This window comes from Meleagris gallopavo, chromosome 19 (genome assembly GCF_905368555.1).
Source record: "Meleagris gallopavo chromosome 19, MGAL_WU_HG_1.1, whole genome shotgun sequence".
NCBI classification, from domain to species: Eukaryota; Metazoa; Chordata; class Aves; order Galliformes; family Phasianidae; genus Meleagris; species Meleagris gallopavo.
This window is the reverse complement of record NC_139422.1, coordinates 3,832,800-3,976,978: the sequence shown is the minus strand read 5'-3', so window position 1 is coordinate 3,976,978 and position 144,179 is coordinate 3,832,800. Positions and strand designations below refer to the sequence as shown.

The window sequence follows — 144,179 nt, the reverse complement described above, 5'->3', positions numbered from 1 at the left end:
GGAGCTCTGAAACACCTTCACAGCCCTTAAACGCACACTGATGGGTGCAGCTGCTGTGCTGTCTTCAGGTTTGTTTTGGATTCCATCTTTCACAGAATGATAGGGTTGGAAAAGACCTCCCAGATCCCCAAGTCCAACCCCAACCTACCCCACCACGACCCTCAGTGCTACATCTCCGTGGTTCTTGATCACCTCCATGGATGGTGACTCCACTGCTCCCTGGGCAGCTGTGCCAGTGCAGCACTGCTCTTCTGGAGAAGAAATTTCTCCTAATATCCAACCTGAACCTCCCCTAGTGCAACTAAAGGCCATCACCTCTCATCCTATCACTGTTCCCTGGGAGCAGAGGCCGACCCCCAGCTCATCACAACTCCTTTCAGGGATTGCAGGGAGCAATGAGGTCTCCCCTGGATCTCCTCCAGACTGAACGATCCCTGTTCCCTCAGCTGCTCCCCATCACACTTGTGCTCCAGACCCCTCACAGCTTTGTTGCCCATCTCTGGATACATTCCAGGTCCTCAATCTCTTTCTTATAGTGAGGGGCCCATCACTGAACACAACACTCCCCACCAGTGCTGAGTACAGAGGGATAACCACCACACTTACTCCAGCATAACTAAATGCCTCAAGATTTGGCCACACGTAAGTTCTTTTGAATTCCTCCTGTTGCACTGATGTTCCATGTCCCACCCTGGGCACAGCCCCGGCCCCAGCTGGGCAGTGCGAGGATAAAATCCATTCTAGAAGCAGCAGAGCTGCAGGCAAGGAAGAAGTGAGATTCTCACATCTTTCATACCAGTGGATTTATTCATCCAAATCTGAATTTTTAATGCAAATCTCTTTAATTTTTCAGTTTTTCAAACATTTCTACCTCTTCCCTGATAAAACTGGTTATATCCCTCCTACAGTGCAGGACTGATAGAGGTGGACACAGCCAGGGATGTAACAGTCTCCAGGCTCTGTTCAGGACCAGATTTCAGTTCAGATTTTAACTAACCAAGATGATAATAAAATACAGTGCCTTTTTTTCTTCCACTCCTTCTCTCTTTTTCTTTCTCTTCTCTGCAATGTCTCAACAAAACAGAAAAACAATCTTACACACTTCCAGAGGGAAAAAAAGAATAAAAGCAACGTTTTGATTTTTTTTTTTTTTTTTTTTTGTCAGAGAAGCCTAACCAAACTTGATAGAGTTACATCTGTTTGGAGAATACAGAAGAAAATAACAAAAAAAGGAAAAGACAAATGGAAGCTCTCCCAGTGCTGCCTGAGCACTGCTGAGAACAGAGACTTGTTGATCCTCAGGCTTTCTGGTTGCCCGAGGAAAAGAAATAATTAAAAACATTAAGTGAACAAAACACTCTCTGCAAAAGAGAGCCAATGTCTACAGCTGAAAACCTACCTTCTTTTCTAAAGGCCTTCACAGATTAATCAGCTGATGGGCTCCCACAGCCCGGACCCTCCTGCAGCAGCATTTTGCACCAACTCAATTATGTTGGAGCCCCTGCTCTGCTTACCATGGGCAGTCCTTATGCCTCAGCCTCAGTGCAGGGAGAGCAGTGTATTATACAAGACCGACAGCTTGATATGATCAAATCCATCTCAGTTATGCTCTTTCTTGGCTGAGCTGTGGCAACACTTTGTAACGGATGTTACAAGGAGCAATCATTGGAAAGTCACTCCGGGTCACCCGTGGGTTCAGATGCACTTTATCAGATTGATGCCACTCCTTTGCCTCGCCGCTTCCTCTGGCAGCTTTCTTGTTTTGATGCCTTCATCTGAGTTTCCCAGCAGAGATCAGCCACCCCCAGAAGGGCTGCAGGGAACACGTCCCTCTGTAGATGTGATCAGAGGAAGGAGCTTTGAGCTTGCCTGCTGTTTTCAGGGGAGCTCTTGGGAGGGGTGCTTTGACCCTGTGCCCTCCCTGACAACCTGCAGGCTGCCCCTGATTTCCCAGTGTGACTCGGGAAAAAATAAAATGAAATAAAAAATAATGACGAAGGAAGAAAATAGCAAAACAGGCTTTTCCCTAGAAACCTGCTGTCGGAATTAGGCACGCAGGGTGCAAGGGGTAAGTGCAACTCACATCGAGCAGTGCTGCTGTGCACTACTTTTTTATTGAAGGCATTTTGTTTGCCATGACACCACAGGCAGAGCTGTGAGCTGTCTGCTTCTCTCCATGTTGGCTTTCCCTCCTTGGAGTGCAGTGCCCAGTGTCCAGCCAGACCTGGCATTGCACCAGGACCAGTAGCATCCAAGCCTTTGATTATCTGCATGCCATGCAGCCATGAAGCAAACCCCACCATGCTTCTGCACACAGACTCCTGTACCCTCCTACAACACATGCAAAAATTCAGTTGCATGTTTATAGATATGCACATGCACCACTCACACCTGCAGCTCTGTGGACAAGAAGCAATGCAGCCTACACACACCTCCACAGCAGCACACCCACAGCATCCCATATGCACTCCCCACTGCACTGGTTTTCCTCTGGCACACAAAGTGCACGCAGCTGCCTGTAAATAAACACACCAACACGGCACCAGACTCAATGTCAGCTCCCTTCAGTCTTTTGGTTTAAATATAAGCATTGGCTCTGCTCCAGGAGGAGGTACAAGTGGTTTCAGCCTCAAACAAATTGTTATGAATCCCATTTGCAGCGTGAACACGCTTAGCGAATGTTTCTTTCTCTAATGAGACCAAAACAGCAATTAACAGGAGTCCTAATGCTATAATTCCTGGGAAATATGCACATCCATATTTTTATCCTTAAGACTATTCTCATCTGGCTTCAACTGTAGGAGCCATCTTGCCTGAACACGCACGTCACACATCACTCCTGCACTTGTACCTTTCCACTGTACACTTGGGCATGGCTGTGTTGAGATGTGCAGGGAAAGATGCTGGCTTTGAATCAGAGCAGATCCAAGCTGTCATCACTGGTAAATCCCAGCACTTCTGTCCAGCATTGTCTTCTGGACAATGATGTAGAAGAAGAGTTTTCCTCCCACCTTCCTTGCTTGCTGCATTCAGGTTTCCCTATGTGAATTTTCCACTTTTTTCTTCTTCTAGTGTCTTTTTTTCCCTTCCCTACAGCCAATAGATCAGCTGATGAATAAAAAATCATCCAATTCAGACAGAAGGACATATCTTTTGGAGAGCAGGAGAGAAAAAGAGGAATGATCAGCACTTATCGAATGGGCTCTTTTGTCCACCATGCATAGATGAATGGGCTCATCATGTCAACCATCCTTAGTCCAAACAGATAATAGAAATAGAAATAGATGAGAATTACAAGGAAAGCAAATTAGCCATTGGTTTCCTGCTGCCGTTCCTGGGCCTTTGATGGATCAGGGAATGGTCTTCTCTTCTTAGCTTATTAACATTTGTTTTGTCCTTTGAGGAGGTAAGCTATGCTGAGAATCTGTGTGGTGCCAGAGAAGTTGATATTCAACATTTTGTACGCCTGTTCCCAATTTTGTAGGGGAACTGACAATGACTGCTATGATTAATGGCCCCTAGAAAGTTGTTGGTCAGATGAGGAACATCAGCACTGCTCTGGAATGCCCTTTCTTGTTTTGCATCCTTTGGGTAAGGGCAGCAAAGATCTTTAAATGGAAGGGAAATCTTCAGGAGACCATTTTCATTGACTTTTTGCAATGACCTTTTAAGGTCCCCACAAGTGTCGGAGCATTCAGTCCATAGAGTATCCTGGAAGGCCAAGTCAATAATATTATTGACTAATTTATTAAAAAAAAAAAAAAAAGGTTCCTCAGGTGTGTGGAACTGTGGCTTTGACATAAGAAGAGGAAATAAATCCATCCAAAGCAGATATCTGCAGCAGCATGTATGGAGTAACAACAATTGCAGCAGTAGCACATCAGCACAAGGCTGCTGGATGTCTCTGAATCCCATAAGAGTAGGGTTTTAGCTGCACTGGTTCCCAGTTACCTGCTCTGTGAACTCATTTAGCATTGCCAGACTGACTTTACTAATCATGCCTTTCATTATGCTTCTTCTCTCCCTCTTCACCAGTTCCCATCCCCACTGTATCTCCCAAGAATGGCTGATTTCCAAAGTGCCAGCGAGTGCCTGAGAGTTGTGTAATTGCAATATAATTAATGAATTAAAAGAATGAGATGTTTTAAGTGCTTTCAATATCCCAGTCCCTGTAATTATCTACAGAAAAAAAGTGTTCATTAACAGTCTCGGAGTGCAAGGCTGTGGCTCCTTGCTCTGACTGTTTCTTCCTCTGGTGGGGCTGGAGGTGGAGGTGGGAGCAGGGAAAAGGCTTTTGCAAATCTTTAGAAAGCTTTGCTCTGCTTTCTGACCGGGTTTAGAGCAAGTCAAAAGTAGAGAGTCTGCAGAATATCAGGCAGTTTCCAGCAGATGTGGAGGCAGTGTGATTTGCTAGAGTAGAGGCACAGGGCCTGTTTCCTAAGCCTCTGCATGAATCGGGATGGCCATGTGAAATTTAGCTGCAGAGCATTTATACCCTTCCCTATCCCATAGACTGAAATGGTGTCTGCTTCTGCTGGGATGGAACACGTTAGCACATGAATAATTGTGCACTATTTATCAAAGCACTGGTGTGAGCAAACACAGGGAGGGGAATGCAAGGTCTCACTTGTGCTGGTGGGGAAATACTCCACATTCCCTTCTTCTGGTTTCTCAGTGGAGCTGGGGGGCAAGCTCGCATTAGAAGGTGTGCAGTGCCTTCATCAGGACCTGGTGGTGTGCACAAAGAGGCTGGTTTTACTCATATGGGTGTAAATCAAAAGCAATTCCTTTGGTGTCGATGGAGTGGCCGACGTAAGTGAGAGGCGAATGTGGCCTATTGGTGTTGAAAGCACTTAAAACATCTCTTGAGGGCACTTCTATGAGGGAACTCGCTCTGTGAGGCTGATTGACAGGGTACAGCTCTGCTCAGTGCTCTGTCCTTCCCAGTATCCTAAATTGTAAATTAACTCAGCTGAGATGTGACTAACACATTCCCCATCCGAACCATTTTAGCTCTGTAGCCGGCTGCAGGCTCCATAAATTGTTTTCTGTTAAACTTTGGGAATAAATGACCAGTTCATTTGAAAGGGTTGAGCAAGCAGCACACCAATATCAGCCCAGTGCTCAAGAAAGGGAAATGACAAAGGATGAGTTACGGGGTTATCTCTGCTGTTTAACAACCCCCCATGTTTCGATTACAATAAGCTCTTGCTGAAAAGGCAATATTCTCCAGCAGACAGGGGTTAAATAACCCGCAGCTCAGGAAGAAGCTGGAAAGGCAAAAGAACTACAGCAAGGGCAAGTGTTAATGAAGGGAGATCTTTGCTGAGGAGAGAAAGCACTCAACAGCTGACAAGGTTGGGCCCTCGAGGGCAGGAGAGCCGTGGCATCATCATCTAGAGGGACACTTGTCCACAGCGTGTTTGCTGCTCCTTGGATGTGGCATTCAGCATCCTTGAGGACCACCACCAAGGGAAGATCCATGATTGGATATAACTGCGCTTTTTGAGTTTAATGGGACAAAATTAACTGAAGAAACATAATTACAGCAAGAGCTGGTTCCTATCATTGTTTTCACATTGAAGTAGATCAACAACCCAGGTCTTTGCAATACCAGCTGCACCTCTCAAGCTCCAAGTAGAATCATAGGATCACAGGAATCATAGAATCATCTGAGTTGGAAGGGACGTTTAAAGGCCATCTAGTCCAACTCCCTGCAATGAACAGGGACACCCACAGCTCCATCAGGTGCTCAGAGCCCCATCCAGCCTGACCTTGGATGTCTCAACACTTCTCTGGGCAACCTGTGCCACTGCTTCACTACCCTTATTATCACACACTTCTTCCTAAAATCCAGTCTAAATCTCCTCTCTTTCAGCTTGAAACCATTTCCCATTTGTCCTCACTACAGACTCTTCTGCCCCCTTCTTTTTTGTAGCCCCCATCAGCCATTTATTATGAGGGAAGTAAAACATTCCAGTGGAATAAGGGGAAAACAGTTTCTTTGCTTTGCAAACCTGGCTTTTTTTTTTTTGCCTTATGAAAGCCTCATCTTATCCTCAGGCAGTATGAGAAGCCAGAATTCTGAAAATGTTCACACAACTGAGCTCTGGAAAATATAATTTAAATAATTTTGAAATATTATGCTTTGATATGGGCATTTTCTAAAAAAACTACTTCAGTTTGTAACAGACAAGCCATTTTAAATGGGAAATCTAGATGGTTTTGTTTCAAAGCAAGAAAATGGAAATTTTGGCAATCTTAAAAGGAATAATGTTTTTGCAACATGTAAAAAAGCCATGAAAACTGTCTCTTTACTGAAAATATTTTCATTTTTGACAGTTTGCTATTTTTCACCCAAAAAGTGTTATTAGAAACATCTGAAAATAAACACAGAAGGAAAAAACTTCTCCACGTTGGGAAAGACAGGTACATTTCTGCGCAATAAAATGAACTCCTTGATGTCTGCTGAGCACTGCTGTTAGTCTAAATCATGAGCAGGCACATCAGGGTCTATTGCTTTTTCTTCTTTACCCTATGAAGAGGCCAGGCCATATCACTGCTGGGAGTGTGTTGGAGCTACAAAAATTCAGCAAAGGCATTCTAAAGATATCATCAATATATATGCACACACATATATATACATATGGTACTGATGACTTGACAGTTGGAGTTTTCCAAGACCTTACTGGTCTTGTCCAACCTTAATGGTTCTATGATTTTCTGATAAACAGTAACATATGATGGGCATAGCAATCAACGTCAAGCTGCACAGATCATTCAGCTTCTCCTCCTCATTCTCATCCTGCCGGTAAGTCCAAGAGTTGCGCTTATGGGATGATCCACATCCAATCATTCATCCCTTTCTTGCACTGGAATTACACTGTGGCTCCCTGTCCCTGTGCCAGCCCTGAGCCCAGTGCCTCAGTGGTGGTGCTAGGTTGGATCTCTGGTGGCGATGAGCCATCTGCCCACAACGGTCCCTTGTGCTGGCAGCAGTAGCGGCAACATAAGAAGAAGTCAAAGTCAGCTCTTGTGGCAGCACGTGGCACGTGTCAGTAGGTGGCTTTCCATTGGACATTGGCTGTTCTTAAGTTCCTCAGCCAGTCTAATGAGTTGTCAGGGCAGTGAGCCATGTCCTGAGAGGCCAGGATGTCATCCAACAATTCCAATGTGCGTCAAAGAGATGCCTTTGGTTTCTTTCTTTCCTCCTTTCTTCAGCTGTTGTTTTGGTTGTAATGCCTGCAAGAAGAGCAGCTTGTGGCACAGGAAAATTAGAGGATGATCCAGAAGAATTTAAAGCAGATGATGTTACAACATAAATTATCTTCTGTGTCTAGTAACACTTTTGATTCTGGACTGGGAAGAAATACCAGGACAGAACCAGGACAGAACAAATTCTTTCTTCTGCCAGATTCAAGGCATATAGCTTTGAAGAATTATAACCAAACCAGTTTTTGGTTTCCTTATCTGAAGAATATAAATTATAGCACTTTGCTTCCTGACATTGTTCTCAGCAAGTGTAATTCATTAACTTTCCTGAAGTGCTTTTAAATCTCCCGTTTCACGCACTACACAGGTATTCAAAAAAGAGTTCACAGAGCAAGCTAAAAACACTTAAAATGAAATTAAAATACTGTTGTTTCCAGATTATGATAAATCACACTCCAGAAAGTTCTGATGACAAGGGTATAAAAGCTTCTGTGTTTGTGGGGCTGCACTATTTCTGACGGTCCTTCGGAGCCCAAAAATTCCACCACATTTTTGGAATTTCACATTTTATGTCCTCACTGCATAGCTGGGAAAGGAAAAGAAAACAGAGCAAATAACATCCAGCCTCTCTCCCTCTGCCAGTCTCCAGCAAAACCAGAGACCCTTGGAAACTCAGCCTTCGCAGCTTTCAGAGATAAGTTCCCCATGGGCACAGGATGCTTCTGCCCTGGGGACCAATGTGGGGCTGAGCTGTGCTGCATCCTCAGTGCCACCTGAAGGGCCCAGTGACAAGCCCGCAGGGGATCTGCCAGGCTGATGCTGGTGCTGAAGGGTAGGCAAGCTGTCCTTTAATATGTGAGCTTGTCTGTCCCGCTCTCTCTGTTCTCCCTGTGTTCAATAATGTAAATAAAGTCTTTAAGAAGCCCATTACTTTCATCTGCAGTTCTGAGAGAATCATTCAGATTCTCCCCTGGCAGTTTTGTTTGTGCGTAATAATAATAATTAAAAAAAAAAAAAAAAAAGCCCTTTGGAAAAAAAAATAAAAAAGGAATAAGAGTAGTAGAAAATAAGGAAGGCAAGAGTCTTTTTTAAGTTTTACCTTTCAAAGACATTTCCCCTGTTTGAAAGAGGGAAAAAAAAAGGAAAGACCTTGCTGGTATCAAACACCTCTGCCTGCATTTGAAAGGCTGATGAAGGGCAGCGTTTGGCTTTTCAGAGAGAGGGGTGCAAGCATCCCTTTGCTGGGCTCTGTGCTGGGCTCTGAGCACTGCTGGACTGGTCCCAGGCTGGTGCCTTTTTCTCCTTTCACACAGCTTCCCATCTGCCTTTCAAATCTTGGTAGGGATATCTTTTTTTTTTTTTTTTTTTTTTTGTGGATCTTTGGTTAAGTTCAAACTTTTTATGTTGCTGTGCCACTCTGCTAAACCTTCAGCTTGGGAACAGAGCCTCATATTGCTAAAACTGAACAGTGTTGAAATGTTTCTTCTAACGTTCTCACTTGACCACTTTTTTATTAGATTTTTAGAGAACCTTTTCACTTTGACCTGGGCTATTAATGCATGTGTTTGTTTTTTTTTCTTACTGATAAATTGAAGCAAAACATTTTGTGAAAATGAGAACACCCATCCAACTTCAGATTTGTTATTTGCTTGGGCAGTTTATTATTTTCTTTTAATATTTTTCCTCTGGGGAGAAATTGCAAACTCTTGTTCTTTTCATGCCATTTGGCCCCGTGTCAGGCTTAAGAACCCAGATGGACTTTGTAGAGCTGCTTTACCTGCTTATTTACGTTAATAATTAATTTTTTAATATCACAAATGAAAACTGCCAACTCTTTTTAATTACAGTAAAAAATGTCCTCCTTCACTAGGCAGGTTACAGAAGTGCTTCTCATCACAACCACAGTCCAAATGCAATCAGTGGGAAATCCTCCATCAGCCCCTTGAGATCTTTCCATGCCACCCTCGGAGGACAAAGATTCATCAAATACTGTTCCTTCAGCTCAGTACTGTTCCCCTGTTCTTATCCACAACCCCCTTCTTTTTTTTCTGTCTAATCTTCATGTATTAAAAGTAATCATTTTAAGGTCAATTTTGTTCTGTTCCATTTTTCCCTTGAAAATTGAACCAATCTCTCTGTGGTCCTCACACAACACTGAGTTGTGCTCTCTGCTCTGCTCATCACCTTGGTCTCTTTTCCCTGTTTCCCAGAGGAGGAACCTATAAATATTTTATTGTCCAGCTTCGTGAGTCATTCCTTGCCTTGATTGAATTTGACAACAAGTTAAAGAACAACAAGCAAATGCTGCTGCTGGAGCAGACAACAAGGCAGGCAAAGGATGGTTCACTGCCAGCTGGTTGGGCCTCCCCATCTCATTTGTTAGATCCCTTTGGAGTCCTGCTCCTTAATAGAGCAAGATCTGCAAAACTGGTGAGACACTGTACCATCACCTCCATCTTTGAACACCTATTGGCATCATGCAAGCTGCCAGGAAATGGAGGTTTTCAAGAAGAGGGTAGATGTGGCACTGAGGAACATGGTTAGCAGGCACAGCAGGGATGGGTTGGGGTTGGACGTGGTGATCTTGGATGTCTTTTCCAGCCTTAATGGTTCTACGATTCTATGTAATACAGACTAAACCAAGCACAGGATTCAACACCATTCCTGCTGGCTCATGCTGCCCACTGCCTGGGCCCCCAGCCTTTCCCTTTCCCTTGTGCATAACCTCCAGCACAATTATTCAAGGTTTAGGAGAATAAGTCTGATCTATAATTAAAATGAATAGGCTGTTTTTTTTTTTTTTTCTCTCATTGTTCTATTGAAACAAAAATATAACTCTGTTGTAACAAAAAGAACTCTGTTAAAACAAAAGCATGTCTCAGTAATGCTTCAATTTCCACCACATTTTCGACAGAAGAAAGCGTAAACACATAGTTTGTCTTTTCATTGTATAGAAGTGGGATTTTTTCTATTGGCCGTGGTGAAAATGTTCATTTTGGTGACATTGTTGAAGTCGCACTCTTTAAACACATGGCTTATATTGAAACAACGAGCAAATGTTATTTGATGTTTCCTGTTATGTTCACTTTTCACTGTAATAGCCTGACATTGTTGAAGTAGAAGATGCTCATAAAAATCAAGCGTTATGTTGTTCCCAATAATATTTTGACAATTTTGATCCAAGGGTAATTTCACATTTGCATTTTGATGCGTGGCAAAAACAAACGTTAAAAATTCAGGGAATTAGCTGTGCGTTCTGACCACAGAATGAAGCATTTCTCCCTGATTGTGTTTGGACAGTGGTTGTGATGAGAAGCACTTCTGCAACTCAAAGAGGAACAGTTTCGCTATAATTAAAGAGTTGGCGGTTTTCATTTGTGATATTAGAGAATTAAATACCAACACAAACAAAACCACATTAGAGAGTCTACAGAATTTTGTTCAAGAAAAAAGCCCTCTTTTTAGGGGAATAAAATACAGCCTTTCCCACTCATTTCTCTCTTTGCTTAAATTTAAATGAATAGCAGCGGATGAGCTCCATACCCATAACTCAGCTTGCTTAAAAATACCATTATTTTCTTTAAATAACTGCACGTTGTTTGTTAGAACACAGAATTAGAAACTTCCTCCCCGCTCATCTCCTCTTCTCGAGGCCAGGATTATGCTTTGATTTGCAATAATATTTGACACAAATCTGACAACGTTTTGACCAGGCTTTGCATTCTGGAGATTACAGTAAGCATTGGGAAATGGCAGTGCAGGTCGTGGTTGCATTCCCTGCTGCCTCTCCTTCCCGCTGCTTCACCTTCCTCGAACCCTCTTTGGTCCCATCCCTCTGCTCAAGTCCCTCACGTCACCTTGACAGAAAGGAATTTCTCCTCTTTCTCTGGCTGCCTGGCTTCCTTCCACCGCCGCATCCTCACATCACAGCAGCATGGTGTGGGCGCCGTCACTGTCCCTTACATCCCTCACAAATTGAATTCATCATCAACGTATGAATAAATCCCCAAGAGAATAAAAGTTCTCAGAGGTAATTGAATCACACAAGAGTGATAGGTTTTTTTTTGTTTTTTTTTTTTCCTCTTCATTCGTTCCCAGAGTGAGGTTCAATCAGCATTCATTACTCCCACCTTCTCCCATCAGAACTGGCAGAGGAACTGGGTGAAGGAGGACTCTCAGCCCTCTGATTAAATCTTCCAAACACGATGGCCTATCGAGCCCAGTAATTCGTGAGTCAGGAAACACGAGATTTTAATTCAACATGGATTAAAAAGCACAAACCATAGAACTGGCTGAGAAGAACAGAGGAGCAGAGCCGTATAGTGTTGTCGAATTTTCTTTGGGAAGGATAGTTTAATTAAAAAGTGCTTGAAAATATTTTCAAGCGTGGAGCCACTTACAGTAGAAAAATATTAGAACAATTAGCAATCAAAAGAAAATCTTTTGATTTGACTTTTTTTTTTCTTGCCTTCCTATTCGATTTTTGCTACAGTTTCAGGGAAATGTTAGAGAAAAAAAAAAAAAACAACTAAAATTGAACTGAAATAATAGCAATATTCTGCACATACGTGCCACTTAATTAAACATTTAGATTGCAGTGTTTTGACGTTCTCCAAATGAAACATTTTGACATTATCAAATGGAATATTTCAATAAGCTTGTTTTGATCTTGTTTGATCAAAAAAATATCTTGGGATCCTCCCTCCAAACGGCGCTCTGAGGATTCGCTTTGGAGGCTGACTGAAAGGACTGAGATTTCTGCTTTGCCAGGGCTCCTGCAGCAGGTGATGTGGGTTGTGATGGGGATAATGGCTCATCCTACACCGGCTCTAATGTAGAACAGTGGGATCATATGGAGACACGGCAAAGTGTTTGAGCTGCAGCCTCACACGTGCTGTTCTGCCAATGAGCTGAGTCAGCCTTCAGCCATCAACCATGAAGGTGCTGATGTCCTCAGCCTGTGACCTTCAGCGCTAAGAGCACAAGACTTCATTCTCAAGCTAGAGGGAATATTCAGAATCTGTAATAAAATTCCAAGCTCTGCCATGCATTTGCCCACTAGAGGGAAGTGCATTCACACACACGCGTATTGCTGTGCACATGCAATGCGTTTGAATGCTCACTGCCTGCATGGGGACTGAGCTGGACCCAATGGGAGGCTACCAGCTGCCTCTGCCAACACACTGGTGGCAGCTGGGCATTGCCCAAGTGACCATATTCACAGTCCCCATCTCTCTCTATCACAAATACACCTGTACACACACAGCCCCCCTGTAGTTAAATATCCCCTTGGTGGGGAAAAAAAAAAATGCAGTGGTAAAACTTGAGCTCTGCAGGGAAAGGCTTCTACTGTGTGCTCACTATGAAGTTGTGCTTGAATTGGTGGAGGGATATGGAGCATCTGGTCCCGAGCTATTTCATCGCTGTCTGCACTTAGAAAGCTGCTATATGCACAGATGTGATTCATACAGATGGGTTTTAAACATGAGCAGCCATGGCAATGCAGTCAAGTGCACTCAGTGACAGTATATATATGTAAGCAATCAAAAGCAGGCTGTATGAAATTATATATATGCGCCCAAATACATGCTGTGCTGTCTGACTGTTTGTCCAGCCAGCCAGATTAGATTATCTTCTCTGCAGTAGACTGGTTTATAAGGCAAAGCTCCTTCATGCTTATGCAAATGTGAGAGAATCTGTATCTCTATAAACACATAAGCAAGGTAAGCATGTATTTATGATACGCAGATTAAAGCGAGCCACACGAGCCAATGGGTAAGGACTGGTGTAAAACCCAGCGTAGTGGCACATGCCTGTACACAGAAACACGCAGCAGTGGATGCACCTGTGAGGATGCACAGAAAGGCTGTGTGGCAAGCATGAGTGCAGAGCATCCCATGAGTGCTCCAACCCTAGAGACATCAAGGTCAGAGCTGGACGGGGCTCTGAGTGCTGATGGAGCCGTGGGTGGCCCTGTTTTGTGCAGGGAGTTGGACCAGGTGGCCTTTAAGGGTCCGTTCTGACTCAAACAATTTTATGATTCTATGATTCTGTGAGGCAGAAAACCTTATTCTTCAGCTTTCACTTCAAGACAAACTTTTGAACAAGAGCAAACATTATAATTGTCCCGTTGCCAAATATTTTCTTCATTCAAACTTCTGCAAGCTTCTGAATTTCAGCGGTTTATTCTCTCTGCATCCCAAAGGGGCTGTCTCACAGGGGAAAACTCATTGCTATTTCCACTTCTCTTTTGACAGCCTGTTTCAAAAACAATAGCACTTGCATCTTTCCTTCGGTTCGTGCCAATGGCTCTCAGGAGCAAAGTCTTTGACCAATTTAAATTTGTGATGCCCTGTGGAAAGCAATAGAGATGTAATGGAGCTACTTTGTGTCAGAGCATCTGGCCCCCAATTCTCCTGGGAGGCAAAGTATCTTGTACCACATCAAAAGGCCAGGTTGATGTGTGCTACAAACAGGGAATGGGGAAATTTGTTGAGATGGAAAATGATTTTGCCACCTGCTTCCTCACCTTGAATAGGACCTAAACCAAAGTCCCTGGCAAGGTTCCTAAATGGAGTTATATTACAGTAATTAACAGGAATATTACTACTACCAGTAGTAATTTTTGATTTACAATTTCAAGCATTCCTAACTTCCCTCATTTTTTCACCACTTAGAGAAAGAAGAGGCAGAATATTATGTGGAGAGGATCTTGATGTCATGTGTTAAATATATTTGACAGCTAGAAATATGGAAAACCCATAAAGAAAGCCTATCTGGGTAGAATGAGATTTCCAGTATAACGTTTTTACTGATCTGGATGTACTGCTGAAAATTCAGCCCAGGTTTGGGGTGCTTTTCCAACAAGAACACTGTGAGAATTGGTCTTAATTCTCATCTCAAACACAAGGTTTCTCTATCAGCTGTATGTTCAATGTAGGCTCACTGCAAAGCTCCTGAACTGGGAGACGTTGTTTATTGTCATGTTAATCCCATGCAATGACAGCATAAAGCAGAAACTATGGGGCACAGGGAGCAGTGCTGCACTCCAGCCCTGAATTTTCCAAATCAGACAGGCAACAGTGAGTGCCTGAGTGTACTCCTCAGGTCAGTGTGACAAGGTAAAGAACAACGTTCAGCACTGTGTGTGAGCAGTGACTCATGCCTCAGTTTAGGCATCACTTGAAGACAGGACAAGAGGAAACGGCCTTAAGTTATGCCAGGGTAAGTTTAGGTTGGATATCAGGAAAAACTTCTTTACAGAAAGGGTTTGTTAAGCACTGGAATAGGCTTCCCATGGAGGTGGTTGAGTCACCAGCCCTGGATGTGTTTAAAACCAATTGGATGTGGTGCTCAAGGTTGGTTTAGTGGAGGTTGTTAGAGTTAGGGTAGTATGATTAGGTTGTGGTTGGATTTAATGGTCTTAAAGGTCTTTTCCAACCTGAGCAATTCTGTGATTCTATGACTTCAAAAGAAGAATAGAGACATCATCCTGGATCATTTCTATGTGACTTATCACCACTATGAGTGAGAGTGAAAGAGGTTCCATCTCAACGACATCAAACGTTTTGCCATTTTGCAGTCCAAACACCCTGCTCAGCACCAGCATTGCCATCTGACATGTGGCCTACCCAATCCATCAAATCAGCTGAGCAGATTATGATGGCCTTGGGGGAGATTTTAGTCTCATCATGCTTCTCCTTTCCCCTTTCCTTTCCTATGGTGAGGGCAGTTACCAGATCTCAGCTCTCACTGTACAACTGGCATCCTCAAAGAGAAAAAGCCTGATGAAGAGCCACTTTATTTCATCTGCTTATAAACCCAGCCCAGCAGCTCTCCTTCTTGTGAGCACCGCAGCCAGAATGGCTGCTGCTGTCTCCATGTTGCAGAGGCTCTGTCAGTGCAATAAGGCTGCAGCAGCACACAGAGCATCTGTCACCAAGGAGCAGTGTGACAGGACAGATTCCCTGACACCGTGCTTGGAAAAGCACAAATCTGCAAAGCAATGTGTTCATAGACCAGCAGCTGTGTATATGTGATTTGTATGCACTCTAATATACCCATGTAAATAATCGTCTGTATTTCTATCAGAAGTCTACTCAAATAGATGTTTGGAGTTTTTAAGGAAAGATGAATCTGCCCCAAAGTTCCTTTATGACTGAGAAGGAATATTGTTTTGTCTGCCTGATAAGCTACCTATGGAAGACAACATGACGAATCAGAAACAGCGAAGTTAACTCCTGTGCTGGGGACACATGCCACCTATTGAGGTTGTAGAAGAGCATAAGATAATTCTACCAAAAAGACTGGAAAGCTGCCTTTACCATTATCTTTTGAGGGAGATTTCTGAGTCTGCCACTGCTTGCAGGAAGACGGATCCTCATTTGTTTCCAATGAAATCCTTGTATTTGTGTTGTTACTAGGACCAAGATCAGTACAATATATGTATTTTTGATGGTTGGGTATCTTTGGGTTTAATTTTGAACCGGTGTGACCCTTGTTATGGCACTGTGAGTCAACTTTATGAACAATATCATGTGGCAAAACAAATAATGCCTAGAATTCACAAGAGTGCTTGCAGAAATGCAAAACTTCTGTCCCATTTATTTTCTCACTGATGTAACAAGGGTATGTAGCCATGAAATCCAATCAGTCCCTTTTGGGATTCTCCATCCATTCCCTACTGTGGGAAATCAGTCTGAAGGGCAGAAACTGGCAACACATCCAGTGGCTAAAGCTAAAAACAAATGAACTGTTCATTAGACAAGTTAAGCAGCTTAAAGGGAAGAGCTTTCCTTCTACATTTTCCTTTGAAAACATAGAATAATAGATCTTTTCCAAACATCCAGAAAGGTTTGTCCGTGTGGATGTTAGTTTTGGTTGCACAGATATCCCCAAGAATAACAGCATGATGCAGCTCAGGATCAACTACAAGGCAACGTTCGCAAGCTGGAATCAACCTGACACAAAGGCTGTGGTCAGGTAAAGTCTCTGCCCTTTCTTTATGTACCTGAAGCATTTTTGAACTGTCAACACCTATTAATCTGATAAAATGGATGGATGATATCAAGAGAGTGGGAGATTTTTTAAAAACATTTATCATTTCCTGCTTTCTTATGCTTCAGAAATACTGCCAGTATTAGCTTCCTTGCTGGTGTTTCAGGACATCTGCATTCAATTCCAGGTGGAATCAGAATGATGGGAAAACACTGAAATGTAGAGTGAAATATTCTTTTAATGAAAAAGAAGACTCTCGGGTAAGAGTTGAAGGCTTATTTTATTTTTTTTCATTAATTTGAATTGAGATTCTTCATGCCTTACATCTCAACCAAGATCCTTATCTTAACTAGGATACAAGTCCCAGTAGATCTCCACTTTGGTGATGCTTCTTACCTAAAGTCTGTCTGAAGTGGAGGAAAAGTGAATGCATCTGCTTGGCTTTCTTTTTCCCATCCATTTTTTTGTTTTGCTCTTTTTGTTTACACAGGCTAATGATAAATTAATGGGATAAACCAAAGGCCTTGCTGGAACAGCTGTAAACTCAAAGCAGGAAGTCATTCAAAGCCTTCGAAACCTGGCTGTGTAACGCTGGAGGAGTTAATGACGAAGAACCGAATCCTCAGCTGGCACAAATTGGCATAGTTTGCTTGAAATACATGAGTTTCACTGATTTACTGTAGTTAGGGATGTGGCCTGAAGTGTCTCACTATTCTGCTTTGTTTGCATTTTAAAGTGATCTCTGCTGGTTTCTTAATGGTTTTCTCTCCTATTGACAGATTTGCGGGATGCCAGTAACAGTGCTGGTCTCCAGCAAGCGCAGATGGTGGAGCATGGAAAAGCACTAGCTCACTTTCCTGGGAAAATCTTTTTCTAAGAATTTAGGAACAGCAGTGAGGCCCCTGCAAAGGTTTCTATGGGCTAACAGCTGGTACAGCCATAAGATCTACAATCTGAGGTTTATCTATCCTCTTCTAAACATGAGGCAATTTAATTTTGGAGTGGCTCAAAAATGGCCTTAAATTATAGAGGATATTTAGATGAGCTTTCTAACACTATAGAGAGCGAAATGTTGGGGAAAAAAAATAGCCCAGGAAAATGGTGGAATCCTAGAATCACAGAACCATCAAGGCTGGGAGGCCACTAAGATCACCAAGCCCAATTCCAACCCATCCCCACCACGCCTACTAACCCACGTCATCAGTGCCACATCTCCATGTTTTTTGAACATTTCCAGGGATGATGACCCCACCATCTCCCTGGGCAGCCTGTGCCAGTGCCTGATAACTTTTTCTGAGAAGAAAGTTTTCCTCATATACCGCCTGATTCATCATGACTGGGGAGTTTGAAGAAAAGGCTGCAGAACACCATTTGGATCCAACATCAGCAGATCAATCCTCACTTGGACCAATGGGATTGACTCAAAATGTCATTTGTGTTCCTCTGCAGTTGTATATTTTCTATGTGTAATACTATATTCAACCCTGCTTAAAAGATTGCTAAATTTACCAAAAAGAAGAGTGAAGAAGAAATGAGTTACACATTTGCTCTTCGGGAGCCAGAGATCTATCAGTCAGCCTAACCAAGAGATGGTCTTTTTTTTCTGGTGATCACATTTCCTGATGATCCCAGCATCACCTGGATCTCCAGTCTGTGAGCCAAAAAATCATGAATGTTAGAGGAGGCAGGGAATCATGTCATCACATTTGGCTATAAAGTGTTTTTACAAGAGAACACATGAGCATTCAGCTCTGTGCTTTCCTGAAAATTAAGGACTTAAAAATTGGAGGAAACAACATGCTGAAATTAAGCGTAGGCAAAATTGCCCGCAGTTATTTGCAGCTATAAAACTGGAGGCCACACTCTGAAAGCTGGGTTATCAGACAGAGCAGCTACTTCCAATTATATCCTACTGGAGGGGACTCCAAAGCTTCCAAGATTCATGGAGGGAAGTCGTCCAGAAAAACAGTGACAAACTTCTCCCCATGGAATAAAAAGCTGCCTTGTTGAAGTCTGAATGTTTCTTGGAAATGTGCCTATTGTAAATATCTTTCCATAAGGAAGATTTATGAGATCCAAAGAGGAATTTCAAAAAGGAGATAAATAAACAAACAAATAGAGAACAGTTTTAGAAACAGATGGTCAGGGAACTGACCTGGGGCGCAGAGAATGAAGTTGAAACTCCAGCCCCAGAAAAGCAGCCGGAAACTGGGGATCCCTCACCCAAAGCAGCTCTGGGCAATGCTGAGAGGGGCGAGCTTGGCTCCAGATTGGAACAAGCCCAGTGGAAGTATGTTCTGCACCTTTTATTCCCATCCCAGCCAGGAAAAAAGATCTATATTCTTCTCTCATCACTCATCACCTGTGATCAACTTCAACCAGGTATCACCTCAATCATTGTTATCTATTGCATGTAGCGTCAATACTCAAGCCTTCAAAGGGCTGATAGGGATTGGCATGACCTAAATCACTTTGCTTAACATGCAGATAACTAGAGGAATCCAAATGACATGGCCACAAGGGGAGGTGGACTAAGTGGAGGTGGACCTCTTAAAATCCATGAAAACAGGACAGCAGCTACTCAAGCTTCCTCAGCTGGATGGACAGAAAAAGGCTCACTTGGGTAGAATAACCACTTTTTTTTTTTTCTCTCCATTTTGCTGTAGGGTGTTGGTGTTTTCTTTTATTTGTTTATTTATTTATTTTTCTGATGGCATATCAAAGAAGGAGGGAAGATAAAATTTCCAAAGAGTTGTGCAGTCTGTGACCACAATTTACTGTTTCTAATTTCTTTTTTTTTCCTTCTAAGAGAGTTTTGATTTAGAAAATGGGATTTCTGCATGAATGTGTTGTAAAAGGTGATTACAAGGAGGGTAGGAAACAAGAAGTCAACAGGGAAATAAAATAGAAATCACTGGAACAGATTGCTTTGTACAACCTGTACTGATTTTTTCCCCCAAATTATTGGTTCACACTGCCCTTAACATTCTGAATTTCATCTAAGAAAACAATGGGAGGAAAACAGTGTTAGACATCTTACAAGTGCTTGCATGGAAATGCTTCCCATTTGTTGCAGATGCACCAAAGCTGCTTCCTGCTAGGAACCTCCTGGTTTTCAGTGCTTCAGTGAAAATGAACTAACACCCTTCTCAGAATGGGAAGAATCCAAGGAGAAAAAGTCAATATTTCCCAGTGCTGGTGATTCTGTTACAAAGCTTCAAGCTCTGAAAATATATGGGAACCTCAACTGCCAGTTGTTTTCCTATGGAATGGTTCCTTTAGACATCAAGATATCCAAAGCCGTTCAAGATTCCACACTTACATTTGGTTTCTTTGCACAACAGGACAATGATTCCCATTTCTGTGGCAGCCAGTCCAACTCATTCTATTTCTTTAACATATGACTGAATTATGAATATCTGAACTTGCTGCACTGCAGTACTTGGCTATACATTGTTAGCAGGGCTTGCCTCCTTCCCAGGATGGTTTCCCTCCAGACGCTGTATTTGCTGCATTCTCTCTGACACTGAGGTTTTGCTGGGCACCCTTAGTGAGTATTTTTCACCCACTCTGACATACCCTGACATGTAGGGCTTTTCTCTCCCTCTTTTCCATTGACAACCCCAGCCAAAATCCACCCTCAGCCAAAATCCAGCTCCAGCAGTGCCATCCAAAGCATTCAAAACTTTCCCAGTTCTCTGCTTGCACAAACCTCTCCTGCCTCCTTCTCTTTTGATTCGCCTTACTGTGAAAGGTTTGTGCATTTTGCAGACAGCATGGAGGTGGAGGGCGGGGGTGGCAGGGAAGATAAAGAACTTGGTGATATACTGAGTATATAGAAAAGTGTATAATATACTGAGTGATGCAACAGTGAGAGAGCTAAGTGGATGCCACTGCCTTGTGATTTACTGCTTGCAAATGGCTTCTCTTCTTCTGAAATACTGTTAATTTAATAGACAAACAACCTAGGATAAAGGCTTGCCAGAGATGCAACTGATGGGATAAACATCGAGAGATTAAAGACCTGTGGGGAAAGTGTATAATTCTGTTATTAAAATCCCAAAGTGCTCCCTTAAAATTAGACCCTAGCAGAGGAAGAGGAGTAGAAAACCTATGCTTAAAAGGGGGAGTTATTGTGTTGAGCACTTCAGAATCATTTGCTAAGCAAAGTTAAAAGGAATAATAGTGCCAAGCTGGGTCTTCTGCTTGTTTCCTCCTGCTGTCCTTAACTACCAAAGTGGTATAAAAGAAACCTACTTATTAGCTATGTGTTGAGAACATTTTCCAAAGGCAGACAGAAAGCCATCAGTGACAGCATTTCTGCGACCTCCTAATTGCACACCATACAATGTGGCTGCCGTTAGGCCAGAAGACAGATGCATTTGCAAAGTGTGTCCCATGTCATTACATCCCAGCTCGTGGGCAAGCTTGCCATGCTGAATGGTGCCTGTTAGGGTTTATTTTAGCAATATCTAGTGATCCAACTGAGATCAAGCTGTCAGTGGACTAACTGCTGCCTAGGCTGTGACCCAGCCTGTGTCCAAAAAGCATAATCTCAATAGACCAAAAAAAGGTGGTATAACCACAAAACTGGACAGATGGAGGAAGGTGAGATAGAGAGATCCCAATACACTGGGTAACCCTGATCTGAGCAAATCTAGCTCTTCTTTGTGTCTTAAACAATAGAACAGGGAGTGGCTTTAGTCCCTTGGGATTGCACACCTTCTCCAAATGCACCCAGAGCAGTGCTGGGTGACTCTTTACTGATGTCCAGATCACTGCGAGAGTTAGTTTGATTTTATTGGGTTAGAGAAGATCCTGGTCTAGGAGAAAGGAAAAGCTGAAATAATTGTGATGGCATATAGGAGCAATTTGAGGAAGACCACTGTCAAGCAAAGAGAGATCTGCATTTTCTTGCCAGCAGCACATCAGCTAGAGGGACATTTCTTCAGCTGGTTACCAAAGAGATAACAGCTTGGCAATGGGACGTGAGCATTAGGTTGCCAAAAACAAAGGCAAAGAGAATTAGAATACCTGGCTCCACTTTCTGCCTGAACACCAGATGTGTTTGTGTTAGATGAGCATTACTGGTGATATCATTTAGATACAGTGGGTAAACAACTGATGAAGACTTAGCTGCTCATTACCACAGAGATTGCAGTTGGGTACAGGAGAGTTCTTTGTTAGTGCTATGGTCAGAACTCAGACATTCTACTTCAGTACACATTTAGAAGATAATATTTTACAAACGACCCACAGTTCCCTGCCCACCTCCCACCGCCCCTTTCCACCCTCAACATACACTTATTTTCTGTACACAAGAATAGTAGCATATCTTTAGGGGAAGGATGATATTTTAAGACTGAAAAAAAAAGAAAAACCCACACCAAAAACCCCCACAATCAAACAAACAAACAAACAAAAAAAAAAAAACAACCAAACAATGAACTAAATATTCTGTTACCACAGACTAAACAGCTGTCTTCAAATGAAATTTTACTGAAAGCAGTGTTTGTTCCTGTAGCATGTTTTGATTTTGACAAATTGATGTTTTCCAGTGGGAGAAAATCCCATCAAGATGCCAGCTACTTCTGTGATCGGTGGAAACGAAGCTCGTTTTCCATGAATATGTATCTTGTGGTTGAATTCCTGGGTGTGCAGTTAATTAGGAACTCGGGTGGAATTAACTTTTTCATGAAACTTGTGAGAATTTAATGTGTTTGAGGCTACAAGCTATATATCACATTTGATTGTGATTGGTCAATTAGTTCAAATGCGATTGGATGGGATAGTGTAGTGAAATAGGGAGATATAGGTATTCTCACATCCAAAACAGAGCGTGTTTGTCTTAGGAAACTGGTCCAACCAGCTCTTAAAGGTTGGTTTTGATTGAGGCATGTCGTGTTATCCAGCTGGATGCTAGAGACATGAATGGCACTGTTCTTGACTCTGGAAATCCCTCTTGCTCTCTAGATGCTCCCAGCGAAGTCAGTGTCAGTCCAGAAAACAGTGCCAAGACCCATCCCATACTTTGGGCCTCTCCTTGCACCACTCCTTGTTGTATACAAGGACATTGCACAAGGACATCACCATAGCAGGACTCCCTCCAGTCACGTCTTATGGAGCTGCATTAGGAGAGAGTGGAAGAGAACCCCCAGACTAACAATTGCCAATGACAAATTACTCTGAAATCAACCGATCATGACAAAATGCACTTTACTATGTATTAGTCACGTATCACTGATAGCAATATGAGAGTCCATAAACATGCTTTTAATGATCAAATATTATTTAATGTATGCCGAATCTCACAGTAAGTGGAAATTAAATGGACAATTTAGTGTATCATCTCTATGCATAGGCTCAAAAGCATTTCTCCAGCGGATAAACACTGACAATAAAGCTGTTGTTCAACAGAATACTACAGCTGCCAGATGTTAAAGGTTTTGGCCTTTGAACGTGTTGTCCCACAGAAAAAGGTTGACATTTGCTGTCACACTGGCATATGTTTTGTAGCGAGAAAAAAAGGAATAGCAGTTCTTTTCTGACAGCAGTCAGGGCTGGTGGGTAAAGGGGTTGAATAAAAGACCTGAAAGATCACTGTTTTCAAGGTTGCAGTTGGTCAACTGAGTGGTCACGTCCTCCTCATCTGATCTCCTTTTTCACCATTCTTGTCTTCTATGCAATAACTTATACATCAGCAGGAAATTATGCCAGTTCAGTCAGGTACCAGCCCTGACACCAAAACCAAGAAGCAGTATGCAAGTTTCCTTGGCTTGACTGTCCATTTGTGGTCATAGGAATCCTCTCCAAGTCTCAGAAGCAAAGATTTCTATCAGTTTGCTGTTTCTAACTTGTATTAGTCCTTCAAAGTGAGACAGCTATAAGAAGTATTAAATGAATTTGGCATGCAAGACAGAGAGCACCTGTTAACTCCCTGGTACCATACTGCGTTTGCAGAGGTGGCTGTTAAGAAAACAAATTTCTTTTTTGATTTGTAGACTGAACAAATTTAAATTGGAGTCCTTGAACATAGTCAGTGAACCTCATTGTGCTTTTTGTTTAAAGATCAGAAAAGGAGACACTCTTCTCAAGAAGATGTTTTAAATACATTGAACTCTGCAATTCTACAGTTCCATCAGACTCAAGCATATCACAAAAATACTATTAAATTCACATAACCACATGGTTGCAGATTGAGGAGTCAGGTCTTGGTATACCTGTTCACTTTGAGGTAAACCAAAGGAAAAGAATATCTAGATAGAATTGAAAAACAATGCCAGATGACAGTGCCAGGAATGTTCTGAGACAGACTATTCACATAAGGGCTCCTTCTTCAGCGGTTTGGATGGGCATTTGCATTTAAAACTAAATCAAATTAAGGACCTTCAGAAAGCCTCCTATATCAATGGCAATTATGGTCTCCAGTAGCTTCCATGTCTGTCTGTGTTGCAGTCACAAAGTATGACCATAACTAGATGTTCCATGGAAGAAATGCTCCAAAAAAAATATATATATATTTGTGCAGAGGCAGTGAGCAAGGAATTCTCCTCAGGGAAGTATTTACAACCCCAAATCAAAATAACTGATTTGCACTGTAAAACTCCCCAAGCTCCAGCTTCACCTTCAACCCCGCCGATGCTAAAGGTGGCAAATGATGCATTTCTCATTCCCCCACTTTCAGATAATCCACTTAAGATTTTTTTTAATAAACGTCCAAAGAGAAGATATATGAGGCACACTTAACTCCTTCTGTAGTGTGATACCAGCTACTTCACAAAGCAATCTTACCCCAGTTGTGATCATGAGCACCAGATTGTACCCTCCTGATAACCTGCTCCAAAACAGCCTCCCAAGAGCCTGTTTGCTCAGAGTCTCATACACAAATTCCCAGTTTATCCATAAAATCACAATGATGAGCTGGTGAAAAAAAATTGATTTTTTGTGCCCCTCCCTCCCCCATCTTAATACTTCAGTTTGTCGTTTTGCACAGGCTTGCCTTCACACACAGGAGCTATAAATCCTGCATGTCACTTTTATGATTATTAGTGGTTAGGCCTGATGAATATTGATATGTGGCAAGCGTTCTTTCGACATTAAATACATTTGCCAATTTTCCTCCTGCAAACTCCACCCGTTAATGCTTCATCCAATATGAATCAATATTGGTTTAATAATTAACATGTTTAAACATTTTTTAATGTATATTTCATGATGAGAAGATCTATGTTTATTTTATGATGATAAAATATTTAGGGCCCAGGAAATTTTACTGTGCTGTCATCACAACGTTAGTTGGGTCCTTTTCATTGTGCCTGAGGGGCATCTCTCTGTCTCTCCTAGGCAAAGGCAAAGCAGAAAGGTTTCATCCCACTTGCACAGAAGAGCTGTTTATGCGGGTCTGAAGCAATCTGAGTCATAGAATCATAGAATCATTAAGGTTAGAAAAGACCTCTAAGATAAGCAAGTCCAACCATCCACCTATCACCAATATTGCCCACCAGACCATATCCCTAAGTACTACATGTGCCCTTTCCTTAAACACCTCCAGAGATGGTGACTCCAACACTCCCTGGGCAGCCTGTGCCAGTGCCCAGATGCTCTTCATGAGAAGAAATTCTTCCTAATTTCTAACCTGAACCTTCCCTAGCACAACTCTTGTCCTACCGTTGTTACCTGGGGAAAGTGGTTGATCCTCACATCATCACAACCTCCTTTCAGAGAATTAATATGTGGTGAGGCTGGAAAGGGACTGACATTGCCTTTGCTGCTGAAGGACAGTCCCCATGATTGGCAGAAGCTCGAAACAAGAGCAAAGGGATCTTACATAGTGATATGACAAGGGGGGATGGCTTTAACCTAAAAGAGAGAAGATTCAGCCTAGATGTTAAGAAGAAATTTTTTACTTAAGGGTGAGGCACTGCCACAGGCTGCCCAGAGAATCTGTGGGTGCCCCATCTCTGGAGACATTCAAGGCCAGGTTGGATGGCAGCCTGATCTGATGGTTGACAACATGCCCATGGCAGGGAGGTTGGAACTACATGATCTTTAAGATCCCCTCCAACTATTCCTATGGAACTATTCCATGGCTCTATGATTCAATGAGATGAACCAGGATCTGATCTGCAGACTTGTAACAGGTTCAGCTTCAAAAGTAATTCAGAATAGAAGTTCAGGTCTACGAAAACATGCACAAAGTGATCAAGGAAAGAAAGAGAGAGAGACTACCTTCTGCTCTGGGAAGACTTTAAAGAGCCCATGGTGCTTGCTGCAGAATGGAGGTTTATTCTTCCTCTTGAAGCCAGCAGGCCTGGCTTTCTACTGCTGTTTCTGTACTAGTGAAAGCAAGCATTAACACAAGTTTCCTGGAGTGGGAATGTTTTGTGGTAGTTGAAAACCCTCCTATGTAAGTGAAGGGGTTATTCCTTAGTGCCTATGTAACAAGTGAAGGGTCTCGACAGACAGAGATGGAAGGAAAAGACCTGTAGGGTGGAAAAGGCTTCAGAAGCAGAGATTTGGTGCTCTTCTGCTTGTCCTTCACTGTGTGTAGCTCCTCAGATCCTACAAGGCCTCACCACCACATCACCTTGTGGAGGTCAAAAGCACAGAAGCATGCGAACAGCATGCAGGTGATGCACTGGCCTTGTGCTGGATTTTATACAAGGGTGAATTTTGCTCTGGCTGCCCAGGGCCACCAGAGAATGAGAGATAATGAACAGACTGGCTCTGAATTCACTGAAATCCATGAAGGTTTCCTGTGAGACTGTGATTAATGCGATGAAGATGATTATGTTTATTTCCATGTATTTGTTGAGAATTACTCAACTGGTCACAGTCCAGCAGCTCCTGATGTTCCACTTCTGGGCAGCGGGACAAATACGTTGTAGTACATCTGATCTGCCTCTAATCAGGTACCAGCACTGACAACAGCCCTCACAGCAATGGGGTGGAGGAGCACTGTGAGCCATTTTCAAATGGGGTGTTGATTGCAGGGAAATGCTTTTCTTGCAATATTTGGTACAGAACATTTTTATTCCTGAAATACACATATATGTTTTTAAAAAAAAAAAAAAAGCAACAACAACAACAAAAAAACCCTATGTAACTGTTGAGTCACAGCCTGAACCACCGATTGAACACCTGGGAAAACGACCCAGTCAGCCCTGGGAACACAGGTGAAGGCAATTCCTCTGTGTGACCCGAAGGGGTGGAGCCTGGCTGCACCTCTCTTAGATCCCATTTAAGGGCTGACTGCCCCTCTTGGAAGGGTTTCTGGTTGGAGATCCCTCCCTTGTGGAGTTTTTCTTGTGAGCTGAGGTCTTTGGAGGTGGGTGAGTACCCTTACTTTTCCTTTTAAATATCATCCTATCCTCACTGGTTCCTTTGTTGTTACATTTCTGTATTGCCCTTTCACTATGTTAATCTTTCTGATTGTAACTGTACCAAAATCATAATGTCTCCTGGAAAGAGACTTTTCTTATTTCCTTGTCAAGATGTGTTTGCTTGGTAGCATACCCAGAGATGGAAATGTGGTGTGATTTCATGCTTTGCTTTTGGAGCCTATGTAAACTTCTTGTGCTCACAAGAAACACAGCTCTACAACCTGACTATGTGTTTTGTGAAGCTATTAGAGCCTTCACAGAAGAAAAAAATCCATCAAGAGCACTGAAATCAAAGAAAGATAACACCTCTGGCTCAGGGAGTCCCTGAGCTGCTGCTTGTTAGAGCCTGAGAAAGAGTACAAGGGAAATACAGCTACACTTACACTGGTATAGTCCCAGGGACAGTTTTTGGCCACTGTTGAACAGAAGATACTGGGCTAGATGAGACAGACTTCTTCATTTTGTTCTCATGGAATGATCCAAAATACTTGGGGGGGTTGGGCTAGTTGATCTCCGGTTGTCCCTTCTGACCCTTACAGTTTTCTGACATGTGGAACTGGGTTGGGAAAGGTCAGTTTGGGTGTTACTCTCTGAAAGATTCCTGTTCTTGATCTGAGCATGAAAATTCCCTGACAAGTAGGAAGGAGAAAGGGAATGCTTGCACATCCTGTTTGACATCAGAGAAGTTCCTGAAAGATATGCACAGATTAAAATAGTGCAGAACAACCTCTGACAGGTTTCAAAGGTTTTATTTAACTTCATTGTGATTATTTTCTGTGGTTGTGGTTAGGAGTAGCAATTATATTAATCCTTCTCCTCCAGGTTGTTAATCCAAGCAAAGCAACCTGTTGCATGGAAGATTGCATGTTGTTAAGGAGCGCCCTGAGAACATTAATTCATGCTTGGGGAGTGCGTACCTAATGCATGCACTTTTCATTTAGGCTGAAATTCACCCTTAGGAGGGGGGGCTGTGCTCAAAGCTGAGGTATCTCTTAATTCCCACTTAAACCCTTCAAATCAGAGGATAAAATGAAAACCAGTGGAAAAATCTACTGGTGTGGTTAGGAAGCCTCAGCGCAGAAATCAGCGGGGCTTTGGGTGAGAAAAGGAAGATCACTGAAATTGAAGTCTCTTCCTCTGAATTTGATGGATCTGGGCTGCTGTGAGAGATGGGAGACAGGAGGAAAAAAAAAAAGATGCTTGCATAGTTATATGAGCTTGTATATTTATGCTCCAAACCTGAGTGCATAGTGTAAATCGGATAAGACAAGTAAATTGCACCCAACGAGCAGTGAAAGCAGGCAACAGCATTCATGCGGAATCTCAATTTACACCGCAGCTGGGGTCTGGAGGAGCTTCACTGCAAAAGCAGGGGGCTGAATTGCAATCTGTTTTTTTTCCTTTTTTTTTTTTTTCTTTTTCCTTCTTCCCCCCCAGTGATTCGACATAGCAGGCTTGCTTCAGAGCAGCCATACAGCACCGTGAGGCTGCAAACCAGTCACCCGGTGCCTGCACGATAGCATCCCATATCAGAGGATGCGTTCCACATACTGCTAATAGCCTAAGAAAGATTTGCATGGGCACTGTGCTCTGACATGGGTTGCTGTCATTTCCATGTTAATATGCTGCTGCTCACCAGCCAGCAACCTTTGTCCTTCTAAAATGCTCCCGTGGCTTTGTCACAGCAGAGTGGCTCAGGGGCCGAGCCAAACAGACTTGCTGCCTAATGCTAATGGTGAGATTTGTCCATCAGAGAACTTCCATCACTTTTTTTTTCCCCTTTAAATGCATCTGGGCAAATTTGAAATTTCATCACTCTGGACCTGTTTGAATATTGAAAGCCAATATGTTGGCTGCACCCCAGCACCTCATAGCATGGCAGACCACCCCATGAGATGCACACCCCATGCATCACTGCCCCTCATGCTAGCAAGTGCAGTGTTGATCTTGCAGTGTTGCAGGCAGATAACATAGAATGGCCCACCTGCACATCAGAGTTGAGCCTTGTCTCTTCTCCCTTCCAACAACCTTCAGCCAAGCGAGCTGTCTAGACTCCCCTTACAGTACGAAAAGAGAAACAAGCGATTCGGCAGCACAATTCATATGACTTGCTTTAGACATCTGCCATAGAAAGAGATGAATTGGGCTCTTGAAGTGACAGCTTCTCTGCCTTGATCATAAAGGGAGGCTCTCCAAGCCACAGGGATGCAGGCCTGTACTCTCCAGATGTCTGTACATAGTCAGATAAATCCCAGCGTTGACAACTCGTACCCATGTAGCCCAGGATCCTCTGCTCCCATGGCAGCTCCTGCAGTTGTGCTCTCCAATGGAACAAGATCTCCTTTCCCTAAAATAACGTGAGGTCCCAGCTTGGAGGCGCAGTGCCTCATTTCTCTTGATCACGGTGGTTTGCTATGACAGATATTCTGATCTGTCCCTGTATAAATCTCTTCTGAAAAGCTGTCAGGCCATGTAAGAAAGAAAGATGGAGCTCCTTCTCACAATGTGCTGACAGGGTGCTGCCAGCCCCGGCACAACAGGGCACTGTGTGAGCATGTCTCGCCCCTTGCTCATCTCCTCCTGCCCCAACTGAAGCATGAGAAAGGCTTTTTTGCTGCTTTATTTTTTATTCCAGCAATAAAACACAATTAGTATATATATTTTTTTCCTGCCATGTTTTCTTTCTGCATTTAAGTCAGTGCTAGATTCCATTCTGTTCTTGCTAGGTGTTTGTTTACAAAGCCACTGCAGTTCACAGACACATTTCCAGGGGAGATCTTATTCATACAGCAGCAGGCATCCTCCCTGGAATGCACTGATCCAGACACTGAGCACTGACTCTCCTCCTGCATTTGGAAGCATTTTAAGTCAGTTCTCTGCAGCCCACTGCTCAGAAGGCTCTCAGCAAGCTCTACTCCCTGCGGTTACTGCAGATCTCATAGAATCATAGGACCTTAAAGATTATCTAATTCTCCCCCTGCCATGGGCTGGTTGCCCTCTGGCAGATTGTGCTGCCCAGGTGGCCTTGGGCGCCTCCAGGGATGGAGCACCCCCAGCTCAGGGCAGCAGTGCTGGGGTCTCACCACTCTCTGAGGAAATAATTTCTTCCTGACAGCTAACCTAAATCTCCCTTCTTTTAGTTTAAAGCCATTCCCTTTTGTCCTATCACTATCAGACCGTGTAGAAAGTCACTTTGCTTCCTGTTTATAAGCTGCCTTCAAGCACTGGAAGGAATCTCCACAGGAACTGGCCCACTATCATGCACACTGACCCTTCACCAATTGTTTCACATCTGATGGCATACCCTGAAAGGAAGAAGCAGGAGATGCCCAGGAAAAAGTTACTGCTTTGGTGCATTTTCCATGTACAACTCTCTCCACACGCTTCACTGAGGGCACAAAGGCATAAGAGAAAAGGTAAAAGTGTGGAATTGCAGTGTTAATAGTGTTGACCTCAAGGGAGTCATAGAATCATTAAGGTTGGAAAAGACCTTTAAGATCACCAGGCTCAACCCCAACAAAAGCATACATGGATGGAGCACATGCATGTAGCTCAGAGATCCACAAAAATGGGGGAGTTCTGTATACTCACTGATGCACACATCCACCTACAAATGCAGTATGAGCAACCACAGTGTATTTATTTACTGGGAAATAGCCATCTAAAGATCTATAGCAACCTCCTCTCCATGCACAGATGTGCACGCAGAAACTCTTTCCCCTGGATTTTCGTGTAGTCTCCAGGGGTAGTTGGATGTGCCTGGTCTGCCTCACAGATCTATCACATTCCAGGACTTTATCCAGACCCTTTCAATGAGGTTTCAAATGTTTCTGTGCATGTTTCAATCAGTTCGGGCATGTCAGACAAGTAAGTGCTGTGGAGGTACCTGCAAATTACACCATCTGGCTGCCTCCGTGAGCCAGACGAGAGCAGACTGCAGGGAGAGGGAGAACCCAGACCTTCAAGGAAAGCAGGGAGTGGAAAACTAATCATTTGTCGAGCAGGAACAACTAAAAATCACTTCAAATAATCTTACAGCAGAGGTTTACCCGTTTCATTTTATTAACCAAATCTGATAGGTGTGAAAGAATTTCTTTTGGACGGAACCCAGTCCACTGCAAGATCATTTCCAGCATAACCATTCTGTGTTGGATGCCAGGAAAGGTCCCATGCAGCAGAATCTGCACGTTCCCAGATCCCTGGAGGAAGAAGCAATCCATAATGAGATGCCAGTGGGTTCAGCCCAGCTGCTAGAAATAGACAGCTCCATGGGTAGATAACAGGTGACAGGGCCTTTTGTTTCCAAACCAGTTTAAAAAAGAATATTGGTAAATTATCATGCATGAGTCTGCACGAAGTAGTCACTTCCAGCTGAAGAATGGGCTGGTCAGGTTTTCTGTCTTGAGTAGAGCATTTCAAGTTCTTATTAAAGACAAAATCACCTTTGCAGGTAGCTTTAAATCAAAACTGTAGGTTTATTATGGGAGGAGGGATATTTTCAGGGGGAAATGAACTATTTTCAGACAATGCAGGTATTTTCTTTCAGAAAGTTTAAAAGGAGAGGAAAAAAAATGTTTTCTATTAGAAAAAGAAATAAAACCAGTTAAGCAGGCTCAGGGTGGGTTCCCAGGCTGCGATGGATGGATGGATGCTGCAGGCTGGGGATGAGTGCTTGGAGGCAGACTTGCTCGGTCAGGTTGAGGAGCAGGAACAGGGACCAACACAACAGCGTGTGCTACCAGCAGACCAACCGCTCCTACCCAGGGCCAAGGCAAAGATGCTCATCTCTTGTGATGTCTGTTTCCAAAGCTCCTAGCAGGAAAAGCAAGGAGGAAAATAAAAGCATTCATTTGTCGAGAAGGGAATGTTTTTATTGACTCAACCTTCATTAAATGGCTCTCATGATTGCTGCAGTGTGAGATGTTGGGGATGCTCTGTCTCTAAACCTTAACACCGTCTGGGAAAGGCAAAGGGAGCCCGAGCTGCCCCTTGCTCCATCCCAAGCCGTGTCGCTGGGCTGGAAGGTGCTGAGAGCCCCGTGGCAGGGCCATAAATCTCACTCTGTCAGAAAGGAAGATTTATGCTCACAACTTGAAAACGATGCCCGTAGCGTGTGCACATACACACACTCACATTCCCTCGTGGCAAAAAAAAAATTAATAAATACAACAGCTTTGCCAGAAGTGAGGCTCGAGACAAGGTGCAGTCCCACGAACAGCTAAATTGCTTTCATGACTTTCCAGCAGCATTTGGAAGACAAATTGGGGGCTCGTGTTTTAAATGTATCCCCCATTTGCATTTTGATTGGCTAACAGGCCATGCAAATTCCACGGTAAGGTATTGATCTGTCAAAGGCATCTGACAGTTTTCAACAATTGCTGAAATAGCTTTAAAACAGACCAGGGAGAGCTGGGGACTAAAAAAAATATATATATATATATATATATATCAAAAAACTCCGCCTGATGAGTGAGTTCTTTCATCTGCTAAAAGCTCTCCAAGCTCACAAGCCTGAGGCTGACTTTAAATAGAGTCAATGGAGAAATATATTCTAGACAGGGGAATGACGACACCCTCCTGCAGTCTTTCTGCCCTTTGGTTGCACACACTCTGTATTTACCTCTCCTCTCTCCATCCCTCTTGAAAAATGCCCTATCCGGGCTGCTGCTGGGTGCCCTCGTTGTTTGTGGAGGGCAGAGTCATACAGCATCCCAAGAAAAGTAGGTTTCATGATGGTCTTCTACCCACGTGGGATCTTCTCCTGATGGGGCTTTTTGCTATGAAAGAAAGGGACTCTTCTGTTCCTGGGATCCTTAAATGAGTCGCAAGGAGCATGGTCATTGGGCTGCCCATCAGACACTGCTTTTTTGGATTCAACCAGATGAAATATTTCCTGAGGACGTGCCATAGGGAGGCTTTGACTACCCTTAAATACAGCTTGCCAGTGTGAAATGAAGCTGTTCGCAGGCATTACAATGGACCACTGCATAAACCCAGAGCAAAAGAGGTTTTGAGAGGTAGTGGAAAGAATACATTCACCTTTCACCAGTTTGTCACAATGCTTTGGGGACATGTAAGGCAATAGAGAGGGCCTCTCGTTTTCCAGGGTAGCACAGCTGTGCTGGGTTATCTGTCTCCAAACATTTTTGTAAGTTTGAAAAATGGTCATATCCCGAAGCAAGTTGCAAGGCTGAAATTTCAAGTCCTCTGCAAAGTCAGAATAAGTAAAATACATACAGAAAACCAATCTCTTTCAATCAAGTGAAGCTTGCTCTTTAAACCTTTCTCTTTCTTTTTGTCATATATTGACAAAGCAAACAAAAAACCTTTGAATCCCATAATTTGCTAAGCTACAGAATGAGAAAAGACATTGCAAACTAGAGAACTGTCATTTTCCATCTCACACCAGTGATAGCTTCTGGACAGTGTCCAAACCTCCCTTCCCCCAAAAATTCTGAGTGAAGAAGATACTGAAACTGGCTGCATCTCCTTTTACGAAAAAGAGTTCTCAATGAATTTTCAGTTTTGGTTGAGAGAGCCCTGAGAGCAGTCAATCAAATAGATCCTGAGAAGCTGTTAGAAAAGTGATGGATACTGAAAACTGCAGTTTCAGGCTACAAAGAGAGTCCAAGCAGTTTCTGATTCCAGGGGTGTAAAGATTTCACCCATTCCTTTTCTGTGCACAAAAAAGTCAGCTGATTCTTGGGTGCCTTTTTATAGATCAGCTTGCTGACCTCTGCAGAGCCCTTAGGCCATCCCCATGCACAGTGACATAATAATGATGGATAAGAATCATTTACAGTTCGGGGGGAGAGGCAGAGCAAAAACATTTCCCAGGCCTGCCCCAAACCGTGGAGCCCAGCTCTGCTCTGACCTGCTTCTTTTCCCAGAGCAGTGCTCAGCATCTCAGCACATTCCTCTCCCTGCCCTACAGCTTAGCTTCGATACCCCTCAGCTCACATCCATTTGACCTCACGAGCATTGTGCAATCTGCCTATGAGCCCGTTCCTCCTCCTGCTGCAACTCTGAGCTTTCCTTCTGCACGCACTCTGCTGAACGCTGCTGTGTGTCAGGAGGCCCATGTGTCAGGTGGTGGGGTGAGGAGAGCAGGTTGGCACTGATCAGGTATGGGCTGGCAGAGATCAGGGGTACTTTTGGATTAGCCGTGTGGAGAAAAAATAAGGTGATACATGTGGGATACACAAATGTGAATTACAGGGCTGTGAGGATAACACGTTTGCTGCAAGGTGCAATATCCAAATACTCAGGATGTGGGATATCCCTCTGGGGATGGTGAACATTCCCTCCATTCTTATTCCAGGTGAGATGATCCCACCAGGTGACAGCTGAGCCTGGTTTGTAAGTACAGAGGAGAAAGATCTGCAGTCGAGGGGCTCTATCTCCAAGACAACATCCCTGAAGCCTCTGATCCAGCTCTGAACAATGATGTATGGCTTTCACAGTTTGCATTAGCCTTGCATTAGTAATGACTGATGAATCTCTGCAGCACTTGTCTTTGCATGCTCTGGATGGCCTCAGCAAAAAGACTCAGTGCTCGGCTTCTCCTCTACACGGCTCTGGCCTCACTGGATCTCTGTTAGCTCTACCCCTGCTCTGCTCAACACTCAGTTCCCCAGTCTTACCTCAGTGGTTCCCTCCCTTCGTGTTCTCTACCCATTTAACCCAAGGACATTAGTGATTTCATCATCCATTCATCCTCAGCTAAGGCCAGTGGCATTGTATCCTTGAGAAGGAAAGGCAAGCAAGATATTTTGCTCTATTTTCCCTCTTTTCCCAGGCCATCTCCCAGCCAGGTTTCCTTTTGGCCTTAGCTAATCAGAAGATCCATCTCAGAGAGTGGGGACAGCTGCCTAAAAGCACAGTTCAGGCCTCTTTCTCCTCAGCAGCTTCTTTGTGGCTGATCACACTCAGCCTTTAGCAGCAGCTTCTTAGTTTTTAACTTCCCACCTCCATCAGGTGAATGGTGCACGCGTGTCACTGCTTTTGCAACTCACAGAAGTTTTCCACTTGGTAATGGTTTTTTTTTCTTTCTTTTCCTAAATGCGTTGCCCCCAGCACAGACTTGACATCTTGGTGGGTCAGAGACACAGAGGAAGATACATAAGACAACGTGATTCCAATGTGTAACTGCAATTGGAACTGGACTGCTCTTTTCTTTTCCTTGCCCATTCTCCCCTCGTCCCTTGTGATGGTCATTGGTAGCAATTTGTGTCATGTCATCCTGGGCTCTAAGAAACTGCAAATCCATTCATTACAGCCCCCAGGAACAAATCCCATCAAATCACCAGTTTATAGACTGCGTTTCAGATATGTTACACGAGCACTGGTTGCAAAGCTGAAGACATTTCCATTTCGCCTGAGGCCAAGATTTTTAATTTAAAAAAAAAAAAAAAAAGACCCTGTCAGGGTCTGTGCAAAGACTCTTTAGATATTCCAACAGCACAGTTTATTTAAAAATTCAATAAGGCAATTTTCATGGCAGCAAGGAAGAAGAAACAGTGTGCCAGTGTGTCTGCACACCCAGTGAGGAGGAAGCAGCAGCCAGTCTCCCAGATCCCTTCAGCCTGATTTCAGCTGCCTCACTTCAGCTCTCACCAGCCTACAGCCCAAAAACTGACGTGCCCCTTCTGTTTGACTGGAACAAGGATATAGAAGCTGGAAATAGAAGAGGTCTTCTTAGAATAATCTGCTGCCCCAGCAGTCCCATTATCTAACATAGACCAAGTGTAAATGGTCAAATCTACCTCTGGACTTTGTGAGCCTGATAGCAACAGTTAAAGGAAAGGAGTGGGTAGCTATACGTATCTATAAAAAGCAGACACAAGGTAAGTAGGATGCATATCCAAAGTGGATATTCTCTGCTTTCTAAGCCCCATAAGCAACTTCTTGGGACACAGAAAGAAAATTGGTTTGCTCTGTTTAGACTAGTGGCCAGTGACCCTTCCCCCCATCCCCCCACCTGCTCTAACCAAGGAACAGAAGTATTTTCTGCTACCATATAGCAGTCACATGCATAACAAGCCTAGATATCCTTTAACTTTTGAAGGCATTAAGACACACTCTTTGGAGTTTCAGGAGATTCCAATGCCACGGAAGAAGGGAGGAGCCTGGAATTAGCAAGGCTTCAATAAAACAGAACCTGAAGACACCTCGTCCACCCATCCAGCCCAAAACCTCAGCCCACATACTCCTCCCCAGAGGCAGATGTGTGACTTTTCACGTGATACTCATCCAGGTCTCAGCCCATCAGCAGAGGTGCTGAAGGACTTTCTGATCCTGCTGCTAATGAGATCATTAAGATAAACATAGTGATTACATGTACCATTCCAGTCAGAAGGATGAGGTGGGGTTTTAATTAAGGTAATTACACTCAGCTGGAAAGGCTATTTACAAAGGCATTTAAAGTCTCTATGCTGGCACATTGGGTTTAAAGATAGTACTATAGATAGGGCCTGGAGCAAGTGCAGTGTGCTGTCCATGGGGACTGCCAGGCTCAAGCTGCTGGTAGTGACGGTGTTTACTGGAGAATCCTGATGCTACATGTGAGTGACAGACAGTGTCCTGCTGATGGAATTGCTAGGGATAAGTTCATACTGCAGCATGTCCATCACTGCAGAGGATGCTGCTCTGCTCTCCCACTTGGGAGTTTTTGGAGTGTCAGAAAAAGAGAACGAAGGCTTTGAACTTTAGAAGTGCTCCTAGGTCAGTAATTTGTGGGGAGTGGACAGTTAGCTGCGTTAGGTCAGCTGGCATTTTGTGTTGGTAATTGAGGTACTGGTTTTTTTTCTTAAATCTTTTTTTCCTCTTATTGTAGCAATATATAATTTCTATATGAAAAGCTATCCCAGCTTGAAATTGGGAACTTGACATTCTGACAGTGTCACATTTCTGGCAATTCAGAACTTCTAAGAATTACAGAAGATGGGTTGGAACTGACCCTGGCCTGCAAGAACCTGAGATTTCGACAAATCAATATTTTCCTACACGTCTCCAAAGAAGACGCTCTCGCACTTTACTCCCTTTCTTTCCCCCTCTTTCTGATTAAAAGCTACTTACAAACTCATCGCCCCTTGTTAGAGACTTGTCCTTCGCATAACAGCTTTGCTGAGTGCTGGGGGTCCACAGTAAGGACATCTCATTGTTTCCTTATCTGCAAGAAAGAACAAATCAACGTGACTTACACTTCACCCTTTCCCATTCAGCGCCGCTTCTCATTTTGTTCTGCTTTTAATATCATCTTTATTGCAAGTCTGTTCTAATGCTGCCTGTTTATTTATGGCTATTACTGAGACGATGCTTTAATTGTCGGATCAGCGCCTCCAGTCCATCAGCAAAGAAGCAGGCAGCTCTCTATAAACATCGTTTTTATTTTGCTATGCCACATGCGCACGCAACACTCGCACACAATTAGGAACAACAATGGTGTTATTCCTGACGAACCCTCGTTCTGTTCTTTGTAATTTTACCCCCTCTTGAAAAGGACAGCTTTTGCGCCTGTTTACTGTTCTTTCTTCGCTGAGCATTTTGCTTTGCAGATCTGGAAAAAGGAAATTTAATTAAAGTAGTATTCAGGATGTTTTTTATATATATTTTCTACCAATTAGCATTTCATTAAAGCAGTTAAATTGCATTTGCTAGAGACAGACACAACCCATTGCAGAGTATTATTTTAAGATCTCATTTCTTTTTCTCATCTTGCAAGCTGAAAATGAAATCAGGTAGTGATTGATTAATTATTAATTCATTACCAGTGATTGGGTTGGGATGGAGCTGGTCGGGAGTGTGAGAGAAAGTGCTAAGACACAATCTCGTTTTATTTCTTTGGACATCTCAGCAGGAGCTGCCTGAGATGGGCAGACTCATCCTAAAGCCAAGTGTAGATGCTGGGCTGCCTCGGATGCCTGGCGCTGTCTTTGAGTATTCCATTTCTGCAGCATGGAGATGAGAAATAAGGAGTGGTGATATATCAGTATCATTTCTAATGGAAGAACTGTCCCACCCTGTTGTGAAGCCCTCTTTCTCATGATGCAGCCTGTTAGTGGGGTGATCACGTTGCTCCTTCTGGAGGGCTGGTGGAAGAATGCATCCCTATGTGCAGCATGCTTCCCTGGCTGATACCACGCAACTGCAACGAACCTTTGCTTTGCTCTAGAAGAAGGCTATGCCCTACGTTCCCATTAATGTCTGCTTGCTCCCAAGGCTCACTCTGTCCCTCCTTCAGTTTGCAGTGTGGCTTTGTCTCTCTTCATTGCTCTCAAGGTCACCATTGATCAGATTGTGAGTGCTTTACAGCTGCAGCCTTGGATGGGCAGAAAGAGAAATTGATTGCAGTCAATTCAGCAGCAGATTGAACTGTATTGACTCGTCCCCTGTTCATGCAGACGAGCAGCTTTGCTACCTTTTAATTACCATGGCTATCCCTTCTTGGCATCAATGGGACAGCTGCACAGAAGTTGGGGGGAGGTGTTGTTTGTATGGCCTCAAGTAAAGGCTTTGGGGTGTGCAGGGATTTATCCAAACCCACTGGGACTGCAGGGGATAGGAGGACAGATTGCTGCTGGTGAAGGACTCTGAGTGATCCGGTCTTCTTGTCTCTGTGCAGTGCCTCTTCCCAGAGGAATCTCTGCCACTGGGAGTGACTTCTATTTATTTTCCATGGTGGAAACCAGCCATTTCCAAGCAAATGGCACTCTGCTGCAGAAACAGCAGCCGCAGGTGGTGTAAGGGTGTTATTCCTTTGAGGTGGGCACATTTGGCAGGAAAGGCAGAAGTTTGGCAGAAGTTGTACTGAGAAACATCGTTCCCACTCTCCCTGCCTTTGTCTCAGGACGCAGAGGAGGGAATGATGCTCCAAGCTCTTTCCAATAGCTGGACGAGCCAGGCTCCTGATGAATAAAGTCCCTGGGCCAATGATGTGGCCTGTGCTTGCATCTAGGGATCAGGAGAGGCTGGGATGAGTTCAGTTGATCCCAGTGGAAAACAAGGTGGACATGACTGATTACCACAGAGCTGCTCAGGCTTCTCGTCCTGGATTCTGCTTCTGGCACTGTCTCCGGGCTCTGCAGTCACCGGCTCAGGGATTCATTGCTATCATAGAAATTGCAGTTGGTGTTTTTGAAAGGTGCAGGATTGGCAGCTTTAGAAGATTGAAATCCTCTGTTCATCTTCTGAATTGATGCCAATAGTACCAGAAGTAGGAATGAGAGGAGAGCAACAATTCCAATGGCTGGCTAATAACCCACTTTTTTTTTTTTTAATAATTTTTTTATTTTTATTTTTTAGTTAAATAGAAACCAGAACAACAGAATGACTTTCATTTAGGGCCAGAGAAACAGTAGCTTTTTTGACTACTAAAACTAGTCTGAATAAGACAAAGATATTAAAGCAAATGTCAGAAGAGTCATTTCAAGCCACAGCTAAAAGCAACATTTTAAAGCCAAGTGGGGGAAAATGCTGATCCCCCCTATCCTAACCATGCTTGTCTCTTCTCCATTTCCTTTTCCTAGAAAGCAGTTCAGACATTCAAATTGTTCAAAGTGTTTTTGTGTGACCAAATACTAGTTTATCTTCCTCCCCAAAATGATGTCCAAAACCGGTAATTCCTCTCTAGTGTCCAGCACTACTTGAGCCTGGAGGTGGCCCTTGAGAAGGTGCAAACACCAGCTCTGTGCTGCATGTCCAGACATTGGAAGGCAAGGACAACAATTAAGTTTATGCAAGTGCTGCAAAATTAGAAGGGATCTTCAGTTCTTGTATAGAATAGTTGAGTTGGAAGGGACCTTCAGAAATCATCTAGACCAGCTCTATGGCCACCTCAGGGCTAAACAGGAGTTGAAGTGTAATATTGAGAGCATTATCCAAATGCTCCTTGGATATTGACGTGAGGCATTAGCTGCTTCTTTCCAAGTGACTGTTAAATGGAAGTTATCCCTTGTCTTAACAAAATGACAAATCCTCTCGATTACACAAAATGGGCTCAGCCCTGTACTCCAGCTTTCTTGGTGGAGAGTTTTTGTTGTCACCCTTAAGATATCAAGGATATCCATCAACTTCTGTAATCCGCACTGAAAGCTAACACAGAGCCTGGCTTAATAGAACCAAAGCCCTTCCTCCTGCCTTTGTAAAGAGACCTTTCCTCTCTACTGTTCAGCATCCCAAAGGGCAGATGTGAATTCCAGCAGTTTACAACTCCCAGGGAGAGAATGTATAGTGATAATCTCCCCCAGATTCTAGTTGTTAAAATAAATTCTTCCCATGTTAGTAAGGTTCCCTGAGGCCTCGGGAGAACAGGTGCTCACTTGACCCATATGTCACCTCCACCTAATATATCACATCAGCCTCAGGGGGAAAAATGCAGCCAAAGCTTCCTTCCCCACACCCATCCAGGGGAGGGCTGGCTCAGCACGGCTGCAGATGGAGACCTGCATGTGTGCTGGAAGCTGCACAGAACACACCTCTCAAGAGACGGGATTTGCTTATTGTGCCACTTAGCCAGGTTGCCTGCTGTCCTGCCTCCCGTGATGAATGGTTCTTTGGAAGGCTGGAGGAAGGTGTGTAAGGCATCAATTCATCAGTGAGGTTTGGAGGTGAGGCATAACACTAAATGTCCTTCTACCAGGTGGCCATCTGCTGACGTCTTGAAGAAGGCTTTTGGATTCTCATGTCTTTACCTCACAGAGCTAGCACTGCTGGTCTTCATCAGGGGCACAAACAGCTTCCTCTCATTTTGATTAATGAGCGTTTTTTTGTGCAACTCTGAGAAATGGAAAGAAGTGAGTTCAAGAAAAAAAAATAATCTTCAGGGAATATGTTCCTTCCTACTTTAGAAAACCCCAGGTTATCCAGTGCCAACAACTCTTAGAATCACAGAATCATTCGAGTTGGAAGTCACCTGGTCCAATTCTCTTACAGTGGAAAGGGATGCCTACAGGTAGATCAGGTTGCTCAGATTCTGGTCCAGCCTGACCTTGAATGTCTCCAGGGATGGGGCATCCACCCACCTCTGGGCGACCTGTGCTGATGCTTCCCTACTGTTATAACAAACAAAACAAAACAAAACAAAAAAAACTGGCTGAGGTGCCACTGTAGAGGTCACTGATAAAGATACTAAAGAGCATTGGTCCCAGCCCCAGATGAGGGACACCACTCATCCCTGATCTCCATCTGGACATTGAGCCATCGACCCATTCCACTGCCCATAGCAAACTTAAGGTGAAAAGTCTTGCTTGAAGTAGATTGAATGATGATACACCTAGAGAAAGACAACTCAGGTAAGGGAATTAAGACCAACATGCACAGTGTTTCCCTCTAGAACCACAATGAATGCAATTCAGCATTTTTGAACATGTGGTTCTGGTTGTCCACAATAGGTTTCTGGAGGTGGATTTCAAGAACAGTAAATTGTATCTCTTGTGAAGTTCTTGGGGACAGATGCTCTAAAAAGTTAGAGCTGGCCTGCTATTAGTCAAGACAAATATCTTCAGAATAAGGTTGAGGCACATGTTCCTTTGTTAGAAAAGCTACTCCAAAGCCACACCAGCCAGAATGTGCAATTGTGGGCTTAACATTCTGATCTTTTTCAGTGCAACTCAAACTCAAGGAGCACATACTTAATTAGGCACTTGATTTTTGTCCACACCTAATTGTGTGCTAATTATTTAGCAGATTATTAATTATTTGGCTACTTACTTAAACTAGAATCTGCACACGTGTAGTTATTCCAAATGATGTACAACATGGGTTAATTTCACGCTTCATGCCATGTTTATACCAAAGTCAAAAGGGCTTTTATTTTTTCCGTGATTAGAGAGCCATGTAGAGGTGATTGTGAAACCATTGTGTGGGAACCTCAGCTGGCAATTCTAAGTCAGCCAGCACTGTTCTCTTCCAGTCTATGTGAAATTGAACTGTTTTGCTGCTGAGATGTTGTGTGAGGACTCGCAGAAACTGTGCAAGCCTCTAGCTACAACAGTTTGGGAGCTGTGATCTAACATGGACATAGGTCCAATAGGACTTTGTGCTTTCACTGACCAATAGCTGCATAATAATTACCACCTTGTGAGTGCTTTGAGTATCTGCTGGAAGAGAAGGATCTGTCTGGGATCTGAGTACTAATGCTATGCACAACTAAGATGTTTCATAAATCTGAAGTCTGTGCGTGGAAATCTTTGGCAGTAGGAAAGGGTTTGCATGGCTTGTATGTTTTTCAAGCTCTAGGAATGACAAATTGCAGGAAAAGCATATGTGGAGATGCAAGCGAAAAGGAATTGCTGCATTTACTTGGTATGAAATGATGAGCAAATGGAAACAGATAAGAAATACAGTGATGTTCTGAAATGATTTCAGTCAGTTTCCCTGTTAGTGATTTGCTTCTCTGTCTCCCTTCTCATGTCTGTAAATGTTGGATAATACTGATATTCCCTCAAGGACAGCTGCAGGTCAAGGGGGAAGGGAAAAAAGGAAGGACAAAGCATGGGAAGAGCATTGCCTGTGTCATATCCTTGCAGTTCATGCTGAGGAACAGGAGAGGAAAAGACAGCCAGCTCCGCAATGTGAGCTAAAAAGGCACAAATAACATTTTCACACAATTCTTTTCACTAAAGTACAGGAGAAGTGCAGTCCTCTGTAGTGGAGCTGGAAGTCTGTGTGCTTTTTCCTTCATAGTAGGCTTACAAACTTTTCCTGAGGGCTGCTTGTAGAGCAAAGCTTGCTCACCATGGCCATCTGGGAGTCACTGGAGACAGACTGAGTATTGGTGTTATTTATTTCCCTGTTTGCTGTAACCAATTAAACAAAAGCTCGGTTCATAAACAGCAATAGCCTAGGGAGAGTGGGAGGGAGAGGCTTTGCAAAGAGGCATTTTATCTTTGACACGTGCTCCTGGGATTGAAGGTCGATGCATACACACCATACCAGGCTGATTAGTCTTGACAACCATTCACTTAGTTTTATGAAATTATCAATTGATCTGTGATTGCAAAATCTAATCAATGCTTAAGAAATACAGTGGGTGGAAAAGCCAGTCAGGTCAGATCGTCCTATATCTGGCTGTGCAGGAGAGGCTCTCCAGGAATGGCACAGCTTCCTAGAACAGCGATTGTCACTTCCCCCTTCACAGCTTGGTGGGAGGACAGCTTTTGCTGTCATCCTGCTTATTTTCTGGATCTCAGGTCATCCTGTCCCTGTGTGATGTTTTCATACTCAGGCAAGGAGAACAGATTTACTCACCCACTACTAAAATGAGAGAGTTGTGGCAATAAGATTAATATTATGAAGACACTCATTTGGATTTGGCATTTGGGTAAATAGCTGCATTTGGCAACATTTTAAAGCTGTGATAGATCTCTGGGTGTTGATTGTTCCATATCACCAAGAAAACGTAATGTTTATAGAATCATAGAATGGCTTGGGTTGGGAGGGAGCTCAGAGATCATGTAGTTCCAACACCCCTGCCACGGGCAGCTAGATCAAGATAGTAATTCTTGAAGGTACTTGAACAAACCCTACAGAAAAGGAAATCATCAGCTTGGAAAAGAGGCAACTCCTGGGGCAGAGCTCAGCAGTGTTTGCTGGAGTCTAAGGAGTGGTGTCAGAAAGGAGAAGGGACCGCATGCACAGGGGAAAATCTAATAATTTGGTTTATTTGCAATAGGATGCAAGGCATCCTGAGAAAGTAATGGGAAAAAAAAAGGACTTCATCAGTAATGTGCACTGGTATCATTTTAATCAGATTATTGTGAATCTTGTAATATCAATTCTACTCTGAAAGACGTATTCTGGTGACATATAATTACTGGATAGTTCATCTGTTAGCTAATTGATATAAACATCAAGCTTCCAATTTTCATCATAGAAAATAAAAACTAGAAAATCTTACGTGACTGTTTTGGAGGATCAGAAAATAGAAGAAACATAAAATATCTTTTCCCTTTTCATGTTTTCTGTTTTATAGAATGTATCTTACAGATTGTAGAGAAAAATGTTGTGGGTTCTTTTTTTTTTTTTTTTGAAAGCTTGAACTTATCATGGACATTGTGTCAATACATGGATTTTTTCCTGGAGCTCTCCGATCTGAAACTGAACAGATCTGCTATATCACCATTCAGTTTCTAGCAGGAATTACTATTATCTAGATATCTGCACTATTTTTTTTTTTCTGTTCTATTTCTACCACAAATGCACAGCATTGTCCTTTCAACTTCTTTGTGCTGTCACTGGAAGCACCGTGGTCAGAGAAATTATCTGAAAGTTGGAGTCCAGCATAAACCAATCATTAATTACAAGAATAACAGCAAAAAATGTTGCTGCTACTCTTCTGTAAGCATTCCTGCATGGATTAGCCTTCCATTGCTGGTGAGGATGACAAGATGAGCACTGCAGGTGGGGTGATATTGATGAGTTTTGCCTGCTCTGACAAACCTTCAGAAGGTGGAAGTAACAGCCATTAAGAAGCCTTAGAAATATTCTTGTTTCAGGTGGGAACTGATGAAATTACTCAAATGAAAAATTGGGGGAAAAAAAAAAAAATAGCAAACTGCAATCTGGGAGCAATTCAGAGCTCTTGCAGAGATCAAGGTGCTGTTGTACCATGGGTTGTTCAGACACGTCAGAAGAGACATATGTAGACTAAGGATTTTCTTATCTAAATATACAGAAGAATTTTTAGAATCTAAAATATTCCAAAATGAAAACTCTTTTCTCCAAGGTAACAATATTGACTGAAGAATGTATGACTTTAAGTAAAAAAATAACAGAAGAATTTGGAGAGGTGGAGTGTGCTCTCTTTTGCTGACTCAGGAAGATTCATATTCGTTATCATTTTTTCTGCTGGCTTAAGGAGGTATGAATGTACTGCTTACTTCTTTCCAAATGAAGGAAGCATCTATTCAAAGTAAATGGACAAAACCTTGACATTCTGGAGCTCCGGTAAAAGCGTTGGTTATAATGACAACTCAGACTATAACAGAATCTTTTCTCTAAAACAACAGAAGAAGAAAAAAAAAAGTCCCATTTTGCTGAAGAGAGGGTGACTGTTCAGAGTCACACTGGGGACTGTTCAAGTGGTACAATGGTGATAATTGAAATTGGTAGCTGTGATCTGCCACTGCTGTTTTCCACCTTCACAGCCTGGCTTTTCAACCTCTCTGGTACTTTACCAGCAGCTGGCAGAATATATCAGTATCACTTAAATCCCACACCTTTATTTCCAGTTTCCAGGACTGCATTTCTTCTCACAAGGTAGAAGAGAAATTGGAGGGATGATCCCATGCCCTCTCCTGATCTGATTGAGGTGGCTCCAGCAAGCAAATGTATTTCCACTCTCCTTTTAACATGCTTTACAGTTTAATAAGATGGAAAATCAAATTGCGAGAGAACAAAATGATTTTCATAAACACTGTTCTGGGCAAAGGGGTCCCTTGGATAATAGCACTTTTATCTCTGTTTTTGAATCTTCAGGCTGCCCTAAATGCATGTAATAACAATAAGTCATTCACAACATGTACATTCTCACAGAATTACTGTATTAAACAACTATGTTAAACTGGTGGGAAGGCCAGGTATATCTTCTTTTATTATCTCTGCAGACACAACAGAAGCCCATTGGTAGAAGGTCGACTTGCTGCTGCAGATAGAGATCTCAGCCCGTGGAGAGCAGCTCGGACAATCACTCACTCAAGGGTGCTGTGCAGTGATCACTAAACTGCATTGGAGGGGTGGAAATAAGTGGTGAAACCTCCCCAGGTGTGGTAGCAGAAGGGGTTTTCTTCTATGGAGGAGGCTTATATTTACAGAGAGCAAGTCAGGCTGGAGAATCTGGGGAGATGATGTTTCCTTCTTACTCCGTAAGAGATGTCAACACAAATTTTCAGTCAACAGCCTCTGCCCACCCAGTATTGTGGCTAAGGTCGGGCTTGGGCTGAATGAATTTTATCATCAGGACTGAAAAGCAGCATCAATGGAGTTGTCGGGTCTTGAATTCCTGCTTTCAGCAGTAGAAGCTGTAGATTAAGATGCATTCCAGGAGCAAAATTTGGTCTTTCCGCAATGCTAATGTGGTTTTTATGCAGAGGAGCTGGCAAGAAATCCCACTATCTGCATTGCACTCTGTGCCAGAGAGTACAGGGACTGCCACTTCTGCCTCTGTCTCTATAACTAACTTTAGTATTAGTCAGTAGGACAGAAGAGTGAGCTCAGAAGATGAAAGGGACAGGCAAACCATAAGGTGGATCCACCATGCCCTTTCCTACAGGCTCTGTGTGAGGAGAACTCTGTCTGCTACTTGGGTACAGACAGATCGTGTAACAATTGAGTAATGACTAAATTAGAATCCCAGAATCCGGCCTTCTGGACATACCTGCACATCCCATGTTGCCAAGCTGAAAGTTTCCCTTTGTTTTTACTGCAAGTACCACCAAGTCACTGAAAGGGCTTACCTTTCCCCCGTAAAGGTTGGTGTGTTAAAAAAACCCTAACATTCTTGAATGAAAAAAAACAAACAAGCACATTTTATCAGAAAATGTACATCCAGCTTTATTCTGTAGGTATCAATCAATTTGTATGTTTGTAACAAGTGCTGAGATGGAACATTTTGTCTCTGGTGAATATGGCTTGTTTGGGGAAACCATGTGTTTGATGGATTGCTCTCAGAGCCTTCTGTTATTAGAAATGTTTCCCCATTCGGACTCTAAGGGGTAGAATAGAAAAGGTTATCTTTAGTAGCAGGAAGCAGATATATCACTGGGTGGTGGAAATACATCCCTTCATGCTGAGAACTCTTTAGTAGTATTTTCATGGAGAATTATTTTGAATTTTTCTTTTTCCTTTTGATTTACGTTGTAAAACCTTTCTAGCAGGCCCTCTATAAGAAACACTGGCAGAGCTGAGGTGGCGAAAATGAGGATTGCCAGCTATCCCCAGGGAGCCAAGGCTTCCTTTACACACAAGCCTACATCGGTTAATTCTTCATGTATTTCTGATGATTCAAAGCCATGCGTTTTAAGGCACTATAGAGTGAAGGCTTCCATTGGAAGGTGGTTGGTCGAGAGGTAAAGGCCTGCTATATTAGAAGAAATTGTTATTTTTTTTTCTTGAGAACACTTCTTCTATTTCTCTGGGGATAAGACCCCTCAGTCTGTCAGATTCTTGACTATAGAAATAATAAGAGTATTTCCACCTCATCTAATCGTATTAAGAAATAAATACAGGAGATATTGAAGTTTTCTGTCTACCTGTGTGCACACAGATGTACCTACACTCCTTCCTCCCTTTCTGAGGAGGCGTTGCTTCATTCTTACAGCAAATTCACAGCTTCTAGAAGGCAAAAGCGTTGGCTTGTCCCTGAACCTTCTCTCTTTGCTGTTCAAAATTGCATTCTAAAGATGACACAACATTCTGCCACCAGACATCAATTTCAGGATGCTCTCTGTAGCTGAGGCACGTCCTGGTTGCATGTTATTGTGAGTAAGCTCATAGAGGAATTTGTCTACTGAGAACTGAATCAAGTGGTACTCACTATAGCAATGTGGATAAAACCCATTAACACCTTAAGTAGCTATAATTATGTATCATGTATAAATAACATTTAAATATTCATCTCATTATGTATTATTAGTTATCATTCTTGTTTATCTGACAAACTGTCATACATTTTGGATTTTAAATTCTTTTTTTTGTTTGTTTGTTTGAACAACAAAATATTCCTCTTTTGTGTGTAGAACACAGCCTAGCATTACAGAACTGGTCTGGGAGAGCTAAAATCCATTCTGCTGATCTGTGGGGCAATTCTGATTAATGCTCTGACACTTGCTTCAATTTCTTTACATGCAAACAAACAACAACAACAAATAATAGAAACGTTGTCTCATTAGGGTGAATCTGAATTATTGCTAGTAAAATACCTTCAAAATAAATTTATCTAGAGCTATACAAAGCAGATAAGTGATCACTGAGTTCACATTTTAATGTTTATTACCCTACCTCAGGAAGAGCAGTAGAATATTTTGGCCTGTTGGAGAAATTGAACTCATCTCACTCCAGCATTAGGGCCAGTACAACCTTGTGTTGATCCCATAAATGCAAGGTGAGCATCTCACCTTGTCACTGAAGACAACGTCAGTGGATACGTGATCAGGGCACACCATGCTTGTCCACAGTTCTCCAGCTATCTCTTCCCATTCTGTTGGTGAGTTGGGAGTTTTGTCTTTGGGTCTGATGAGAAAGCTTCTTGCAATCAGTAGGAATCTTACTTTTTAGCAGGCAGGACTTGCATGTGATGGTTTGTAATACTGGGATGAAAGACACCGTACTGAAACTCAAAAATCAAAAGAAATTCCTTCTTCCACACATCATTATTCACTTGAATATTGGTACATTCCCTGCTTCAGCACATTGAAATGAATGTCTGCTTATCAAAACCTAAACACCATACAGCCAGCCTCCTAAATAGTTGCAAAAGCTTACTGGGAGGCAGCAAAAAGAATTAAACTCAACAGATGAAGACAGAGACTCGTTAAAAAGAGTTATAACAAATCAGTTATCAGGCATTTAGAGAAAAAACTTGTTAGAATAAACCTGTTAAATAAATCCTCAGCAAAGCTAATTAGGTCAGCGTTGCACTGTCACAATGGCTCCATTCCTCCATAGAAGACTTAATGATAGCATAAGCCTGTTAAAGGAATACACTAAGTATACAATAAGCCAGCTATTTAAAGGATACCTCCGTCAGTTCATCCTCTAAATCTGACCTACCTACAGATTGTCACTGGTGAGATATATCTCCTAGACTCTAAATGCCTATTGAAAACTCAGACCTGTGTGCTGTGTCATTTGTGAAAGAGACATCCATGGATGTGCCCCTTTTTCTGAACAAAGGGGCTGGTGGTGATGGAAGAACTATGTGATCGAGGGGTTTTTGTTTTCCTTTGTTTTCCTGTGTGGTACTCAAGGTGTAGATTAACCAACAGAACCTATTCTTGGAGCTTTAATGACAATATTGATCAGCTATTGGTGAAGCAGAAAGGAAAGAAAGGGAATAAAAATAATTACTTTGCCCCTCTATGGTGGCTTTTGTCAGCAGATGTGTAAAGATGGATGATTTGGAGATTAACGACGCTTAACAGAGGCTGGGGATATCTGAGTTTGTCCCTACTTCTGCTCCTGGGTTTGTGCAAAACACGTTCTTTCTCATAAACTGCAGGGGAGACAACAGGGTGACTAGCATCTCCTTTTGATTTCACCTGTTGTGATATTGAGGTGTGTGAGGCAAGCCCTGCATCTTCCCCTTGGGAAAGTCTACAAAGCTAAATGATGCTTTGGTGGTGCATGTTAGCATTCCTGTATTGCCTTAGTCTTGCTGGTGTGGGTAACTGCAGGAATGGAGACGTGAGTGCAAACCATGATGCTTTCAGCACTGCCATTTCCCACACTAGCTGGGTAAAGCCAGTGCAAATACGTTAATGTCTGCTGCCATTCTGCCCCACTCTGCTTGTAAACAAAAAGCTGGGTGTATAACTGCAGTTAGCTCAGTTCTGGCTTCTGTGTGACAGTTGTAGAAACAACTATAACTCTGACAAGATGAGAGAATTAGATTGATGTGTTACCACTTGTATTGCATAGATGGAAGTGAGAGTGAAATGATCCCCCTGAGGTTATATGACCATACAGCAGCAGAGCCAGAAATAGATTTCAGGTGTCCAAGTTGGTCCTGTGCTTCCTGTGCAATAGGTCACTACCTCCAGAGGTGAACAGGTTGATTTTCCTCAAGGGATGTGGGAAAAATTAAATGCTGAGTGGCTCAGAGGGAAGAGGTCTAAAACGGCAGGGAAAGAGATGTTGTGAGCAAAAGAAAAGCTGGAAAAAGAGAATTGAACACCACGTACAGAAACATTTGACAGACAGTCATTTGTCTTGAATATCTGTGCACAAAATCAATTGCTGGCAACCAAAAAGCAGTTTTGGTTCTAAAGACTGAACCTAAGGTGTCAGTCTACTGTAATAGCACGGGGACACTGGGGAGGACAGTGCCCTAGGGCTGGCTCAGGAGTTGCTATGGACAAACAGGATCCCAAGATGGTGAAAGCTGGGAAATAGCCTGGTACAAAAGAAATGCAGTCAATGGAGTGTTTAGCATGGAAAGCTTATAGAAATCTGTAATTATTTTAGCACTTACAGAATTGCTCAGGTTGGAAAAGACCTTCAAGATCATCAAGTCCAATTTCCATCTGACCATACTACCCTAACTGTGGGTAACCTAACCATACTACCCTAAGCTGTGCCATGATGCCTCCCAGACATGTCTGGGGTTGCAGGAGGTGAAGAATCATGTAGGCAAAGTTCACTGTCAGCAGTTCTACTGCTAGCAGAGAAAGGTAGCAGCTGAGTTGAGGAGTGCTCTGGGAGAGGTGTGCCTACACAGAGTAAGTAGAAGTCTTTGCTTTGGGAAGATTCCAAATAAAATAAACAAGGTGCAGTTTTTATACACACTCTAACATGCTGCTTGGGAAACTGTGGCATAAAAGCTGTATCTAAACAATCTGGCAGCTGTGCTCTTCACTACGCACCAAGAACTTCATTCTGGATACCTGTGTATGGTACACAAGGGCTCATTCTTGGATAACTTGACTGTGTTTCCCAAAACATACTCCCAAATGTTTTGGTTTGTCTTCTACTCTGACCACTAACCAGAACAGTCTAAGAGGCTGTGTTTATGCAGAGATTTTTTGTAAAGCACATTTGCAGACATCTTTCAACACAGCTCCCGAAAACTGTCCACCTCAACTTTTTCTTAACATGATGAAAATTCACTTTTGTGAGTGAGGAATAATACTGCTCAGGGCGTGTGGATACTGTATGATAACAATAATCCCATTTCTCAGGGTGCCAGTATGCACCAGCTCTCAACCCTGTGACTCACTGCGTACCTGAGGCAAAGTGTGACTCCAGCAGAGCAGCTTGCCAGGTATATTGGTTTGTGAGAAGATGCTGGAGATAGTTCATGTCCTAGCACTGTCCTAGACTAGTGCTGACAAAGAAGTGCAATTTGGTTGCATGAAGCTGTTGTGCTGGACTGCCTTGCCTACCCTAGTGTTACAGATCCTCAGGCTCCAGAAAATGAAATTTATCCTATTTGATTTGTGTCTTGATCAGTATTTACAGAGCAGAGTTAAAATGAGAAAGATGAAGCAGCCTTGTGCCTTCTCTTCAAGAAAAAACCAAATAAAAGCTCCGCCCTCCTCCCCCCAAAAAATTGTCCATACAATTACACTATACCAGTGTGAAAGTAAGTCACACAGACAGATGTGTATGTATGGGATGACTCGGTTTTCTGCTATGAGTGGTACTCTTATTCTGTACTAACATCTGATGGTACAGTTTTATCTCAGCCCTGCTAGACGTGCATTGGTTTCTTCTCTTGGGTTAAGCAGAATAGACCTGCTTCAGAATTAGTGTATAATGAATACATATGCCTGTGGTGGTCCAATTCCTCCAGCAATCCCTATTAGTTGGGCTAAAAGATTTTTTTCTCATGCCTGTTTCACAAACATCAGGAGATAACAGCGCCTCTTCCTTTGCCATCCCCTTGGCAGTGAACATTTCTGGGGCTCCCAGAGAAATGAAACAGGTGCAAGGACATAGATAATTTGGAGTGAAGAATAAGACAAAAAAGCTCAATTGAACATTCCAGTCCTTGCATTTGACTGCATGTAGGTTTCATCTACCAACACTTTTTTTGAGTGGTCTGAAGTTCTAAGTGATTGCAGATAGAAGAAGAGTGAGGCTTGAAGCCTTCTGTGCAGTGTGCAGCTTGTGATGGTTTGGGAGTTACAAGTAGTTTGATTTCAAAAGCCTTAGTCCAGGTTCAGAAGGAAGCTAAGCTGCAGGTGATGAATACTGATGGCTTGTACTTGTTACTACACAATAGTAACAATGGTGAATATGAAAGAGTGCTAATAAAAAGGATAGATTTGTGACTAAGTTGGGAAACTCAGCAGATACGGTTTCATTTGCTTGCATTCCAATGAACATCAGCAAGCTCCAGAGGATGAGACTCAACTCTTCTGACTTCATCCAACTAAAATTTCACAATTCAGTCTAATCTGCTATTTTTTTTTCCCTTGGAGTCAACAAAGAGAGCTAGTTTCAGAGGGAAATTCATTTTATATCTAAGACAGTGTCTGAGATAACAAGATAATACCTCAAGTTAAAACTCTTTCCATTGACTGAAGAAAATATTTAGACAAATATCTGAAACCAAACACCTGTTCTGTTATAATTCCATGTTAATCCAGTGAATCATATCATTAATTTTGCTTCATTTAACCCTGGCTAAGAACTTTCATATCACCATGTCTTCTGAGCTGGGAAATGATTTGTTCTTACTCTTTTCTGCCCACTGTGTCTTCCTAGACTTGACCTTATAGTGGTCTCTGTCTTATTTTAAGCTTCAGTGACAAACTACTATCACTTTTTTTTTTTTTTTTTTTTTTTCACAAGCCATCTGCTTTCTACCCAAGACCAGTAGTAAAAATACCAAAAAAAAAAAAAGCTCATCAGAAAGCTAAATCTCAGGAGATTGAAAACCTCATTCTGCAGCCCCAGAGGCTTGCAGTGCTCAGAACAAGTATCCTGAAAGATGAGTGCCTAGGACAGCAAGTTCAATTTTAAAGCTGTGGTATCTTTTCATTTGCTGATTTGAAACTGGAAAGTGATTTATCTCAATAGATAATTTGGGGATATGTTAATTTAGGTGTAGTGCAAAGGTGGAACAGCACCCACTTGGAAAATTCAGTGAGTTCAGTGCCTTTCAGGCTTCTAGAAGTGCACTGAGGATGATTCAATTTAATGCAGAGGAACCAGCTATTCGGAACTCCTTTCAGAAAAACTAAGTTCCCAACAGTTTCTTCCCACTCTCCTGGGATCTGTCAACATTTTTTGCTTAGCTTTGACTATAAACCTTTAATTTTTCACTGGGCATAGTGCAAACAAGTCTCTGCCAGCTCCTTGCCTCTTAACCCTGACCTTTGAGTCCAATCCCAGTCTTTTTCCATCATCCATCAAAACAGCCTAGTATTTATCTGGCCACACAGCCCCGTGTATCACCCATCCAACTTTGTGAAAGTGAGACACCTACCAACCTGTTAAGGGATACCAACAGCAAATTAATATGGTTAGTGCTTAGGAGCTGGATATCTACGCAGCAAACACAAAACATGGTCTAAATAAGATCAGTACTTATTGTGGTATTGTTTGCAGGGGAGATAGGAAATACATTTCATAAGACACGGTGGAGAGCACCAGAATACCAATACCATGCTCACAAAGCAAGTTTAATCCATTTTTAGCCTGTAATAAACAAGGAAGTCTGCAAAACATTGACAAGAATACGTTCTGCATCCTCAAGGAGGGTAACACAAGAAGATACGTCAAAAGAAGTTTGCTGGTAGCACAAGAAAAACTCAAGAGTAGAGTTTGATTATTTTCATCAACCTAAAGGACTCTGAAGTGAGTTTTTGCCCTAGAATCACAAATAGAAGTGAAGTACCCACCACCTGCACTTGGCACATACAGATAACTTTTGCACCAGGAAATAACACTTGGAGCATGCAGTGGAAACTCACCTGAACGTGGACACTTATTTCTGCTTTTCAGATCTCTCAGTTTCATGTAACGTCTTGCTAAGCTTTTGACAGTCCAAATTACTGTTTCTCTATCCTCACCACCATTTCTTTTTGCCTACTATTTGCAAACGGGAGACTTTTTTTACACCACATGTTACAAATTTCTTTTCTCCTTCATATCCTCTCTTGATTGACTAGTTTCTATTTTCTTCATGGGAAGAAGATTGTAATTTAAAAAACCCTAATCATTGCTTTCAAGAAAACTGTTGGAAGAGAAGAAGTGAGAATTGGACACGCTAAAATTGTTAACAACTCAGAAAAACTCCTCACTGGAAAAAAGAAATAAAGATTCTTGTTCAGTGGAGCTTTGCTGATCTGGGGTGAAGATCCAGGCTTCATTCATTGCAAGCAGAAGGCGAGTTGAAATATCCAAGACTAAAAAGAAGAATCATAGAAGAGATGACTGAAAAGAGAAAGCTACTGGAGTGAAATAATTTTGTTTTTAAAAATGGCATCCAGAAGCCTTATCTTTGACACATAAGAACAGACACATAGCTAAATATGCTGTAACCTGCTTAGGTTTCCAAAGCAGCAAATTAAACCAGTGGACTATGCAGTGAGTGTCCATTCAGATGAGCAAAGCTCATTGAACACAAAAATACTGTAAGAGAACATGTTGAATACTCAATGCACCAAATAATCCTCTTTTGATACAGAGACAGTAAAAGCTTTTGGAAAAGAGGAGGGAATTGTGTGTTTATGAACTGGGGTGGAAGAGAGACAAGAGTCTGGGGCAGGAAAATTATGAGCAAAACTTCTCTTTCCATTTTGCTTTGTTCTCTTCTTATAAGTTCATGGTATTGATGGTAATTCTTGTTTTCAGGCAGGACACTGATCAGAGGCTTTTGTTGACTCTGACCTTGTGGAAGAAGGTGTTACAGTGTAGGAAATTTCTGAGTTGTTCTTTAGATCCTTGAGACCTTTGGGCTCACCTGTTTTCTCTCACTGACTTCTCACAGGAATATGAAATATTCATCTGAGTTGTCCCAGGTCTTGCTAGACCTAATCACACAGTAACCTTCCCTGGGGCAACGAGGAAAGATACCCAGTACTGTTCTGTTAGATGAATCAGTAAATCCCATGTTGTTCCTTCCTGGAGATTTTGCTTTGATTTTAAACATCCTCATCTAAGATCTTTCTTTAAGATCTAGGATCTCCCTCTCATTTCTGGTAAATGCCATGATCAACAACGAAAATACGCACTAGTGGTATAACCGCAGGCACTATTTATTTGTTTAAACAAATGCCTTGCAGATTTATGGTCTATATAAGAGCTAATCTCTCAAACCCCTCTGTCATGGTGTATCGCCATTCCCCTGAGGCCTTGTACCTGGAAGATCCGTGAGAATTATTTCATTATTTTTTTACATGAGTCAATATGATAGAATCAGAGGTGGTTTGCCAAGAAGCATGCTTTGCAGCTGAACTTTGCCTGGAAAAAAAAGTAAAACTCAAAAGCTTTGGGTACGCTGAGATAAGCTAAGCCTCAACCCTATCAGAGCAGCCTGGATTTTAAGCAAACAGCTTCTAATTCTGCTGAGGAAAGATTTGCTGAAGATTTAGCTTAAGACAATGTTCTGCAGCCACAGGGGATGGGTGAGAGAAGGGCAGAACTGACTGTCCTTGCAGGCCAGAGAAAGGAGGTGGGAGGAAGGTATCTTCCATTGTCCTTCCTGTCCCATATACCCCGCACAAAGCGGCTGAGTGGTTTCCCTTCTGGCAACACAGCACAGCTAATGATTTGTCTGAGAGGTCTCTTGCTAGAAACCTCACACAATGGTAGGGAATGTTAAATGCTCTTTCTGCGCTGGGCTTTGCCGGGCTGCAGAGATTTGTCTGGGTGAGCGATGCCCTTGAGGCACCTCCGTCTCCAACTCGTTCCTTCCTTGTCTTTCATGTGTTTTTTGAAGCACTCAGGCAGTTGCCGAGGCCCATCCTGTTAATGTGAACCAAAGGCAAGCTGCGGAAGAGCGGGAGATCCCATTCCCAAACCTTCTCTAGATGAGCACTGGGATTTTCACCCACTCTGCCAGGCGAACCAAGCCTAGAAGCGGAGTGAGGAAGCTTGGGGAGAGCAGTTGGCCGCTCGCTGCCTCCCGAGGCGGCTCGGCTCGGCTCGGCTCGGCTCGGCTCGGCTCGGCTCGGCTCGGCTCGGCTCGTTGCTGCCCGTTGTAGGCTCGGGGGGCTCACGCCGGGACGGAGCTGTCCGTGGTGCTGAACCGCTCCCGGCCGGCTCCTTCCGCCCGCCCCGAGAGGCGGGGGCAGCCCCAGCGCGGAGCCCCCCGCGTCCTCCCACCCTCCTTCCTTCCTTTCATCCAGCCTGCTCGGAAAATCGAGCCTTGCGCTGCCTGGATCCGCTAAGGAGAAAACGAGGGAAGAAAAGGAACGGAGAGGAAGAGGAAAAAATATATATTTTAAATACTTAATGGATGGGGGCTGCCTGGAATCGTAATCAGCTCCGCCGCAGCTTCCTCTCCAAAAACGGGAGGCAGTCAAGTTTAGATCCCCCCAAGCCCCGTCCAGCTGCCCTTCCCCGTCTCATCCTCCCTTCCCACGGCCCAGGCTCCGTCTGGACGGAGCTGAAGTCCCTCCTTTTTGCCCCCCCCCACCCCCCTCTGCCCCTCCCCCTTTCCTAATTATGTACAAAACACTTCTTAGAATAAAATGGCCAGGCTGGGGCTCCTCCCTGCTTTCCTCTTCCCCATTCATCCTCTCCAGGCCGCTCCAAGCCCCTCCCCCTGTGTCAAGCCCAGCCTCTCGCTTCCCTCCTGGAGCCCTTTTCATTTTTATTTCTAACCCCCTCTCCATTCTCCCTGCTGCCTCTGCTCCTTCCCCCGATGGCTACGAACTGAGCAGCAGAGGAGAGGGGGGGCACAGGAATAAGGAAAGGGGGGGGGGAAAGCAAGAATAAAAGAAAAAGCAAAAAGAAAGAGGAAAGAATAAAACAGGGATTTTTTTTTTCCTCTGCCCTTAATGCCCGCGATCTGGATCAAGGAGGGGGATTTTCTGTCTGAGCATGAAAAGGACTGCTAGAGCCCCAGGATTTTCACGCCTGCATTATCAACCCAGCACCCAGTATGCAAGCTGGACAGAGAAGCTCTCCCACAAGTTCCTACCGAGCCGAATAAAACCCACGGGCGAGCAGATCTCCGCCAGAGAGGGACATTAGCATCAGGTAAGGCGAACGCGGCGCTGCGGCTGCAGCGATGCCACTGCCCCGGCATCCCCGTCCTGCCTCGGCCGCGTTGTGTAACGCCCGCGGCACCTCCGCCCCCAGCCCCGCACAAAGTGTTGCCTCTGCTCCGCACCCCACATTGAGCAGCACGGAGTTCCCGGAGGGATGGATGGCAGAGGTCCTGTGTAGTACTTGGGGGGAGGGGGGAGAGAGTGGGGCCGAGCTTTGTCGGCACATGGGAGCATTGGGAGCGCTGGGAAGGACGCAGTCCTTGGAGGATGCCCGGCAATGGGGGGGGCTCAGCTCCGGCTGTGTTGGCAGCGAGCCGGGGGTGGGAGGCAGCCAGGCTCCATCTGTATTCCGAGTATCGATACATCCCGGAGAGGGGGGGGGGGGACGGGGGCGAGGACCGTCCCCAAGGAGATGGTGTCATCTCCACTTAATCCACCGCTCCGTTTTAGCAAGTGACAAGCAAATCGCGGAGGAAAAGGAAAGTCTGTCGCCTCGAATCTCACACTGGGCTGATTGCCTCTACTTGGAGTGGGGACTGGGAGACAGCGGCAGAGCCCGGGGAGGGCAGCTATGGCGGAGGGGCCGCATCCCACAGCTCAGGAGATTGGATTCTCCCAGCTCAGTGCTGTCGTGGAGCACAAGTTTGCCTTTTTCTGCCCATGGGGAATAGGATGACAGAGGGCATTTCCTCACCATGTCATCATCCCCGGAGTACAGCACAGCCTGGGGTTAAAATCCAAAAGAGAGTGGTGCTGTAGGTGTGAGCATATCTTTTGGCTTCAGAGAATCCGTCTGCGCTTTACTTGGGAGACGAGAAGGGAGAGGGAGGGAGGTCACTTCTTGTATACAGTTCTCTTTTTGTGGAGAGAAACAAGCAGCAAATGAAGCGCTGGCAGCATTAATGTGTGGCTTTAGCCTTGTGATTGACATCTGCACTAGGTAGGACAGAAGGATCCTTCATGTTTTACTCTGGCTGCTCATCTGGATGCATAACAATAATTTGTTAATGGCAGTTAAGCTGCTTTTCTGAGAGTTGTAAAGAAGTATTTGAGGGTTATTGAGAAGCAGAGACACCAAGTCAAAAGGAGGCGATGCTTTGCTGCAAGAAATATAAAAGGATGTGTCTGTTTTATGCCTTGAAAAAGAAAAAGATTGATCAGATCTTCTCGTGAGTGACAGCCAGACAAACCCAGGCTCTCTCCCTCCCACACCGCACGCAGACAAGCAGTCGGGTTTTCCTTGCACGCTTGCACATGCTAAGCACACAAAACACGCGTTGTGAACTCACCCCATGCTAAGCACAGCATCTCGGTCTCACCCTGGCATGGAAGCTGCACAGCCCCGCAGTTCCCCTGCACACACACACACACACTGCTGATCTACACATGAACACCGTAATGTGCAGGACTGCGCTGAGACTCTCATTATGTGAACCAGGGATTCAGACGTTCACACAAGCATGCACATGCTGTCTTCCTTGCAGGTCTCCTGGTAGGTGATTTACTATTTTGGTATCGTCTTGTCCTTTGTAGCTGATTCCAGGCATTGATTTGGGGTTTGTCTGCCTCCAAAGCCCTTTGCCACTCAGCAAAAAGCGTTTTGTGAGTCTACGTTTGTTTTAGTGCTCTTTGCATGTTCCCAGGAACTCAGCACTGATTTCACTGCTGGAAGAGCAGAGCAGCAGCCAGGGACCAGGGAATGGCTTGTGAGAGCAGTGGCAATCCCACAGCCGTCATTCCCTCTCTGTTCAAGGACCACTCTGTGAGAATGTGAAGAGCTCTGCTGGAGTCGCATTTGCTTTTTCTATCTGTGAGCAAAACCACACATGAATCTATAGCTAAATGCACATAGTGCAGACTCTGCTTCAGTCTCATCCAGGTTCAGAGCAATTCCCATCCGTAGAGCGCAAACACAAATCTGCCTTTGCAAGCCCCCCCAATCAGAGCAGGCACAGTGCACACAGGGGAGGTGATGTCAGTGCATTAGAGATATTTAAGCAGCGTTCCCCTCTGACCTTCCTCCCCTTCCCCTTTCCGTAGGGCCTAGGAAGGAAGCTGTGCTGTTCTCCCAAAGCAGGATTGCGATGAGGCCAACTGAAGTCTATGGTGAAACTTTGGAGAGGAGGAACACAGGGTGAAAAGGTGTGCTGTAGGTAAAAGGGTGTCCCAAAGGAGATGAATACAGAATCCTGATGGAGTGTGTAGTCCTGTTCCCTCCTCATCTGCACTGTTTACTACACTGGAAATATGCGTGAGGCTGATGCTGCGCTCTCCCATGGAGCTCTGACTGCTGCTGTCTGTGCAGCAGAAATACCTCAGAGCCTCCTGTTCTGCTCGGGCACAGTCTCAGTGCCTGCTCTGAGCACTGCTTGGGAAAGGGCTGCACAAACCAGCACCAGCCAAGCCCCCTCCGTATCATCTCCCTGCCCGCCTTCCGAGCTGGATGTGGATATTTGGAGTTTACACCAGGGTGTGGAGCAGCTGATGCAGGGAGGTTTACTCCCTCTGCTCCAAAAAAACAAAATTAGCATTGCCAAAGCTTAGAAAATGGCACTGCAAAACCCACGGTATGCCGCTCCTTGGCTGGGCACCACGCAGGGACCTCTTTCGTGTTACCGTGGCGGCAGAGTTCCATCCGCCGCCGCGCAGCTCCGCGTCCCGCTGCGCCCGTGCGGAGCCGTTCCGCGGCCGCGGGGCGGGCGGCGCTGCTTTGGCCCAGGAGGGGGCGCTGTGGTTCCACGCAGCGGTCGGGCGCGGAGCCGAGCGTAGCCGAGTGGGGCCGAACGGAGCCGAGCCGAGCTGAGCCGAGCAGGGCGTACTGCCTTTCCCTGCCCGGAGTGCGAGGGAGCCAAGGGCTGCTAATAACTTGGGGGCGAGGGTGGGGGAAGCGATAAATAACAACAGGGCTCTCTTCTCCGAGGAGCCCAGGTGCAGATGAATGAGTTTGGGCCGGATCCTGGCGGGTGCAGGATTCCTGCTGAGGATCTGGCCCCATGCACGCAGGAATCCTTTACCCGGTGATGAAATGCAGCTACTTCTGGGACAGAGCCCAGCAGCTTCTCCGTGCCAGCAAATACTACAGGGGAAGTGAAAAATCACTTCACGCATTGAAAGTGCAGAGATGAACTTAGTGAGGCAGAATATAAATTACTCAGAGTTGGGTAGCTGGCGTCCTACGGCTTGATTTACGCCATTCCTCTTGTAAAACTACCACGAGATTGTTAACAACTGTAAGGACCTTGGCCCATTTCCTCCCAGGGAGGACATCCATGCATAGAGGGAACGAGCTTCTGGTAGACCCACGGTCCTGCCCTGATGGCTGCCCTATGGGGCTGGGATGGGGCAGAGCATCTCGGCTCTGTGGGGCAGCACAGTGCACTCTGGATTTTTCCCTGCTCGCCGTGCAGCTCGGTGTTGCCACGCGGAGGTGCAGAGCTTGATGTGATGAGGCTGCAGCCTGTGGTCAGTGTGGGAATGGGAAATGGGGTACGGCTGCTGGGTTTGTCTGTCCAGAGGGAGTCAAGCATGGGCAAGGATGGGCTCAATGAATGAGGTGATGTTCACCTGCATTTGAAAGTAGGCATGGGACAGCTGTGCTGGCATGGTGAGCTGAACTGTTCCATTTCAGGGAAGAAAAAGTGCTAGGACTAGTGGATGGGAGGGGTGCAAGAAAAAGCAGAAATAAGACAGTGAATGCAGAATGAGATGGAGAAAATTGAAAGACTGAAGTTCACTTCGGGGATGCTGGATCAGCTCCTAAGTGAAGGTGACATGAACATGTCCCTTTGGAAAGAAGCTGAGTGTCAGGCCTTGGGTTCCCTCAGTGCTTGGGCTGGCGATGCAACAAGTCCACACCTTTGCAGAGCTGTGCACGGCGAGCTGTTTGCTTGCTGCCTGGAGGCAGGAAGGCCTGCGAGCAGCATCACAGGAGAGAGAGAGAAAGATGCTTACTTATTTTTTCTATTTGTTTTTCTGAAGTCATGTGCTCTACATCCATCTTACAGTTGCCTACAAGGCATAGCTTGCCTACTCTCAGCACTGTTGCCATGCCCCCCGTCAGGCCTGCTTGGTGCTGGATCCCCGTGGATCCCACCAAACCTCCCCACTCTGCTGATGGCACATCTCTGGGTGTCGACACAATAAGCTGCAATGCTCTCACTCACACCATTTCTCCCTCCTGTGTCGTTGTGCTGCTGATGGTTCGCCCCTTACAGTGGCAGTGGGAATAGCAGTAAGTTGAAGCAGCAGCAGCTGAGCAGAGCAAAGAATCTAAACAGACTTCTTCAAATGGTGGTCTCCAGAGGAGGACAGGGTGAGCAGCCTTTGCCAGACGCACTGTGATTGTGCAGTGTTGGTGTTAGTGTTAGAAATGCTGGGAAGAAGTAGCTCAAATGCCAGGAGCACCAGTGCAGCTTTCAATCCCTACAATTTTTTTTCTGTGTGCATTAGCAGTGAGCACTTTTGAATAGAATAAAACCATCACAGTGACATCTTTCCTCTTCCAGGTTAACAAATCACAACAAAGCCAGCTCTGTGCTGATACATACCAAGCAGTGAAGCAAAACTTTGCAAACCAACCTACAAGATGTTCTCACACACGAGGGCATCTCCAAAAAAAAAAAAAAGAAAAAAAAAGAAAAAAATTTGCTCCAGGGCATTTTGTTGGAAATGAAAACACAGCACGGGAGCAAAGGGAGCTCTCACACTCCCCTCTGCTCTCTCATTTTGCATGATTTCCAGCAGAGTAAGGAGACCTAAGACCATAGAGTAGCTCTGGTTCTTGCAGTCCTTTCATGCTTGTGACCTGTCTCGTGGCTCTCCTGAGAGGAAGCATGCTCTTTGACCATGTTTATAGAAGAAAAACCATGGAGCCTTACGGCAGGTGTTCTTGTAGCTGGGACTTTTGTATCTGTGCATATCACAGCTGAAATGCACAGTGAGTACCTGTGAAAAGCCAGGAACTGCTTGCTGTAAGTCAGCACAGCCTGCCGAAGCTGGGGGAGTTGACTGGCTTTGTGGTGAGGATCTCTATCGTGGGGTTTGATTTAGAGTGTGATTTAGAACCTGGCCTGCTTTTTGGATTCTGCCGTGTCCGTCATGGTTTTGGATGCAGTTTTGTCCAGAAGTACTGAGTCGGCACAAGTGATCCCATTTAGCCATCTCTTTACCTGCTGGAGCAATGTATGAGGTTGTCAGATACACTGCAAACATTGGAGACCTTTGTGATAATTTATCCTTGCAGTTGTGGATGCTGACTTGCTAAGCAGCATGAAGACGGGGAGGGCAAGCTTTAAAACCGTTGCCTGGTATAAGCAATGCATTCCAGACGTGCTGCCAGGACCAGGAGAATAAATAAAAGATGTTTGTTCAGAGCAATAGTTAGAAAAGTGCAAAGAAGCTAAAATAACCGTGGAAGGACAGAAGGAACTGAACTGTGGCCCTGTGGAGGACACCAATGCATCAGGACGAGCAGGAGAACCAAGACAAGCAGGTGTGAATCTCTAGCTGGACTTCTGGGATGGGTGGAAGACGCAGCAGCCAGGCAGGCTCTGAGTGCTGGAGCAGCCTGACTGCTTTCTGCATGCGACTGCTCTTCAGGCAGGTACAGATGGTGAGCGGGTAGCAAAAGTCTCAGACATATGCTGGGGTACATATGTGGCTTTAGGTCCCTCCTGGCTCGGGTCACCTCCTTGCCTACAGTATGAAGATGGTAGAGTTATCCAGGCATTGCCCTGCTCAGTGTGAGGGGAGACTTGCAGTCAAAATCAGCTGCATGTTGTAAGGGAGCAGGGAGAGATGATGAGACACGAGGTGAGACTGAAGACGCTTGAGAAGTGCTTGAGAAGTGCTGAGAAAATCCAAGGAGAGAATTAACAAAGAGAACATATTGTTTGTACTGAAACCACGAACGGACAGAAAGCAGCAACGGGGACACATGTAATGTAGCCTTAAGACCTGCAGCTATTTCTAGAATTGCTTATGTCATGCCGTCCAAATTCAGAGTTGTTTCTGCAAAACAACTCCAGGCTTCACTGTTTTATGTCTGAGAATGCTGATAAATGTGTTTATCTGCCATTTCCATTCTCCTATAATATAAAATAACTATAAAATATTTGAAAATGAGGGTGGGTTACTGCACTGTATTTTAGGCCAGTGAGCTGAATGTAACCAGGCAGGGAAAAACTACCAGTTAGGATTCTACGTCAGGATTTATGTCGTGCTGGCTAAAAGAAGCCTATTAGCTGAAATTTGGGTTCTTATAAATAAATAAATATATATATATATATAATGCATTTATAGATAGATGTATCAATAGTCTGTACTTTTCGAGGAGGAAAGTTAATGGTAAAACGTAATGATCAGAAGTGAACGTGCTGCTCAGGATGTAAGGCAGTGAAATGGAGGAAGGAGAGGTGCGTTTTGGCAGTGGAGCTGGGTCAGACTGCGTTAAAAATGAGAGCAGCTCGGAAGTGGTCTCACCAAAACAGTGGGAAGAAGCAACATTTGTTGAAATTGCTGGAACAGAGTATCTTTACAGAATGGGAAAAATAAATACAGGGTGCTCCAAGAAGTAAAAAAAAAACCATCAGAGGCCAATGGAAGTCCCTCAATTAAGAGGCTGAGACGGGATGACAGTGAAAGAGCTATGAGAGCTATAAGGGTCAGTGGTGGGCCCTGGAGGGATTGGGGAAGCCTGGAGGAGTGCTGTGTGCATCTGGGCTGGGGATGTGTGAAGTCACCAGTCGTCCCACGACAGCTGCATGCGGTGTCAGTGGGAGCCCAGCTCTTGTGAGTGCCACTGTTGTGCCTTTGGTTTTCACAGCATCCTGCAGTAAAGGAAATAGTTACAGGTTGTGTGCAAAAGAATTTCAGTTTTGGGTGTTTTTTCATTAATATATATCTGCTACCACATAATTTCCTTGGGTGCCTCCAACTTTTCTGTAGGATGAGAAGGAATGAGTAACCATTTTTCAACCATGCCCTGATGGTGGCTGGACAGACATCAGATCACATCCTTGTCTCCATGGCATGCAGAATTCTGCAGAATACGTTACTGAGGACTTAAATATTGCTCAAAGAATACTGAACGTAGGCTTTTAAATAGGTGCTGAACTGTCACCATCCCAGAGCCATCATGTCTGCAGAGGGCCTGATCCTGCAGCCTGAATCACACGGACACATTTCCAATTACCATGGGCATAATGAAATCTGATTCCAAGATCAAAGTCTAAGCAACTGCAAATCCATACGCGTGTGGAGTGCAGAGTGAATCATGTTTATGATCCGATGGAGTTCAGTTTCTTTGTTCCAAAATGCTGGTCAGGAAGGCAGAAGAAATATTCCCCAGGATATTATAAAGACTAACATATCATCAGAAGGAGAATCAATGGAGATTGATGGCAAATTAAATGGATACTTGAGACATTAAAGGGAGGATGAAAAATAGAAACGATATTATAATTGAACTATATTAATATATTTTAAATTGCTTTACAAATATTAACAAGTTAAATGAGGAAAGACTGGAAAGAATAGTTTATTTAGTCTGGGAAAGCTTAGGAGTAAGAAGGTACGTTTGGGTTCCAGCACAAAAGTATCTGAAGGTTAGAGAGAAAAGTGATCAGAAACGTTTTAATGCTTTGATGATACAAGAACAAGGGACACATCAAAATTAAAGGGCACAACTTTTAAGGCAAATTAAAAGGAAATAGTACTTTCTTCAGCCTATAGTGAGGCCACACAATTCCCTGCTGCAGGATGTCGCTGAGATGAAAGTCTGGGTGGATTTGAAGTGTAAAGGGCTACACAACTTTGTAGCAATTAATAGCATTTGCAGCTCTGCAATCTAGGGCAATGGTAATCAGATCTCACGCTTCAAAGCAAAGGCTGACCATCTTCTGGGGTCAGGAAGGACATTTTCTCTCCGCCTAGGAAGAATATAATATGGTTGGCCAGGTAATATGGTTGGCTGTGGTAATATGGCTGGTTGTGCTAATATGACTGATAGAAGCTAAGTCAGCAAGGAGATTAGCAAATTGCTTCTGTGGGTGCTGGATTAAGGTGGTATTTCTTAAAAAGGTTTTCATCATTGCCAAACAGAATATCAATCCAACAGTCTCTTCTTCTATGTCAACTCCCACATAAGTAATTTCAAATATTACAGTAGATATTGAAGCAGCACATGAAATGGGAGGTTGTAAGCAGTTGCAATGACCCTGAGCTGCACATTTCAGCTTCGTTTATCGCTGCTGTTATCTGCAGGACGGCACGGAGCCCTGAGGAGCCTGCAGTCTCCTGTGCAAGGTACTGTATGGATGCGAGCTCTCTGCCCTTGAGGGCTTGCAGTCCAGACAGAGGAGTAAGAAAAGAGGCAGGGAATGCTGTCACTACTGCTCTGTAGAAGGGGAAGTGCAGCACAAAGCTCAGGGATCGATTCAAATCCTATTACAGTCAGTGGAAGCATTTCAGTTTGCAGGAACGGGAGCTCACTCTTAACCCTTACTAATTTTGAAAGTAGTCAGTGGCAAAATAACGGAGCGTTTGAGAAAACAGGGCCTTTAGTATTGCAGTGGGATATGTCGAACACTTGAAAAATCAGTCTCTAAGATGTGTGTGAATTATCACCTTAAAGAATTTGCCCGGGCTCACAGAGGAAGGCTGCGGCAGAGATAAATGATTTGGTGCATCTGGAGTTTCAACCAAGCCCTGGTAGAGGAGATAGCAGTGACAGAGCCCTTTTGTGTCCCATCTCCTCCATCCCATGCTGCAGCCCTGTGCATCAGGGTATTCCAAGGTGCTCCCCAGATGGGAATCACCCCATGGTGCTGTGTGCTGACCAGAATCCTGTCTCCTGCCCAGCGTCTTCTACCACCACCAGGGCTGTGTTGGTGGGAAGACCTGCCCTCCTCCATACCCTTCCTCTCACGTCAGCCTTATTTTCCTGTTGCCAAAGGGAAAGCAGGCTGTCGTATACAGACAGGGGTGCTTTGCTTTGGCAGGGGATGCTTTCTGAAGACCACATGTCTTATGGCCGTAGGCATCACCAGGTGTGCAAAGAGGCTGCTCTTCCTCAACCAGCTGCTCTAGGACAGGTAATTAAAGTGTGTTTCCTTCAGAAAAGTGGGAAAGAAGAAAGATGGCTGTGAGGAGAGCACATACTGTAGATGGAATAAAGCTCCAGGAGAGATATGTGGCTGGAGCTGGGAGGGAGAGGAGAGCTGGTAGGCAGGAACACAAAGTTCACTGGAAAAGCAGGTGTGAGTGCTGAGACAAATTGCCACATCAAGAAAAAATAATTCTTTTGCTTCCTAGCTTGCAAACAATATAGAGATGTGACAGGCAGGTGAAAATCTGCTGGCAAGGTGTTCCGTAGGTGTGATGATTACTGTGCTTATAGGCTTGGCTGGAAAGGAAAAGGATGGACAACGGAGTTTTCATTCTGCAAAATGCACGGGAACAGTGCAAGCTGAAAAGTAGCTGTGGGTTGGATTGCAGTTTGCCCGCATTATTGGAAGATTGATTTCTGATGAAGAGAGCAGAAAATAGGGGGGAAATAAAATTTAAAGAACAGCATGAATTGGAATCAGAGCTTTAAAATGGCAGTTGTGAGTTAGTATTCTTGAAGGACTGGTTCGAATGTGACCGCAGAGACTGGTGCTAGGTTCTGGTTTTCAACCATTTGCATTAAAAATAGAGAAAAGGTAGAAAGGAACCAGCAGGTTGGCTTTGGTGAAATTCTGCTGGATTTGCCCCAGGGAATGAGAATTGTCCCTGCATTTCAAGTACCTGAAAGGCTTAAAACACTGACAAGAATGAAATGTGAGGTGCGGGTTGGAAAGGAGAATGGCTGGCAGGAATAAGCAGATTGTAAGCTAGGCTGGATAACTCAGGGATCTGCAATAAAACTGCAAAGTGACGGATAGTGAATAAAAGACTATGGGTATATTATGGTTTACGGAGCACAGGACAGATGTGTCTCTAAGGAGACTGCGATAAGGAGTGGAAGGCAGCAGCGGGCCGGGAGCAGCGGCTGTTTTGGGATGCAACAGCGCTGTGTGAATAAAGCAGCGCCGTGGCAAGATGGTTCAATTCTGATGCTGTCACCGACGTGTTATATATGACCTTGGGCAGGTCACTTAGGTTGGTATCTTCCAGAAGAGCTTTTTAAATGCGTGCTTTTCCGTACGTAGGAGCTGAATTTCTTCAGTTGAAGCTGCGGTTCCGAACCCTCCGGCTCACACAGTGAATGTGAACCACTCAGGGAACTCGGCTCCACATTTGGCATGAGGAAAAACCTGGATTTTTTGAAGAATTCAGCAACCTGTGTCCTCAGGAAATATAGTCCCCCAAAGACTGGTGTTAAGCAGTGCTGAGTCTTTAAATTTCCAGTGCTGGGCAAAAGCAGCTCCGGTTTGCATCTGACTCCCTACCACCTCAGCAGAATGGCTCTGTGTTTAGCAGTCTGACCTGCATTTACTTATCTTCTCATTACTTAAGACCGCTAATGAAGTTAGCCTTTTGCTGGAATATATAAGGGAAGAATATGTTGGTTGTACCTTTTTCCCTCTCCTGCACACAGATGATGGGTTTTTGCTTACATACTGTGCACAAGGAAGTATGCAAGTGCACGTATCCATGCATGCACATACATACTGTTCTTTGAGACACCTGAATAAAGATTGCCATTTCAGTGCAGTGTATTAGCTTTTTTACCAACTCCGACATTTGCAGTAAAAAGCAATTAATGATAAAACTGCTTACATTAAAAAGAAGAGCAGAAGCCCTTCCTACCAGTGGATTCTCCTGCAGTGCTTCTCATTACTTTGTTTGTTTTTAATTTTGAAAACAGTCAGTATGTTTTCCCATAGCTTTTTTTTCTCACTTCTGCTCCTCCAGGCTGCTCATGGTGGAAGAAATCACTGTGTTGGGAAGGGTGCAGCTCTGGGTTTGTCTCTGCCTTTGCAGCTCATGTCAAGGTAATGCACAGATGGATCTTCTCCCCTGTTGATACAACAGGCTTTGAGAGGAAGGGAGGAAGCACAGAGCCTTGAGAGCAGCAAAGAGCAGTCCCCAAACCCATCCTGTCACAGAGATCAGGGATGCTTCTTTGGTGTTGGGGCATGATCCTGCGATCCTGCCTCAGGTGCTGTAATAGACTTGGCCAGAAGGGCTGGAGACAAACACACACTCTGCTGTGCTTGCACAGCATTACTATTTGTCTGCAGATATCTGTGAATACAATTCAGTGTTAAATCCAATGGATGCAGGAAGTTAAGCAGGTGATGCTTCCCTCAGTACCTCTGTGACTGAGACTGGCACTGGGTGGATGGGAGCAGAGCAGCGTGCTTGAGAACTCAGGAGTGGGAATGGAAGGCAGAGAATCCTGTCCCAGAGGTATTCAAGGCCAGACTGGATGGGACCCTGGGCAGCTCGGTCTAGTATTAAATGGGAAGGTTGGTGGCCCTGCATGTAGCAGGGTTTTTGGAAATTCATGATCCTGGAGGTCCCTTCCAACCTTGGCCATTCTGTGATTTTGTGATTCTGTGAATGTCCAAGGAATAGGAGAGCAGGATCCCCTGTACATGCTGCTTCTGTTCCTGCTGTCTACATCTCATTCAAAGCACTCTTTGGTGGGTTGGATTAGGGATTGCTGATAGTAGTGAGCCATGCATTTTGTTTTGTTTAATGTCAGATGCATTTGGATATCACTCATTCCATTTTTCTGTAGAGACCTTATGCCTCTGGTTACATGTCAGAGGGAGCTGTGCTTAAAAAAAACAGGGAGGATCCAAAAGAAGAGAAAAGCAAGAATTCAGAGAAAGAAGTAAAAAAGGATGCTGTGACGGTCTCAAAATAAAACAGCTGTATGCACCAATTTCTAATGGAAAAAGTAAATCTGATCTCTTTGAGATTATTTCCTGGGAACTGTTCTCACACTTTGGAAATAAGGATTAGCTCACTCGTTTTTCTGTATCTCTAACTGTTTTACTGTAAATTCTCTGTTAAATGTAGGTTTAGACTAGAAGAGAGTAAGGTATTGTAAAAGTCAACAGCACTGTGTGAGAGTTTAGAAATAATGCAGTTGTACTTTGACTCGTTTAGATTTCTCCTATCCTGGCTTTTTTTTTTTTTTTTTCTGACAACCACTATTTAATGGATTCAGCCTGAATTAATAAGCATTGTCAGTCGATCCCATAGCACTTTTTTGTGCCTGATTTTAGTGCGTGTTAAAAATAACGTCTCGCGTCTTCAGTGCCTATGATTGCAGTTTCCTTTGTACTACAGAGTTTAAAACAATCCATACCTCAAATAACTTATACTCAAAGGGTACAGAGCAGTGGGAGATAAAAGAGAAAATAAAAAGATTAGTCTGGAGTCACAGAGTAAATCAGTAGTAGAAGCCTTTAGAGAAGCATACAGTCTTGACTTCCATTCCCCTGCTCTCTCACTAGACTGGAGATTAATTATAAATCCCTTTCTCACCCATTAGGTTTTTCTCATACTTCTTCTTCTCCAGCACTTTCTCATTCACACCTTCAATTCTTCATCATTCTTCCTCTAATTCGACTTTCCTTCCTCTCCCTTTTTGCACACTTTCCTCTTTTCTCCTCCTCTGCTCCTCCTGCAGAAGATAACTAATGAAGTGGCAGGTGTTAATAACGTGTCCTGTCTGTGCCTGCTGCAAGGGTTGAACGAGGAGCAGGATGGGTGAAGGAGAAGAGAAGCAAGAAGGAGGGAAGGGACAGATGTGAATAGATTTCAGCTGAAGGTGTATAGGAAGGTGGGCAGTGAGTGGAAGCCTTGGTTGCAGTGGGAGCACAGGATCCAAACTGAACATCTAAGGAGGAAAGCATCAGCCTGTCTGAAAGCTGGGAACCTAAAGGGCCAGAAGTAGAGCAGAGACTTACAGGGCAGAAAGATATGTAAGCAAAGAGGAAGGAACAGCTTTTTTCTCTTTGCTGTGACAGGACCTGAAGCCTGGATGTCTCGCATTTGAGTTGTCTGGATGAGTTAGTGCACAGGGACTTCTAGTGCTCGAGTAAAATCAGATGTGAGTATGCATATTTGATCAGACAGGGGTTACGGGTGCTCTCTGCGCGCTGGGCATTGCGTGCTGGCAGGGATTAGGCTGCCATCTGCTTGGTACAATGCACACTATGGGGTCAGTACCTGAATCCAGGATGCTGCTGGAACTCCTGCCGATGTCCTCAAGTTGTGCAGAATAACATTTTTGTCTCTGGAGTCTCTGTCGTGTGGTTAATGGAGTGATGTGAAAAGAGCGCATGGATTTAGGGAGGAGAAGCATTTAAGGGCCAGATAGGAGATGAGACTGAAGAATTCATATCTGGGCTGGTACCTATAGCTCCCTGGAGAATAGGGGCCAAGCACACAGCAGCTGGTGGGGGGGACTGTACTGATACTCTGGGAACAAAGCCTGCAATCCAGGCAGGGGAGGGAGAAAACTGAGATGTAAATTAGGAAGACGCTTCCTTGAGCTACTTTGAGCCAAGAATATTATATCAAGAATAAAATGTCCAAGAATAGTTGGCTGTCTTTGTAAACAGTCACATTAGACATGATAGATGACTTCAGGCTTATGCCTTCACAAGCACAGTAGACTTTAAATATCCTTCTTTGGAAACTCCTTCCAAACACCTTCGATCTCACAGGGATAAGCCAGCTAGTCGTTCTTGTTCTGCATTTGATTTGCCATTCATAGAAAATTATTTATCTATCTAGTTATTTATTATCTAATTCTATGGCTGCAGTTGAGGAAAATCTATTTATTCCGTTTCCACAGCAGTGTCTCTTTCTCCAGCAGCTCTTACTAGCTGGTAAGGTACCCTGGGGAATGTCGAAGCAGAATTAATTAGTCATGACCAGTGATGGAGATGTTTTTCAGATTTGGTTTTGGCTAGCTGATTGCACAGTGTCTTCCTGGGAGTCAGGCTGTTAGAGAAACAAATGTGATGCCTGCTCTGGATCGCTGTCAGACAGTCACTTGGGAAGGATGCAGAGGTGTGTGGGATCTATCAAGCAGTGGGGAACACAGCTGCGTGCATGGTGTTGCAGGGAACCTGGCTCTTTCTTTGGTAGGACACTGTGCTAATGAATGATACGCTGCACTTCAACATGTCCTGTCCTGTTCCCAGCCTGCCAAAGTGTGAATCTGTTGGCATCTACAAGGGATCTTCTGGGTAGACCCACATTCTGAATGTCCCCTTTGGAACAGGAGGAGCTGTGATGCCATCTGACATGAGCCAAGCTGAAAGTCACTGCTCCAGCATGCCCGCAAGTGCAGCACTGGCCAACTGCACAGGCTGTGCTGAAGCTGTAGTGTTTGTTTTACAAATAGCTCTGTATTCTTCCAGACCTTCTTCCCTCCCCTTGTAGAGACGACTAGAGCATGTGCTATTCTTCCTGGTCAATGATTTCCTCCTGGCAATGGAGAAAGGTCAAGTGTCCATGCCAATTCTTTTCGATCTGTCAGCAGCCTTCAAATCCTCTGGCAATGAAGGGCTAATGATTTCCAGTACCTGGCGTGGATGGGCAATATCTCCCTGCAGGAGCATTCTTCCTCTCCAAAGAGACTCCTCAGTGCAGCTTGGCATCATGAAGCATTTCTCTCAAGGACTCTTCCAGGGGATAATTCAGTGATCGGTGGTAGTGTTGCTGTCAAAGGGATGGGGCTGCAATATTATGAATGTGCAGGTGACAAGGGACGAGCTCACCCTTCAAGCTACTAAGTCCCAATTTTCAAATTTCTTCATCCTCTATCATCTTTTTCTGCCTCCGACTTGTTTCACTGTTGTCTAACACGGAAACAAATGGAGGCACTTTGCTCCTCTTGCACCGCGGCAACGAGGCCAAGCGTACCGAAGCGTTGGCTGGAAGGGAGCCATTTGTGGGATGGGGAGGTGGGAACATCAGCCCTTAATGGAAGTCTCAGACTTGAGCAGTGCCTTGCTATTAGCAAAAAAGCTGTAATCTGTAGTGACAGACCAGCTGGAGCAACTGTAGACAACCAGGCGAATCTGCATGCGAAGATGCACGCTGAGCAGCTGCATGGGGGGATTCAGCATTTCAGTTGTGGTGCCTGGCTGTAGGGACACGTCCCTTAAAGAGGGAAAGCAGGCAGAAAAGCCCCTGCTATGTTAAATAAACCTCAAAAGACAGGGGATGCTCATTCTTCGGCCTTGCCTCCCAGCCTGCAGGCAGCAGTGCAGGGCGTAGCGTGGAGCACCGAGCCCCGCTGCCCTCCATCTCCGATCGAACCGCAGCAAATGCGCAGGGGCCATCGGGGACATTTTCATCCATGAAATGAAGGATCGATAGAGCTGCATCGTTGCAGGCTCTGCTCTGTGTGCCCGTTCTCGCTTCTCTTTTGCCCTTTTTTTTTTCAACCCGCTTCCACTGCCTCTTGCACTGGCTTGACGACACAAATGCATGGGGAGCAGTTCCCCTCTACTACGCGTGGAGGAGCAAAAATGGGCTCTAAAAGAGAGAGATTAAAAAAAAAAAAAAAAGGCTCAAACAGCTAGACTTCCAAGGAGGAGGAGGAATATATCTTTTAAAAACCCATAAGCGATTTAGAAGCCAAGGGCCCCAAGGAGGTGAATGGTATTAAGACATTTAAGTCCCTGATGCTTGTGAAAACATTACACACCGATTCTACTCTGGGAAAATCTGCATTTTCCTTATTTATGTATTTCTTTATTTATAAAACAAGCAGAGAAGTTGGCTTTCCTATGTGCAGAAGAGACCTGAGTTGTGCTGTGCAATCACTGAGCTGACAGAGCTGCTCGGAAAATGGACATGCTATTTCCTCACAAAATCCTTACCTTCAGATTTCTGCTGTTTGTGTTTATGTTGCTTGTGTGGTTTTACTTATTTATTTACATATTTATTTAAAACTCCATTTTGAATAAGAACTTCGCTCTTACGAACACAAATTTCTTCAGGCAAAAAAAGATAATAATTTGAGACCATCAATATCTTCTGCTTCTGCAGCATTAAAATGCTACAGGAAATACTTGGCATGGTATAGTGTTAATAAATATTATAACTAAAACACCATCAAATGCTTCATGCACTATATAATGTATTTTAAACATATTAAACATATATCAACACCGTACAGAATAAGTAAAAATGTCAAAGCAAATTAATTGAAACAACATAAAAATAATGTGTTTGTCTCCTCAAAATGAAACATCTCAGTACAACTGAAGTGAAGAGAGAAAATCAAAATGATTTGTTTTGACACTTTAAACATAAAAAAGTTTGTCAAAATTGACATGTTCCCATGTAATGTTTCGATTTCAAGAGGACTCCGTTTTCCTGCGAAAAACTGTTCTGTCAAAATTTTTTGACCAGCTCTACTTGCAGTCTATCTAAACAGACAAGCATCACAGCCAAGACTCTCAAACGCTCCAGGTGGTCACAAGATAGATTTAGCACAGAGCAGAACAGTCTCAGAGAAGGAAATAAATAAAACTCACAGATAGAGGTGGCCTTACAGTTGGGTACCAAACTGCTTTAATGTTTGAGATGCTCAGACCTGTGTGGTTCTGGAATCAAATCCTAGTGATGGCTGTGGTTCTTCAGTTTTTAGGGAGGCTCTGTAGCAGGATTGATGCACTGATGGAAGAGGTTATTATTTGTGATGGTCAGATGCCAGTGCAGATTCTCAGTATCCTCTGGGATGTTTCAGTTCTTGGCATTGGTTAAGGTCTAGATACTAATAACCCTTCTGTGCTTCCTAGATTAATACTAGGAAGTATGAAATGGTATGAAATGACTTTATTATCCATTCATCCTTCCTTCTCAGTGAAAATCCCAGAACAGGGGCTTATGGAGTAGGTTGAAATGCAGCACTGCAGGTAGATTGGCTCTGGGATTCAGAACTGCTAAAAAGCGTTGGCTAGGAATTCTCCCACTCTTATGATGTACAGATTTTAAATCTTCTCATTATATAAAAGCAGTTTCAGGTTAATTTGTGCTCCTAATTTAATATGCTGTTCCAAATTAAGAGTTAATATGATATTTGATGATCTTTTTGCAATAAGATTCAACCTAAGGCTCATTGACTTCAATAGACCTTCCAGCAGAACCTGCAACTGCTGAGTACTGCATGGATGCACACCTGCTGCAGGAGATCTGCATTCAAAGGCTTCTGACTTCTACTTCAGAAGCTGCTAAAAATTTGGGGCTATTACATATTTTAGCTCACATTTACAGTCTGAATTTAAACTCTTGTTCCCCCATAAGGGGAAACAGGGCAATAGGAGCTGAAGTTGAAGCTCAACCATCCTCAGAGCAGTGTCCTATGGACTGAAGTATCCTTCCTAGAGCCTTATGTTGGTGAGTGAATCATGTGGCACACCTCTCACTGAATAGTACCCATCATGTAACTGCTGAGGTTTCAAGCCCACGTCAGCAGCCATTTATCTTAACCCTGATTCCAGATACAGCTCTGCTCCCTCTCAGAACTCCAAGCTATGCCAGCTCTGTGAGGTCTCACCCTGGCAGGACTCCTGCACGAGGGTCTCCAGTGTTGGCTGCAGAACGGGTTAAATTCATGGAGATTTTATGGCCACACCAAATTCTTCCTTCACTCAATGTGATAAGAGAAATGGATCTGCCTCTGGCCAGAATTTGCAGCCAACAGCTTTTCCTTTTATCCTCCCATTTTCAGCTGCCCCTGGTTCAATTGGCATCATCCAATGGGAGCGGTGGCAGAACCTGATGCCCATAGGAAGCACTGAGCTAAATGGGGCTTTTCATCCTGGCAGGCAGGGCTGTCCTTATCCCAGCAGCAGGAGCTGTACAAGGAGAAGCCATGGCTTAAGGATTTTAACCCCTAGTGTTCCCCCAGCCAGGGCTGAGAGATGCAAAAGACCCAAGTCAGGAACGGACTGAGGGGTAAAAAGAAAATCACCAAGAAGATATATAAATTGCAAGGATCATTAGGTAACCTCAGCTTCCTAGCATGCCAAAATAGGCATTGTCTGCTTGCATTTCCAAGGGATCACTCTATGTGGCTGTGGTGGCACGCTGCCTGCCCAGGAATGAACTTCAGAACAACAGAAATATCGCAAAGAATGTCAGGTGCGGGATAACAGTTGACCTTTTGGATTGAACATTTTATTTTTTTACTCTTCAAGGCAGTTTTGGCATTGATTTTTTTTTCCTTCAGGCTCTCTGCTTACAGGTCCAAATTGTTGCAATGAATATATTAGAGAGGAAAGACCGGCACACTGACTGTAGTCGGCATGAAGACAAGAATCAGGGTTTATGGACTCCGATCCAGGCCTCTTGAAACTCAGTTTTCAGATTACTGTCTTTCTCAGTTTTAATGATAGGGAAGAGTGACATTTTTGTTTAGTTTATTTTGTAGTGTCTACAGGTATTTCTATAAATTTTTATTCCAAAATGCAATGGAAATATTAATTGAATGTGGACATTTCCTTTGTGCATAATTACAGAATTTATTTTTGTTCAGTCACAACATGCTGTTTAAGAAAACACTTCATTTTGATTTTGGATATATATTATTCAACATGAAATGAAAAACAAAACACAATCTTGAACCAATCCTTTCCAAATAGAAAACTCAACATAGTCTGTTCCAAAGAAAAGCTGACTTTATCAAAATGCTTTTTTCTTTTTCCTTAAATCAACAAATTTCTACAAAGTGTTTTGCCTCTGATGAATTGGCATTTTTCTGACATAAAAATGAGCAATCCAAAAAAATTCAAAGCAGCTCTATGGAAAGTCTTAGCTAATTCTGGAACAGTAGCATGAAGGTGCGTAGGAAGGGTATTGCAAGGAGATGTAGTGTCGAGCTGAGACTTAAAAGATTTGGGTTGAATTCCTGGAATGATCTGGGGCAAGTCATTAATCTGCCCCGTGTCTCAATTCCCATTCTACAGAATGGGAGAAACAGCATTTCCCAATCTCAAGCTACTGCAAGGATAAAAACCTATTAACACTTAAGAGATTGCTGGACTTTGATATAAGGTGTATAAATACTGAGGGAGACAGAAAGCAGAGCTGCATTTTTGTGTAGCTTAGAATGAAATTATGGGGAAGTGGACTAGCTTGGACAATAATTTAATAATAGTAGAAATAATTTCAAGTTCGGGGCAATGTTTAATAGAAATCACTGCTCACCACCCACCATATTTTTTCCTAATAAGCAGCTCAGAAAAGTGCGATTTATCATTATTATTATCATCTATATTCATTCTATCTCTGCCACTTCACAAATGAGAGGAGTTCCTCACAAACATCTACAAAGCTAGCTCATTATCCAGCCTCCCTATTTATAACTCTCATTTATGACAATAGCTATCAAAATCTTGCCAACAGTAGGGCTGCTGGTGTGCTGACACCACTGCTCCGCAGCACGCCGAGCGGTATTATCTCACTGTTCCCTTGCGTTTCCCCATCTGTCCCTGGCCATCTGGTGTCCTTGGTCTTCTAATTAGATTGTAAGCTTTTTGGGGCACGGACCGCCTTCCTGGTTGCACAGCACCTATCATGATGTTGTGCCAGTCTCAGATTCGGCACGACTGTCTTCAAAATGGGATTCTTCCTTCCCTATCAGTGTGCACGTGCAGAAGATGGTGTCCAGCAGCACCTGATGGTGTGACTTCGGGGAGGTTGCACCCATAGCACTCTTCGGTTTCAAGCTGCCTCTGAACCTCATCATAATAACAGTGGTAGTTTATAATTAGCTGAAGTACGGGGACAAATGAGCTGAAATAAGGTATCTAGTTGTTACCAGTGTGATTCTCAGCTCATTCTAGGCAGGGAGCAATTAGTGGCTTTGCACAAAAGCTTTGCTTCCTCTAGACTGCTGGTTGTACTGCATTAATAAAGAAGGATACGTAGGGTGATCTTTTGGTTCACTGAGTATTCTGACAGGTTGTAAGCAAAGTGTTGACAAAATGAAAAGAAAAAGATCTTTCTTCCTCTAAGTCATTAGGGGTCAAAAGAAGTATTTTTTTCTAACTGTTCTCTCTTAAGAGTCTGGAAGGGCAGATCAAAAGGGGAAAACTATTCCTAGTAGTTTCAAACAGAAATTTGGAAGTGTGTCCTCTCGGTGCTCTGAAAACCAAAACTGACACTGCCTAATCGTTATTTTTTTTTCAGCATGAATGATTTGGCAAAACAGAAGTGCATTTTTCAACCCTGCTGTTATTACTGGAGAAGAATTTCTCATCACTCCTTCTTGCCATCCCTCACCCCTAAATTTCCCAGCTGATGAATGTCCCCCAGGTCTAACTGCTCAAACATATTTCCAACTGAAATGGGTAAAGAATAAGTGAAAAATTTAGGCACTGATCAGAAACTCAGAGCAACCACTGACTTGCAGCTCCACTACTGACTGCAGCTGGATATCAGCCATTGCAGTCTGAGCTGTCATTTCTCAAAGACAGAAATGGCCAAATTCTGTGTTCCCAGGGCTCAGACTTATCCTCAGAACTTTGTATGACTTAACAAACCTTGACAGATTGGCTTCCCCATCCCTTTCTGTCCACGTTCCCTGTTTTCCCCTGGCCCTGACACATGAGAGATGCCCTCAACTTGGTTGGATTGCTGGCCAGTGTTTCCAGGGACAGCTGATGCTGCCTCGTGGGCAGTAACTGCCTTCCAGCACTTTTATCTCTGAGTTACATGCAGGGCATACATGTTGTTGCTCCGTTTGCAACCAGTGACCTACCAGGAGCTGAACCCTAAAGATGAAGGGCAGTAGGTATCTGTCTGGCAGGAGAGCGTGCAAGTTACCTTAAAGCAGGAATTGTTGAATAAAACCTCAAAGATCTCCCATACTTAAAATTAAGTGTACACTTAAGCTGTTTGCTGAAATGAGGTCAGATGTGCCTCACTTTGCAGGGTCGAGCTCTAAACTAACATAAGCTGTTTCATCTCTCCCTTGACACTTCAGCCTTTTACTAATTTATCAGCATCCTAAAGCAGTGTGTGAAGTTGCTGCAGAACAGAAGTGTTTCAGATACAAATAGCAATTGTTAGCCTCTTCCCTCTGGTAAATGGCAGCAGGCAGAAACCTCTCTCAACCTGCCAAGACCGAAATGTGGGACACAAGAATGAATTATTGGTGCATGAAGCTTAAAGAGATAGGGAACTTATTTCTTTGCTACAAATATTGCGTTCGGTAATTTCCTGAGTCTGCATTTCTGATGGAAATAGTTTATACAGCGATGAGCATGAGAAAACAGAAGGGATATGTGCAAGATCAGTTTGACTCTAATAGAAGGGATAAGTGCAAGGTACAGAGGTTAGAAGAAAGGTAGAAAATCCCAGGAGGCAGAGGAAAAGAGGAGTGTTTAGAACAAGCAATGACCAGTCAGTTCCTGCACTCTACACAGCCTTCCTGATAAGAAAAAGATCTTGCAGAATCATTTTGTGCAAAATCTATCATCCTGAGCTTTCTCACTGTAGAAAAATTACCTTTTAAGTGGCTAAGTAGACACTCAGCTTTATTCCTTTCTTCTCATTTCAAGAAACAATGGGAGTAACAGCACTTGCCTGCCTTACTAGAGTGCTGAGAGCTTTAATTAATGTCTCTAATTCAATTTGAACTCCTTGGATAAAAGGCACTGCCTTGTGACAGCAAAGGTATTGCCCAAAATAGAATATAATTAACACACCGATATCAATCACAATGAAATTAAGTGTACATTCAAATACAACTTGCACTTTAAAGAAAGCACCTGCCTATTTTTCCTCCAAGAATCCTGAATACTTATAAGACAAGGAATATTTAATGTTCCAGGCTGAATTCGGGTTATAATAAGGCCGTCTTTATCTGCCTAATTAAGAGGGTTTGTAACACTGGCACTGACAGATACGCCTTCATGATGGTCAGTGCTGGAAATTGACCATAAAATGACTTGGAATCAGTACTTCTCATATTTTGTATCCAGCACTTATTTACTGTGAACTTTAGCCTGTGTCCTGGCTCACCCACTGATCATGTTTATTAACAGATGTGATAATCTCATCGTTTAGTTCATTGAGATGAAACCAACAGAACCCAGATCACTGCATTACTGTATGATGCTCCAGAGTGGGAATGGGCTTTATAGGCTTGGATTTTCCTAACTGCTGCTTTGCAAAGCTTGCTGACACCATGGGGTGGTTGCTTCTCCTTGCTTTTAGGAGATGAGCACCTAATGCACCATGTGTGCAACAGGACAGCGTTTTGCTAAGTGCTACACTCAGATGATGGCCTCTCCAACAAGACTGCAAATCTGTCAAACAAATAATACCGTATGTCCAAGCTGATAATTGGAAAGTGAGGCAAAAGAAAGCATTTAAGGGCATTGCCCTAAATCATGCAGGATGTATTGGGCAGAGTTGAAAAGAATGCCAGATTCCTGGATCAAAATCCATGTCCAGCAAGATTGTCCTTTAATACAGAGATTGCGTCTGTGCCAGATTCAGCTTTCAGTTACTCTCAGGTCTCCTACCCAAAAGCTACATACTTGGAGACATCCCTCCCTCCTCTTCTTCCCCCGTATGCCTTGCACAATCCTCAGAACATATCTTGTATCTGTGGAGCGTCATAACACCACATAACAAATTAATTTCTGATTCAAACTTGTTAGGAGTTAGATTGAATAGATCTCACATTATTGCCTCAGATGCAGAATAATCCCACTTCAGTAAGCTTTAGAGCTTCCACAGGGACCAGTCCCGTGGTGTGTATTAATATTTAACGTGAAACAACATCTCTACAGCAGCTACAGGGGGGAAAAAGATACTACTAAAAAATTAAAGTTGGTTTTGTGGTCGTCATCTAGACCCAGTTGTGCTCTACCATCCTCACTGCCTCGGGCACCATTGCCTGCTCTCAGCACTGATACCTCCAACCAGCTTCCAGACAGTGAGGAGAGACCATTTCTTGGCATCTCAAGGCAAGTGCTTGTCATGTCTATAAGTCTTGGTTAAGGCATCACAACGCCACTCATCCTGACTCCAACCTAAAAAGAAAAGAAGGGAGGATGATGAAGAGGTGTGTGGGGAGAATTAATGAATATTGCTTCTCTCTCGTAAGCTGAAATTCCCCCAGTGTATGCTGCTTGTGGATGCAAGGACACAGTGGGATTTCTCTGAAACCCACTTCATTTGATTCTTCTCCTGTTTCAGTTTGTGCCTGTACTGTGCTGGGAACTGGAGGTAGGCTGTCACTCCACTTTGGTGTGTAAGAGCTCCCTGCCTCTCTGCAATAGAAATTCAATAGGAAGTGAAATGTTTAAAGGAAAACTGATCCAGGCTGGCTGATGGAGGAAGTAGTTACAGAAGAGTTTAATGAAAGACAAGCAAGGGAGTTTGGACGACGTGTACAGACTGTTATCAGCAGCAAATCTACATACCCATCTAATGGCAAATAGGCTTGCAGCTGCTTACTGGGATGGCAGGGTGCTATGGGTGTGCAAAGAGCAGCGGGACAGAGAAATGGGAGAAACATTCCCCTGAACAGGAATTTGGAAGTGCCCAGGGTGGGATGTAGGTGAGAGCATGTCCAAATAGCCACTTCAGGTTCATGCCACCTGTGAATGGAAGCAGATATGTACCATATCTCACTGAAAGTACAGTGTTCTCCTCAGTGTGGGGCTAGAAACTCTCTAAGCCCAGTTTTGTAAGGTGAAGTAGAACCACTCCTTTCTGAGAGGTGATGGGCTAAAGATGTGTCGTGTTTATGGCAGAAATGAGAGGCAGTGGTGAGGGCTAATATTAAAAATGTCTCCAGAAGGGGAACAGCCTCTTCGGTTATGAGCTACAGGTGCCATTATTATTAATAACAGTAATATTCTATCTGCAAGTGGAAAGAAGCTTATACGTGCCCAACAGAAAAAAAGCAAACATTCATTGACTTTCCCATAGTTAATTTTTTTCATTTCTTCATGCAGCGCAACAGCTGATCGTCGTTTTTAACCAGACTTACACAACTCCTTTTTGTCAAGTGCTGTTGAGCTCGCTGCAGTTCTGTGAGCACATGCTGTGCACACGTGCAGACTCCCACACGCTCGGTACATGCATACTTCAGTCTCTTGTGCTCCCCATTATACTCCCAGGTTCAATACGTCTGTGCAGAGACATGTGCTCGCTGCCATGGGCGGCAGCATTGCTTTGGTCTCAGTGAAAGCTCCTGGAGCAGAGGAGATGATGACCACATTGGCTGCAGAGCTGGTGCCTTCTGGTCTATACAGCGGTGCTTGCAGTGCTAAAGCTCTCATGTCTACGAGCAGTGCTGCAAATGTATATCTGTTCTGGCTCTCTGTGCTATATTCTGCAAAAGTGGGTGTCTATCAGCTGTCCTGAGGACAACTTTGGCTAGGTTGGCATGGCCAGAGAGGGGCACACAGCTTCGAGACCACTCTGCCTGCCTGGGCATCCCCACCATGTTGCCACATCCCTGCAAGGATGGAGCTCAGCAAGGATGAAGCAGATGGACAAGGGGAGGGCAGCAGGAGGAACATGCCCTATGCGCAGAGAGGAGCAGAGCAGCCTCACCAACACCCTGCGACGTGAATGTTCTGCCCAGAGAGCTGGGGGCACAACCTGCATGTGGAGCTGCTGCTGTACTGCATTCCCTTGCATGTAGCAAGCCGCAGGGGAAGGGCTGCTGCCAGGCATGGATGCTGACAAACCAAGCTGCTCCCTTGCACCAGTGGAGCACATGGTTTTGTTTTGAGAGGGGCACGGTGCCAGCAGCATTACTGCGGAGGTGGATGATCTAACAGCTGAAATGCTGGAAATGGAATTGAGGAGTCGAGGGCTTTCTTTCAGCTGTATCCATAGCTTGCTGCGTAACCTTTGGCAAGGTGTTTCACCCCTCTGTTTCCCTTCCCACTCATCATATGTCTTGTCTATTCAGACGTTGAACACATTGGGGCGAGGAGCTGGGCTGCCTGCAGCCACGATTCGTACAGGAGGGGGATGACGTGCCCCACACCAGGTGCTGGGGAGCATCCCCTTCAGCTCCCTAGTAAAATATGTTAAATATGCATGTTCGGCACGTCTCCCCACAGAGCCTTGATCTTGGGAAGAGCCTCAAGGTCCTACAAGAGCCCAAATAGCAACAGCTCTTATCCCCCGCCTCCAAACACACACCTCCCTGGCACCCAGACAGCAAAGCAGGTTGGGGTGATTTTTTTGGCTTTTAAAATTTGGCAGGATTCTATAGTTGTGTGTGTGTGTGTGTGTGTGTGCGTGCGTGTGTGTGTGTGTGTGTGTGTCTGCATGTGCTCGTCGCTGAAACCTGGGTAACAATTTTATTTCTTTTTTGGCAACACTTTAAAGTAAGAGCTGGGTCTTTATAGATTGCTCAGGTTGCGCGGAGTATGGATTACAGATCGTCAGTGAGACATGAAAGCAGAAGACACGTTTCTCTGGCACAGCATTAAAGGGACAATAACCGGGTAATTGTAGCCCGGGGTGCGGCCACCTTCTGCGCCCAGCCCTCGCTCATCTCCATGGCATTGCAGAGCATTGCACGAGGGAGATGATGGAAAAGCTGGGGTGAGGATGTCTCAGGTCAGGACCTAGTTATTTCAAAGGTGGTATGCGCTCAGGAGGTTAAAGGCACCACTTAAATACATGAATAAAACGCTGCCAAATACTTCAAGCAGTAACACACAGGCGGACTGAAGGCTTTTAAAATGTGATTTTTCATGTCTGTTTTCACCCCGAGAGATGATTGTCAAAGGATCAAAGCAATTCCCATTTTTAAACTCTTTTTCTCTCCCTTCTCCCTCCCCTCCATTTCTCTCTCTTTCCTTCCTCCTCTTCCCTCTCTTTTTCAACAGGACTCCACAGAATGGAGCAAGAATGAGAGGAAAAAGGCAGACAGAAAAGCATGAACTGGAGGCTTGTTGAGTTCCTCTACCTCCTGTTTATATGGGACCATATACTAGTACAGCCCTCCCACCAGGACCCAGCTGCCACCAACCAACATGTCTCCAAGGAGTTTGATTGGCTTATTTCAGACAGGGGGCCTTTCCACCACTCGCGGAGCTACTTATCCTTTGTGGAAAGACATCGTCAAGGATTTACAACCAGATATAAAATATACAGGTATGTTGGTTTCCTACAGCACCTGTAACTTTGAGGAGTTGTTAGGAGGTGGGCACGCAGCCAGTTCCCTTGGGATCAAGGCTTGTTGTCAATGGAAGGGTGCATCACTGTACCCATTCCACCTGGAAATGCTTCTTAGCTTCCACACAGTCCTCTGGTGGCAATGCAGGTTGCTTCAGAGACTTGTCTGTATTGCTATCATGTAGTTTGAGAACTTCAACTCACGCACTTCATTTGTGGGACAGATCCACTCACAGGCTCACAAGCACGTTTCTCAAGTCAGTGTCCCAAGCAGCAGACCAAGTTTCTGTACCAAATTCATGCATGTGCACTGCCAGCAGCATAAGGTTCACGTGGGCGAGAACACACATAAAGAGGCACAGTGCATGTGCCTAAGCTGTGTGCTGCCTACTGCAGCCCTTTGCAGATGGTCCCTGTGCATGGGTTGGACTTGTCCCCAGAACCGTGAGCTTGGTTTGAAAGTCATTCAATTAAAAACCTACAGCAAATAAGCAGAATTTGGATTTCCCTTCTCCTTCTAGGTTTTGAAGCCTTTGTTGTTGCCTGTTTCAAGTGCTTCTTGGCAGCTGTGATATTTAGAAATATACTTATCTTTTTGCTATTTGAATATGAAAAGCTGGAGTGCTCATGTGAGCCTCCTATTACAGCAGCAGGCACTTTGGAAGGAAGGGGAATAAGCCAGCAAGTATCATGAGATTTGGGCTAAAACCCAGAGAGACTGCAAAACTCTCATAGACATGTGCACATTTACATAATTATATAGTCCTGTTGTATTTCAGAAAGACACTTGCAAACATATCGACGCAAACTAGTAGGTGGGAAAGTGTTGGTGAATAGCCTACTGGCAGCATGCACACAGATGCACACACAGACTGCTGGGGTCAAGAGGAGCAGAAAACCGAGTGCATGCGGTAGCGTTCTCCCATGGGCAGAAAGCCAAAAGCATCTGCAGAGTAATAGCAACATGTGAGACATCATCTATGTGTGGAGAAGAAAAATGAGTTCTGCCTGTCCCATGGCCTCCAGCGAGTGCAGCATCCCCTCCCCTTGCAGCAGCCCACAGAGTAAGGGCAGGTTAGCATGGTTGGAAAATATTGTCCTGGCTTGTTGTCTTCATTCAAAACAGCCTGGGGGATGTCAGCTCCAAAAAGCAGAAATTATCTTGCCACGCTTCCTTTAAGGACACCTCACAGGCTTTGCTTGCACAGAGGAGCAGGGAATACAGGGAAGCCTTTTTCACAAAGACTTTCCTGGCTATGCGTAACCTCAGCTCTCCCCCGTCCCCTGGCTGACAGCTTGCACCCCGATCGGGGCTGCGCACCCCTGCCCCATGCAGTGCCTCTGGAAGTGGCTCTGCCCTTTGCTAAAGAGCTTTTCAGCCCTCAGTGCCATGCAGCAGTCTGCAGGAGCTGTAGCAGGAGGGAAATGCCTGCAATGTATGTGTTCAGACGCATCCAGGAACTGTCAGTGTAGGTCAGGGCAGAGATCCATCAAGCCTGGGATCCTGTCTCTGAGAATCACAGAGAAACGGGGCTGGAAGGACCTTGAGAGGTCATTTAATCCATGCTTCTTCCCCAAGGCAGACTCAGCCATACCTGTGCTGCATCTGACAAAGGTCTGTGGCAATCTCTCATGAAAGGTTTCCTGTGAAGGAGAATTCACACCCCGAGCAGGCAGCCTGTGCCGCCGCTTTGCTGTCTCCGTCTTCATAAAGGAGAGAAAATTTTGCTCAAATTTAATGTGAAACCTGTGATTTCTCGCTAGTGAGGAGAAAATTCCCCTTTGGTTTGTAGGAGGATGCAAAAGGTTTGAAGGTCTATTTCAGTTCAGGGTGAACTTCATACATGGCAAGTGGAATAGGGCTGCATTTCTCCATTTCTGCTGGATATTGCCAAAGTAATTACCAGAGAAACTTCTTGCATAGGGAGGACATGATGTTGTACTTCCTTAAAAGAGGGAGAAAATCTGGGGGTGCATTTTTTGGCCATATATTATGACTGGGAGGTGTGTGCTTTGCTAGCACGATCTGTGAGTGGCTTTTGGACCCACTGCAGTCAGCAGGAATGGGTGGCCTTGCTGCCTCCAGCCAAGCAATGGAGGCATTAGATAGAGCTTTAGAGGGTTGTTTGATTTTCATAATCGGCTCTGCTTGCAGGACTGATCACTTGGAAAGGTGACCCATGCATTTTTAAAGCAGTATCAGAATCAGGCTAGCCCTGGTGAATGAGTGGAGCCACTTGCAGTGATTCACAGCTGGACTCTGAGCACACAGCTCCAGAACATGTCATCGTACTGAGACCCACAGGGGAAAAATCTCATTTTGCAGGCTCCTTAAATTGACTTCAAGAATCTGTGAAGCTGTTGGGATTTTGTCAACTGTTTAATTCCAACGGAGAGGCCTTTTTCCTCCCAAATGATGTCTCTCAATTGCTCTTTGCACTAGACTAGCCCAAGGGAGGCACATCTTCTGTGTTAAGCGTACCACTCCTTTCTCTAGGATAGCAGCTGATTTGGAGCATGGAAATTTTCCTATGCTGTCTTCACTTTCAGTGCTCCTTTTCTCCCAGACTTTTTGTTTCTTTGGCTGTTTTTTCCCTCAATCCAACAGTTCCATCTGGCAACTGTTGTTCAATGAGGGCTGACCTGACCCCCGATCTTTTCCAATGGTCACTAGCAGCAGATCTTAAACCAGCCATGGTGGCCAAGGTTTTGGAGTAGATCTAAAATCAGACAAGGGGACCTTATCTATCCCTAATTGAAACGCTGTCACTTGTTTAATAGTGATTTCCCCAGTGTCTTGCTGTGCAGGAGCGTGGGCACAGTGTATTAGAACTGTGTCATTTACACTGAAAACCCAGAGAGAGGAAGCCACTGTCGATGTTGCACAGCAGTGTAAGGCTATGGGCAGCATCTTCCGATTTCTACAGGTGCAACTTCAGACTAAAAGCTGCAACACTCTTCCTGCCATAGCAGGTAATGTCCACGTATCTGTCAACAGCAAGGAAGAGCCCGTTTGGGTTAGCAAGGCTAACACTGCATGAGCAGGATTGCTGTGCAACAGTTTATTTTTTCATAGATCTGGATCCAGATCTACCATCTAGCCCCAAAGCAGCTCCCTGTTACAGTCTCCAATGACTCATTCTCTCCTGTGTTTTGCATTTTGGCAGATTTTAGGACTCCTTTTAGCACAAGTTGGACCACTGATTTTACTGGTGCGTCAAGGTTTGCACCTTGCATGATTTATCAAGAGGAAGATAAGTATAGGAGGGAGGTGTTTTATATTGAATTATGGACAGTAGGGGTAGATACAATTGCATTAAGGAGGCACATTAATCAGCATCGATTCACACCAATAAGGCTGGTTTAGGGGGGCCTCTGGCAGGAAAATGCTGCTTTGATCATTATCTGTGCACTCTGATGCTAATGCAGATAGGGTGGCAGATGCTCAGAGTGGTTTGTGGGATGTCTGTCTGAATATTCATTATCACCATCCTTGTTGTTGTTCCCAGTCATGAGAGCCTTGGGTGCTAGATACTACACAAGGGCTGGAAAGTAGATGAAGCTCAGCTTGGCTTGACTTTGTGGCTAGGGCACTGGTTGTATCAGAAAGCACTCCTGTTACCACAGGAAAAGGGCAAGATGAGCTTTGCTGTAAGCAAGAGGTTGGACTGGAGACCCCAAGGGTCCCACCTCAATGATGTATCTGTGATTTCCCCAATTCTCTAATTCAGAGTGGGCACTAAACTGGGTGCTCATAAAGGGATTTGCAGTACTGAGTGCAGCTTTGGCCATGCTAGAGATTTTTATTTAGTCCTAGAAAACCCACACATCTGAGCAGCTACATGCTCTCTATCCCTTGACAAAGAGGAAGAGAATTCCCATGGAGTGAGCATCTTTACTGTGCACATAGCACAGGCTACAGTTGACTTAGAAATGCAGATGCTTTTCTGCTGTTGAGCCTGGTTCTCTGTGAAATGGATAAGTGAATCTGTTGGCTTCCAGGAAAAGACACTCATTTTTGTTGCTGAGGAATTTGATGTAGCATGGCAAGCACTGCCACTGCCCCCAGCCCCACACAGCAACACATGGCTGGGCTGCTGCACGTCCTGCTCGTCTGGCTGGATGTGTGTGGCCTGTCCTTATTCCTTGGTGAGAGGAGAATCCTATGTTCAGGCATTGCACAATCTGACTAGGTGCATATGAGCTTTGAACGACTGCTTTCAGTAGTTCCTAGCACAGGAGTTTTGGCTTCCCTGGCCAATGGGCAAGTTGCATGCAAAGCTGTGATTTCCACAGCTGAGGGACTGATCTGGCAGAAAACTAAGCCTTCAGGAAAACAAACAAACAAACAAAGTTCGTTTTCAGCCGGATCACTTTTCCAGTCTCATTCATTGTGTACCCAGGGGCTATGAAAGGGATGGGGCTATAGGGACAGAGGCAGAAAGGGACTGATGAAACTGCTGTTTTCAGCAAAGCATGGATTAGAGTTGTGCTGAAGTAGTTGTGAAATGGCATCCTAAGTGTGGGCAGAGAAGCCCTATTAGAGCTGCCTGCACCATTGTTTCAGTCCATTTTGTTTCAGTCCATTTTTTTTCTTCCATCTCTCCACTCCTCATTGACTCCTTGTGCTGTTTCTCTATTGGATTGAATTTAATCTGCTGGTCACTAGAGATGTACAAATAATTGATTTTGTGGTTCACTGGTTGTATAGAAGAAAAATAACATTAAAAATGGGCTGATCTGAAACTGATGTTTGTTCAGATTTCCAGTAAAATGAAAAAATCAAAACATTTCATTTTAGGCTCAGTGGTATGCTTAAGCTTTGCTGTTTGCTTTACTTATCTTTTAATCCAGTGAAAAACAGTATTTCTTTTTTCCCATTTCTTAAAGCATAACAGTTCACCTCCCAGCACAAAGCCAACTACTGCCACTTAAGAAATGTCAAAAGGGAAACACCTTGATTTGGAGTGCGTTTTGTTGAGCTCTTTGCTCATCAGGGTGCTCATTTAAATTGTGTTGAATTTGCAAGTGGTCGCTCAGTCCTTGAAACTAACAATGAGAAAAAAGAAACTAAGACAATCTGACTATTTATTGTTCTTTGTGAGACCTTGAGTCTGACAATTTCCCAGGGTCCAGCACTGCCTTCCCTTGGGTTCAGCTTTTGGCATCCTAAGGTAAAGAAACACACATACATACATACATATATATATATATGTATATATATATGCATTTTTCCCCCAGCAGTGCTCGCCAAGGGAGCCACAGCCAACACACAGCTGTAGAATGACAGCTTTGCCATGGGAAGGCTCTCATTTGCTCAAAACTCAGCTGGATGCTGAGACCCAAGTGCTATGGACTGAGACGAAGCATCCAACACGGTTGCAGTCACAGTTCCTCTCTCCCACACATAACCCGGCAAGCTTTCAGTCCCGTTCCAGTTGTTCGGATGCCTGCAGCATCCCAAAAAGCACCGTGAAGGTTCTTCTTAGCATTAAGGTGATGCTCTGTGCTGGTACAAATTGATAGGCACCGTTAGGCTTTTTAATCTTTGCTTCGGCTTTTTTAGTCATGCTGAAGTTCTGCTGACAAGGTTTTCCTATTAGTTTTTTATGCTATCTGTTTAAAGGGGACATCAACTTTTATGTTTTCCAGTCAGAGGCAAGGTGTTTTTTCTTTTTTTTAGGAGAAGCAGTGCAGCAATTGAAGGACAGAGGGAGCTGAGATGAAAGGAGGCTCTTGCCTCTGTGTGGAATGAGCAATGGGAATCTGTACGGCGTTGCATGGCAAAAAATACAAAATCTCCATAGCTTACATTATGCATGTAAACGAGTGATGTACATTGGTTTGTAATCAGCAAATGCCTTGTAAATAAATGTGTGTAAACCAAAAAATTTAAATCTATTTCCATAGTGCATGTAAACAATGAAGCCTTCCAGTGTTCTCTTCAGTGTAAATGTTAATCTGAAAATGACATTACTACAAGTTGATGCAACTTTACAAGAGAGCCACGATTTACATTCCTGTCTCACTGGCTCTAACGCAGCAGCTTGGCAGATTCAGAGCTGGGGGTAAACCCATCCCATCTCAAGCATCTCCTTTTAGCCACAGCCTTCATCCTTCATGCCGTTCAGGGACAATCGTTGTGGCTGGCGTTCCCTGCATAATGTGCCTCCCTGCAGTACTGAAAGCTTTTCATAGATTTGCATGAGAAGGAGAGAGGCAGGAGGAGGGTGGCATGGGATGGCTTGGGCTGAGCTGTGTGGTGCTGAGCCCTGGAAGCAGGGCTGCAGGAGCAGCTGTGCTGGCTGCAGGCAGATTCAGATGGCGAGGGCTCGCAAGCATCTTTAGCAGCTGTAGGAGTCAACAGAAGGATGCATCCCTCCCCTTTGATATTCTTGAGAACACAGGGCAAATGGAAGGATAAATTGCACCAACCTTTGGTATGATCAGAGCTGCTAAGATCTGGGGGGAGAGAACATCCCAGCAAGCTTTGGGGAAGAGTAGACCCTCATCTCAGCTTGGCAGCTCACAGCTGTGGGGAATGGTGTAGGAGCACTGTTAGTTGATGAGTCTGTGTCCTGGCAGGGTGCTGGTGGTTAGGACGGAGCAGTTCTGCAGGAAAGCATGCACAACAAGCAGAGCACAGCACAAACTGGCTGCCCTGCCTGCTGACCACAGTAAACTCTTCATTGAATCAGCTGAGCTTTAGCACAATTCTATAGACTGGCAAACCCAAGCACCAAAACTTCCCTTGGGAACCCAGAGTCAAACACTGTAGCCATTCTCCCAACCAACCACAGAGTCAGCATGGACAAACATTTTGAGTCACTGAGCTTCCAAATAGATCTGTGCCCTGCTGGGCTGGCAGGGAGCATCCTGTCCCTTGGGGAGCTTGTGCATGGTTCTCCCTTCTGCTTGGAGGTGATGGCAGGAGGGCTCTTCCCAGCTGGTCCCCAAGGCTGCTCCAGCTTGCTGCCACAGCACTCACTCTGCACTCTCATCTCGCAGATGACAGTCCAGTGGCTTGGGAACACATTTTAAAGGCTAACAAGCCAAGGAGAAACCTTTGCTACTTTTCTTTTTTTCTTCTTCTTCTTTTTCTTCTTCTTCTTTTTTTTTTTTATATCAGATTATTAATTCTGTTTTTACATCAGGCAGATGCTTATTTCAGCAGAGAAGCTGTTACATTAAAAAAATAGCAAAAAAAAAAAAAAAAATCCTGTTAGATGCATGGGATAATTTTGTTCTGGCACCGGTAGCACTGGGAGATGGCATGACTGTACCTATTATAGGGGTTTTTCTATTTCTGGATACCTCTAATGTTTCCCATGGGTTCCACAAAGTATGGTTTCTTTTCCCTTTTCCTTTCTTTTTTGCTGATTGCCACCCACCAGCCTCTGTAAATGGAACAAGACATGTCCCACTGGGGCAGGCAGAGCCATGCAGGCTGGCTTCCTGTGTTAAACAACTAAATGCAGGTACAGAATCCAAGGACACCTCCAAAACCAAATCCAAGAATCAGCTTTGCCTGGTGCAGGGACAAAGGAGGACTCGGGCCAGCCCCTTTTGCAAGGCCCTCCTCTCCCAGCAGCATTCAACCAAGTCCATGATGTGGCAGCTCTGAGTGCAGCCTGATCTGGCCCAGAGAGCCCTGGGCAGGTGACCCTGCTCCTCTCCTGGGGAGTGGGGTGGAGGCAGGATTTAGGTTCATGGGGTATGGGGTTTAGGTGACGCCTTGCTGCCCCATGCCCACTGTGTGCTGTAGAGATGCTGTGAGCCAATGCTAAGCCTGGCAGCTCCACATCTTGGACAGTCAGGCTGCATTTCACACCCATGGTGCTCTCCAAGTTCCACCCTGACAATCCCGTGTTGTGCACAAGGAAAGCCTCCCACCTGCCCTGAGAGATCAGCCCTCAGCTCTGGCTCCAGAAGGATCCAAGCTGAGGGCAGCAAAGAGATGGGATTCTCCCAAGTATCTGCTGTGCATCTAAATCACAGCCCTGCTGACTGCACAGAGCACTAACAGCCTGCCTGGGGCCCTGCTCCCGCAGTCATGTGACGACATCAGAATTTAAGCTTTAATTAAGAAACGAGCGTGGGGAGGGAGGGAAGAGTCTCTAGCCCTTACGACTGCAAAGGAAAGCTTGGAAACACGACCCAAGTGCGAGCAACATCTGCTTCAATGTGCAGCCGGCTCTCAGCAGAGGGAGAGCAGCTGGGAGGGAAAACTATTACATCTGATTCCCATCCAGGTCAGCCTGCTTGTGCTTCTGCTGGCCATGAAAGCATTTCCTTGGAGAAAGGAGGGTTCCTACAAAAGCTGGGTGATGGCAGAATGCAGAATTGCACCAGGCTGCTGGCTGCTCTGTGCTCCTGCTGGCTCTGTTGGGTGAAGGAGAAGAGCACACCTGCTGTCCCCAAAGTCTAGAAGCTCTGATGGGCTTGGTACTGCAACAGTCTTTTGTTTCCATAGATAAGTAACACAAAAAGCAGCAGAAGAGCTGCTCAACTGTAGCTCATAGTTTGGGCCTTTCTGACTTACTGATAGATCTGGCTAGCTTCCTGACACTGACCCCTGTGCTGATATAACTAGAGATCTTGTAATTTCTGCCATAAAAGCGCTCCTTTGGAAGCCACAAGCAAGGGATGCATAGACTAGTAGCCTCTGGCAGGTTGCTCGGAGCACAAGGATGAGTTTGAGCACTGATTTCAATAGCAGAGCACTGTGGGGCACTCGGGGGATTCAGCATGGGTGAGAACACAGGCACGTATCCACAAATGGACCCTGTCTCCCCACAGCTGCCCAAGGTGGAAGAAGGACAGGGTAAATCCCAGCACTATGTGTCAATGTATCCCAGAAGTTGTTTCCATTATGCACGTGCCCCTGCCCAACCTCGCTCTCCTTTCTTCCACACTGATTCTATTCCTTTCAGCAAAGGAAACCCGCCTATGGCATATGCAGCAGTAAATATTTCAGTGTTAGCTTCCAGCTCTTGAGCAAAAAAACAGCAAGAACATTACTTTTTACTCCCCTCCAAACGTCTGGGGCTCTCCCCAGGGAGTGCAGCTGCGCAGCCTGGCTAACACTAATAAGAGAGCTTGGTACACAGGGCAAACTGTGTGCTGCATGACTAAGAGAATAAGAAGACAAGAAGATAATAAGAAAAGAAGGCTGCTACCTTCATCTCTAGTTAAAGATGAGTCCATATGAGACGAGGTTTTTCTCCTTGCACTTGACATCCCTTCCTGCCTGTTTTGCTCACCCTGTAAAAATCTCTGACTTTCCCTCTCCTGCCCAAAAAGACTCCCGACTGTTTCAGGGGAGAATTGGGTATTTGAAATCTGTGCCGTACTCCAGCAGTGGAGTGTTGCCGCATCACATGGTGAAGCTGTATCTGAAGACTATTTAGTGTCTCTTCAAATCCCACACTTTCAGAGTCCTGTGATTATGTAAGAGTCTCAACTCAATTTTTAAAGTAAGTTTACAGCCCTCATAATTGCAGAGGGAAACTTGATAATATGACTCCTACATACTCAGAAAGCAGAAGGCAAAAAAAAAAAAAAGAAAAGAAAAAGCAAACCTGAAGTTTATCAGATTTAAAAAGTCTCATGAATTTTAAAACCAATCTCTTAATTCTTTTTTGGAGGCTGACTCATGATTTTCAAACAGTTAGCAATATGGCTGTAGGGATTGTAAGGCTGGTTTGTTATCTTGTTAGATAACTTACATAAAATATCCGAACCCGTGGAGACTCCAAGATTGAGTATTGCACTTGAGGACACAGCCGGAGAGAACAGTGCCTTGTCTTCTGTATGGATGCTGAGGACCTGCTCTTAATCCAGCTCTCTAGTCACTACGGCAGCATAAATATTTCCCAGAATGATATTAGCGCTAATCGTATGAATGAGAATAGCCGTAATATTGATCTTCATAATACTTAGGTTATTAAATTTGAGTTTGAAGGTAGTTTTGTGGGGCGATTCATAATTGTAAATCTCGTCAGGCTGCATTAGCAGGGAAAACAAGTCATGGAGCAAGAGCATTGCAAACACAAAGAGAAATACATTCTGGAGTCTTCCATCCTACTATAGGATTGCACACTGAACAGACACGTGTGGATGCTAGCAATGCTAATTGTGTGATAATCTCAGATGAGCTTAATTAAAAGGGTGTTGCAACAACCTGCTCTAATGTTTCCTTCAAGCACATGCATCACCCTGGGGCACTTTATTCCTGGAATATTTGCACACACATGCATCAAGACAGGGCTACTCCTGTGATGAGATGAAGGGGGACTGCCACTGTCACCATGAACAGTGGGCTCACATTTCCCGGCTGTGTTTACCCAGACTGAGCACATTCAGTTTCTGGGTCATGCCCACTGGAGAGGTAGGGAGAGAGGAAGCACACCGTGCTTGTAGATGTGCCCAGAGCCTCACAGATGGGAGCTGTAGTGTTTGAGGTGCACTCGGGTGTTGGGGTGATGAGCATCTTGTGTGGCTGTGGTGGATTAAAGGAAATCTGAAGATACTCCTCTGTGAAATGGCTCAGTAGTAGGGGACAGAATAAGTCCTACTAGCCCTTCTAGCATACAACAAAGGAGGAATAAAGAGCGTGGAAGAGGCTGAATGCTACTATATATAATAAGCTTACAAGATAATTGCCAACTGTATTTGGACTGATTTTTCTTCTGCAGAAGAGGCATAAAAGCAAGTGTATTGTTTTCACTCCCGGGGACTGAGATATTTTCACCATGCCTTTAGAAAAAACACAGTGCTTCATCTCCCCACTTAAGCATATCAGCTCCATTGGTGGCTGTCTCCTGCACGACTGTGGGTCAGCATCAAAGGTAAAGATGCTGTAAGCACAGCTGCTGCCTGCTGTCTGCAATGGAAGCTGCTCAGCAATCTGTCAAAGTCTTGCAAGTGTTTGTACCACTGGGGTGGGATTATTTCTCACAGTGGCAGGGATTGCATGCTGAAAGTAAAAGAGAGACAGTGTGCTTCTAGAAGGACAAGGGAAGGCAAATGGCAGGATGACAAAGCCTTTGTGTTTTAGGTGTAATAATATTGCCTCGGGGAAGGAAATATTTTCCTCAAAGTGAGGTTTTGTCAACGTGTTTTGTTTTGTTGGCACAAAGTGTTTGAGGCTGATGAATTGGCTTCAGTGCATTTGTGAAGTCGCAACCTCTCAGGTCACTAGTGACTACAGCAAAAGAGAGATCTAAGAAATGAGCCATTTTGACAAAATTCTGTCTGGTGAAAACATCGCAAGCTGTTCCAGATCCTTCCAGAATGGAGCGATGCCAGATCCTGCAGCCATGAAAGTAGCAGTGAAAAGGCATAATCTCCTGGATGGCTCCAGCCACAACTGCAGTCAGATCTCTCCAAACATGAGCGATTTAGGCTTTGTCTGGGGACACAAAGCTGAAGTCCATCCCAATTACAGATGAGTTACCATCAGGTGCCACGGGGACAGTGCAAAGGGACTGAGGAGTAACGGATTAGCCAATGCGCTCAGAAATATTGAGCAACCCACGACTACCTCCTATTGTGCTCGTGCCAGTGGAAATCCTTCTTAGCATGGCATATTTTATTCAATTTTTAAAAGCTCTCAATTTTTCATTTAGGAGGAGAAGTTGGAGCAGCGTCCAATCTGTAATCAATCAGCCTGCATTTGCAGAGCGGCTCTGAGGAAGCGCTCTTGCTCTTTGGTCCTTTATCTTCTCTGTGAACTCACAGAAATTATATTTCTGAATGGGATTAAGAGTGAGGGAGAACTACATCCAGGGCAATACTCAATAAACCTTGCAGACCGTTGTCTTGGAGCAACCAGCCCTACTGAGTATATCCCCAAGCACAGCGCTTCCGTCTCCATACAGAAGAAGCAGATGATGCTTCTTCTGGGGATGCTTGATCCCCACTTTGAAAAGGCATTTAAGTACCTTTTTTTAATGGTGCTTAACTATCTAAGTGCAACATTCCTTCAGGTTTTAGTGGGCATTATAAAATCAGGAACTTTTCAGCAGGATCTGTCACTACCTTAAATGAGACTGTCCGTAGCATAAGACATGGATTTGTTATGCCTGGTAATAAATCACTAGAAATACACAATTATAAAGGGAATAGTAGAAAACACAGACCATCCAGGGATCTCAAAGCTCTTTGCAGCCCTTACTTAGGGTTGTTTTTAATAGCTGAGGATAAGACTGAGTTTTGTTTGTTTGTTTCAAATGAATAAATTAATCATTAGTAAAATATTATGCAGTTCATCAAATATATTATTCACCAGCTATTTGTCAAAATAACAGCTCACTCATATATTATCAGAGCTAAGCATTTATAATGTGTTTATATCTAGTCAGCAGATGATTTATTCAAGCTTTGGAGGAATGGGTTAGTTATTGACCAGTTTAAATCACGGCTCCCTTGGGAGGTGGAGATGTGAGCTCCTGGTGAACCTGGTTTTTGCTGCATTGCTGTTCAGCTCCTGGCCCCACAAGCAGAGTCTTGTGGCTGGGTTTCCTTTTGACTCTACGTCAATATGAATAATTATAGTTCTGCTTATCTATACTTTTGCCAAGTCTATCTTGGGCAGGAAAAATGCAGCCACTAATTCAAGATCAAACCTTGATCTGAGTTCTCTACACTCCTGTAGGACCAGTGCTTGACCCCAACATGAAAGTCCCCATTCCTTCTTCCACATCTCAACTCTTCAGTGTCTCTTCACCTCCCAGTTGCAGGAAAAGAGTGTTGAGGAATCTCTGTCCCCCGCTCCCTCTGCTCATGTGATTTTTGTACTACTGGGAAGGAACAGAGGAGCCCTTTACCAGGTTCCTCCCAGCTCCTCACCCGTGCCAGCAAACTGGCCTCCTTCCAGCAGAGCTTCAGCAGAGCAGAGTTGTGTGACCAACAGTCACTGCCTCCCGCTGGCATTCGTGACCAGCATCCCAGAAGGCAGCTTCTTCTTCCATGCCTTTATTGGTGTCAAACATCGCAGCCTCTCCCTTGGGTTTTATTAGGAAAGCTGATGCCAAATCACCCAGCTTCCTCCTACTCGATAAAAAATGTTTATAACCCAGTAAATTCTAACATATCAGCAGCTTGTTATGGAGGGAAAAGGTCACTGGGAGAGAAAGAAACAAAAAGAAAGAGTGCCCTTCCATTGGAAATTCTGTCTGGGTACATGCGAAGGAGTCAGCACCAGGAAAATATCTTTTGATATGATAAAGTCTCATAATAGAAAATGTTGCAGCAATACAGGCCTCGTTTCTTCAGATAAATATTTAATATAGATCACTAAAGATTAATCGAGTACAGAAAAGAATCTCTCCTATGGTTGGTGTAAAGAAAACATCTTCTCGTTAATTTATTATGGAGCCTGAAATGAGAAAAATCCTATAGAGAGAAATGCAGGGTACGGTTTCCATAGAGAAGCAGCACACCGCACCAGAATTTATTTAGTGTGTGGGCAGAGACCTTCCCAGAACCAGCTGCAGCGTGGCGTGCGCATGATAAAAAATCCCAGTGTAGGAAGAAGCCTCGCAGACTCATTGTGCTTTGCTGGGAGTTGTCTGACTCCTGCAGAGCCCAGCGTTCCCAGCACAGGTGAGGTGGTGGGGCCATGAGCTCTCAAGGCATGCTGCACTCTGGAAGGAGACCATCATCTCAGTCTCTGCCATGGCAAGGCAACATCCCAGGTGCTCCTCTAGAAGGGGACACGTGGTCCTTTCAGGCCTTTTGTAGAAAGGTGATGCTCAAAGTCAGTGCAAGGAGAGCAGCTCTCAGCAAGAGTATTTTAGAATGGTAGAATACCCCTGTTGGAAGGGACCCCTGAGGCCTAACAAGTTGTAGGACTAGAGGGAATGGCCTCAAGTTGCTCCAGGGGAGATTCTGGTTGGGCATTAGGAAATACTACATCTCCAAAAGAGTGGTCAGACACTGGAATGTCTGACCAGGGAGACAGGAAGGGCTGCCCAGGGAAGTAGTGGAGTCACTGACCCATGAGGTGTTCCAGGAACATTTAGATGTTGTGTTGAGGCACATGGTTTAGTGAGAACTATTGGTGATAGGTGGACAATTGGACTGGATGATCTCATAGGTCTTTTCCAATTTTAGTGATTCTGTAGTTCTGTGATTGAGTTCAACTCCTGGCTCCACATAGGACTACCCAAAATTCAAACCATAAGTCTGAGAGCTTTGTCCAGATGCTTCTCAAATTCTGACAAGCTCATTGCCATGACCACTTCCCCGGGAAGCTTGCTTTAGCTGGAAGTCCCCATAGCATCTCCTTGCCAGTTTCTCCACAAAATCATGGCCATTTCACACTGTACTCCTGACTTTTAGGCAACAAATTAAGAATCCAGGTAACTAGTGTGAACTTTCCGTTTATTGTCAGCTCCACTGTCATAGTAAATGAGATGATGCCAGTGCTTTCTACAGCAGCCACAGAAACCATCTCCCCAACCATACTGCAGCAGTAAATAGAATGGTTACAGAGAATAAATCATAAATAGCAACAGAGAGAGTAAAAAAGCTTGATAAGAAGAGGTTCAACTTGAGTTTTCAAGAACAAAAAGGACCCTGTGAGCCCCAGCTTCCCACCTCCAGCTCTGCCAGGCAGAATCCCAGCCCTAATCCTACCGGTCAGTACACACCATCTCTTCGCACAGTGCATCTCCCAGCTGCTGGCTGCTCCCTGAACCTAAGCAATATCCAAAAACCTGAATAATAATCCTCTCTAGCTCTACCACAGACTGTTGGACTTGACTCAGGTGTGACTGGATGGCAAGCTCTAGCCTGGGGCTGTGCAAGGGAAAGAATAACAGATTTTTAATGGCAGCAGGGACTCCTGCAGTCATTTAATGTAAAACTAATCTGCATTTAGAACAGTAATCTGTGGTGTGGGGAGGTAGTCTGAAGTGCAATAGCCCCCAGGACAACCTGGGGCTGGCTGAAGGGCTCCTGTTTGCATCTCCACAAACCCTGGGTCTGGCCGTCAGCTCAGCCATGCCACCTCAGTGCCCTCCCGCTGCAGTGACTCACACGTACCATCTAAGTAACACCAACGTGATTTCATAATAAGTTTTCTATGCAGCTGGGATAAAATGCCAAACAGAATCAGAAAACAATCAGTCAGAGAAACTCGGCGCCGCCGATGAGCGAGCGGCCTGTAACAGTTCAGTGCTCAGGAAGATTGAGGCTCTACATCCAGCCCTATCCTGCCCTCCCTGGCATGGGAACAGTGGGGCAGGGTGGTGGGAAGGTGTAGAGAGTGGGTGCCCAGAGCAGCTTCCAGTGGGAGCCAGTGGGTCCATTCAGCCCATAACTGGGGCTGGATGGAGGCACCTCATTGTGGAGACTGCTGATTTTAGCTGGGGAGCAGCAAGCAGAGCAGCAAGCAGCTGGGCTTGGTAGGTAACCATGAATGTTGATGGGATGGCAATAGAGGCTGAATCTTCCCACCAGTATCCATTTTGTTGCTGTGTGACGGATGGCAGCAGAGGGGTTGTGTGACAGAATGGTGTCTGACATGGAAGTGCGGATAGAGCAAAGGGGTGCCACTCAATTCTTCCGTGCAAAAAAATGGCACCCACTGACATTCACTGATGTTTGCTGAACGCTGATGGAGACCAAACAGTGGATATCAGCACAGAGAGGCTGTGGGTGATGCGTTTCTGCAGAGGTGATGGTGACAGTGGTCACCTCCACTAGTGCAGATTTTGATAAGCACGGCATGCAGGCTCTTGTTTATCACTAATGAAAATGCACAGCTAATGGTGGTGACTATGTAGAAAGATAGCGTTTTGTAGCAGAGACTTTGCTCTATCAGATCATGTTAGCTCTTTGTAGTTGTTGTGGTTTTGATGGGAATAAATAGGAGGCATTACTTTCAGAGTGACCAAATTTAGAGCCATTCTCCCTTGTCCTATCGCTCTTTGCCCATGTAAAAAGTCACTCCTGTTTAAAAGCTCCTTTAAGAACTGGAAGGCCACAGTGAGGTTTCCCTCCTTTCTCTTCTCCAGGCTGAACACCCCCAGCCCTCAGCTCTCTCCATAGCAGAGGTGCTGCAGCCCCTGAGCATCCTCGTGGCCCTCCTCTGTGCCCTCTCCAACAGCTCTATGTCTTCCTTGTGCTGGGAGACCCAGACCTGGCTCAGTACTCCAGGTGGGGCCTCACAAGGGCAGCACAGTCCCCTCCCTGCCCATTGCCACCTCTCTGTTGATGCACACCAGAATACTGTTTGCCTTCTGCACTTCAAGCATACATTGCTGGCTCATGTGCAGCCTTTTTGTCCCCTCTTTTTCAGGACATCAAAGTCCTTCTCCTCAGGACTGTTCTCAAAGAGTTCTATTCCCAGTCTGTACAGATATCTGGGATTGATATCTTTCTGAGAGCAGGAAACTAGGGTACCAGTTCCCTTATAGATCTCACAGATTTTATTTTTTCCAAACTTTATAGAGTTCGGAGGGGATTCATATTAGTTTTTTCCTCCCTCTTCTTTGAGCACTTCCAGGTTTGAGTCACGTAATTGCATAACTCACAGCTTCCATTTAAAAATTAAGAATAGGCTGTCTTTTAGGATTGCAAAGAAAAGCCAGAAAAGATGAGTCTTTAAATCTCAAAACACAGCAGGCAAATAAAAAGCATTGCAGATATTGCTGTTTTGTTCAGTAGGTAAATATATACATATGCATATGCCTCAGAATCCTGGGGTCTGCTTCATTATTTCTGAGCAGAGGCTCAGAGGTGCAATAGCACATAAACCCTTATTCAGCCATAGCTATGGCTTTAGCTGACATGCAGGCTGGAAGCTGATGCTTTTCCTTTTTTTAGCCATGAGAGAAGGTCTTTTCAGCTTCTGATCACCCCCAGACTGGGTTTCCAGTGCCTTGCCTTGGAGACATCCTGACTTCAACTCAACCAAAAAAAGCTTGCCATGAAAGAGAGCGGTGCGGGCGAGAGGGGAAGAGCTGACCTCGCAGAAGCTCCCACCCAGCCTCAGCAAAGGATTCCTGAGCCATGACAAAGGCACAAAGCAAAGACCTGCCAAGCCAAAATGAAAATCTGAGGCGTAAGAGCCCTTACTGAAGAACAACCCCTTCACTCTCAATTTCACTCCCTAGTAACCTTGAAAAACTAAAACAACTCCCCACACAGTGGACTTCTCTTTCCTCCTTATGTACACTGAATGCTGAGGCTGCCTTAAAAAAGGCAGAGCCGTATTCAGAGCCTTTCCCAAGCCCCAGATTCTGATGCAGCAGAGCAGCTCTGCTTGCAATGCAGAGCCTTACTGGACCTTGAGATTGCTTTTGCATTTGGGGCTGGATGCTGCCTGTGCTGAGGTCCAGAAGTGTTTGCTCTTAGGTTTCCCAGGACCTGAATTTGAAATGTGGACCTTAGCATGCATGTGTATGTTGCTCTGCAGCAGAATTAAGTGATTCCTGCAGGCACACAGGCGGCTCTGCATGCATTGCAGGGCAGTTAGCAATTTGCATTGCTGCCCTTACGCTGAACTCTCTCCCATCCCTGTAGTTTTTCTACTTACAGAGTTGGTAGAATAAACCCTCCCAGCTATTTTGGATGTATCAAAGGTTCAGTTGGCTGAGGAAACAGTCTGGGGCTCCTTTTTTTCACTAAACCAGCCTCCCGGATCATATGGCTCTGATATAGTCATAAAAAGGCAGGAATTCAGACAGCATGAAGCAACGTGGGTGAGCTGGAGGTCTTGCAGGTCTGCAACCTCCTCTCCCAGACCAACCTGCATGCTCTCCTTTACTGACTGGGAGACAACAGAGTTGGCAATCAGCATCACTTTCCCAAAGGAAGTGGTTTGCATTTCATTAGATTGATTTCACAGCACTGGAGTCCTATTACCATCTAGCAAATAAATGTCATGAGTGTGCATTTGATCCCTCTCACTTTTACTACAAACAAATCCACTAACTCCCTGTTGGCAGTAGCACATACTTCTCCACTGCTTGCACATGGCCCCAGTATCCTCCCCAAAGGTCCAGGATTTGGGAATGACAGAATTGAGTTGGAAGAGGTCATTAAAGGCCATCAAGTCTCACTCCCTGCAATGCACAGGGACACCCACAGCTCCTTCAGTGCTCAGAGCCCCAACAGCCTGAGCGTGGCTGTCTACAGGGATGGGGCACCACCACCTCTGGGCAACCTGTTCCTATCCCACCTGCAGTGGTATTTTCTGAAGACATTTACCTTCTGCCCTTCTGTTCTCCATCACCACTATGGGGCTGGGTCTGCAGGTTGCTACTTCAGTTCTTTCTGCTGAAATGCTTTAGTCTGGCCCCAGACCTGGGTTAATTTTGTTCATGGCTGTGCTTCCTGGCCCATCTCTTCCTTAGAAGAGTTGCTCATCTCTTGCTGCCTTGGTTCTGCTGTCTGCATTGACACATTTGTTTAAAAGTGCTTTGAGATCCATACATCAAAGTCACAGGTAACAGTTAAAGGAAACATGACGAGATTGGGAAATTGCTAAGCACATGCCTGAATAACCAAGTTCTTCAGAGCATCACAAACAGATCCCAGAAAACAAAGGTATTTGCATTCATTCAACCCTGTTCCCTGGATAGGACATGACAAAAATAAAGCTTCTCCTTTATGAAACGTTGCACGAAAGGCACGGTTGTCTTTTTATTGCAGGCCACTTTGCAGCATGCAAAAAGATTGCCTTTCTTCACGAGTTTGTGAATTTTTATTTTATTGTAGCCTTTTTATTTCCTCCATCAAAACATGTCTGAGATTGAAATGGCATGACTGGAAATGAAAATTAAATACATCAAAACTGATTTTGGTTGAAATGAGATTTTGGAGTGACTAGGGAATGTTCAAGGCTTTCTCACTGCTTGTGTTCAGGTTTCTGGTTTTTTTTTTTGCTAAAGAGGGATGTAGTCTGAGGAAATGGGTCACCTTTTTCCTAGAGAAAATTTCTTTAATTTTCCTGTAATTCTGAAATGTCACAGGCTTTTGGGGACTTTTTTTTTAAGTCTTGAACAAAACACAAATGTCTCTGATTATGGATGGTTTGAATTTTGCTGCAGTCATTCTCTGCAGCCTAATTTCTCAACCTTTACTGGTAACTTCAGGCCCAGTTACCATCTGCATTCTGTGCGTTCTGTGAACTCTGTGAGAGGAGGCAGTGTCTGCAAATAGCCATTGTATATATCCTGGTTTGCTGGATGTCACTGTTGAAACTGGAAGCCTTGGCAATGAGTCTGAATGTAAAAGCACAGCTCGGAAACCAAGCAGATGTTGAGCCGTGGAGCTTGGGTGGAGAATTAGTCATGAGTGTCCCAAGGAACTGTGAGCAGGAACTACCATTTACCCCAAATCCCAACCAACTGTTACAACATCATAGGAATAAAGTAGCAAGGATCGGTGTGGGAGCAGAAGGTGGTTTTGTTCTATGATGGCAGAACAGATTTTGCTCGCTTCTGCTCTCATTCCCCACATCTTTGTGAGTGCTTTCTGCACAGGGGGTTACTGAAGGAAGCCAGCTGCTGAGCTCTCCCATCTTCTGTGTTCTGCTAAGGCTGGTGACAACGTGCTGGGTCTGGGTGTGCCTTTAGGAGCACATGCGACCGTTCTCCCCACCCTACTGCATCTCTGCAGGTCACAATTTGCTGTGCACCTACACGCAGCCCAAGCAGAGCCCCCAGAGGAACCCTCAGGAGCACTGTCTTCCACCTGAAGGACATTCCCCAGTATAGAGCCTCTTCCCTTCATTTAACCTGGACTAAACCCCTCGCCCAGCCTGCAGTACAAGGTCCCTGATGCAAACAGATGGTGTTGCCAACAGGCTGGCATTAGCCATCCAGGTCACCCAGTAGCACCCACTGCAGCATCTCCTCCATCAGCTGAGAATGACTCAGGGTTGAGGGGTGGGCGAGGGGAACGTTTTGCCATCGCTGCTCTGCTAAGTCCTCAGGCACGGCCACAGTGCCCAGATGGCTCTGCTGGGACATGCTGGGGGGCACAGCTGGGTGTAGGAGGGAGGAGGGGTTCTGTGTTTAAACAACACATTTTTTTTCTCCTCCTGGCACGGCGAATTTGAAGCTTTGCCAAAAGCGTAGCACCACTGACCGGAGGGGGGTGATGGCTCCATTTTCTAACAACAGTTCAAATTTTGAAACATGGTTTCACGCTGCGTTGGAGAAAATTCTGTGCTTTTTGAGAAAAAGGGCAATCAAGGCTAAATTTCTGGTGCTTGCTTTCCCAGTATTGACAAATGCCGTGCTTCGGTTGCCAGTAGTGCAGTAGTCAGGTACCCGTGCCTGTAACATGAGAAATTAAAGTTCAAGAACACATTTATCACGCTTTTTTTTCATCTGAGTTTACTGTGAATCACGATAAGTAGAGAGCAAAGCTTGGGGCTGTGGTGTTGCAAGCTGAGGTTATCAGCTTTCTGTAGCTAAAATTAGGGGAAAATATCACCAGAAGTCCAAACATTGGTATCTTCAGGAAATGAAGCAAGTGCAATTTAATGAAACAACTTGTTCCAAACTGTGTTCTTGTTGCAGTCTTTGATTCATACCGCTGTGCTCATAAGAATACTGGTGAGCAATGGTGAGTTTTGTGGCAGGGCAGACCTGGCCTGGTGAGAGAATACGTGGGACAGGGAGAGCTCACCAAGGCACGGCACAGAGCAGTCCTCCCCAGGGGGGATTTTCTGTCTGCTATATAAATGAGAATGCCTGTCTTTCTTCCATTTGAAACTTGCTTTAAGAAATAGCAGAGTTAAATGTTTTCAAGTACTATTTAGCCATACAAGGAGAGTTTCCTGTGGATTTTAAACCTCTGTCCTACTAGAGCCCAAACAAACACTTCAATGTGAAGTTATCTCATTATTATTGTTGTTTCTTACCAGGCTGACTAATTTTCATTTTTCTTCCATGCTCGAAGTTAGTGAGGTTTCTCACCATCCTATGCTTTACCTTTCTTTCAGCCCTTTATAATATACTGAGGAAAGGAACACACAAGAAGAAGAGAATTGGAAGAAAGAGAAGCTAATTTTGTATTAATTATCCCAAGTTTCCTCAAGACCATTCAGAACTCCACTGGTGACTCAGATCTTTCCATCTGTTGCTTCACACTGCTGATCAAACAGTGTGTTTGTGGCAGCTCCTTGACTTCCCAGCACCTGCTTTCTCTTGAATTCTGGGTCTTAGGACAGAAACATAAATCCAGGAGAATGCGCTGTGAAGAAAACAAACTCAGAGTCATCGTAGTCTTAACAGCAGAATTCAGCGTGCCTGGTTGGTAGACAAGTTTCTCTAGGCGACCTCAGATATTTTAATGGAGAATTGCTCTGGCTGCATCTCCTGTGATTGTTATCGTAATTCACAGTGAAGGAACGGGTGTCTCTGTATTGTCTGTTTCAGTGCTTGGAGCACAGGACCTGGCAGCCCATTAGAACAGCTTCTTCGGTAGCTTAACAAACCACGTCTGGTTCAGGCAGGCTTTTAGGAAGAGAACAGCAACAGAACAGACCTCTTCCTATTGTTGCTAATGTTTGTTAAGCTGCAGCGGTGCTAACAACGCTGGAAGCTCTCAGAGATGTCACTCCAGCTTCTAGCAGCCAGTATCAACTGCTATGTAAATTGTAGTGGCTCAAAAGAAGCGCCGTCAGCACAATGCTGAAAACAGCTGAAATGGTGTTAACAGTAATGGGAACTACTTACAAGCAAGTCTCCAGGGTGGAGGAAGCTTAAGTAGGCTGGTGTTGGAAAGGGCATCTCTAATGCCTGAGGTTTGTGCTGCTTGCAATGAATTCTGCACAAAGTGCATTATGGTGAAAGTTGAGTGGAACAAATGTCCCACAGGCAGTTGCACTGTAACCTGATGGGTGTGATGGAAGGGAATTGGACCAGCTGACTCATGTGGAATATGAGAATGGATCAATAGATGACAGACAGGAGTGACTGGTGAGTTTACTCTGTGCTGAAGCAGTTTGGAAGTTACTATATGTTAGCTGAGAGTGTAGAAATATCTAACTTAGGAGTGATCTCATTCAGTGGATGGGATAGTAACCTACTGTGCTTGCTTATGGTTGTCTGCCATGGTAGCTGTTTGGATATTAAACCTGGAATCACAGCCACATCTTGGATATGTTGAAATTTAATACTGAGCCAACTTAATAATGACCAAAATTAATGACCCGTCTTTAAACTCATACTCACCTACGCTGAATCACTCTGCTTTGACTCTCTAGTAATACATTTATTCCTGTTTCACCTTCTTTTAAATAAATCGATTTTTCTAGCACCCAACAATTACTTGCTGTCTCCTGAGAGATCCAGGTGTAGTCACATCCTGACAGAGAACACAAGGCTCAGAGTCATGTTTGTCTGATTGGATTTTAATTCACTGCTGGAACAATCTGTTTACCCAGATACTTTCAAGGTCACACGAAATCCACCTAACTTTGAAGTAATTTTCTTTCTTATTGTTTCTTGCAAACTTCATGTCATTCTGGACTTATTATTCATCTCTCTCTCCTTCTAAAAAAAAAAAAAAAAGCAATATTTTCAGCCCCTGAAGAATTTTATTTTTTTAATTTTAGAAAAATAGCAGAGAGACAAAAGACAAACCTCTGTTTGGAGCAGGTTGAAGTGATTGCCTAGAACAGGGGGAGATGCTGAGGTCTCAGACACCTCAGCCCAGACCATATAGCCAAAGTATAGACCAAGGAAAAACAGCAGAAGGCTCTTCCACCGTCCTGAGGAACATGAAGGTGTCAGTCATTCAAAGCACTCTATTTCTTCTAGATGGATATCTGGAGTCAGCCAGGCACTGATGGACTTTGCCTTGGGTTCAGTCCTGTGCAGGTATACACTCCTAAAGAAGTAAAACTGGCATGGACAGCACGGCATTAATCAATAGATCAATATCAGATTTCTTTATCTTATTCATCTGCTGGCTGTCATATGGCGGCCTGTCTGCTGGCTTGGTTGTTATGCACAATGTTATGCACAAGATTTTCAGCTTAAATTATTCCTTTTTCATACTTCCTTAGATATTTTTTTTTCTCTTTCTTTTACGGCAGTCTTCATCCTCTGTCTAATTTGGAACTGGTTTGAATCTATGGACTAGAGTTTTCTTAAACAGATTAGGGGGCATGAGTGCCAAGCCCTCACAGGAAACTAATTCTTGTAGGGCCTTTGAAAAGCTCAGCTTTGAAGGATGACTTCTTCATGCTGGCCTAGATAGAGAAGGGGCCAGATTGCAGACGGAACTGCTGAAGGAATATTGCAATGCTCAGCCTGGGGCTGTCTGGCGTTTTGAGGGCATGGACTGGAAATAAAACATCACCAAGTCCACCATGACCACAGATAGCCAGCACAGGCTTGCATTAAGCCAGATCTGGTGGTAAAAGATAAGCATTACAGTGCTGCAGTCCTGCTCTGCCCTGCCTCCATGGCATTGTTTGCAGTCGGGCTCACAGCAGCCTGGACCAGCTATTGCCCTGGGGACTGGAGATAACTGGTACTTTGTGCAGCCCCTGGCTGGGACAGTTAGATTGAGAAAAGGAAAAACAAATAGAGCAAACAAACAGAAATCCCAGCTCTGTTGTAGGAGCATCCAGGAGGATTTTAGAAGACACTGGGCTCAGTTCCTGATGCTATCAAAAAGCTTCTCTTTTACCTGGGCAAAGTCTGAATACTATCTGTGTTCTAGCTCATGTGCAAACAGCTAGTAACACTTCTCTGCAACATAGGGGTGCCCCAAAATGTCAGCCTGAGTGATTGTGAGGTACTCGGGTGATAGCAAGGGGTAATCATGAGTCCAGGGAGATGCGCATACGCCAAAACCCAAGAGAACAAGAAGGCTCTGGGAGCTCTCCATCTCTTACCTGCCATCCTGCTGACATCACTGTATGTGCAGCAGGGCAGGTGGAGGGCATTAAGCAATGTTTACAACTTGCTATTACTGAAGAGAGTGCTGCCTCGTTTGGAAAGGCTCTGTCTGCTCACCAGAGAGGTGAGAGATAATGGCTTTAAGTTATGCCAGCAAAGGTTCAGGTTGGAAATTAGGAAAAATTTCATCAAAGAAAGGGCGTTGAGATATTAGAACAGGGTGCCCAGGACGTGCTGGTGTTCAAGAAATGGGTATATGTCACACTCAGGCCCATGATTAGTGGGCATGGTGGGGATGGGCTGGTGGTTGAGCTTGATGAGTCTTTCCAACCTTCATGATTCTATGATTCTATGACCATTGGAGCTTTTGAGCTGTGTTCTATAACACAGATAAAGAACCACTGAGCAGGAGGGAGCTGGTGCCCTTTCCCTGCCCAATTCCCACTGACATGTGCAGCATCACAGAAACAGAAGGCATTGGGATGATATTGTGATAGTTATGGACTTTGTTCAGTTTCTCTCTATTCTATTTTTTTTCTATCTTTTTTTTTTCTGAACAGACTCTGTCTCGTTCATTGTTTAATGCATTTAATTTCTTTTTGGTTTCAAGCAACGATCCCTGAGGTCTGTACTGAACTTATTTCTTCACTTACATCCTTTGGTCGCCTTGGCTGTTTGAAGATGGGGAATTTAATTTGCTCCGACGGCCTCTCTTTTTCAGACTTCTCTCCCTGTTCCTGCCCTTGGATTCTCCTATCCTCTCTGCTGCTGCAGTGGGGGTCTGGGTGATGTTCCCATTCTAGGCTTTTGACTTGTCTCTTCAGCATTTTCCCCCTTTTTTGTGTGTGTTTCCCTAGAGGGGTCATAGTGCTAATGAGCACCGGGGCGTCTCCAGTGCCTCTGTCTGTCTGACATGCATGGCCTTGATGGCTAGCTCATTAACACAGATTCTGGGAGGGCGGGGGAGGGAAGTATTTTCCCAGATACAGCCATATAAAAATCAAATGCATCCCCTTACTTGGCAAAGGAGAAGGGCTGAAATATGCACATCTGCCTCCCTGAGGCTACTGCATGTACTTCATCCCTCCCTTTCCTTTCCCCTCCTTTAGGTACTAGCAGTGAGACACTACCCCTTCCAGCCATTAAGAGTAGACTCTTCAGTGCTTTCACCAGATATTAAGAGAGCAGACTGCTCTCCACTGACCTGGCAGGCATTTTCCTGCGTACTCTCCCCATTAGCAAGGGCTGTCTACACTGGCGAGACGTTAGAGCATAAACAAGTGCCTCTCCTCCACTACTCAGACGTTAGCTCATAGTTCCTCCTTATCCCGTCTCTGCATCAGGGATACGGATCCTTTCTCCTCCTTGTTAAGAGGTTTATCTCCTTTCTGAATCCTATAAAAGCTTTCCCACTGGCAGAAGTTCAGATTCTGGCCAGGGATTTCCCCCGAGGGTCACAAGACTGTATTAATCCCAACCATCGTCAGGAGGTACCATCACAATACCGGCCAACTCTTTGCAACTTCTTCACCTGGAAAGCTAGCAAACAACAAAATGATTTTTCTCTTTCATAAAGTGCCTGGAGACCCATGGAACCTCACCTGTGCTTTCCGGGCAGTGGCACTGATGCTACTGAGAAGCAATGATCAGTGAAATGGCATCTGAGAAGGATTTCTGGAAGGAAGAATTTCAGTGCCTCTCTGCACGCAGCATCCATAAAGCTGAGGCCTTGATGAGTCCTCCAAGGATTCAGAGACTCAGGGATTCTGTGGTGACAATCAGACGAGAGCTTGTTTGCCTGGCCGGGTAGCATGGATTCTGCTTTGGCCAACAGCAGCTGCTTCTGTAGAAAATGCAATTAAGTCTGACATTGAAAGTTAATAGAAAATCTGTTCTTGGAGGTGTTTCTTCACAGATTTCAGGAGTTACTGGTTGGATTATCCCCCAAGGCTGGAAGTAAACCGCTCCCTGTAAACCTTTTTTTTTCAGTCACTTCAATAATTCTCACTCATTTCACCGGCCATATTCATTAATGTCAAGTCTGTTTTCCAAAATTGTACCATAATCTTGTCCTCAAGTGCATCCTACAGCATGGAGTTCTATGGTTTATATGGAAGATTGCTAGTATTCAGAGTATCGCTTTGTATATAAAATATTCTGGTACTGAGAAAGCCGAGTTTAAAATGTGGAAAGGTGTTTGTGGTTACCAATGAGGAAGCTAAACAATACTGCATCATTTGACTGACCAGTCCCAACCAAGCAACAATACACAAGGAGAAAATACAAACAAATACTATGCTATAGCCTAAAAAAAATGCAGTTTGAAGAATGTCACTAAGTAAATCCAAATAATGCATAAATTAGAGGGAATTGCAGCTGGCTGTTAGATATTCCATGTGCTGAAGATAAACATCTAAGTTAGTTGCATAAATTATTCATCATAACATATTTGCTCAGCTTTTCTCATCAGCTATGAAAGCCACACATCTAGGCAACTGGAGAGGATAACAGAACTGGGCTTTCACCTCCATGGTATGCCCTGAGAGCAGGGAGAGCTGGGGAGGATCTGCATGTGAAAGAACGAGGTAGGAAACCTCCCCTTCAGCATGATGCTTTAGTGTGGATGTGGGTGCTGCTCAGGACTTCTCTACTCTGTGAACAAGGGCTGGAATTGTCCCTTGGTAGCAGGCAAGGTTGGTGATATGGCAGCGATTTCTCCCCCTTTTGCCTCCTGCTGCTGCTGTCAAGACATTATGTGGGATCTGATATTAAAAAAAGAAAAAACAACAAAACAACTCTTATTTTCCCCTGAAAACATTGCTTACCAAATTGCCTTTTTCTTCTCCTGTCTTCTTCCATCTGTACTGCCTACTGCATTCTATTACATGACCTTAACTGTAGCATTCGCCCAGTCCGTCTCCATCCACTTTCCTAGGGCTCCTTTGAGGCTTTCCTTGGGTTTGGGTGTTGATATATCAATAAGTCCCTACTTGAACAGCTGAATGCTTCAGCTGCGTTGTTTTTTTTTGTTTGTTTGTTTGTTTGTTTTTTGCTTTGGAATAGATATTTTGACAGTATGAAAAGCAAAATTTCTGTCATTTTTTCTCGCAACATGAAGTATTCCCACTTCCCTTTCTGAAAGCATCCTGGCCATGGAGGGTTTAAGTATCTCCTGACTTTACTGATAGCACTTCCAGAAAGCAGCAATCTGAGAGCAAAAGTACGTTTGATTTTACAGGATCTAAAAATGGTCTCTTTGGAGAGGAAGCACAGATGGCATTTTTCCTACACTTACGGTCTTTATGGTAGGAACATGGGAATTTCTATTTATTATAAAACTTTGCCTGTCTTTTAGCATCCAGATCTGTATCTTCCCATGCAGTGTAACTGCTCCATCAGTGAGAATTGCTCTGTCCTGGAGGGACCGTTCCTACTTCATGCAAAGGAGTTTTCTTTCTAGAGCCAGGTTCGGGATCATGAATAATGAGAGCACCCTCATCCTGCAGTGTCAGACAGAAGCTCTCTTTACTTTTAAGGTTCTACTTATCATTGAAAGCAATTGTGGGACCCCCAGATGTGTCTCTTCCACAGAAACTAAGTACTGGAGTTTTTTATAAAGTAGAAGAAACTGCTCCATGCAATAACTTCATGGCTAACGTACTTGTTTCCATACACAGTTTTTGAGCCAATGTTCTGTGTTTTCTCCACTCATGATGTTAGATCCAGGTTTGCTCTGTCCCCACACCTTTCCCTTCCTTTTTTTCCCCTCTTTTTTTGGCCTTTTGGCAGATATTTTTCTGGGAAAAACCTATGCTTCTGCAGATTTCTAGTTTTGACATTACTGACTTCTAGAATGTTATCAGAGGGGTGTTCTGCTTTGGGCTATTTACTTGGCTTGTGAAAGCCTAGGAGCTACAGAGGGGGCATTAGCTCAGATGGAAGGAGACATTTTGAAGTAAAAAGCTGCCACTTTGCTATTTTAATGAATGCAACTGCTGTTAGGCAGCCTGGGGTGTTGTGATGGTATGCAATCAAAATAAATACATGCATAATTGCGTTAAGTGAAAGAACCTAATACACATAAAATTGGCTGGGTGTAGAGTCAATCTCTGAGCAGAAAGCTCTGCTGGCTTTGCAGCTCACTGATGGTACCTCCAGATCTGCCTGCATGTCAGGTTCTCCTCCAGCAGAATGGGACTGCAGGTGCTGGTTGACAAACAATGATAGAAAGTGCCGTGCCAGTGCCAGGTATTGTCATTCCTATTATTTAAATGCAACTTTGTCTTAAATCCCATTTACAGGAATAATTGAATGAAAAGGGACAGAGAAGTCTGTGACTTGATTATCTGGGAGATGGGTTAAGGTAGTGCAGGTGCATTGTAGGAGAGTGGTTATAAATAATATTCTTTCCTTTTTAAGAAGGCCTTGCTCAGTATTTTTCAAAGGGCATTATCAGGTTTCTCATCTTCCAGGTGCTCAGCTGGTGATGTATTTCAGAGGCCTGGTTTTTAGTTCACAGGTGTGTAAGGTTTTCTCAAGACACTTGCCTTTGTGTTGTTTCAGAATGGATACTTGCAATGAAGAGCTGCTCCTGCAAATATTTAACTTTTTTTTTTTTTTTACCAGTTGCTATCGGTTTAAAAGATGGAATTTGAAAATCAATTTCTACTTTAAAAAAAAAAAAAAAAACTGAACAAAACTTTCATTTTCATCCAGTCCTTCTGCTTACATTTGAATTGATCCTTTTAGATGGTTTAGCAAATGTGCTGTTTTTCGAGCTGTTCTTTTGCTGTACTTCCTGGTACTGAAAAATGTTTGGAGACAATGCATTTCCTTCAGATGAAGACAATGCATTTCCTTCTGTCTGTTTTGCAAGAGCAGTAGCTCTACATACCAGGATGGCTTGTGAATGCAAGGACAGGAGGATGTAGAAATGGTTGGACCAATCTAAGTCTCAAGTATATCGAATTGACCTGTTCTTTTTTACTCAGAGGTGGTGAGGTACTGGCACTGCTCCCAGAGCAGTGGGTGCCCCATCCCATGTCCACGGATGGGGCCCTGGGCAGCCTGAGCTGGTGGGGGACAATCAACTCTCAACAGAGGTTGGAACTGGATGATTTTTAAGCTAAGCCATTCTATGATTCTATGATTTGATGACAGAGACCAGAATTTGCTACTTTAGGGAGAGATGCAATACCCCAAAATATGGGGGTGTTTAAGAGCCAGCCTGCTTTTTTTGCAGGGAAATGCAGCACTCTGCAAGACACCTCTGGAGATTCCAAGGCCTCACCAGCCCAGACCCCAATCCCCGAAGTGTGTTGTTGCCCTGCAGTAATGTCTCACTTCTCTTCTCCTCCCCTCCCTTTCTGTCCTGCCCTGCAGCCCCGTGTGTGTATCCATGCGGGGCTATCCAGGGGGATCATCATCTCCTTCACCATCCTCCTTCCCTGCCCTCAGGGGCTCTCCTTGCCCCTCTGGACTCAGCGCCTCATTCCTCTTGTGTTCCTGTCTTGTCACGTAGGGAGTTTGCCCGTTGGAAGGTGAGGAACACAGCCATTGAGCGAAGGGACCTGCTCCACAACCCACTGCCCCTGATGCCTGAGTTCCAGAGGAGCATCCGCCTCCTGGGCCGGAGACCCACCACGCAGCAGTTCATCGATACCATCATCAAAAAGTACGGCACCCACATCCTCATCTCTGCCACCCTGGGAGGTAGGTGGACAGCCTGGGCTCTTCTCTTGCAGCGCTGTCAGTATGGGTTGGAAAGGCTCTGGGCAACACCCGTAGGCCATTGGCCACGCCATGTAGAGGGCCCCAACCTAAGAAGGTCTCATCATTAGGATTAAAAATCCCCAGAGTACAAATAGCCTTTGCAAATGAATTCACAGAGCAACGCGTGCACGTTCAGCATCTGTGATACGTGTGCAGCTGTGCTCCTCTGACAACAGAGTGCGTGCTGGTGTGCAGCAAGATAAACGTGCTTCATTTAGCAGGAGCCTGTCTGCCGCTCCTCTGCCCCTGTCCTTGATTTGGCAGTAGAGTGGGCTGATTCCTATTTTTGCAGTATGAAACAAAATGCAGAGGGAAGACATGCTTTCTTGCTGGAACTGGAGGAATTGTAATGAGCTCCAGGAGAAGGAGTTGGGCAGGGAGTGGGTGCAGCAGGGGGAGAGGTGGCCAGGGAGGTCTGGGCTGAATGCACAAGGGAAAGCAGCAACGTGGACCCGACTGCTGGGAAATCACGACTGACTAAAATTTAAAGTGGACAGACAAAGACTGCAGAGAGGTTTGTATGTGCAGGCAGAATTTGTCTAATGGTGACAGAAGACAGAGAACTGTAGGGCCACTAACCCATGTGAGTGCACTGCTGTTGCTGCTGCATTAACATTTTGAGTACTGAGAATACGAGGGATGAAAATCAGCATCTCCTCTTAAAAATTCATGATGATTTCTTTTTTCATTACATCATTTTTATCGTTCTTTACTGTTTTAGGGCATGCATTTAAATTCCTTTCCTTTGAGAACACGTATCCGTAAGGTTGCTGCACTGGTAAATGGTTTTAATTTCAGTAGAGCTTGTTGCTGTTGCTCTTGACCTCCACCCTTGCCACACTGTGAAGTTTGTAGTGAACTTTGAGGAATTTCTGGCTGTCTGCCTATTCCCAAAGCATTCTGCAGATGCTCAGATGAGATGTAGATGAGATTAGATGTGCACATGTGATTCATGCACAAATGAGGTGGTAAGTAAATTGGCGCAGTTCCACTGAAGGCAAATGACCTCTCGTGCAGCGTGCATCCTTCAAAGAACCTCAGGCTGCTCCTCCTGCCCAGCCGCTCAAACTGGCTGCTCCATCAGCAAGAAATGCGAGGGAGAAGGTCTCCATGCACTGAAGTGCATGAGCAGTGCCTGCATCAGGCACTGAAGAACTTGCTCTTCATTGAGGAAATCATTTTTAGGTCTGTATTTTATAGAGCCCAAAGCAGCCAAGTAGGAAACTAGGAAGGTGTTGAGAGTTTTCTACTGGGGCTCACTTTCCTTTCCATTGACATGCCTTTTTTTCTTTGTCTCCCTATTCACATCCCTGGAAATCTGAAATGAGAAAGACCTTTGATGTTGAAATATATTTTTAATTTTGCCTGGGTGAGGTTGTGAATTATTCACAGTGGCTTGTTTCTTCTCCTGATTTTACAACACAACAATTTTAAATATGCAGAGGCTTGCAACGAGAACTGGTATTGGAGAGGAGAGCAAACTGCTCTATCAGCCCAGAGCACGGTGAGCAACACTGGGGGAAAAAAAGAATTTATCTTGGCAGTGGCAGCCCTACAGAAGATGCAGATGAGGCTGAGCACACATTTTGCAAGGAGGGCACACTCTTAGCACAATCTGTGAGCTAAACAAGACCACTGGGGCATAAAACCAGACATGCACTGGCCCTCCTAAAACCTCCGGGAGATCTCCTAAAATAAATAAGTTTCAGGACTCCTGCTTTCGATTGCAGGGGTTTGTAATGCGGCCTGATGTCTTACGTTGCAAATGAATGACAAATGCAGAAGAAATTTTTTTGCTTTTCAGTGCCATCTGTTGCACAGACCCCAGGAGGCCCGGTGATGGAACAGGCCAGCCCAGGGCAAACACAGATAGTTTCACACCTGGCCACAGAAGGAATAGGCTCCATGCCTTTCATGGAGCATCTAGATCCTTGTAGAGTCTAAAATCCAGCTGTACTTTAGTTTAGTTCTGACAAAGGAACTGGTGAAGGGTCGTTTCGAGGGCATCCATGCTCCAGGATGGAGCGCACAGAGCTGAGAGCCAATTTGCAGGGAAAGCCCTGAAGGAAAGACAACTTTGAACATAGCATCCGCTTAATAAACGAGAAATTAAGACTTAATAATGCAGCAAAAGTCTATTAACCTCTCTTGATCTAAGGGTTGCTTGTTCACGCGCACTCTCTGTGGGGATGCTGTGCTTTTCCTGGTCTGCACACATGTGCAAATAATAGGTTTCCAGCTGTGTTATCTCTGCTCAGCACCCTTCCCTCCTAGGGACTGAATTTGTCCTTCAGGAAAAGCATCAAATCTCAAGGGCTTTACTTTCCTCTCCTTCTTTCTTCCTCCCAGTGGAGGAACTCAGACACTTCAGGGAGCAAAAGTGATGACTTTTGCAATAAAACCTTTCATCTGCAGCACCTCAAAGCATTGAGTTCTCCTTTCTGATGTCTAGGAGTTGTCGCAGTGGCTCGTTGCCTGCTCCATGTTCAAGGGCTGTCCAAGGCTGATTCTGACTCTGAAGCTGCCTGAGTAGTTCAAGCCAGGTTGCTCTCTGTCCAATGCATCTCCAGTCACAGCGTTCCTCTAGCTAATATATCTCAGAGCCTGTGCTGAAAAGCTTCTGAGTCTTGTGCTACAGCTATCAGAAGGAGGAATCAGGGTTTTTTTTCCATAGAAAGCTGCTTTTTCCACTTCCTGGTGAAACCCCAGTGTTGGTGCTGCCTGAATCCCACAGGTTCCTCAGAGAGCTGCAGCTGAGGAGCATTACTCCAGGTCTTCCCTTTCCATTTGCAGCCATGTGCAATGGAGGTGAAGCCCTATTTATGTCTGCAGCGTCTCCACACAGCTAAATAGCTGAGAAATACTTCTGCCACAAAGTGCACCACTTTGCTCCCCCAAACCTCTCCCATGAGGCTGTCCTTCCAGTGGCAAACAAGCTGCCTGATGAAAATTCACAGTCTGACCTTCCTTCAATCCCCCTGTGAAAACCCACCTTGACAATGAGACCTGGAAATGCACTGACAGCAAGAAGGCACCTGGCACTCTGTGACTGCTGCTTCTCACACTAATCGCTGTCATCTCATTGCTGTGTGCTTTCCTGAATGTTTGCTATATGCACCTATTGTGTCTCATTGGATACTTGGACTTAAATCCTCCAGGACAGGAACTTTCTGCTGTTTGTGTGGATGTGCCAGGGCCTTGGTCCCTGCCAAGGGCTCCATGCGTTGTTCAGTGCGTAACGATGTTTAAAGTGAGAAGGGAAATCAGAGCCTGGTCATTTTCCAGAGAAAATATTTTCCTGGGAGTGAATAATGATGGTGCTGTTTCTGCGACAAGTGTGGTCAGAAGATAATATGTAAGAGTATGAAAGAGTGAGAGTTACATGCCAAACTTCTCCACTTAGTTCTCATGAAGCCAATTACAAGATTTCAACCAATCCATTATTTTGATGAAGAGTATCTTTGTTCCGTCAGAAATTTCCACTTTTCATCTCGAAGCCAAAATCTCCATCCTTGATGTATCAATTGCTAGAAAAAAACCAATGAAATCCAATAAAAATATTTTGATTTTCAGACAGAATCTTTATTAATTCAGACATTTGGTTTCCAGATAAGGCCTGGAACATGTCCAGGGAAAGGGGAGGGATTACAAGGTTTTGTGATTTTTGTTATTTTGTTTTTGTGTGTGTTTTTAATTTTTTAATTTTTTATTTTTTATGTAATTATTATTATTTTTTTTTTTCGGACAAATCAAACTATTTCAAGTAATCACCGTTTTTAAGGAAAGTAAGCACTTGTAGCCTAAAAAAACTGCAAAAATTCTGGAGAGCAAAATATTTCTTGGCCTAAAAAGTAGCGATGTGGGGGTTTTTTTTTTGTTTTTTTGTTTTTTTTTTTGACCAGGCCATCATTTCCAGGGGCAATGAATTCATCAGTTGCTCATTTATCAAACCTCCATAAGAGAGCTATGTAGAAATGGCACATTCCTATCTTCAGCATCTATTCTTTCCATTTATTAAAATCAGAGCTTCACACATTGAGGAGACAGGATGGTATTCTATGCCTTTGATGGATTTTCATTTAGCTCACGTAGCACAAATTGAACTTTGAAGTAAATATAACTTCTCAGCTTTGTGTCCTTTTCATGTATCTTTTAGATTCATGGTTCTGCTAACATTCAGGATGCCTGGTGCTATCAGATCTAACTGCCTCGCTACCAAACTCCCTGTGCTTACTGACTCAAAGTCACCTGCTATCTCTTACCCCACACATTATTTCTCTCTCTACTTAAATTCACCAAAAGAGACACTAGGACAGGAAGCAAAGCAGAAAGGAGACTTGACTCAGCTTAACTTTCTCATATGATCTTTCCTCTGATTGCTCCCCTTCACACCCCCTCCGTTCTTGCCCGTTTTTGTGGCCACTGGAAGCTGAACAGGTACATTCAGTATTAGTTTGTCTTCTGTACGTACCTACATGCAACTTAAATCATTTTTTTCTGCTAGAAACCAGTGTAGAGAAATCATAAATAGTCTCTGTTCCTGCCAGGCGTGCATCATTCTAGATGCACTTCCTACAGAGAAAAGCGTTCCTCACATTGGCCAACTGGTCTGAATCCTTTCCAGCAGTTGTGCTGAAGCTCTGCTGACTGATAAACATCCAAAGTATCATCTGTTGAACTAAGCAGAGCTGATCTATGAGCATAGTGGATGTATTGGTTGAAGAGAGGAGATTCTAGCTCCTTAATACTGATGAGGAAAGGTGGATCCATCTAATAAGCGTTTTATGTGTCAAGATTTTCTTCCTAGAGGTGTAAAATAGGATATCATAGAATCGTAGAACATCCCATGTTGGAAAGGACCTATAAGGATCTTCTACACCAGCTCCTGGAATATCGTCTGTCCTACCTGGCAGTCTCCTGGCCCCGTTGGCAGCTCTTTTTCTTCTCGCTGCAGGAGAGGAGGCCCTGACCATGTACATGGACAAAAGTCGCCTCGACAGGAAGTCAGGAAACGCTACCCAGAGCGTAGAAGCTTTGCACCAGCTCGCTTCCTCCTACTTTGTGGACCGTGACGGCACCATGAGGAGACTCCATGAGATCCAGATCTCTACGGGAGCAATCAAGGTACTGTGTCTAGCTACATATTCCCAAACCAATAATGAAGGGGTTTGGGACAGGGCTTTGGCAGGAAGCAGAAATTCTGAACTTGAACTCCTGAAACAAGCAATGTCTGGAAAGAGGTGGGAATTCACTGTGATGGTTATGTAGGCTAGGAGATTTCCACTATGTGTGGCAGTGACTTCTGGAAGGAAGAGAGGGAACAGATAACCCAGATTAGCAATGAAGATGGGAAAGGAAAGGCAGGTCTGTGAAGTGGACAACCCGTACAACCCAAGAATATTTTCCCCTTGTGGCTAGAGAACTGATAAATATCTCTCTGATGAACTCACTGCAAGAAAAGGTGAAAAACTGAGTGGCATTACCGAGGCATCTGGAATGAAATGGACTGAGAGACAGCTTGGGGGTTGGAGCAGGAAGGAGGGAGAGCTGTTCAGAGCATACAAAATAGGGAAAATGGCTCTGCAGACAAAAGCTGCCTTCTCTGAAAGCAATCATCCTATACTGGGGAGGGATTTTATTGTTGCGGAGTTCACTCCAGGGAAGGTGAATGTGGATGGAGTTGTCATTGTTAGCCATTTCTGAAAGGCTTCAGCTCTTATTATTGTTCTGTGGTGTCTCGTGGCTGAGCCTGTTCCCTCCTGGATGGGAAATCGGATTGAGATATTGAAACAGTGACAGCAGATAATCACCCTCTGTGAATTCAGGAAGGGCAGCTCTTCTCCATGGCTGGAAACCAAGAGCAACAGCCACAGAAGCAGCACTGCAGGTCATCTGTGCCTCCTTCTATCCTTAGCGTGAGGATGGTGCGCGCATATGCTGTGGGAGCACTAGGTGCCATTGCAGGCTGGCAATCCATCTTGCATCTTGTTTTCCATTCAGAGAAGCCAGGGAATAATTCCTCTACTGGCTTCCAGTGTTCTCCACTGGAGATCCTCCTCATTTCCAAGCCCAAAATAACATGCAGTTCCATAAAGAAAACAGGCACAAGTCACTCTGTTCTTTCCAGCTCATGGTGCCTCAAGCATTAGCCATGCCTGTCCAGTGAGGAGCATATTTTCTCAATTATATAAGATGGATTTTGGATTGCATCAGCTGGTGGCAGTGGGTCAATGTATCACAAAGTCTGAACCTGCCTGGGGAAGACGTGGTGCTGAACCCAAAGGCAACACTCTGTTCTCTCTTTTCTACATCCTCTGCAGGTAACAGAAACTCGGACTGGCCCCCTGGGCTGTAACAGCTACGACAATCTGGACTCTGTGAGTTCTGTCCTTCTGCAAAGCACTGAAAGCAAACTCCACCTGCAAGGTAGGACACAGGAAAAAGGGAGAGGGGCAATCAGGGCACAGAATGGGGGATGCAATGAGAGAGGGCTGACTTTTTTTTTTTGTTTGTTTGTTTTTTGTTTTCCCTGTTTGCTGTGATTGCCTTCTGCAGTTCAAGTTCCCTGAAGGATTAGGGCTCAACAGGGCTAAGCTAGAGGTGGAAGAAGCAGCAGATTGGGCCTAAGCAAAGAAACTGGATGTTTCCTCCTGTGCTGAGTTTTGGCAGGTTTCTGTGGATTATGCATACAGCAATACAAATAAACGTCACTTTTTCCCATTAATATTGATGGGACATACTGCCCACATCTCACTTTGTCCCTCTGTATAATCAATGAATATACAGATGTTATAATTATGAAATATACCAGAGAGTTTGGCTAAGCAGGTTATTATACCAAAAGAGAATAGATAGAATGCTTACCTGTGTCCTGCACTCACTGTAAAACTCCAAAGGAGGGATCTCCAGAAAGAGATCCTTCCCCACTGGCAGTCAGCTCTTAAATGGCTCTAGGAGAGGTGAGCCAGGCTCCACCCCTTCTGACAGCACAGGTGAATTGCCTTCACCTGTGTTCCTGTGGCTGACTCATTGCTCACCACAGGTGATCAATCAGAGGTTCAGGCTGTGATTCAGCAATTCCCATACACCCTCCCAAACTGATTATTTGCGGAAGAGCTGTGCAGATCAATTTTTGGGACTTTCTAATGAACATCATCTTTGGGAAAAATCACAGAAGTTTTATTTGGAGGCTGGAAGCTGTGGCTTCAGTCCCAGCTGGGGAACTAGTTCCAGAAGTCTACAGTTAGAAATCACAACTGAATTAATAAATTAATAAATAAAATAAAACATGCTGGTTATCAAGAAGTCAACTTCGGTAGAAGAAGAAAATTCAATGGGTGCATAATTTCCTAAGGTTATTTCCAATTTTTTTTATAAACTAAGGAAATGTAGGATTTAATTGCTCATTTGCCCAGATGTTTTTATTTCTGGAATCTTTGTACTTGCACAAACTCTTAATTTTTCAGCTGAATGGGCTACATTACATCAGCTTTAAGTGTAATTTGGCAAGTGCTATTTTAATCTTGTTTTCAAAGAAACTGGGTTTAATTTACTGAGTCATGTTATTATTGTTGTTGTTATTTGCCCTTAAAAATAATAGGCAGGTTGCTTTCACTTTTCTTATGATTCTTGAAATCACTGAATTTTGATACTTAACCTAATTAACAGTAAGCAATTTGAGGCTTTTTGTATACTGTGGTGATGATTGTTGGTAATGAAAACCAAAGAATGACACATCAGCTAAGTAAGTAAAGAGCTAAATAGACTGACAGCTTGGTTCATGGGCAGACAAGTGGGTAAGAAAGTAAATCAGCAGATATCTGTTGGCTGTCTGATCCTAAAAGAAAGAGAAAAAGCAAGATAGCTGGAAGGGAGAAGGAGAGAGAAGAAGTGGAGAATTTTAGAAGAGAGAGGGCAGGTAAGGTGGACAAGGCAGCAAACAGAGGGAGGGCACAGTAGGAGCTCATGGTCAACAAGAATTGGGTTTCATGGAGTTACACGGCAAAACCCAGGGGTCAGACCCAATCCAAGGGAGACAGTGATGGAAGGAGGGAAGGCGAAAGCTGTTCTTAATAGGACAAAGTGACCTTTAAAGCTACACCTGAGTGTTTTCTTTCTAATCTGGAGAGCGGCTCTGGGATAATTACCCAGGATCCTTCCTCTGCTCTGAGAGGCCTCATTAGGAATTAGTCACAGGACTGTGGGTAATGGATCGTGACCGAGTCTCCTCCGATCTGATTAGCAGCCAAGCAAGAGCTGCTGACAGAAATCCATGTCGCTACCTTTGCTCTGGCTCTGAGGTTGGCTCAGTAAAAGAGCAGCATCTTCATGATAGGGAAGATTTCTGTCCCTCACTGCAGCCCAGGCATAAGTCATGTATTCAAAGATGTGCAATTTGGGCTCGGTGGCTGGATCTAGAGCTACCTCCAGACTGCATGCAGGGTTTGGGGAGGTCAGCCAGCCTGGAGGTGTAGGGAAGGACTGGACAGCACACGAAGTGCGAGGCCCAACACCTGTGCTAACATGGACCTCTACAGCAATGAGTGGGAAAACGGGAATTTCTGCTTCCTGCCAAACATTGATGGGCTGAAACCGGAAAATCAGAGTGCAAAAAGACAACAGTCAGAAAAGTTCTGCAGAATTAAAATTCCAGAGCTTCTTGAGCAGTCTGACTATCTCTGTCTATATTGCAACATGGCACTGTTTCAACAAGGTAAAATCCCTGTGCTGTTTTAAACGTTGCAACATTAATCAGGAAATATTGCACATTGCGTAGTTTGTTACATCAAATATGGTAATGGAATATTAAAATTCACGTCACAATTAATATTAAAGTCTTCACCAAGATGGGCAGAGCTGTAATGACAACGAAAACATTTCAGCTTTTCAGTGAAACAAAATGAGGGAAGTATGAAAAACACTCTTAGACCTTTCCCTGTCAAAAGTGCTTTTTGAGTCAACATGTTCTCACAAAATGCTTCAATGAAACTGCATTTTCAACAGAGAACTCTTCTATGGAAAATGTTTCAAATAGCTCTAATTTAGAGCAGGGGAAATTTACCTCTTTTAATGCGGGAAGCCTTTTGTATGCAGTCCAAAGCCAAACATCTCTCTCTAATAGATTTTCTAGGTGAATTAAGGACATGTTCCCTTGTCAGACACTTCATATTCTGCCTGTAGTTTTCAAAGCCAAACCTATACCAAACCTGTGCTTGTCTTTATTTTTAAAGAGGAACTTTACACTTCAGAATTCCCCCTTCTGACCAGTGATACCTTCAAAACCAAGACATTTTCCCTATCAGTAGTCACCAGCAAACATGCCTTCTTCCTGCACTGTCAGCTCCCAAGGCTGCCATGAAGGAAAGAGCCAATTCCTTGTGCACCTGGCTTGCACTGAGGTGTTCACCTCATGATATTGGTTCATGATCCCAGTCTTCAAGGCCAGGTCAGCTCCCTGCTTGGCTGCTGAGACGGGATTAATCAGTAGATGACAATGAGGGAATAAATAGCAACTTATTTGCATGTTTGTAGGAGTCAAAGACAATACCTACGGAATGATACAGCACTGTGAGTTGTTTTGTTAGGGCTGGGGCTGGCAGAGGTTTTTTCTGCAAGGAAACTTTTGGCTTGAAGATCTCTGAATAACATATAATTTCTGTCGTGCATTTGCTTGAGTTCTGAGTTTGGAGTTGGTACATACATGATTCAGTGGGTGGTTGGATTTGTATGTTACATGTGTTCTAGGCCTAAACACATATTTATGTGCTTCTTGTTAAGTGCTACAATTATCTGCACAGATTTCAGTAGAACTCCTTGAAGTTAACCCATTGAACCCATTGAAGTTAAGTATTTATACAGGTGCTTTGCTGAGTCTGTCTGTCTCACTTAAACAAAGGGTCATCTACACTGCCGTGGGAATATGAAATGATTTCTTATAAGAGAAGGTTATCTTGGAAACATTTTTCAGAGACCACAGATTTCACAAACAAAAATCAAATATTTGCAGTGTGGGATGTGACCATGAGTTTTATTTCGGAGATTACAAGTTATTCATGTTTCTGCATATGCTGGGACACATTGCATATGTCTTTTCCAATGGAAAGTGGTTTCCCTGCATCTTTACTGGCTTGTTTTCACACCTTTCCACTCCAGAAAAAAGTCTGCAAATCCTGTGCCATTCGTAGCTGGAACCAGACAGCATGTTGGTGCTCTTAGCTGAGTTAAAATTCAAACAGAAAACACAGTGAGCTGAAGAGCCTGTGGGCTTTTGGGCTTCATATTCAAAGGTTGAGGCCAGGGCAGGTTGCTCCTCCGTGAAGCAGAAAGTGGAAAGATTTATTCATGGGACTTGGACCATGCATAAATAGGGTCAGTGCACAGCGAGGAGCCCAGCCCTATCTTCGGTGAGCGTGAGAGCTCAGGGAGTGCAGCAGCCTTCGGGCTCTCCAACCTTCTTCTGTAGGTCTCAGTTCTCCAACAGCTCAGTGCTTTCTTTCCATTCCTCAGTGTTGGAGCCTGGCAGAAAGAACCATCCCTAATGTCAGTGTGAAGGTTTGAAAAGAGATCATCCTTCTGTGGTGGCTGCTTCAGATAAATCCCTAAAAGAGCCTGAACGTCAGCCCTTCTTGCAGTCAAGAGGAGGAAAGCTGTGTTTTTAATTTGGATACATCTCAGGAAAGAGCAAAGAAACCTCAAAATGCTGCTGTTGCCCTGATCCTCCTCAGACTTGCTCTGTGATGTTTACAGAGATGCTGAAATCTGCTCAGCCTCGTGCATGGTCCCTCCTAAAGCCCAGCCTGAAGCCCTGCCTCATGTCACGAGCTGAGCTCTGCCCCATGCTCATCCCGCCTGACAGCTGCCACCGCTCTGAGCCCAGCTGCAAATCAGGTCAGACAGGGCTGCCACCGGGCATGGTGAGCAGCAGGGGAAGAAGGGATGTCCCCGTGGTTCCCCTTGCCCCCTGACACCCCTGGGCCTGGGGGACCCTGCCAAGGCTGAGGCGTCTGTGTGGAACCAGAGGGCAGTGGGCTGTGTGGTGCTCAGGGGCCTGAGGTGAACAAGACCCAGCACAGAGGTGGGCCTGAACTCCTGGACGGCAGCTTGGCCCTTCCTGCACGCTCTCACCCTCTGAATTATTGCCTTATTTTCATTCCACTCCAATGAGCTGTCAGCAACGGATACGGTAATTCAGCGCTGCAGAAACACAAACAGATGGGTAATTGACCCGCGCGCCTTTGTTGCGCTGGAGTTCAGTGCTGCTGTTTGAGCCATAAACTCCTCTCTGCCACTCTGCCATCCCTGGGCCATTTACAAGGGATGAGCCCGCGGGCCTCCTCCCTGCCTCACGGACCCTGAGTGATGCTGACAGCCCCAGCACTGGGAAACAGCTGTGAGTCCTCAAAAGCCCCAGGGCTGTCTGCAGGGAGCCCAGAGATGGCGGCTGGAGGAGAAGAGGCTGCAAAGGCGTATGTGTTGTACATAGGGCACGCAGGGAAACTGCCATCACGTCCTCGGGTACCCGAGCAGGCATCCGCCCACACGTGTGCCTGCACAGATGGATGGATGCACAAACACTCGCTGCAGAGAAAGAGAGCTGGGGATTGATCTCTCAGCTAATGTAAACCTTCCGAGCACCACTGAAATCCCTGGCACTAAATCCATTTGCACTTTTATAGGATTTGGCAAGTAGCCCTCCTAGCAGGGAGTGAGCTGGAAAGAGTCAGGTACCCGGCTCCTGTATTTATGCTGTGGGAGCTTGGCACTTAACTCTGCAAGGCTCTTTTCAAAATCCCTCCCCATATTATTTTCCATTCTTCTATTTTACTTTCTCTTCTTTTTTTTTCTTTCTTTTTCTTTTTTTCAGTGCATAGTTTTTGTTTCTGTGGTACCAAACCTATTTAGTCTCTCCCAGAACAGCATGATGCTCATCACTTCTGAGCTAGTGCTTGGCTGCAAAGCATAAAACCCAATACATGGAGTAAGGGAGGCTTTGCTCTCAGCTGCTTCACACCATAGTGGGATCCGGGACTGGGAGGAAGAGGGGAATTGATCTCAGTTCATCTACTGCTTGTACCCAAGGCGTATATTTTCTAACTGTCTTCCTTACCCATGACAGCGCTGAGAGAAATCTCCCAACAGCTTTTAATTCCTCAGTATCATTTCCCCAAGCTGTTAATGAAACAGGTTCTGAAAGCAGAGCAGATACCTGAAATGACCTTTTTTTTTTGTTTTTTCTTTCTTTTTTTTCCCCCCTACATTCATGCTTCATTTCCAGGTCTCCAGATCATCTTCCCACAGTACCTACAAGAGAAGTTTGTCCAGTCTGCTTTGAGCTACATCATGTGCAATGGGGAGGGCGAGTACATCTGTCGGAACAGCCAATGTGGCTGCCAATGCGCGGAGGAGTTCCCACAGTGCAACTGCCCCATCACTGACATCCAGATCATGGAGTACACTCTAGCCAACATGGCCAAGACCTGGACAGAAGCCTATAAAGATCTGGAGAATTCAGGTAACCAAGCAAAACACGTTTTCCAATTGATTTCTTTCAAACAAACTGTACTAGTTGAGAATCGTTTTCTTCCAGTATAGTGTTACGGTTTGGATAAAAAATAGATGATCTCAAGCCCCAAAGTATGATCTTGATCATGACGGATTCTTGTTTTTTCTCTATACGTATACGTATAAGACCACATACACTGCACATAATGATATGTGTATTTTCCATGGAAGATTTTTTTTTTTTTAATTAAAAATCTGATTTTTCAATCCAAACCAGTTCAGAATCTCTCTTTAATAGCCCTACAGAGAAACTTCCACAATATGAATGATGCAGAAATTGCTTTTCAGATTTGCATGAATGATTTATTCTGCTTTGGTGAAAGGCAATTCACGGGGAGAGCACAGGCCAGATGACACCTCATTTGAGACAGAGAGAAGGGAAAATGACTTCTCTCTACTACAGCACCGATGTCTGTTGGTGTGAACATTTCTCTTCCTCCTCTGCTTTCTCCCAGTGCTGTCAGTGTCAGTGCATTGATGCTGAGGGGATTGGAACTGGATGATCTTTGAGGTCCCTTCCAGCCCAAGCTGTTCTTTGATTCTGTGATGTTGGCAAAACCCATAATGAAGGCTGCCACATTTCTCATGCAACATGAGACGAAACAGCCTTGTGCTTGGGAGAGCAGTCAGAGCAGCAGCCAGTGGCCCAAGGTTGATAGATGACCACCTGGATGACAGCTGCAGGGCACATATTATGGGGATCCACAATCTGGGGCAGTTCCAGAAGCAGCCTACTAGCTGAAGGGCTCAGTGGTTTTCAGGTTATTTCTGCAGATTTATGGATGGAGCGGGAACAGCAGGGTAAAGCAGACACTGAGCTCTGCTTGCTCAGTACTGTACAAAACCCATGTTACTTGTTGCTACCTCTGGTATGGGAATTCCACACAAGCTGCTCAAGAGCCATACATTGGCCACCACTCATCAAATCCCTGTCCAGGGGTTCTAACCCAGACACACTGACGGTTTGCCCTATGGAGAGCAAAGAATTACAGTCCCCCAGTGACTGTTTTACTATTGCAGTGGGCACTTGTTGCAATTGATCTAAGCAAAGACTGCAATAGATAATTATATTCAGTCTCCCATGCCTTGAGATTTCAACAGGAAAGGGTGTTTTTCATTTGCCATGTTAAAGTGACACATTGCAGTGCAATTCTCTGCTGTGCTGTGGCCATATTCCATCCAGTACTGGAGGCTTTTCAGGGCTAGATGGAGTGATTATCTCTATGTTTAAAGCTGCTGCATCTCGTTCATCATTTTGTTGCATCATGCATGAATTCATCCTTTGAGATGAAAGTTGCTGTCACAAAAGACTACACTATTAGTGTTTGGCTTCTTTGTTTTAAAAAAAATTCCCAATAACTGGAGGATTTTCTTTATAATGAACAGCAGAAGAAAAATCTCTAATGACATCTGAAGGCTTTTTCAATAAAGTGGGGTGAAAGGCAGATGAGTGCTCTGAAAGCAAATAACATTTGTGCAGGAAGATGCTGATAGCCTGAAAGATCTATATTCTGTTTCTGATATGTGTTGGATTCCTACATCAATTCAAAAAAAAAAAAAAAAAAAAGCAAAAATCACGCAGGGGGAAATAAATGGGTGGTGTGATTTGGGAGAGCAGCTCCTCCAGAGGTGGGACTGTGGACCTGCACTGCCTGCAGTGATGAGTCATGGCCAGCGTGGGGTGACTCAGCAGAAAGGGCCGTGGGGCATTTTGGGAGATGTAGTCCCAGCCATATCGTCAGCAATATCCTCTGCAACAATAAATACAGCAGCAACAAAAGGAAGACAACCTGATCAGTGAATTCTGGGTTAAGAATGAACTATTCCCAGAAAAGTACAAGGCTTAGCACAAGCCTCTGGAGATGGGTCGAATATAAATAAATAATGAAGAAATACCTTTTGGATAGTCTTTTCTTTTTTCTTTATTTTTTCCCCCTTTTTAAAAAACAACACCGTTCAGCTGTTAGTTTGCCAGATTTCTTTGCTCATTTGTTTTTCCCCCAGCGTTGCACTGCAGTATCAAAATGTGCACACTGCACCGAAATTTCTCCCTTACCCGTCTCTATGAAAAATGTAGCACATTCATCATCGGAGGGAAAAAAGCTTGGTCTTTTGCACAAACAGGCTTTTGAGGAAATTGATTTATAAGGGGCGGGAAGCAAACGCAAGGCTTTTACTGCTGAAAGGTACCAGGAGTAATCAGCATGGTCAACAGAAGCAATTATACATGATGATAGTTTCAAAGGACCATTGCACGGGAGAGAATCATTTTTGGGGAGGAGAAGGGCACTGAAAGCAGCATTACTGATGGAGTGAAAAGCTGAGGGGTGATTAAAAAAGCATCTCCCAGTTATCTTTTGGGGAAGAAGACAAGCAGATATCCCGTGGATCATGATAGCACAATGGTGATAATTATTTTTATTAGGAGCTCAGTTCACTGTGTGACAAGTAAGATATGATCATCCATTTACCATCTATATAATGATCCCACCAACTAATGCATAGATACTCTTTGTTAAGCAGTTAAGAATGAATTGCAGATTGTTAAATAATAGGAAAACTGTTATGCAAATATATATAGTCTTATGAATTCACATATATGAGCTTTGTACAATAGGCTCTAAATTATCTGCTTTGATAATTCTATGTAACACTATGGATTATTTCTTCTTTTTAGATGTCTGCCTCTTCAAGCTTTCCTTTTTTGCTTTTTTTACTTTTATTTTTTCTCTTTTCCTTCTGAAAGTGAGATGAAGATAAAATTTTTAAATAATGAGGAAAGGAAGAAAGATAGCACTGATAACTTTACTGGAAAGGAGGGCTGTGTTTTTTCACTGAATGCATTGTGGGTTGGGATGGGGGTTTGATCCAACTTGTGGCTAGAAGCAGTGACCATCACCAGCACTAAATCAGGTCAGCTGTGGTTTTGTCCACCAGTCTGAAATAGGACATTCTTCATCATCTCTGGGCAGCCCGTTCCAGCTGCATTACCTCCAAGTGAAGTTTTCCAACAAGTCGCTTGAACTTCTCAAGCTGCAGATTGTGTCCTTGTTATGTCATCTATCTCTAATAAGAAAACTTTCTCTCCTTCATGTTTGTAACTGTCTTCTGAGAAGTGTCATTAGATTGCCCCTTGGCTTCTGCTTCACCAAATTAAAGAATTGCAGATCACTGCACCTGACCTGGCAGGACCTGTGCTGAGGACCCTGACCACCTCTATAGCTCTCAGCTGTGCCCTCCCCAGTTTCTCAACACCCAGTTTTTAATTGGATGTCCCTAAAACTGGACGTGCAGCCTCAGCAGTTTCAAGCAACAGGGAATATTTACTTCCCCTAATCTACTGGATTTAGCCCCATATGCAGTTTGCCACAAGGGCAGAGGGAACATGGTGTTTGCTCACCACAAAGCTGGGACTGTTCCAGCTGCTGTTGGCTGTTTTCAAGCTTGTGCTGATGTTGGGGCTGTTCTGCCCTGGCGCAGAGCTTTCTGCTTTTCTTTATTGCACTTTACAAGGTTTGTGTTGGCCCACTCCTCAAGTTTCTCAAGGTCCCAGTGTGCCAAACAGTTTTCTAGTATCAAAAAATGGGCTATTTTCTACTGACAATGTTGGAACCATCTGTCTCATCCACATGAGGATGTCCCAGCCTGGCAATCAGAGTCTAAGCAAACTATCCTACTTGGTTTGGAAAAAAAGGATCGTAAGCAGGAATGGTCATAAAAAAAAAAAGGATCAGATTTTCTGTTCTGTGATGGGAGAAAGAAACAACAACACCCAGATCTAACATAAAGTTTTTTTTATTATTATTATCAAGCAAAATCAAACAGAAAAAAAACGATCACAAAATAACATTTAAGAGCATATTTTTAGATTGGTTAGATTTTTTCCTTTGGCTAAAACTGATGCATTTTTTCTGACTTTAGCCCTGCAAAATATTTTGTTTTGTTTGCATTGTTGCATAGAGTGACTCATTTAACTTCAAATGAAGAAAAAGAAGTGTTTTTTTTATAAAAAAAATGAGAGAGTGGGACATTTCAGAACAATTCAAACCATTCCATTGGGGATTTTCTTAAGCTTTTTTCCCCCCCTTTTTTCCCAATGACACAGCCAAAGCGATTTGAATTCCAGCAACAAATGGCATTTTAGGAGCATCTGAAAAACAACTGAAATGAGCACTCTAGATGAGGGTGATTACAGCTCCCTGCTTTTTGTTCACAGTCCCCAGACTATACCCCCATGCTGCAGGGAACGTGGTCTTGTCTTTCTCCACCTTGTACACATTAACTGTATTATTTCATGGATTTCACTTCCCATAACATAGCAGCAATGGAAGTGGTGGTTTCCTGGGGCAGAATAACAGCCCAGTGAGTTAACAGCCATCAGCTCCCCTTAGCAGAGAACTTAGCACCCTATACATCACTGCTGCTTCTCCATCCTGCACATGAAACTCCTTGCAACTTCATGATAGTCCTCTAGTTCTATTTCTCCACTTCCCTGTACGTTCCAGATGAGTTCAAATCCTTCATGAAAAGGCTACCTAGCAACCACTTCCTGACCATTGCAAGCATCCACCAGCACTGGGGGAACGACTGGGACCTGCAGAACCGCTACAAACTGCTGCAGAGCTCCTTGGAAGCCCAGCGCCAGAAGATCCAGCGCACTGCCCGCAAACTCTTCGGCCTCAGTGTCCGATGTCGGCACAACCCCAACCACCAGCTGCCTAGAGAAAGGTAACCTCCATCTTGGTGGGGATGGGAGAGATGGGATAGGGCTGGGCTTGGCGACCTGCAGCCAAAGTGAATTGATTGAGGGTGTGCTGGCATGGAAGTTTAGTGGAAAACTTTGAAACCAGCACTGACCAAAAGCCCTGTGATGTTATTACACGTGGAGAGAGCAGATTTTCCATTACGGCAACAATAACTATTGATATCCAATAGTCACCTCCCGCTGACTCTTCTCAGCACTGCCCTGAGTATGTTTGCTTCTCAACACTTTTGCAGAATTGCATTTGTAGATTTATTAAATATTGCTTGCTGTTTATGTTTTCTGGAATTAAGTAACATTGAAAATCTTCGGGAAAAAAAAAAGAATCCAAGTGCCCTTTTCTTCCATGCAACTCTGGAAGTAGTCAGGCCAGGTTAACATTTGTAGAACTGGGTTTTAGCTCTTTTATTGCATATATATTCAAACTCAAGAGAAAATGAGCTGATTTTTGTGTCCTATTATCATCCTGCCCACTGGCTGCAATGCATGCTAAGTTTTCATTCCCCTGTGGTGCAGCTCAGTAAACTCTTCCAGGGTTTCAGGTCTCTTTAATTATCCAAAATTTTCACGTCTCTTGACAAAGACTAGATGGTGTTACCCGGAATGAGGAGAAATATCTGTTAAGTGTTTATGAAAAGAAGACTTTGGAGAACTTCCTGGAGTTGGTCCATTCCTTTCAATTGGCCCCATTGCTACAAACCAGCCGATGGGTGGAGGAGTCACAAGCAAGTCCAGGCTTTATTTTGAGTTGTGCCACAACAGCACTGAGCAGAGATCCACGCTGCTCCAAGCATTCAGCTAAATATGTCTTTAGCATTTCTCTTCTATTTTAAAAAGTCAGCCAGGCAGAAAGGGAGCCTCCAACTTGTATTATAGAATCTGGGGAAAGGAGGACAAAATGGATGATGGCAGCTGGGTTTTTTAACTGACTGATGTGCTTGATTTGTTTAAGTCAACACCACCAGGCATATTATCATTTCTTTTCTTATTTGTCATTCTGCATTTGTAGCTAGGCAGGGGAGGGGCTCAGTAGACAGCTCTGTGGTGGAAGAGGTGTGCATGTCATTGCTCTTTTCACACAGCTTGGAAATACTCTAATTTTCTAATTGTTACCGTACAGAACAACAGACGCTTATTGAGCATGCCAGTGGCTTGAAAGGATGGAAAGGTTCCATTAAGAGCAAGCCTCTCTCCCTCTTTTATACACATTGTATATTCAAAAGCAACATAAAAAAAGAAATAGGACTGCTGTCCATTGCCCTCAGAGAAAGGAAGAGGTGGTGTTTCCAACAGAAAGGAAGATTAGGGATTTTTGCAATTAGGATAACTTTTCCATAACCTTTTGTAACAGCTAAAAAAGGAAATATAAATATCTATATTTGCTTATATTTTACTTAAAGCACCTCTTTGCTGCCAAGTTTGTTGGTTTAAAAAGGAAACCACTCCCCAGTTGTTAAAGCTTCAATATTGAATGGGCACCTACAGTTGTATTTTAAAATTCTGGATGTAAAATATAAATAACACCAAAGGAGGGGGTTGATATGTGTTCTGGGCTCCAGCCATATTGTCATTAGTTAAAATACTCCTCCCAGCTGCTGAGAATGAAAATAGCGATGTCTATTTCACTGCTCTGTACAGAAAGCCCAAAGGTATCTGCACAGCAGATACCTTAAATTCCTACCTTTGTTTTCGCAATAGAGAAAATAAAATAAAATAAAATAAAAAAGAAGGAAAAAGAAAGAAGAATCTGTTCTGCTGGATGGTGGTTGGGTTTTGTTGATGTTGTTCTTGTGCAATAGGTTTTAAATGATGAAACACGACCTCTTGGCTCCTCGTCCCCAGCATTGCCAGGCTGCATGACTCCTGTGCGCAACTGCAAGAAACCATTGCAACTTAGTGCCTGCAGTTCTGCCTGGATGTCATTATTTTCTTTTAAGTTTGGAGCATCAGATATTAAAGTTGAATGTAAAATTGCTTCCAGTTACCTTTGTAGACAGTTTTCTTTTTTATTAATTTCAAATGCTCTAGTACATTATATTTAAATTAGCAGAGGTAGCAAACATTAAGCAAAATAACTCTTGCAATGATATTAAGGGAGAGAAAGAGAAATTGATGACAGCTTAATGAAAAAGAAAATAATAAAAATAAAAGTCAATGGCGACTCTGCTACTGACTCTCAGCTCTCAAACAGTGGCTCTTTTCAGCTGCCTTCTGTCTTTTCTTGGTTACATTCACATGAGCCTGAGCCATCAAGGGCAGTATTTCAAGGAGTTGCCTTCTGTCAGCCCAAGGGCTCTAACTGATTCTGTGTATATGCTTATCCTGACCAAGCTGGAGGATAAAATGGGGTAATTCTACCGCTTTTCCCTCTCTCTCACTCTATCATGCTTCCCATTGTCATGCTTGTAGCCAGTGCCCAGCTCTGCCCTGGATTCTGCATTTTCATTTAATTATCCTTTATTGCTGCCATCAGCAGATGGTGGGTAGTTCTTTTCTTCGCTTGTGTCCTACTTGTGTCTTTGCTGAGCGCTAAGATGCGCACACAGAAAACTTCCTGCAGATCTCCTTCCATCTTTCCTCCACTAAGTTGATCTGAGGAACAGGAAAATTACAAGTTTCAATTGCAAAATATCAGCCAAAACTCCTTTGTTGTTTTGCTCTACCAACAGTTAGTAAAAGATAAGGAAAGAAGGATAGCTCTTTTTTTTCTCTCCCTTTTTTTCCTTTTTTTTCTTCCCTAGGACAGAACACACCAGCTGGATAGGATGTGGTCATCTTACTCCAATTTTTATAGCATCCCTTCTGCACAGCTCACATCTCAAGAACTCAGTGGCATTATCAACATATGAAATCTGTATCATAAAGCTTCAAACTTGCAGTGCTCCAAGCAGAACTGTCCTAGATGCCAGGCAGTGTCCTGGGCCCTTTTTCTAGGGACCAGGCTTTTCCATTGGTAGGAGAGTTCATGCTAGCTCTGAGCATAGGAAGGCAACCCTGACAGCCCTGTACCACAGGAGGAACCTGAAAATTGCCCCTTCCCACACTCAAGGCTTCCAAGTTTTTTGTGATGATTCACTTCATTTTTTCCCTTTCACTGTGTTTTTCTATGTTTTCTTTGTGCTTCTTTTATTTCCTGCCATTTCTCTGTCTTTCAGTTATTGCTCGTTTCAGCATCCCTAAGCCTTCTGCATTTCACGCCTATTTTTCCTTTTACCTGCACATTTTCCCCTTTTCCCTTTTCTAGTTCTGCTCCTCGATTATTTCTTTTCTTCCAGTGCTTTCCTCTGTTTTACACTCTCATCCCTCCTCTCACTCCCTCCCCCTAATCATCTTGCTGTTCTTTGCTGCTGTATCATTTAATGCCTTCTTTGATACAGCCTACAGCTTAATGATTATTCGGAGGTCAGGCGATGCAGGTGCCATGAATTTCACTAATCCAGCTCTGAGAGCCTCTGTCCATAATCACTCCTCCTGTTCTACAGGGACTGAATCCTAATTTGTCATTAGCCAGTCCTCTCACTGCAGTGCTACCAAGAACTTTTTGCCCAGAAGAGACAATGAAGTATTCATTAGCTGAGGGGAAGGCGGGAGGGGGGAAGGGAGCTGGACGAGGCTGAACGAGGCGTTCTGCTGGAGGCTGCAGAGAAAGGAGTTGCTGTGCTGAGATTTCCCAGAGAGGGGGGAGAAGGGGCAGCCAGGCAGCTTTGCAGGGCGGTCATATGAAAAGCAAACGTGGTTTATGGTGTCATTCATTAGGAACCAATGCAGGGCTGTGGGATGCAGAGATGAGGGTGCTCATGGAGCAGTGATGGGAGTGGTGGGACCTGGGAATGGGTAAGCGTGGCTGGATGAGAGGCTGTAAGAGGAGATGAATTAGCAGCAGATTTTTTTAAAGGAGAAGCCATTCAAGCAGCTTGGTCTCTGTGCACTCTGACTTGCATACTCTTTTCTGCTGGTTTTTGCACTCTGCACCATGAGCATAGGTTACTGTTGGCTTTGTCTCATCCCATTACAGAATCTGTTTTTGGGGAGTGGAGGGAATTGCCTGTGATATGGAGATGGGCGGCTGCCTCCCGCCAGTCTAGGAGTTACGCTGCAATACCTGATAACACTTCAGCCTCTGGCACTGCTTTATCAGCTCTGTTCCCATGGTTGAACTTTCTCAGCACTACGCTGATGGGAGCATTGTCAGAAGGCTGAGCCAGTCTCAGCTCTTAGAGCAGCATGAAGGGAGAGCCCTTAGAAGATCAGTGCTAACTTGTGGCTATTTCTTAGAGGGCTTTTATTCTCTGTGGGAGGAATAAACACCAGATGTAAGATTTAGCCTAGAAGTAACCTGGAATAGTTCCCAAATGTTGTAGCAGGACATCAATGCCCTGAAAGCTCTGGTCCAGTTATATTCCTAAAAGCACTATGACCATAGAAAGATGCCAACACCAAAGATTCTGTGAGGCTCTATGATGCTAATCCTCTCTTCTTCCTACCTGCAGGACAATACAGGAATGGCTTACCCGGGTCCAGTCCCTACTCTACTGCAATGAGAATGGGTTTTGGGGCACTTTTTTGGAAAGCCAGCGGAGCTGTGTTTGCCACGGTGGCACCAGCTTGTGCCAGCGTCCCATCCCTTGCATCATTGGGGGCAACAACAGCTGTGCCATGTGCAGCCTTGCCAATATCTCTCTCTGTGGCTCGTGCAACAAGGGCTATAAGCTTTATCGGGGCCGTTGCGAGCCTCAGAACGTAGACTCAGAGCGGAGTGAGCAATTCATCAGCTTCGAGACAGACTTGGACTTCCAGGACCTAGAGCTGAAGTACCTGCTGCAGAAAATGGACTCTCGCTTGTACGTGCATACCACCTTCATCAGCAACGAGATCCGCCTGGACACCTTCTTTGACCCCAGGTGGCGCAAACGCATGTCCCTCACCTTGAAGAGCAACAAGAACAGGATGGACTTCATCCACATGGTGATTGGGATCTCCATGCGCATCTGCCAGATGCGCAACAGCAGCCTGGACCCTATGTTCTTTGTCTATGTCAACCCGTTCAGCGGGAGTCACTCCGAGGGCTGGAACATGCCCTTTGGGGAGTATGGCTACCCACGCTGGGAGAAAATCCGCCTCCAAAACAGCCAGTGCTACAACTGGACCCTGCTACTGGGCAACCGGTGGAAAACCTTTTTCGAGACCGTCCACATCTACCTACGCAGCCGGACACGGCTGCCCTCCCTGCTGCGAAACGAGACGGGCCAAGGGCCCGTGGACCTTTCTGACCCCAGCAAGCGCCAGTTCTACATCAAGATCTCGGACGTGCAGGTGTACGGCTACAGCCTGCGCTTCAACGCTGACCTTCTGCGCAGCGCCGTGCAGCAGGTCAACCAGTCGTACACGCAAGGTGGGCAGTTCTATTCTTCCTCCTCCGTCATGCTCTTGCTGCTGGATATTCGGGACCGAATCAATAGACTGGCACCTCCTGTGGCCCCAGGGAAGCCCCAGCTGGATCTGTTCTCTTGTATGCTCAAGCACCGCCTGAAGCTCACCAACAGTGAGATCATCCGTGTCAACCACGCTCTAGACCTGTACAACACCGAGATCCTCAAACAGTCGGACCAGATGACAGCCAAACTCTGCTAACCCGGACTTTTCAGTGGGACACGTTGGTGACTGATCCTTTTGCTGTAAAAAAATAAAAGAGAAAAAAAAAAAAAAGGAAAAAAAAAAAAAACAAGTAAAAAAAGAAGGAAAGAAAAGGGGGAAAAAAGTAAAGAAGGGGGAAAAACAAAATTTGTAAAATGTAATTAATATACAAAAGAGAAAAAAAAAGAGGAAATTCTTCATTTGTTGAAAACTAAACCCGTTCTAGCAGCTGTATAAAACTGTCAGGCATGTTTGTTATTTCTATAATCCGTCATAAAAGAGTAACACCTTACTCTCTCTTGACCTTGGAGGTGTTGCTTGCTAGTCCTCAGGGGCAGCAGGGTAAATAAATAAAGGGAGGAGCTGAGAGAGGGGCAAATTTCTGTAATGAACTGTAAAGATTTCTGCTATGCAGGTGCCAAGACAAAGAGACAAAAAAAAAATCAAAGCAAACAAACAAAAAAGAGTTATATGTAAATGTAAAAGAACTGCCATTATTCCTAGTGGGAGTAAATGGTTAAAGATAAAAGATATTTCTCCTGTTGAGATTTATGCCAGCTTTATGTTGAGTTATTCACCCAGCCCATGCTGAGCTTTGCGGAAGGACAGAAGGTGATGGCAATCCTTTGAGAGTAAAGCAAGGGCCTCATCGGGGAGAAGACACAGCAGGTGGAAGGGTGGATGCAGATCTGAGGTGGCTTCACTTTGGCATTTTCACTTTGGAAGACTTCTCACCAGAGGTAGTGTCAGCTCCTTCTGAAGAGAAGGATGGGTCAGGTCTCCTTTCGTTTCATTCCATGCCTGCCAGCAGGCTGCTGTTGCCTTCAGTGAGGCCAGAGCTCAACCTCTGTAAAACTTCCTGCTCTTTAAGGTGTCTGAGTACCCTAAAATTGAAAAAGTCAAAATTATATTTCACACTGGAAAACCTAGAGTTAATGGCAAACCTGAGTTTGGTTTTTAGCCTATGTTCTGGTATGTCTGATAACACTGGGAAACCGTCATCACCGCAAAAACCCAAAGCATAGGGTAAGAAAACATATTTCCAAGGAAATCTGGAGATGCTGAAGGGTACATGGGTGATTTTAGTTCTTTGGGGAAGGAAAAATCCCTTATATTTTCTTATGATTCTGTAGCTATGAAGAATATCCTTCATTCACATTCTTTGTCTGTAAAACAAACAAACAAACAAACAAAACCAAACAGAAAACAGATGAGAAAAATTTTAATACAGTATCTCCAGAACTCCTGAAAATCTGCTCTCAGTTTACAAAGATAAAGACAGATTTAAAAGGGTTGAGTTATCAGACAGACATAAAACCTGAAATAACCAAAAGCTGTGTGAAGTTTTGCAGTGTGTGTGCATGTGTGTTTGGATATATTTTTTTTAAATACAGGGTAGAGTGAATGAATGTAGGATCAGCTGAACTGGTGATAAAACATGAACACAATGGGAGGAGAGTAGTGGGTTATTTCTCTTAATTTCACTATTTTTAGTTAAAATTCTTTGTCAAAACTGCTGGTGACAGTTCTGCCCTTTCAGAAGGAATAAACAATACTCTCATCCTTCAGACTTGTAGAGCTGGAGGAGCATCCTGTGGAAAAGCAGGGCTGAGCATTCCTTGACCCAACATCCAAGATTCAGATCTGGCTCAAAACTTAACATGGTGGTTCAGCCAAGTTCCAAATTGTGCAGGTTTTGTTCTTATTTGTGGATTCTTAGAATAACATCAGTTCTTCTGGAAAGAGCTAAATGCATTGTGGTGTTACTCATACGACTCCAGGGACTTAGGCAATTAAGTCTGGCTTCAGGTTTTGTTCAATTTGAGAGATTTTGGTTGATGCAAATCAAAGCTGAGAAGGAATTGGATACCTTAAGGAAAATAAACATTCACTGAACTCTCCTGCGGAACTAATGATTGAGGGCATACAAGAAACTATCTGTCTAGTTAGTAAGAAAACAAAAAATAGAATCCTAGTCATAAAAGAACACATCAGTCCTTGTGTGTCCACCAAAAAGGGGATCTGCATGAGCCTGAAGAAGATCTGAGTGAATTCAACAAAGACGTTTCTAGGGACATTCATCCATTTCAGCTGGTAGTAACTTGTGGCTTTGTGTTTTCCCCAACACACATGGAGATCTCTTTCTGTCTTTACTGATCATACCCTGCAAGAGATTGCAAGGTTGCCTTTTTCTTAATTTGTTCATTTGATTTTTGATTTTTATTTTTTGGATGGTCCTTGTTTGCATAGCAGAGTTTCATGCTTATAGAACCCCACCACTCAAACGTTTCTTTATAGCTGTGACATTTCTGTGTCAGTTTTCCAATGAGGGAAAATTCATTGGCAATGGTATGCATGGAAGCTAGTTTTAAGCAAATAGTGAAGAGTATTCATGGGAAATGAATGTCAAATTAGTAATTATGAGTGAAAATAATGTTCCTGGCAGTTTCATCCATCCAAGCAGGGAATACAAATATACTGTTTAATTTACATGTATGACCTGAGGAGCTGACACTGAAAAAGAACTATAGTTATTACTCTAAAAATACTGACTACTGCTTACGAGCAACCTATAGCCTGAGATGCAGTCTGCATTCAATGATGGGATCTGTTCGTGGCTGGGAATAGTGAATGTGCTTATATAAAGTGAAATTAATTCGATAAATTGCTTTCCTATGAGATAAGTATCCAGCTCTAGTGACTAGCAGCCAGAGAAGTTGCAATTAAATCTCAGATCTCGTGGGTAGCTAACAGCACATGAGCTAAATCTTGCCTGGTGTTTGTGGGACTGTTAGAGATCAAATTGATTGCTCTCATGTATTTCTAATGATGCCTGGGCATGAGCAGCTCCAATTATACTGTGCTTTGACAAGGGGGGCAACACCAGGAACTTTAAACAACACATTGGGAACCAACACTGTAAATTACTGCTGCCCAGACATGACCAAAGTCATGGCAGGCAGCAGAGGGGTTGGAGATGGGTTGTCTGACATGGACAAGCATTTCCACTGTGGCTGGGTTAATGAAGCTGGAGTGTTGAAAATCAGACTAGGAATATGGAAGGAAATTTAGCACAGATAGACCGTCAGCGTAGGAAGTTCCTCATGAGTTCCTGATCTGGTGACATGCCACCAAAGCATAATGGCACATCACAACATCGATGTGGAGCTTCTGTGCAGTAAAGCTGTTGCAGCAATGGCTGGATGACATTTGGAGGTGGAATGAAGATGAGATGTCATGGATCAATTCTCTTGTCCTTCAGGGTAGAGGAAAATGTAGCTATTGTGCAATGAGACGATGTTTTGAGCTCAAAATGTATGTCAGAAACAAAAAGGAAAAGCAAAACCAAATAATGTGATCAACCGTGTCTTGGGCCACACTGTCCTCTGCTTTTGATGACAGAAACAGATGTCTGGGTCCAGGTTACATAGTGAGAAAATTTTCATGCCCTACCTTTCAAATGTGAAATGTTTGTAGTACGTCGAACAGAGCACACAGTCTGCTTTCACTGCTCAGTCCCATCAAACCTTACCCTGTAAGAAGGACCTGTGACTACCAGGTCCAGAACCAGATTACACAGATTTGTTTTTGGGTATTTGATCTGCAAGCAGTGCAGTCATCTCCTATACTTCTGGCTGGGATAAGAGACAGTAGCTCAGATCACTCCAGAGAGACCACACCAATGCTGCAATGATATTAATGGTCTTTTGAGGTAGTCATGTCCAAGTCCTCCACCTGGCCAGAAAAATATTTTACAAGACAATGTAAGATGGGAGGGTAATTAATAGAGGAGAATTAGATTGCACTGAGTGAGTACTTTCACCTATAACATTAGGATCACTAAGCAGCATGGCTGGTAAATGTTGCTATATGGTACAATGTTAAAAAGGGATCCTCAGACTTTTAGATGTGGGTAATCATCATCTGACTGGATAAGAATGGAACTCAACTCCCCTTTCCCATACAAGCGGGAGATAGGGAGCAATCCCTGAGATGGTCCATCCCAACTAATACTGGGGTGGTCCTACTGACTCATGGCAGATGCTTGTCACCTGCTGCAGTTAGGGATTCTGTGAAAGCTAGAGCTTCCAAAAAAACCCCAGAAAGTCAGAAAGAAAAGCCATATAGCAGATATCCTAAAGGCTGACAATGGCAAAGACCAGCAGGTAGAGCAGACTCTACCTACTTTTAGCTCCCAAATGCAGAAGACTTATGGGATCAGTTGCTTCAAGTCACATGAGAGAATGGACAAGGAGCTGATTAAAAAAAGTGCTTTTTAAAAGTTATTCAAATTTAGAGTTCCCAGACGATGTGGCAGAAAGCAAAGGACGTCAGCAAATCTTATTAATATGCTGATGCTACGGCTTCAGAAGTGTACAGAATGCCCATTTGGATCAGGGCTAAGAGCACAGCATGAGTTGCTATGGAGACGTGGGGAGGCCATTAATTAGCTCTCACATGAAATCATCAGGAAGAGTCTGGACCACGGCAGCTCTGCCTTCCTCAAAAGCTAAGGGCATGGCCCTACTGACCCCCAGCCTCCCCTCTGCAGCTCCAACAGCCATGTCCTGGAGCAGGCATGTCTGCAAGCATCAGAGGTGGGTGCACGAGAAGTAAGGTGGAGGTGATGATAGGGATAAACAAAGGATGGATGTTGTTCCCTCTCTTATTTTTCTCTTCTCAGAAAGCCTGTTTGCTGTTGCAGACAAGAACATGGGAGATGTGTTGCTTTTAGGGACAATGGTACTCATAACTGCGACCTCAAAAAAGTCAGGGCTGGCCACAAGGCTCTGACAAGCTCAGTTAGAAGTGTCAGTGTCTGCCTGGGTGAGCTGCACCCAAGAATGCCAATGCTTTTAGTGCTATCCTGCTCCTCTGAGCAATTTCTGGCCGTGCTAAGCCAGCATTTCCCTTCCCCTAAATGAAACCTAGGCAAAGAAGGGAGGTTTCTTGGCCACGTGCCCAGCCTCCCTGCAGAGCCAGATCCACCTCCAGCCCAGGCTGTGCATACATGTTCCCGTGACAGCTGTGACGGACTTCAGCTGTCGTGCACAGGATGTTCTTTTTAGCCCACTTGCTAAAACACCACTCAGGAGGACGTTTGGCAGATGGCATCTCCTGCACTAGAGCACACTGCAAGATCCCCAGTCCGACTGCTCAGCTCTCGGTGAAGAGCGGCAACCCAGACTGTGCACTCCTGTCTCCAGCTAAAGCATTTTCCTCAATGAACCCTGCTGAACAGGAAAGTATCACAAGGTTCAGGTGCTGCAGGTTCTTGTCTGAAAGCAGAGACACAGGAGGTGGAGATCGCAGTTAGGTGTCAGGGGAGAGGCATGAGGGAGATAAGACGGGGCATAAGGAGGCCATGAACAAGACATTTCCACATTCCTTCCAGCCTGGATGGTTTGAAATGGACCTGCTGGACCCAGATAAATCACGGTCCTTGTTCAAGATCCTTTCTCAAAATCACGTATCAACTAAGTCCCTCCCATCTTCTCTGCACCTTCTTCCAATAATCTTTCTTTTTTTCTAAGCATAAACAAACTTCTCTGAATGTCATCAGAATTGTCAGCAGAATTATTAATCTTCTGTAAATCAAATAAACCTGAAAAACAACGAGAACTAAAAGCTCTATAAGAAAACTTGTTAGAAATTTCAGCTCCCCATCTTGAATTTCCAACTTGTGACTTTTCCTGGCATGAGATGGGTGCTTGATACAAGACCACTCTTCAAGCCAAGATGACTTTCTTTTTTTGTAACAAGAAAAAAACAACTCTGCAATCTGTGCTCTCAGGATGCACAAAACAAACCTCACGTTCAAAACTGCCAGTAGCAATCCTGACCGCCAGGAACAACTTCGTGCCATTAGATACATCTCCAAGAGGCTCACGGATTCAGCCACACCATTCTGTGCCCTCATTGTTAGTGGTGTGCAACTACTGGATGGTTCCAATTGCCCTCCAGTGCTTGCTTTCCTCAGAACACAGGCAGGAAAGAAATCTGACCTCGTGGAGCGACCTAGAAAAAACAGGCCATAGGTCCCTCCCCAAGAGAACTCTGAAAGGTATTATTGCTAGAAAAAAAATATCACTGCAGCAGAGCCTGCGGAGGAGAAGGATCTGGTTAGGTGACCCTGAGGAGAAACAGTAGGGCACAAAAGAAATTGGATTACTGACCTCACTGTGCAAGGAGGACTCTCTTACTCCCCAAACCAACCCTGTCACTGACCCTTCCCTCTTAGCAGTTTTGGCTCAGTAATGAACAACACCAGTCCATTAGCTTTGTATGTAAAACACACCATATAAGTACAGCTCAAAATAGCATTGTAATGCCACGGAAAAATGCAAACAAATTTAGCAGAATAAAGAAACAAAATGAAACAGGAAAATCACCAAGACACCTTATATTAGGAAAGATTTTGCCAGCGATACATTGCTGTGAGCTGTGCTGGGAGTTACCAGCACCACAGCCTGCAGTAGAAAATGGCCAACTGAATTATTTTGGCTGAAATTCTAGAAGAAGCCTAAAAGAAATAAAAAGAAAAGGAAATTTTTAAATTCTTTATTTCTCATGGAAATAGAAGCTAAAAGTACATGTTTTCAGTTATCTGAGCCAGACCTGGTTTTGAATACCTGTCATTCATCTCATCTAGAACATAGATTTGTCTAAACAGGAAAAAGGAGTTCAGCTTTGATGACTTTACAGAATGCTCAGAGTCTCCTAGGACAGGGTGTGCCAAGCGGATCTGAAGTCATGAGGTCTCAAAGATGCTGCCAGGAGCAGAGCAAAGAGGTGCTGCTAAATTCAAGGAAGTCAAGAGACCCGATATCATGAAGCCAGGCACACAGAAAAGCACGAGTATATTCATGTATATAGAAATGATATATTTCATCATTTTTTAGTCTCAGCCATCAGATTGACCATTGTATCAACAGGAGAGACATCAGGACAGGAGGTGCTATTCTAGATATGCTTTATTTTCCCTGACAGCTTTGCTGCCCGAGTGCCCCACTCTCACAGGCACTGGCAGTGACCTAAACAAAGACATACAGTGATGCGCTACCATGGCATGGATTTAGTGTTAATCTTGAGACACCCCAAATGCTCAGGTCAAGCCTGAAAGCACTGCCTTCGCCTGATTTTGGTGCAAAGAGAAGCCAGCAACAGAAATATTCTAGAGGTAAAACAATCCTTTTTTCAGCCTGTTTTCTGGGGCAGGCTTCTTGACAACATGCAGCTTGTCTGAGTTGGGTTGTGGTGTAATTTAGGGCTGAATCTTGTTCTGCAATGTGATGACAGGATCAGATTATACAAATGTCATGCAGCTAACAACTGAGATCTGGTTTTCATGCCTCCCTGAGACACTCAGACTCAGGGTTCTGTTAAGTTTCATTCCAGAGTGAGAAAACAAAACCTGGATATTGTCTGGGTTGGGATTAGGCACTAATTCTGATCTTGCTGTGTTTTCACAAACTACTCAATGGAGTTCACTCCCGACTTACTCCTGGATATTTGGCAACCATCTCCATGCTTTCAGTCTCTCTTGATATGAAAATCTAATCATGTTCGCTGCTCAAAAATCAACTCTGGTGAAGACTAATGCAAAAGGCTCAGCCTAAGCAAGCAGCTTGCTCAGGAAATGTAGATAAGAAGCCCTTGCGATTTGCTTTGAAAGTCAATAGACTTGGGTTTAGAAGGATTAGTGAGGGGCTCAGTCCTGCGTGGTGCTGAGCACTGAGGGTTGCAATACTGAGCATGTGTATATGTGAAAGTCAAAAGGACCATTCAAAACCATGAGTTAAGATCATGACAACGTATTTTTCTGGCTCAGATCCCTAGTTGTCAATAACTGGTAATGGGTGCTGAGTTCTAGGGGAATCCCACGTCTCAGGGACATAAAGGCCTGGGAATGCTGAGATCCCAAAGCAACTTGCTAGCCTGAATTACTTCTTTAATTGCAGTGCCTGGGTTGGGTTCAGCCATCCCAGGCAGTGGGCATTAAACTGATATGAACTTTTACACCACGCTCAGAACAGCCAGTGAAAAGCACAGCAAGTATCCAAATGGACACAAATTGCATCACTTTCTAATGAGAATTAATATCTCAGATGTGGCACTGGGGGACCTCAGTCATGCACCAAGACACCAGAGCGGATGGCATTTTAGAGACATAGCAGAAAGGAGACCTTGTTTCAAGAAGCATCTCAAGAGAGCACCAATTAAGAAGAAAATGCATGTGACAACAGCTGAAGTTCCCAATCATTTTTCAAGGGTCAGTCTCACAGAGGAGGACCTGCCTGTCAACTGTTTGTTAGGGTATTTGCTTGCTGCCCTTTCTTCCCAGGAAATGCTGAACAGAAATGATTGCTTTTGTCTTTTTGCATCTCTTCCCTTTTCCAAAGTGCTTTTTTTTACTACTTTGATATTCCTCATGGGATGAACAATGTTTTTTTTTTTTTTTTTTTTTTTTTCAGGCCAATATTACTCGTGCATTCATTATAGGCTCCAGTTAATGAAAATCAGTACAAAGAAACATTAGGGAACAAAAAGCCAACTAGACAACAGGGGCATGAGAAACACATTCCCCAAAAAGCATTCATTTCAGATAAGAAAGGCAGAACAGACATTGAAACAGATGCATCGGGTCTCATAGTGGCAGAGCAAAGAAAAAAATATGGGTCTGAATGGTCACACCCACCCCATATCAGCACCCTTCAAAGTCTGCACCTACAGAAGAGTCAAATGGGACATCTAGGGTTTGTTGCCAAGGAGGAGGAAGCTAAGTAGCCAAAAACCACATATCTACAGCGTGCTTTCTTTAGTTACCAGCAATAAAATAGCCCAAGTTTTTCTGAACTATCAGGTACTGGCCAGAGGCAAGGTATTAAACTTCAAGATACACAGTTGCTCTAATGGACCTGACATATCCTAACTTTCTGAGCTCACCTGTAAAACAATAATGTCA

General features: G+C 44.2%; 1 protein-coding gene across 1 annotated transcript; it reads left to right on the top strand.

Moving 5' to 3' along the window:
- The first annotated feature begins 56,096 nt into the window (after window positions 1–56,096).
- BRINP1 (BMP/retinoic acid inducible neural specific 1) lies at window positions 56,097–136,208 on the top strand. Its single transcript, XM_010720818.4, has 8 exons — window positions 56,097–56,462; window positions 82,318–82,585; window positions 112,007–112,197; window positions 117,212–117,381; window positions 118,578–118,683; window positions 124,532–124,768; window positions 129,324–129,546; window positions 134,071–136,208. Exons 2-8 carry the CDS (start codon window positions 82,368–82,370, stop codon window positions 135,209–135,211), a joined length of 2,286 nt encoding a protein of 761 aa, XP_010719120.1. The 5' UTR covers window positions 56,097–56,462; window positions 82,318–82,367; the 3' UTR covers window positions 135,212–136,208.
- The last annotated feature ends 7,971 nt before the right edge of the window (window positions 136,209–144,179 follow it).

What these genes read in the sequence shown, in the direction of transcription:
- BRINP1 (XM_010720818.4), top strand. Translation starts at nt 82,368, where the DNA reads ATGAACTGGAGGCTTGTTGAGTTCCTCTACCTCCTGTTTATATGGGAC. An exon ending in AAGCAAACTCCACCTGCAAG is followed by an intron (nt 118,684 to 124,531) that starts GTAGGACACAGG and finishes CTTCATTTCCAG; the next exon opens with GTCTCCAGATCATCTTCCCA. An exon ending in CACCAGCTGCCTAGAGAAAG is followed by an intron (nt 129,547 to 134,070) that starts GTAACCTCCATC and finishes TCCTACCTGCAG; the next exon opens with GACAATACAGGAATGGCTTA.